The sequence below is a fragment of the Myotis yumanensis genome, unplaced genomic scaffold, assembly GCF_028538775.1.
Source record: "Myotis yumanensis isolate MYYU_CA2020_CCGP unplaced genomic scaffold, mMyoYum1.0.hap1 SCAF_3, whole genome shotgun sequence".
Taxonomy (NCBI): domain Eukaryota; kingdom Metazoa; phylum Chordata; class Mammalia; order Chiroptera; family Vespertilionidae; genus Myotis; species Myotis yumanensis.
In genome coordinates, this window is record NW_027223754.1 from 39,900,789 (window position 1) to 40,003,288 (window position 102,500).

The 102,500-nt window shown below is 39.8% G+C and overlaps 1 protein-coding gene across 1 annotated transcript; it reads right to left on the reverse strand.

The window, feature by feature from the left end:
* Window positions 1–9,006: 9,006 nt before the first annotated feature.
* On the reverse strand, window positions 9,007–73,232 carry TM9SF2 (transmembrane 9 superfamily member 2). The gene is made up of 17 exons (XM_070408658.1): window positions 72,909–73,232; window positions 61,286–61,353; window positions 58,967–59,060; window positions 50,085–50,212; window positions 42,587–42,716; window positions 41,051–41,175; window positions 40,041–40,152; window positions 38,928–39,007; window positions 38,064–38,172; window positions 33,523–33,655; window positions 28,264–28,383; window positions 25,505–25,562; window positions 22,169–22,328; window positions 20,343–20,494; window positions 18,166–18,277; window positions 12,438–12,609; window positions 9,007–9,701 (listed from the first exon to the last, which is right to left on the reverse strand). Exons 1-17 carry the CDS (start codon window positions 73,077–73,079, stop codon window positions 9,634–9,636), a joined length of 1,992 nt encoding a protein of 663 aa, XP_070264759.1. The 5' UTR covers window positions 73,080–73,232; the 3' UTR covers window positions 9,007–9,633.
* Between the last annotated feature and the right edge of the window lie 29,268 nt (window positions 73,233–102,500).

Genomic DNA, 102,500 nt, shown 5'->3' on the forward strand with positions numbered 1-102,500 from the left:
ACCCTAACCCTAACCCTAACCCTAACCCTAACACTAACACTATCCTAGGAGAGCTGTAATCCTAACCCTAACCCTAAGCTACCTCTAATCCTAACCCTAACCCTAACCCTCACCCTAACCCTCACCCTAACCCTAACCCAAACCCTAACCCTCTAACCCTAACCCTAACCCTAACACTATCCTGGGCAGAGCCATAACCTTAACCCTAACCCTAAATCTAACGCTAACCCTAACCCTAACACTATCCTAGGAAGAGCTGTGATCCTAACCCTAACCCTAAGCTACCTCTAACCCTAACCCTAACCCTAACCCTAACCCCAACACTATCCTGGGCAGAGCCGTAACCCTAACCCTAACCCTAACCCTAACCCTAACCCTAACCCTAACCCTAACACTTTCCTGGGCAGAGCCTTAACCCTACCCCTAACCCTAACCCTAACACTAACACTAACCCTATCCTGGGCAGAACCATATCCCTAACCCTAACCCTAACACTATCCTGGGCAGAACCATAACCCTAACCCCCAAACCCTAACTCTAACCCTAACCCTAACCATAACCCTAACCCTAAGTCTTACCCTACCCTTACCCCTAACCCTAACCCTAACACTATCCTGGGCAGAGCCATAACCCTAACCCTAACCCTAAATCAACTCTAACCCACACCCTAACCCTAACCCTAACCCGATCCTGGGCAGAGCCATATCCCTAACCGGAACCCTAACACTATCCTGGGCAGAGCCATAACCCTAGGCCTAACCATAACCCTAACCCTAACCCTAAGACTATCCTGGGAAGAGCTGTAATCCTAACCCTAACCCTAATCTACCTGTAACGCTAACCCTAACCCTAACCCTAACCCTAACCCTAACCCTAACCCTAACACTATCCTGGGCAGAGCCATAACCCTAACCCTAACCCTATATCTAACCCTAACCCTAACCCTAACACTATCCTGGGCAGAGGCATAAACCGAACCCTGACTTTAACCCTAACCCTAACCTTAATCTAACCCTAATCCTAACCCTAACACTATCATGGGAAGAGCCGTAACCCTAACCCTACCCATAACCCTAACCCTAACCCTAACACTATCCTGGGCAGAGCCATAACCCTAACCCTAACTCTTAATCTAACCCTAACGCTAACCCTAACCCCAACCCTAACACTATCCTAGGCAGAGCAGTAACCCTAATCCAAACCCTAACCCTAACCCTAACACTATCCTGGGATGAGCCGTAACCCTAACCCTAACTCTAACCCTAACCCTAACGCCACTCCTAAGCCTAACCCTAATCCTAACCCTAACACCTTCCTGGGCAGAGCCATAATTCTAACCCTAACCCTAACCCTAAATCTAACCCTAACCCTAACCCTAACCCTAACCTAAATCCTAACCCTAACACTATCCTGGGAAGAGGCATAAACCTAACCCTAACCCTAACCCTAACCCTAACCCTAATCCTAACCCTATCCTGGGCAGAGCCATAACCCTAACCCTAAATCTAACCCTACCTAACCCTAACCCCAACCCTATCCCTAACGCTAACTCTAACTCTAACCCTAACCCCAACCCTAATCCCTAACCCTAACCCTAATCCTAACACTATCCTGGGCAGAGACGTAACCCTAACTCTAACCCTAAATCTAACCCTAACCCTAACCCTAACCCTAACCCTAACCCTAACAATATCCTGGGCAGAGCCATAACCCTAACCCTAACTCTTAATCTAACCCTAACCCTAACCCTAACCCCAACCCTAACACTATCCTAGGCAGAGCAGTAACCCTAATCCAAACCCTAACCCTAACCCTAACACTATCCTGGGATGAGCCGTAACCCTAACCCTAACTCTAACCCTCACCCTAACGCTACTCCTAAGCCTAACCCTAATCCTAACCCTAACACCTTCCTGGGCAGAGCCATAATTCTAACCCTAACCCTAACCCTAACCCTAAATCTAACCCTAACCCTAACCCTAACCCTAACCCTAACCCTAACCTAAATTCTAACCCTAACACTATCCTGGGAAGAGGCATAAACCTAACCCTAACCCTAACCCTAACCCTAACCCTAACCCTAACCCTAACCCTAACCCTATCCTGGGCAGAGCCATAACCCTAACCCTAAATCTAACCCTACCTAACCCTAACCCCAACCCTAACCCTAACGCTAACTCTAACTCTAACCCTAACCCCAACCCTAACCCCTAACCCTAACCCTAACCCTAACACTATCCTGGGCAGAGACGTAACCCTAACTCTAACCCTAAATCTAACCCTAACCCTAACCCTAACCTCAACCCTGACCCTAACCCTAAGCCTAACACTATCCTGGGTAGAGGCGTAAACCTAACCCTAACCCTAACCCTAGGGTTATGGCTCTGCCCAGGATAGTGTTAGGGTTTGGGTTAGGGTTAGGGTTATATGTAATTATGGGGAAAACCAATGTCAGCTCGGGAGGAGAAAGCAGCCTGTTGGGAAAAGAAATTAAACAGTGTTAGGGTTTGGGTTAGGGTTAGTGGCAGGGTTAGGGTTAGGGTTAGGGTTAGGGTTATGGTTATGGTTAGGATTACTGCTCTTCCCAGGATAGTGTTAGGGTTAGTGTTAGGGAGTGGGGTTGGATTACGGTTAGGGTTAGGGTTAGGTTTAGGGTTATGGCTCTGCCCTGGATAGTATTAGGGTTAGGGTTAGGTTTAGGGTTAGGGTTATGGCTCTGCCCGGGATAGTGTTAGGGTTATGGTTAGGGATTAGGATTATGGCTCTGCCCAGGATAGTGTTAGGGTTAGGGTTATGGTTAGGTTATTTTTAGGGTTAGGGTTAGGGTTACGGTTATGGCTCTGCTCAGGATAGTGTTATGGTTAGGGTTAGGTTTAGTTTTAGGGTTAGGGTTAGGGTTAGGTTTAGTGTTAGGGTTAGGGTTATGGCTCTGCCCAGGATAGTGTTAGGGTTTGGGTTAGGGTTAGGGTTATATGTAATTATGGGGAAAAGCAATGTCAACTCGGGAGGAGAAAGCAGCCTGTTGGGAAAAGAAATTCAGCAGAGGTGAAGTCTGTCATTGGACCTTTACTGTTCTCTTATACATCTCCTCTTTAGAGGCCCCACCAGCACATGAACTCATTCCGTGCCCCAACATCCAAAACCCCTTCTTCCTCTCCCCCAGGACTGCTGCGTGCTCACAGACTGAGTGCCGGGAGCTCCCTCCTACCACACCCTTGGCATCCCGCCCGCTTGGATCTCTCACCCTCATTGCTTGTGGGGTGCTCACAGACTACTGCAGTGTTGGCTTCCTGCCCTGCCCAGTGCACACATGGGAATAAAAGGCAAGAATCAAGGGCGACACTTTGAGCATCACTTCAGTCAAGAGGCCACTTCACTTTTTCAGAGCAAGTAGCACAGCAGAATGGTGTGGAGTCAGGCTTCATAAACAGAGACCAAGTCAGTGTCCACCCTTTACCTCTCCACATTCTGTCTCAATGACAGTTGCCATTCAACTGCCACATCCTCTCCTATATTTGATTCATATATTCTGTTCATCAGGAAACCAGTAGATCTGGGCTCCTCAACAACCATTAAGTCCCAGTCAATGAATATTGGTCAACCTCCAATTGATTTCCAGTCATGCCTTGCGTTGACTAGAAGGGACTTGGCTCCACACAACCAGCAACTCAAACCCTCAAAGTGAACCATAGGTCAGCTCCTTGCCCATGAAGAAGATTAGGATATGACACTCTCCATGTTCCTAACAATGCTCACATCCTCTCCTTCTCATAGTGGTCACAGTATGGTTTTAAGAAAATAAAGACGAATATATTACTCTTTAAAATGCATATATAGAACATCTGGTAAAATCAGGATAAATATTGCAAATGCCAAACCATAATACAGGGTGGAGCAAAAGTATGTTGACAGTTGTGAATACATGAAACAGTTTTATTCTTGTTTTATTATTTATTATTGTATTATCTTCCATATGAACAATTGTAAACCTACTTTTGCCTCGCCGTGTTTTTATGTAATCAGTACAGTGGTAGGATCAGCGATAACTGTGGCTTAATATAAAATTACATCTTTACCCAATTCCCATTTAGCCTTTCGTCATGCTAAAAGAATTTCAGATATATCTACTCACATATAACTATAGCAATCTAGAGATTAAATATTTGAATGTAAATGTAAGTCAGAAAGGATAACATTACAGCTATTTCAGTTTTGAAAATAGGCCACATCTTCCAATGGTACATTTCTGTACATGTGACGCACCATTAGCTGGGGTCTGGCAATGCTTTGGGTAGTTTTTGTCATCATGTACTGACTGTGGATAGTTGAGCTTTGGAGCAAGAGTTTCTCCTTCAAATTTCCTTCCCCATATAGGTCCTAAGAGGTGGTTTATACCACTTTACATATTAAATATCAATGAGGTGTCACTTTTAAGTACTGCTTTTTGCTAATACGCTGAACACACTGTACACTAGAAACACAACCTCCAAAGTTGCTTTCATAAAACCCTCACACACATTTTGAAACCAAATACTATTTTTTTTAAAAAAATATGTTTTATTGATTTTCTACAGAGAGGAAAGGAGAGGGATAGAAAGTTAGAAACATCGATGAGAGAGAAACACTGATCAGCCGCCTCCTGCACCCCCCCCACTGGGGATGTGCCCGCAACCAAGGTACATGCCCTTGACCGGAATCGAACCCGGGACCCTTGAGTCCGCAGGCCGACGCTCTATCCACTGAGCCAAACCGGTTTGGCGAAACCAAATACTATTAACATTGCCAGTTAAATAGGTATCCAAACACAGGTTTCAATAAGTAAGTTAAATATTAAGGTGGAATTTCTGGAACGATTCACAGGAAACCATTAACAGTGGTGTCTGCAGGGGCGAGAACTCAAGTGACTGAAGGATGAAGGGAGACTTGCTTTTCTCTATATCCTTTTATACATTTTGAATTGTTTACCATGTGCATGGATTACCTATTCCAAAGGAAAACATGAATTAAAATAAGTGAAAATTAAAATAGATATTCCGAATCTGAGTTGAAACTGTAAATACTGAATATCCCCATTAAAGTGCCTTTTTCTTAAACCTTTATAATAAAGGGAAACAAGCTCTGCTGTTTATAAAAAGCCCACCTCCTCCACCCCGGCATTTCAATAGCTGCGTGTCATTCCTTTAAGGAGCAGTAAGCGTGTGTGGGAGTTAAACATGCATTTAATCATCCCTCCCCCCACGTCCGACAGAAGTGTGGCGAGGAGGGCCATCTGTTTTGTTTGAATGAGAAATGACCCAGCATTCTGATTTCAATTAGCCTCTTTGTAGCTTTATGTTTGAGCTGCTTCCATGGGTAACAGTTCAAACTAAGTGTAGAGAAGAGCTGGCCAAGTTCTGCCAGTGCTGACTTGTTTAGCAATTGCCAGCGAACATAGAACAAGTGTACAAGACAATGTGGCTGGATGCACATTAAGATGCGTAATTTTATGGACTCAAAATAGCATGTTCTGGAACCTGAGAGCTAAAGAAAATATTGAAAAGGTATCTTGAAAAGGTAACTCTAGTCCTACCACCCTAGTTTACTGCTGTACACAAGACAGTCCCAGTCAACACACTACGACATAAATGTCTGACTGTGGCTTTAGCCAGAGCAGCCTTGTTCACTCTGCCCCACCCACCTATGGTTTTCTTTGCTAATGATAACCAAAAACCGTTAGCTTATATTTAGGAAGAAAATCAAACTTGAATTCTATGTAAACAATGTCATTGATTGCAAGGTATCAAAACTAGCTTTTAAAAGTGAATGCAATGTCACTCTTGACTTGTATCTATCATATTTGTAATTCTTTTCAGAGAAATGACCTGTTTATTTATCATGGTCAATACCATTCATGTGGCCCAGACTGCTTTCTTGCTAAAAATATCCAAAGGAAATAATAGGACCTTTTGGAGCTTGTGTTTTCTTCTTTACAAAATACGTAATTCTTTATTAATGATAATGTCAAATATATCTACAGGTCAACAAATGAAAAGGAAAGAAGATAATTAAATGGGAAAATGAAGAGATGAAGTTCAAATGAGCAGGCTGAAGAAATCCAATAGAATTTCTAAAGCTGGAGGAAATGTGCAGAAACAATGATTTTTAGTGTTACAACTTCAAGTCACATTGAAGGAGAAAACAAATCAGTAGAAGGAAACAGGTTTGGTTCTATCAAAGTAAATATACCCGAGAAAGCAAAGTATTATTTTCTACATACAGATCTCATTGTAGGCACGATATAGCCACCATCTATTCTGGCTGTAGGAGAAAAATACAGATATGGAATTATATTTCTTCATGATACAAATTTACATGTTGATGACACACCAGAATGTCCATCCATTGGCAGAAGCTGAGGAATGCATTCTATTAACAGAAGTTACTTACTTTGTTCATTAAAAAACAGGCCTTGATAAAGCCTAAAGTTAACGATTTAAAAAATCTTTAAGACCTGTAATGCTTTATAATTTTTAAAGTGTTTTGTGACTTGTGGCATTACATAATCTTAGCTAGTATATATAAAAGTATAAGGAATTGATAGCACAGATTTCAGGTATTTTCAAGTTAGAATAAAGGAACAAGATGCCCATTTATGACCATAGAACAATTTCTGGGCTGTACTACGTACAAGCCATGTGTCCCTATATGGTATGATAGGCACAGAAAGGTCTACACTCACCTACTTCCCCCAAACTGTCTCATTACCTAAATAGCACTTTCCAGTCACTCCTTCCAATTAAAGTACTGATCATATGCCACAAAACTTAAAGTGCAAATGTTAAATAGCATCATTAAGATTATTTGGCCCTGGCTGGGTGGCTCAGTTGGTTGGAGTGTTGACCTGATGTGCCAAGGTTGCAGGTTCAATCCCCAGTCAGGGCACATGCAGGAATCAATCAATAAATGCTTAATAGGTGGAACAATGAGTCAATATTTCTCTCTCTCCTTCCATCTCTCTCTGAAATCAATACATTAAAAAAAATTTTTTTTAAATTATGTGTTGACATTAAGATTATCAAATTAGCCAAGAGTTGGGACACTTAAAAAAAAAAAAAAGACACAAATTCTGAAGTGACAAGAGGAAAAATAAACCAGAAGCACGTGACTGCCTTTCGTGTTCACGGCACCATGACAACCAAGATAAGCTGGAGACCATGTTCCAATAAGCTTACTTGTAATCTTAGTGGAGGGTAGACAGACATCTGATAAATAATTACATTATAAACTATGAAGGAAGAGGTCTTTATTAATGAGGGTTTTAAAAAAACCTTTCCAAGCAGCTGAGGTTCACTGGTTATCCGAGCAATTCTGGTCCTATCAGAAGCAGGATAAAGGTCCCGGCCAGAAGCCCTTTATCCTTTGGGCGGTCATTCTCCACAATCCCCTCAAGAAGCCCAGTCGCTGTGCTCAGAGCACAATGCAACCCAACTGTTCTCTTCCTGGGGTACACTCAAGCTAAGGACAAGGCTCCTGAGATTCTACCAACCACCTCACATGCCTAACGAGTGTGCTTTTATCCCGGAGAACTTCCTAAACAAACACAGCAGCTGAATTAAGAAGTCATGATAAAAGCCATGGAGAAGTGGCCTTTTCTTCCACTACCTTCGTTGCCACTGGTCTTGCCTTTTCAGTCTCCTTCCTCATCCTCCCTCTAAGTCTTTTCCTTTAGTACTTTTATTTTCCAATTGCCTCTTCATTGAGTAAGTGTGAAATATGGCTACTTCAAAGTGTAAAGAAAAAGAAAAAAAGTTACATCAAAATGGTTAAGTTGACTATTTTAATCACTAAGCTAATTGTTCCTGAAGGAAAAATAAAATTGAAGAAACTTAACTTTGACCAACAAAACTAGCTTAGGGTCTGAATCTGAAGATTTTATAAAACCTCTATTTAGTCAACCAGTACTAATGGTACTGCAATGGTACCTTAACAGTATTATGTATAAAAAACTAAATATTCTGCAAGAGATATATAAATTTGAAAGGAACTTTTCTATCTTAAATCTACTATGTCAGAGATTAAAAATAACTAAAGCTCCTTCGCTCTTTAAAACTAATAGGCCAGTTTTTAAAAAGGATATCAACATAAAATTATTGAGCAGGAACCCACCAACAACATATGAACAAAAGCAAGTAATTTTAGTTATAAGTTTAATGACAGTATCTGACTTGCTTTCATAAGCAGCAAGCCCTGAGCCCCTAAAATGCAAGATGAATATTCTCATAGATAAAAGCAGATTAATGTTTCTGAAATCCCAAACTTCTATATTCCACATGAACTGCAATTAATCAGAAGTATGTGAAAGAGAAATACTTATTTCTTAACTCTAAGAAAACTGTGGAATCCAAATTAAGACAATGTAATAATAAAGAGGAAGATTTCCCAGTCATTGCTAATCATAAAAATCGACTTTTAAAACATAAAAAAATGCAGTCTTGGCTGGTGTGGGTCAGTTGGTTGGAGCATCATCCCATATACAGTAAGGTTTTGGGTCCGATTCCCATTTAGGGCACATACCTAGGCTGTGGGTTCAATCCCCGGTTGGGGCGCAGATGGAAGGCAATCAATCAATGTTCTCTCTCACACTGATCTCTCTCTCTCTCTCTAAAAATCAATGGGCATAGCCTCAGGTGAAGATTAAAAAAAAAAAAACAACTCATAAAAAATACTGTATTTTGAAAAAATTGGTCAGAAATAAAGTCCTTAATGACAATGTAGTAAGGCCCGTATCAACTACTAGACTTACATCAATTACCTGGCTAGATATGCATTAAAATTTCCATTACTGCCTAGTGGTAAAAAATTTAGATTTGTCACAAAGCCCAGGACACTGATATTTCATTTAAATCAAAACTCAGAAAGTGTTACATTAACAAAAACAGTAAAATCTGATAAAATCATGTAACTCATTTTAAAACACCATTATTTACAGATTCTCTTTGAATATATAACAGGTAATGATGCAATGAAGACGTTTTTACAATATTTATTAAGATAACAAATTTATAAAGTGAAGGACTCAGAGGCACATAGTTTAAAAGGCCAATACCATGGGAATAATGAAGTCAACACAGAAAAGAAAGTATGAACAATTACAACCAATACAGGATTTTTTTTAAAAAGCCACATCCCCCCAATAAACACATCATATGAATCATCCTTCAAAATTACCATGATAAAAAGTTATTTCCTTCAAAGAAAAATAATTCTTTCCACCTACCGAGCCTAGAAAATTCTATTTACAATGAACTGTCCGGCATTTCATCGGTATTGTTTAATACGGCCTCCTCTATTACTATCATTAGAAGTACTGAAAATTTTATAGCTATTGTATTTACAAATGCACATAATATTTAAATTTGCTCTTCATTGAGAACAACTGAATATACACTTGATCAAATCACAATACAAATGTTTTAGTGTTGAAAACACATTTTGTGGGGAAAAATGTATGGGAAGAGGTGTATTTAGAATTATATTGTTTCTGAAGGATTACTAGGCCAATAAGTCTGATAAAACTCAAGGTAGTCACAAAACAGATGTTTGTTGATGAAGAATTTAATTTATTTCTGTTTTAACTGGACACACTGGGCTTCTTCAGTCAACTTTCACCACACTGTAAATTTTGGTAACAAACCAAAAGCATGCAAAGAAGCCAATTGTTCCTGTAAGAGAAAGAAGAAAAATAAATGCTTTTTCAAAGAAAGCCTAATAATTCACACATCAATACTAATTTAAAATGACTGTTTCCTTAAAAAAAGCCACAAAACTAAAAACTGTTACCTTCCAGGAATATACCATAGATCCATGCGCTTTTTTGAAAAATATACAACCACCTGAAATCAAATTTCCTACAGAAATTGACAGAAAGAACTGTTTATACTATAAGATTACCTGAGCTTTCTAGAATACATTTTTCTTATTACATGCAAAAGACTGAAATTAAGATGAAAAGGATGACAATATTCCTTTCCTTTTAAAGAATGTTTTACCATAAAATGGAAAGATGCTATTAAAATTAATTCAAGGTCTGATATGACAGAGCATCAGATTCATAGAATTAAATGGGGATAATTTCTAAGTATAGTTATTGGGAATTATCGGTTTTCAAAGAACTATAATAAAATAATGCAGGAAGGTTTTACAAATTGTTTAAAAGCAATATAATTAGGATAATAATTAAGATGCACCCCCACTGAGAATGAGAGGTGGTGTGGTACCAGAGGACAGAGCAGCTTTGTCATGAGCTGTGTATAACATCTTTGGATTAGGCCACTGAATTTACAAGCCCATTTCTTTATCTTGTTTTAAACAGAGGTAATTTTATATGCCCTAGCTGCCTCCATAGACTGTGAGGCAGAGTACATGAGATGATTCATGAAAAAATATATGCCTTGATTTATAGGTATCTTCATCAATCTAGATCCCAAAAAACTGAATGCTAGACAGGTGACAAAAATGAGGCTCTGAGGGACTGTCTATTGGCCCCATGGCTGGTAAGTAGGACCAGAACTCAAATCCCCTTTTTCTGACTTCAAGTGTAGTACTTTTTAAAACTATACCATGCTTAGATTTATTAAACATAAATTTAGAGACTCTGTTTTGCAAAAGGGTACATACTAAATTATGAAACTGCCTTACATATTTTTAAAAACTGAGAGGCATACCATTTTTTCCAGGATTACCCCTGAGAAAGAGCCAACAGGTGGGGGTGCAGAAGAATACAGAAAGGGGACAAACATACTCCTTGTTTAAGTCTAGTTTTCAACATTGTTTTAAATGTAATATAAAGAAAAAGTATTAAAGGAGATTTTCTAAGTCAAGTGGAGCATTACTATGTAAAGCTATAAATGTTATTATACTCATTCTCACAGCATACATGTACTGAGTACCTACTATGCACAAGTCACTGTTTGGGAGGATATATTGAAGGTATTTGAATATACCTTTTGATTATTCAAAGGGTCATTAGTAAGCTTAGCTAGGGATGAAGTTAGAGTTAATTTCAGAAAAGTAATGATGAAAACATAAATCTATTTAAACAACCTTGTTTAAGAGAAGGTATGTTAAGACGAGAAAAAAACATTTTATCACCATACTGATAACCCTAAGAATGTTTACTTTGTTCTTAACAAAATACTTTTAGTATTTTATCTTTTTCTGAATATGGAATAGATATAATATACATACTTAAAGCATCTTTCTTTAAATGAATGAATATTATTTTGTTTTGTAAAACAGACCGACTAAGATAAGGGTCTGGAGTCCTGAAGTAACTATGGGTATACCCCACTTTAGAAAACACCAACCTCATTACGTCTGACCAATGACCTGGAATACAGAATTGATGTAAGTGCCTGAAGCTTGTCATATACCGATATAGCAACAGAGGCACTTAATAAACCTACTTAGTTATCCTAAATGTTAACAGATGAGTAAAAAGTAGAACATTGCTAATTTAAATATTTTTTTCTTTTGGGCTCCTATATGTCCTCACATAGAATGCAACACAACCTTAGATAAAATTTTAGATATACATTTTTTGTGACAAAGAAAGGTCCCTCAATTTTCTTTTTTTAGTTCAGTCATTCCACACATGCTTACAAGCACCCATAGGGCTCTAAGATATAGGAAACTTACTCAAATGGGCAGAGAAAAATATACATACATAAATACCACTACAATATATACTGTACACCATTAGATACTTGAATTTTATTTTAATTTATTTATTTTTTAATATATTTTATTTTATTGAATTAAGTCCTATGATTATCTTTTCTTGATATCATTTATTCTCAATCTCATCTTGACTTCACCTCTCCAATTTCTACTTTACTCCTAAACTTAAGTAACTAGAGATTTTTACTCTATTTTTTGAAATAGGCAAAATAAACTGATGAACAAAATAGATCCAGAGACATAGAAGCATGGAACAGACTGTTGAATATCAGAGGGAAGGTAGGGATGGGTATGTAGATGGGAAGAGATCAACCAGGGAACTTGTGTGTATAATCCATGGACATGGATGGTAGTGTGGTGGGGACGGGGCAGGGGGCAGGAGCAGGCTAGAAGGGGTCAATGGGGAAAGGAAGAGGACATAAAAAAAAAGAGCTTAACAGGGGAAAACATTGAGATGTACTGGTCAAGGTACTCCAGTACTTTTAGCACAGCAATGACCCTGTTTAGACTTCTTCCCGTAGCTTCTGCTTCCTTACCTTGGTTTACTGATATTCGCCGCACAGAGGGGCAGACCAGACTATGCTTAGTTGCACTGAGGACTAAATATGGGAGTGCTGAGTAGTAGAAGCCTTCTGGATTTTATAGGGAAAATATTCATAAATAATTTGAATAACTGGCCTAAAAATTTATTAATTAAAAATAATCATTTAAATTCTTACCTGTAAAAAGAAAAAAGATCAAAACCATTATCATGGTATAACCAAAGTACAGAATTGTACTTGCTGTTCCCGTGATCTGAAGTTTTGAAAAGAAGTAGTGTATGGCATATATTAAGAAATAAACTGCAGTAAAGCCACTAGTAAGGAACGAACGCCACTGCCAATGATAATCCTAGGTAGAAAAGAAAAAAAATCAAAGAACAAGAATTAATTTCAAATTAATAGATAACATGTAGCAGAATAAAGTTACAAATCAAAGATAGCTAAGTGAAATAGCACATAAACCTAATGTTTTATATTGGTTCCGGTCTTTTCTCCTACTGAACTTTGTCAATTTCCCTCCTCACTAAAGGGACTAAAAAGCATTTCCTTTCTTTGGTGGAGCTACTCAGCACCGGCTAAAAACATGTGGAAAATCTTAAACAGTTTATGAATAATGAAGCATTAAACTATATTTTAAAATGTATGCTTCCCAAAGAAAAGCAATATACTTTTTACTTAAATAACTTACTTACAAGGCTTATTTACATTTACATAGTTCAAAATTAAACCATTGCGTACCGCATAGAAATCTCTAAGACATATGCCAGGGACCACACGATTTTGGGCAAACTGCATGTTATTTAAATCATCATAATGCACTTTAGGTGTTGTTTTTCAATAATTATAACATTTTTATTTACAAAAACAATTAAACAATTAAAGTTCCTAGTACTTTTTTTAACGTATGGTACTGCGTAAAACATTTACCTCTATGAAGAGGGACCAAACAAAATTTACGTAAGTGTCTAGATTCGCTCCTTTTTCACGAGAACACTCGTGAGCGGTCCTTAACAGATGGTGCGCGAAACATGAGAACAAACTCCTGAGCGGTACGAAATGTGTTAACATCACTTATAGTCTAGTCAACTATATTAGGAAGAAGATTAGTCTATTAAGTCCTGGTTGAAATCCATTTTCAGTTATTACTAACACTAGAGGCCCAGTGCATGGATTCGTGCACTGGTGGGGTCCTTCAGCCTGGCCTGTGGGAATCGGGCCAAAACCGGCTCTGCAACATCCCCCGAGGGGTCCTGGATTGCGAGAGGGTGATTTTCGGGTGACGCACCCCGGAATTGGGCTCCCTCCTCTCTTCTCCCAATATTATGTCACTTTCTGTATCTGTCTCGCTTCTTTCATCTCACTGTATCCTAAAAGTTTGGCAGTAACTGACAATTTGTGGGCATTTAGCTGCAAAATGCAATTATTTAGCAAACAGGATTTACTTAGCCTGGAATCTAGTCGGCCTAGGGCAGGACCCTGCTCAATGTCAGGCTCTTGTTCTGCCCAGGCGGAGTCCTGTGGCAGGAACATCCTTCTTCCCACCTGAGCTGCTCCTTCACCTCCTTCCCTCCCTGGAGGTTGCCCGCTGGTGCGAGTCTGCCCAGAAGGAGGGAAGCCACAGCTGGTTTCCCAGTCGAGAGTGGTAGCAGGAAAATTCGCTGCCTCCACTGGAAATCAATATTAACACATTGCAGACCAATAGTTTTATTGCTAGCTTTACCCAGTGGCCAGATAAATTTCTATTGAATGAGTACAAAAAACGTTTTACATAAATGTTAAAAGCACACTTTAAAATTAAATACCCATTGCATTTTGAAGTTATTTATTACGTGTTCTTACAAGCTATTATCTTTTTAAAGAATTCTCGTGATTGGCGACAAGCCTTAGAAGAGAAAAAAATGAGAATTCTCATGATCCGTCTGCAATGTGTTAAGCGGATGAGCTGGCGTGGGCACCAGACAGTAGGTACTGCACGTCTCATCATTTAGCTCAAGTCAACAAGTTTCTGTAAGGGCCAGACCCACGACCTCTGCAATGGGTTAGAGGCCTGGTGGGGAGCCAATGGGCTAGCGGCCCGGTACACAGATTCGTGCACTGGTGGGGTCCGTTGGCCAGGCCTGTGGGGATCAGGCAGAAACCGGCTCTCTGACATCCCCTGAGGGGTCCTGGATTGCAAGAGTGTGGTTCTCGGGTAACGCACCCCAGAATCGGGCTCCTTCCTCTCTGGTTCTGGGTGCGTCACCCGAGAATTGCAGCTGCCAAATCACTGTAGCTTGGCAGCTCCTGTGTTGAGCATCTGGCCTTCGTGATCAGTGTGCGTCATAGCTACTGGTCAGCCGGTTGCTTAGGCTTTTATGTATATAGATAATTTAAACAAGGTAAGTGTTTAAAATAGTTCTTTCTTTCATTTACTTATTTAACTTTTTTTTTTTTTAGCTCCTCATGCGAGGATATGTTTATTGATTATTTTTAGAGAGAGGAAGGGACACAGAGAGAAACATCGATCAGTTGCCCCACAACATATGTACGTGTGCCCTGAATGGGAATCAAACCTGCAACCTTTTGGTGTACAGGACAACGCTCCAACCAACTGAGCCAACTGAGCCAGGGCTAAAACAGTTCTTATTTTTACATAAAGTGGCTTATATCTTAACAGGAGATCTGTGAAAGAAATACTTCACTATCTCTTCTACCCTTTTGAATATGTGAAAAGCATACCAAGATTTAAAAAACCCACACAAAAACTAACAAAGCTAATAAACAAATTCAGCAATGTTACAGGATACAAAATCAACATGAAAATCATTTGTTTTTTTCACACCAGCAATGAACAATCCAAAAAACAAACATTTTCAAAAACCATTTATAGCAGCATCCAAAAGAATAAAATACTTAGGAATAAATTTAACTAAGGAGCAGAAAGATTTGTACACTGAAAACTACAAAACTAAAAGAAATTAAAGACTTAAATGGAGAGACATCCCGTGTTTATGGATTGGAAGACTTAATATTGTTAAGATGGCCATTCTCTCCAATGTGATCTACAGATTCAATGCAATCCTTATCAAAATTCTAATGTCCCCCCCCCTTTTTTCCCAGAAATGGAAAAGCTGATCCTCAAATTCATATGAAATTGCAAGGGGCCCTAAATAGCCAAAATAATCTTCAAAAACAAGGACAAAGTTGAAGGACTTAGCCTTCCCGATTTCAAACTTACTACAAAGCTATGCTAACCAAAATAGTGTGGTACTGGCACAAGGATAGCATACATACCACTGGAATAAAATTGAGAATCCAGAAATAAACCTATACATTTATGGCCAATGGCCAACAAGGATGCCAAGATTATTCAATGAGGAAAGAAGAGTCTCTTTAACAAATGATGCTGGGAAAACTGGATATTCAAATGCAAAAGAATGAAGTCAGACCCCTAACTAATACCATACACAAAAATTAACTAAAAATGAATCAATGACCTAAATGTATGAGCTAAAATTATATATTAGAAGAAAACATAAAGGTAACCTTAGATTTAGGAATAAATTCTTAAATATGGCAACAAGAGAAAAAATAGATAAAAATCAAACTCATCAAAATTAAAAACTTTCATGTAAAGGATATTATCCAGAAAGTGAAAAGACAACTTACAGAATGGAAAAAATATTTGAAAATCATAGATCTAATAAAGATCTAGTATTCAGAATATATAAAGAACTCATAACTCAATAAAAAGATAAACAACCCAATTTAAAAATGAGCAAACAAACAGAATAGACATTTCTGCAAATAAGATATAGAGATGGTCAACAAACACAAGAAAAGACGGTGAACATCATTAGTCACTGGAGAAATGAAAAACCACAATGAGACCTACTTCACACATACTAGGATGGCTATTATTTAAAAAAACAAAATAAAAAAATAACAGTGTTGGCAAGGATGTGGAAAAATTGGAACCCTCATGCAACTGTTGGTAGGAATGTAAAATGGTGCAATCACTGTGGAAAACAATTTGGTGGTTCCTCAAAAAGCGAAAGAATTACCACATGACTCAGCAATTCCACTTCCACATACATACCTCTCAAAATAGAAAACAGATACTCAAATATCTATACATCAAAGTTCATAGCAGTACTATTTACAATAGCCAAAAGGTGGAAACAAACCTAATGTCCACCAATAGGTGAACAAATTGGGGTGTATCTATACAATGGAATATTATTCAGCTATAAAATGAAATGAAGTACTAATATGTTACAATATGCTGAACCTTGAAAACAGTCTGCTAAGTGAAAGAAGCCAGACCCAAAAGGCTACACATATTATATGAAATATCTGTAGAGACAAAGCAGATTGGTGTTTTGGGGAGGGGAGATGGGAAGTAACTGTTAATGGGTATGGGATTTTATTTAGGGGGGGGGGATGATGAAAATATTTTGAAACAAGATGGAAGTGGTGGTTATACAATACTGTAAATGTAGTAAGTGCCAATGAAATATTGACTTTAAAATTATTGATTTTATGTTATATGAATTTAACCTTGATTTTTTTTTCTTCTGGGAAATTATTTTGTTTTTTAAATTTTTCAATTACAGTTGACATACAATATTATATTAATTTTGGGTGTACACCAGTGATTAGACATTATATAACTTACTAAGTGATCATCCCAATAAATCTCATACCCATCTGACACCATACATAGTTATTAGAATACTAGAGGCCCGGTGCATGAAATCTGTGCATAGGGGTGGGATGTCCCTCAGCCCGGCCTGCATCCTCTCCAATCTTGGACCCCCCGGACATCCCTCTCACAATTTGGGACCGCTGGCTTCTAACCGCTCCCCTGCCTGCCTGCCTGATCACCCCCTAACCGCTCCCCTGCCAGCTTGATCACCACGTAACCACTTCCCTGCCAGCCTGATCGCCCCCAACTGCCCTCCCCTGCTGGCCTGATCGCCCCCAACTGCCCTCCCCCGCCAGCCTGATCACCCCCTATCTGCCCTCCCCAGCCGGCCTGATCGCCTCCTACCTGCCCTCCTCCACTGGCCTAATCGCCCCCTAACTGCCCTCCCCCGCAGGGCTGATCGCTCCCTAACTGCTTACTCCCCCGTGCAAGCCTGATCTCGCCCCTAACTGCTTGCTCCCTGCTGGCCTGATCGCCCCTAACCACTTGCTCCCCTGCTGGCCTGATCACCCCTTACTGTCTCTGCCTCGGCCCCTGCCACCGTGGCTTTGTCTGGAAGGAAGTTGGACATCCAGAGGATGTCTGGTCAGTCTGGTCTAATTAGCATATTACCCTTTTGTTAGTATAGATTATTGACTATATCCCTTATGCTGTACTTTACATCTCCATGACTGTTCTGTTAACCTTAATTTTTTAAAAAAAGCATCTCAATTTTAACAAAGTTAGATTTTATCTCCTGTAAAGAAAGTAACTATAAAAAAATGATTTAACACAACCTAAATCTTTAGACATCAACTCTAACCTATTATATAGGGTGCCATCATTTTGCCAGGTTGCCATGAATATCACATTACAATGTAATGTTTTAATAATTTTTTTTCACTAAAATCTGTTTATGTTTCCTAAATTTTCAGTCTAGAAATATCTGTTACAAAAAGAATATTAATCAAGTCAGACATTTAAAAAAATAAAAATTTAGCATGATGTGCTATTCTTAGAAAATTAACATTTTAAAGTTAAGCTCAAAGTAAATACTATTACTAAACTGGGATACAATCTTAATTCAATCCTAAAAGGACTACATTTAACTTAGGAATACAGGTCAATTTCTACCTTAATGACACATATCTGCAAAAATTATTTCAATTAATAGTTTCAGTCTTATGCCAAAATTATACCGTGTACAAATTAATGTAAGTGAATACTGCTAATACATACCTCAGCACATAGGTGGAAATAGCAAAGAAGTATAGTTGCTTCAGAACATGTAATAACCAAAATGATAAACACCAGAAACAGGAAGCCAAACATGTAGTACATCTGGTGTGACCTATAATCAAACATGTCAAAATGAAACCATATTTTCTCTTTGACATAGTAAATAACAATCTTTCATTTTTCTTGAACTGAAAATGTTTGCTGTTTCTCCAAACTAATTAAGATACACCTTTTTTTTGGTAAAATATATTTTTTAACATATGTTTTTACTGATTTTAGAGAGAGGGAGGGAGGAGAGAGAAACATTGATGTGAGAGTGTAACATTGATTGGCTGCCTCCCACATGCACCCTGAGCTGGGATCCAACCTGCAATCTGGGTATGTGCCCTGACTGGGAACTGAACCAGGGACCTTTTGGTGCACTGGACAACGCTCAACCAACTGAAACACACCAACCAGGACCACATTTTTTTTCTTTCAAATTTTGATTTGAGAGAGAGCAGAAGAAAGAGAGGGAGAGAGAAATATCAATTTGTTGTTCCACTTATTTATGCATTCATTGGTTGATTCTTGTATGTGCCCTAACCAGGGATCAAACCTGCAACCTTGGCCTTTTTGGGCTGATGCTCTAACCAACTGAGCTACCCTGACAGGGTCTTCTTCCAACTAATCAGAGAAGACAAATTCTCACAGATTTAGACAATGACAGGGTAGGAGTGGGGCAGGGAAGGAAGGATATGGCAATGCCATGGACTTTGCCTTCCTGCTCAGGTAGAACCTAAAACTCTTATTTATTCAAATATGCTTAGTCTAACTGCTTACTGGTAAGTCTCACAAATTTGATAAAAAATTAATGGAAAGGCCGAAACCGGTTTGGCTCAGTGGATAGAGCGTCGGCCTGCGGACTGAAAGGTCCCAAGTTCGATTCCGGTCAAGGGCATGTACCTGGGTTGCGGGCACTTCCCCAGTAGGAGATGTGCAGGAGGCAGCTGATCGGTGTTTCTCTCTCATCGATGTTTCTAACTCTCTATCTCTCTCCCTTCCTCTCTGTAAAAAAATCAATAAAATATATTAAAAAAAAAAAAAAATTAATGGAAAGGCATAGCCAAACTAAGAAATGGCCACATTTAGTATACATATTATAAAAGCAGTTGCATTTGGAAAATATTATAATAAACCTGAAAGAAAGAGGTTCTAATCACTAAAAAGCTTAAATTTAGTTCTCACTTTATGCTACCTCAAACCTCGATACTTTCTGTAACATATGTCAATGTGATCAAATAACTATCCTAATCCAGTATGTCCTCGGGTTACGTCAGAGATCCGTTCCTATGGCACAACGTAAGGCGATTTTCACTGTAAGTCGGAACCCATCTACTTAAGCATCTACGTCACTCACATGGAGCACATACACAGCAGTAATGGAGTGAAACAGTAAAAAAAAAAAATTTAAAAGAAAGATAATTCCTGATCTTTACTTGTGGTAAATAAATAATAAAAAACATAAAGCACATATGTACATACGTCAAAATGACAGAACTTTTGTTTTATAAATAAATGGGAGATGGCAACGTAACCACGAAATGACGTTGAGTCCTACGTATCCCGAAGACTGTATACACCCTAATGGAGTAGCTCAAAATTAACTCTATGAGTTTTTCAATGAAAATAAGAAGTCAGAGAATGAAGGACTCTTGGGATAATAAAGGACTTTGAAAGGTTAGCTAGCTCAACCCTTCCTCCAAAGCCTGCTCGAAACCTCTCGATCAGGAGCTCAGAGTATCTTCTCTGAAGCAGTACAGATGACTTATTTAAGAACATAGGTTTGGAGATTTGGATTAACTTTTTTGTTACATGGTAACTATGTGACACAGGCAAATTAAATTACTTAACTTCTAAAGCCTCATTTTTATTCTGTAAAATGTGGATAATAAACACCTCATAGAGATCTGAGAATTAAGTTAGAGTAAGAATTAATAAGCCTCAATTAATCATAGCTATCACTATTATCTTTTTCCCACATGAAAAAAAAATTACTTTTTTGCTCTTAAGATATCTGATTATTGGAGAACAGCTTAAATTTGTAAGATATAAACAGTAATCCATATAAACAAAAAGAGAAAGCCAGTAATACATATAATAGTAATTGCAATAAGAGGACTTAGTCCTTAGCTTACCAAATACTATTCAGAATGAAGAAAAGCTGTATAAAGATGCACCCAAAGGGCAAAATTCCTCCCATGATAATACCAGGCAATGGCTTTGTGTAGAAGGACTGATCAGGAATCTGACGTGGAATCTGATTGGTTCGAACTGGGTGTTCAATGGCCTTCAGTAAAGAAAGGATTCATAATTACATATATACTTTTAAAATTCTTCTCTGTACTAGATTATTTGCCTGTTGTTTTTTTTTTCTCAGCTTCCATAGTGACATTAATGGCAATACAAGTCCACCTAAGTCATCCCACAGAAATCTTTATTTAGAAGCCACAAACCAGATACTATCCGGTGCAACAGTCTGTCTACTGGAACAAGCCACCACTGTTTCCAGCAGTTATACACTGACTAATGGCTTTACACAAAGTATGAAATACACAGGAGATAATGTAATACTTGGAAAATAATAGTTAATAAAAAGGTTTTTCCCCCCTTTTATATATATACCCCCTGTAAGAAATCATCTGATTCTTAAATTCTGTCAATGTATTTTTATTTAGAGATGGGCGATGTCATCTTTATTAAAATAGCTCAATTTTACTAAGACTGAAGAACATGAAGAAGACAATGAATATATGAAGCTTTATGACTATAAGGTATGGGAGATGTTCTCAATTATTCTCTCTTTCATAACACATTACATGATAGTATAAAAACACTAGAAACAAAAGTACCTAAACATAGTTACATGAGAGGGGAAAAGGGCAGGTATGTACAAGTTCATTTTCTTGCAAGAAAGTTCAAAGCATACTTCTAAAATTTTTGTGATGATACATAAAAATTTAAAACTTGTCAGTCTCATTGAGATTATACTTCCATGGACTAGATTATTATACATGTAGATATATGTATATATGTGCATAGAATCATTACATATCTTTCTTCAATTTTTATATTTTATAATTTTCAGTACTTAATCTGTAATTTAAAAAATTTCAAACAGTCAGTTTACTATTTATGCTATTTAGATTTTAAACCATAAATTAAACAAAATGTCAAAAAACTGAAAAATCTTTTAGTAGACTGGCATGGTAGATGCGGTGGAGACTATGAAGCACTTATAGTTTCTTCCAAAGGTTCCAGGTTGCCTCACAAAGTATACTGTGATACGTTATTTCTTTTAACTTGTAGACTGAATATTTTCAGAGAAGAGCAAGGATAGTAAAGTTAGAGAATGACACTGAAGAAAAAATTCTAATTTTCTTCTTAGCCTGAGGGTAAAAAGAGGTAGAGAAAGATAGAGAAAAGGAAGGGAAGGGCTGAACTTGATTATAATCTTCCTTAAAATCAAGTATTAACAGATAAATATATGAAATTTATTTCAAAGCTACATATTTTAAAAACTGCTAGTCTTATTTTATGGTCACTTCCTAACCCATACTCTTGGTTTATTTAAATAATGCAAACTAGAAACTCTTACTGTTAAGAAAAAAAATGCACATACTTCTTAGGTTAAAAAAAAAGTAAAATAATTTATTTTAATGTCAAAAATTCAGAGTTTTAATTAGTTTAAATTAGCTTTTCATTTCCTATCAATTTGTATTAGTTTCCATTTACTTAAAAAACTTTGAAATCTAACTTTATATCTGTAATCTCTCTACCACACTCCTGAGTATATGACTTTTTTTTTAAATGACTGCAATCAAACTTTGAAGTCATCAATTTTCTGTGAAATCCAGATCCCACAGGACAAGTCTGTATCTTTTAGAAACATATCTTTTAAGGTGGCATACATTAGTTCCCACAGTTGAAATTCATTTGAATAAGTTAACACCTATAAACTTACATTTTTCTTAAAACCAAAGTATGCACCAATAAACGTTAGAGGCACAGATATGCAGAACCAAAGGGCCAATATGGCAACCAGTGTTCCAAAAGGAATAGCTGCTGAAGATCCTTCTCCCCAGAGAATCAGATTCATTATAAAGAAGTCAGCAAATACAATCCTGAAAGATAAAAGAGGCTTTTAGGTAAAACTTGAGTTAGAAACAAAATGAAATAAATGGTAGCTATCATATGTAATAATATCACAATTTCTGTGTTATACACAAAGAAAAATTGCTAAGTCATAGGCTATGTGAATATAAAACTTCGTAGAAAATGTCAAATTGCTCTTTAGATTGGTTGTGCCTAATTTAAATTCCTATCAGCAGCTTCTGTAAGTTACCTCTTTTTAAAAAATATATATTTTATTGATTTTTTACAGAGAGGAAGGGAGAGGGATACAGAGTTAGAAACATCGATGTGAGAGAAACATCGATCAGCTGCCTCCTGCACATCCCCCACTGGGATCATGGTACATGGTACATGGTACAATCAAGGTACATGCCCTTGACTGGAATCGAACCTGGGACCTTTCAGTCCACAGGCTGACGCTCTATCCACTGAGCCAAACCAGTTAGGGCTGAAAATTACCTCTTTACATATTTTCGTTATATTTGGGATTGTCAGATTTGTTGTTTAATTTGCATTTCCTATTGACAATTGTAGCTGATCATCCTGTGTTTGTTGGCTTCTGAGGCCTTACCTTTTGTGACTTGCTGGTTACATCTACTACTCATTTTTCATTTGGGTTGCATGGCTTTTGCAAAGTCACATATGTCAGCTTTTATATACTCTAGCAGCGAACTCCTTGTTAAATATCTTGTTCTCCAGTTTATGGCTTTTAATGAACTCAAACATTTAACTATGTGTACTTAATTTCCTTTCAGTCTTTTTTCTATGAGTACATTTTAGAAAACACGACTATAATCATACTACAATCACTTCTATATAACCCACAGAGTTTTTTATTCATCAAAGTCATCACTTTTTTCCCTCTATCCTTTGGGTAACTTGTTAAGAAACGAAAGCTTATCCTAACCTTCTATATTTTCATCTAATTGTTATGCCTGTTACATTTAGATTTTAATCCACCTAGAACTGATTTCATGTGTGAGGTAAAAACAGAATATTTCTCCCTTCATATAATCAATTGTTCCAGCATCATTTTATGGTTCCTCTGGTTTTTGATGCCACATCTAGCATAATTCCATATATACATGGTCTATTTTTGTGTTCTCTGTCTTGCTAGCCATGGGATATCTCCAAACTCCTTCAGAATACTTAAGTCTTCTCATCAAGTAACATGGTGAATTTGTATCTTTTACTAGTTAATAAGCATTGTAGATTTGTCATATGGATCGTGCCTATTTTCAGAAGTTACTTCAGGTATTGTAAATGTTTTCTGTTGCTAATATTCCTGTAAATAGATTTCTCTTCCCACAAAAATACCACTAGGATTAAAATATTTAATTTGCTATTGGTGGTATTCATGATCTTTGAGTATTAGCTGATATCTAGCCATTCTGCTAAACTCTTAATTCTACAAGTTTTATATATCTGAAATTTGTTAATGTTCTTTATGTACAAACTGTCACCAAAAATAATAATATGATCTCCACTTTTGGAAATGTATTCCTTGTCTCATGCTGTGAATAGAACTTAAACACAAAAGTGATTTAATAAAAATGTGTCTAGTGTTTCATCATTAAATGATGTTCGTTTTGAATTAGAGATGAGATTTTTATTAATATAAGAAAGCATTTTTCTATTAAATTCTTTTTAAATCTGGAAATAATGCTTAATATTATCAAATTACATTTTGTTGTATCTACTGTAATAATTATATGCAGGTGTTTATTTATATAAAATTATATGAATTTAATACTATTAAATGATGCTTCCTTTCCTAGGTGAACACCAATTTCTCTTGCTCCGGGCGGGAACTTGGGTTCTTGGCTGTGTCTGTCTCTATCTCTCTCTGTTTACCTCACCATCCTACTGATGAACATCTACTTTTAAAAGTGGAATCAAGAAGATCAGAGAAGGGTTTTTCAGAGACATAAAGGAATAGGGAAGGGATAATTTCTATGAAGCCAAAAAAGGAAGGAGTTTCAAAGAGAAGGTATCCCAATGTTAGACAATGTTGAGAGGTAAAGACAGAGAAAAACATTTTTAGATTTGAAAATGGTATCACTGGTAACTTTAGAGAGAAGTTCACTAAAATGACAGGAGGAAAAAAAAACAGATGGCATGGCTTTATCCTGTAAATGTATGTTGAGAAAATGAGAGAAAGGAAGTGTAGACTTTTTTTCAAGGTATTTTGTTGGGAATGGAAATTAAATAAGATAGTAGACAGTATGGAAGCTCTTTTCAGGATTTGGGACACCTAAGCATATTTGTAGGAATAAGATATGAAACACATGAACAGAACATTGAGAAAAGGAGAAATAGAAGCTGTTAGAGATCGGGGGGACATTTGAAAGGCAAGATTCTGAAGGAAATTATGGCCGAGTCCTGGTAAGGAGGGACACTTCCTAAGTTGACAGCAGAAAAAAGAGGACAAAAGGTACAGCTTGAGAAAAGCATACAAATTTGAACAGAACATGAATGGCTGAAAGGCATGGGAATCTTCAATAGATGAAAACCTGAGAATATTTATCCCAAATGTTTATTAAAATTCTGGCTATTGTTACTCTTTCACTTCTGGCCTGCAAATGAAACAGTCCTGGCTTCTAGAGTTAACCTTTGGCTTGCTTTACTGCTGCTGACTTATTCAGAGGCTAGTTTTTGCCCACCAGACGGGGAGAGTTTGGGGAGTTGGGAAGAAATGGGTTCTATTTCTAGGGTTACATGTACATCAGATACTTGCTATCGGAAGCTGCCCCCAAAGGGACATTTTTGTTTTGTTTTTATATGCGGTGGCTTCTAAAATTTTTCAAAAAATTTTTGGTATATGTTACTCGATATAATGGAATTAACTCTAAAAAAGCAGCAAGGCTTTCGATAAAAACCTGAAAATGTATCCCTGCCTGAATTATACCAGGTGAGGATTCCTTTCTATGATCATGCCATAAAGCTTTAAAACACAGCATACACAACGACATGCCATACTAACTTCCACAGACTAAGACAAAGATTTAATCACTCTGCAAATGTTTATTAAATATTTATTTTACCCCTTTTGAAAAATTCAATTCATTATCTTAAGTACATAGTTTAGAGACAGAAAAGATTAAATGGATTAAAAATTTGACAATATGACTATGTTAAGAAAATTATTATGGAAAAATTCACTTACCCAGGACAAAGAAATGCTGTCAATAAAACATTTGTTTTCCACTTCTCACCTCCAAAGGCTGTCGAAGAAAACAAAAATGGCATAATATAAAGACTTTTCTTCAAAGCTATACTCCAAGTCTGGTATTGGACAAACTGTCAAGAGTCCTGGGTGCCTTTCCATAGAAAATGGCATTAAGAAATGATTTACTATTCCTTACCCAAGTGATTCAAATCAGAGATGCACATCACAAGACTGCCCTAGGTAAGTCCTACTCTGATTTTTGCTTCAGCATAAAATAAATCTAGTATCAAAGGAAAGTCATCCATATCAATTTTTCTTTCCCATTCTTTTTTCTACTTCAAAATAAAACAAACCTATCTTCTAGGCCAGTTTCAATAATGGGACTGAGTAGAAAAAGGGCACTCTAGAGGTTCTTGTTTATCTTGAGGTCAGTCTCAGAATCTATATATATAAAAGCCTAAACGACCGAATGACCGGTCGACCAGTCACTATGATGTGCACTAACCACCAGGGGACAGATGCTCAATGCACAGGATCAGGCTCCCTCCTGTCTGGATTGGGCCTGTGGGGATCGGGCCAGAACTGGCTACCTGACATTCCCCTGAGGGGTCCCGGATTGCAAGAGGGTGCAGGCCAGGCCGAGGGACCCCACCGGTACACAAATCCATGTACTGGACCTCTAGTTTGTTATAAAACCAAGAACTCTAAAGCCTGACATGCAACACATTTAAACTTCCATACTAAGTCTGAATTGTAAAGATTCCTTTAGCACTGTAGTTACTGTTAGAAGGAGGGTGGAAGTGGGAGATCAGTGTCATATCAGGTGATTATGAGTAGAAGGGTTATGACCACTTGACAGAACAGATTTGCTTACGAACATTTTACTCTCCTTTGCTCCTTCCCTCTTCAATTTTTTCCCCCACTTAAAAAATAAAAATAAAAAACTCAAGTACATAGAATAAAAAGTGAAAAGTATTCCTCTGCTCCCAGTTTAAAAGTTGGGGATGAAACTGGCTGAGATCTGAGAACAACTTTGATTGTTTAAAAGTGTTAACACAATTTATAAGCAAGTACCACTTGCCCAAAAGAAAATGTCAATTATATATATGATTTGAAGTCAGAGAACTATTCTCAAGAGACTATTGTGAAATTATTAATTTTGGGTTTAATACAATTCCAATCAAAATTCAAATGATATTTTTTAAACATCAGAAATGACTCTACATAGTGAAGTACTTTGTGACTGAGGCCAAGGAACAACACCTCTCAGAACATTCTGCCTGATTAATATGCTACTTAATCTGTAACTGGGAGATCTTAAGAATGAAGAGGAGTTAGGGGGATTTGTATGGGATGAGGGAGTATGGACTGGAACTTCAAGCAGAGGAAATAGCATGTGGAAAGGTCCTTAGGCAGGTGTAAGGGTCCACTATGTGATTGAAGAACTGAAAGAAAGTCAGCATAGCTAAAACAGTAAGAATGGGGGCCCAGCTGACATGGCTCAGTGGTTGAACATCAACCTAGGAACCAGAGTTTCTGATTCAATTCCTGTCAGGGCACATGCTCGGGATGCTGGCTCAATCCCCAGTGAGGGGTGTACAGGAGGCAGCTGATCAATGATTCTCTCTCATCATTGATGTTTTTATCTCTCTTCTGCTCCCTTCCTCTCTAAAATTAATAAAAATGTATTAGAAAAAAGGGGGTAGGGAGCTTATGTGTAGCAGTGGTCCAACTATATTTGACATGTATTAAAATACACATGACCATCTTAATTCTGTGTCCTTTAGTAAAGAATGTAAGAAAAAAATTTGACAAAATTCACAGAAATTAACCACACTTATGCATACATACATACAGACTTGATACTCTAGAGAAAATTGTATCTGGCAAAGTCTAACTAATATTTCTACTTTGGGTTGAGTCTAGCCCACCATACATTAAGGCCAGCTATGTAACCCTACTGTTTTAACATCGTTTTCAACCCTAGCTTGGTCCCATCTCCCTGGCACTTTAATTCACAGATTACCTATGAAACCATCTTAGTGGATTCCAGGATTCCTAAATCAGGCAAACTCTGGCAATCACTACCCCTGGCGAAGGAGCTTTCTAAGCCATCTAATTCCAACCCATCTTTACTCTGTGGCCCTAATCCTTTTATCCACTGAACTTTATTTTTGGAAAGCAAGAATATATGAGATTGCAACCAACTATATTACAAAAGTAACTTACTTTAAGGCTCTTTTAAAAAGTGAGATCTTAGTTTACTTTGAATACAGTTTATTTTTATAAATATTACATTAATTATAAGTATGATTTCTCTCATGTAAGAAAAGGTATCCCTGTATATATTACTTGTTTTAGTGATTAAATTGGTGATAACTATTTGAGACTTTCTTCATTAGTCCACATATGTTTCCATAAATGTAGCAAATTAAATTGTTCAGCTGAACTTGTTAAGTCAAAATTAAAAGAAAAAAAAAAAGATGGGATGGTGGATAAGCAGCACCTAAATTTGCCTATTTCACTGTATAAGCATCTTTTAACAAATAAATCTAGGGATAGTCATCCACTTCACAAGCTTCTTTTAAATAAAGATGCACACAGTGGTCACCAACCGGTAGTCCACAGATCACTGGTGGTCAATGAGGTCTGAAAGGTTGGTGACCGCTGGTTTAAAGCATCAACAAGTCTCACACACAATGATATAGCATATTAGATTCGCCATCTGACACCTAGTCAGGATGGCTTTTACTTACACTTATAGAATCTGGCAGTGACATAGCCTGCAGGAGTGCCTAACAGCACCCATAGGACCACAGCACAAGTCATCAGTGCTCCTCTGTTGGCAGGTGACAAAAATCCCAGGCAAGCAAAAACTAAAAAACAAGTAATTTAAAGTTAGACAATTTAGTAATGTTTTCTTTGTTGTGAAGTGATATAACGCCCCACTTTTTGACCCTGTCCGGGTAGCTCAGCTGGTTAGAGCGTAGTCCCAATAAACCAAGGTTGGAGGTTTGATCCCCAGTCAAGGCACATACAAGAATCAACCAATGAATGCATAAATAAGTGGAACAACAAATCAATGTTTGTCTCTCTTTCTCTCTCTCTTTCAAACCAATCAACAAATTAAAAAAAGAAAAACACACTTTAAAAATAATAAACTAGACACAACTTCATGACAGTACACTATCTTACCATGCGGCCACACTAAATCTTAGTAATATTTAAAGGACTGCATCAATAGAACTTACATAAGGCAAGCTCCACTTTGGAAGGGTCTACATGTAAGACCCCATCTCTCCTGTTCTCAGAGGAGGCTGACCGAATGCTCATTTGTACTTTCAGCTCCTCTAAACTTAAAATACAGCTTTTAAAAATAACATAAATACATTATATTAGAAAGATCATACACCATGACCAAGTGGGATTTATTCTGGGGATGCAAGGCTGGTACAATATATGTAAATCAATAAATGTGATACATCACATAAACAAACTGAGAGACAAAAATCACAATCATATCAATTGATGCAGAAAAAGCCTTTGATAAAATCCAACACCCTTTCTTTTTTATTTTATTTTTCTTTATTGATTAAGGTATTACATATGTGTCCTTATCCTTCCAGTGCCCCCCCCCCCACTCATGCCCTCCCAACAAACTTTCTTCATAAAAACTCTCAGCAAAGTGGGAATAGAGGGATCATACCTCAACATAATAAAAGCCTTATATGACAAACCTACAGCAAAAACTAAAACCATTTCCCCTAAGAACAGGAACAAGACAGGGATGCCCACTTTCACCATTCCTGTTTGACATAGTACCGGAAGTGCTAGCCATAGTGATCAGACAAGAAGAAGAAATAAAAGGCATCCAAATTGGAAAAGAAGTAAAACTGTCATTATTCTCAGATGACATGATATTGTACATAGAAAACCCTAAAAACTCCATAAAAAAACTACTAGACTTAATAAATGAATTCAGCAATGTAGCAGGATTCAAAATTAACACCCAGAAATCTATGGCTTTTTTATACACCAATAATGAATTCACCAAAAGAGAAACTAAAAAACAATCCCATTTACCATTGCACCAAAAAAATTAAGATACCTAGGAATAAACTTAACCAAGGAGGTAAAAGACCTGTACTCAGAAAACTACAGGACATGGTAAAAAGAGATAAAGGAAGATACAAACAAATGGAAGAATATACTGTGTTCATAGGTTGGTAGAATCAACATCATTAAATTGTCCATACTACCCAAAGCAATTTATAGATTCAATGCAACCCCTACTAAAATACCAATGGCACATTTCACAGACCTAGAACAAACTCTCCAAAAATTCATGGAATAAAAAAAGACCCACAATAGCCACAGCTATCCTGAGAAAGAACAAAGTTGGAGGGATCACAATACCAGATATCAAGCTATATTACAAAGCCACTGTTCTCAAAACTGCCTGGTACTGGGACAAGAACAGACATATAGACCAATGGAACAGAACAGAGAACCCAGAAATTGACCCAAGCCATTAATGCTCAATATTTGACAAAGGAGCCAAGAGCATACAATGGAGTCAAGTCAGTCTCTTCAATAAATGGTGCTGGGAAAATTGGCCAGATACATGCAAAAAAATGAATCTATACCACCAACTTACACAGAAATAAACTCAAAATGGATAAAGGACTTAAACATAAGATGGAAAAACAAAAATCTTAGAAGAATCCATAAGCAGCAAAATATCAGACATATGTTGTAGCAATATCTTTACTGATACAGCTCCTAGGGCAATGGAAACTAAGGAGAAAAAAAAACACACAAATGGGACTACATGAAAATAAAAAGCTTCTGCAAGCTTTTGAAGAAACGATCAACAAAACAACAAGAAAGCCCAATGCATGGGAGAACATATTTGCCAATGTTATCTCCGGTAAGGGTTAATTTCCAAAATTTACAGGGAACTCATACAACTTAACAAAAGGAAGATAAATAATCCAATCAAAAAATGGGCAAAGGACCTAAATAGACACTTTTTGAAAGAGGACATTAGGAAGACCAAGATACATATGAAAACATGCTCAAAGTCACTAATCATCTGAGATGCAAATCAAACCAACAATGAAGTACCTGCCATTCTCACACCTGTCAGAATGACTATCATCAACAAATCAACAAACAAGTGCTGGCAAGGATGCGGAGAAAAAGGAACCCTCATGCACTGCTGGTGGGAATGCAGACTGGTGCAATCACTGTGGAAAACAGTAAAAAGTTTCCTCAAAAAGTTAAAAATGGAACTCCCATTTGACCCAGTAACCCCACTTCTAGGAATATGTCCCAAGAAATCAGAAACACCAATCAGAAAAGATATATGCACCCCTATGTCCATAGCAGCACAATTTACAATAGCTAAGATTTGGAAACAGCCTAAGTGCCCATCAGCGGATGTGTGGATTAAAAAACAGTGAGTGGCACATCTACACAATGGAATACTACGCTGCTGTAAAAAAGAAGGAACTTTTACCATTTGCAACAGCATGGATGGACCTGGAGAGCATTATGCTAAGTGAAATAAGCCAGTTGGAGAAAGATAAATATCACATGATCTCACTCATTTGTAGAATATAATGAACAACATAAACTGATGAACAAAAACAGATCCAGAAACAGAGAAGCATCGAACAAACCATCAAATCTCAGAGGCAGGGGAGGGTTGGGAGGGAGGTGTAAGAGATCAACCAAAGGACTTGTATGCATGCATGCATATTGCATAACCAATAGACACAGACACTGGGGTGGTGGGGGCTTGTACTGGGGGGTGGGAGTGGCCAGGGAGGGGTTGGTGGGGAAAATAGGAGATATATGTAATACTTTAAACAATAAAAAGACAAAAAAACAAAAATAGTAACATCAATAAAAATATTCCCACTATGAAATAATCTCACTTTTTGTTGGTTTTTAAATGTCCTCTGGGGTAAAAAAAAACCTTCTAACATTCAAACATAAGACATAAGACAGAATCTAATCAGAGAATAAAATAGGGAAAAAAGATTTCATAGTACTATTAACTTTTTGAATACAAGTTGCTAAAAGACTTGATCAATCACTTGGGAAAATTCTGGCTCCTACCCTTATTCAGTTGGTTAGTTTTATTTGTTCTTCTCTATATAACCCTCTCTACGAATAAAAGACTTCTAACTTTAAGCTGGACCTCAGAAGTTATGACTTGCACAGAAAGTCAAGTAACTTTCTAATCCCAGGAACAAGGAAAGTTCCTGGTATTTCCTCTGAGGTGCACATAACCAAGTACATGTCCATTCACACCTTCTGATCAGCACGGAGGGGTCAAGAGGAGAAATTCATGATCAGCAGGAAAATAGTTAGGATAAGGTCAGATCTATCAGAATTTCCCCTATATGCACTGCCCGCCCCCCTCAGGACTAAGAAATGGACTGTTCTGAAGCCGAAAAGTTCATATTCAAGCTTTTAAGGGAAATGATCCCTATTGTTTTCTATCCTAGGTTCTCTGAAACTTTCCTTCCTCACAAGTTCACTTCCTACCTAGCTAACCCCAACAAAGACCAGACAGTGGCAAAAGGCAGCTCCAAATAAAATTTTAAAGAAGAATTTTACCCTCAAGCATCTATTCTGCTCTAACTCCACCCTGGTTCTCTGGTAGTCTAGAGCTTTCATACTACCTTGACTGGTTCCAGGTATTTCATGACTTCTCCCATCCTATCCTCTTCAGTGTAATATACTTACTAACAGTAGCCCTACCCATAGCAGCTGCATCTTTTTACTAAATAAATACATATAATCTAGTTAATCTTCAAATTAGTCTTTAAACTGAACCTGGAGATGTAAGTCAGTAGTTCCCAAACATGTTCATGTGCCAGACATTTCAAAGTGAAAATCCTCTTTGTAAAGCACTTAGGCAGTTAAAATTTATTTTTTGTCCCTTTTAAAAGGCCCTCTGGGGTGAAAAAGCCTTGTAACATTCAAACATGAGAGAGAAAACAGAATTTAATCAAAGAATAAAATAGGGAATAAAAAAATCATAAAAATTTAGAATTTTACTAACAGAAAATGACTTTAGTATTAAATATTTATAGGCACTGAACATAAGAACAAATGTTCACTGAAAAAATTATTAAAAGGTCAATGGTTCCTGAATTCTTCCAGTAACATTCATTTGTTACTGTTCATCATTAACAGGCAACAATGAAGGAAACATAAAAAAAATAAATTCAAAATTTAGGAAATTTTATTCGAACTATTTTTCCTCTTAAAACTAGAAAAACTGGAAGATCTTGGAAATAAGAGTATCAGAACCACTCCTGTGGCCAATCAATACCTCTAAATTACATCTATTTTTAAAAATTGATTGATCTAATCAACAAAAATTAAGTAAAATTCCTGAAGATTTTCAGGTGGCACAGGAGAAGATCCACTCCTCCCCCACCCCGCAGGAAGATCTTTCCTGAACACTGCTGGGGAAAGGTAGAAGTCTTTCTTCCTAAAATTCTTCCAAGATGAGAAAGGTATACAAAAACCTTCCTGCCCTTCTCACTGAATGTCTTGGGATCTAATCATACTGCTCCCAGTGGGGCGGGACAGTCGGCCTGCGTGACCCTGCTTCCAGGCTACCCAGACTCAGACCCAGATGGTGTTCCAGGACCTAGTCATCTCCAGCTGCAGTGCTGCTATGACAGAGGCGGGTCTCTGAAGGGTCAGCTTTTGGGAGCAGCTAATCCCACCCCAAGTCACGTACAGCCAAAACACAGATTTAAATGCCAAAAGGACTCTTAGAGACAGCTAGCCTAGCTACCTCACTTAGAAAAACTGGTTTTCAAACAATCTATAATAATAAAAGCGTAATATGCTAATTAGACCAGGCGTCCTTCCTTCCGTAAGAAGCTGCAGTGGGCAGGGGCCAAGGCCCTTGCATGAATTCCATGAATCAGGCCTCTAGTTATTTAGAAAAAGTATTTTCTATTTAATTTGCAATTAACACTTACACAGAGTCACAAATGTCATAATTAAAATCTGTGTTCCCGACCCTAGAAAGACTGAGAGCAGCATCCCTTTTCTTGGAGGACGGAATATATCACCATGAACTAGTTTCCAGCCAAATTCTTCCTGGGCATCCTCCTAAAAAGAAAATGAAATTGTTTGTCATGTGATATCACCAAGACAACTAGACAGTTTATCCACTGTTGAACAGACTGATACAGAAAATTTTTAAAAAACTTACAAAGGTTAATATTTATTTTAATTTTGAAGTATAAAGCTTGAATTATGGAGCTTTACAGTTTTCCTGAATTGTTTTAAAGGAATGCTGTGTGTTATGGTCTACTAATACTATAGTTACAGAGAAATTTTAAAAAGAAATACAAAGATAATGTGCTGCCTACCTAGTTCTAGTCTAAGCTTTATGATCCAACTTAACATCTTAATTTTTAATCATACTATCCTTTTCAATCTACATTCATTAATCTCCAAAATAAACTAGATCTCATACCTACTTTGCTGGTACACAGCACTTACACACACACTGGGAATTAGACTTTACCTTGTCATTTATGAGGAATGTACAAATTGAAGTTTTATTAAAAGTACAAGGACTCTAAGTGGATTAAATAAAATTATATTTGATATTGGCTTCAAAATAATTGGGGGGAGGGGAGGTGAGTAGGTGGGATTCTACAGATAAAACAAAACTGAACATGAGTTGGTAACTGTTGGCCCAGGGTGATGGGTCTACTAATCTACTTGCCAGTATGAATGTCTGTGTTAAAAGTATGGGGGGAAATTATATGCCTCCCTTCTTTTAGGTGATGCAATACATTAGCTAGACAAGGAACCATTTTTGATTACTTTTTTATTGAACAAGTATACTGAAACATTCAAACAATGTAAGTGAAAGCTAAGTTTTCAATAGAGAGCCAGGTCCCCTTTCTTGGAGTAAACAAATGTGACTAGTTTTTATTCTCGTTGTAGAGATAGTCTACTTATGTATAAACAAATGCATGAATACTTTCTTTCCCACCCGCCCCCACAGATGGTAGCATATTATATACCATATTTCATACCTTATCTTTTTAGTCTAATAATATCATGGCGGTGCTGTTTCACATTTGTATATACAGCGTTGCCTAGTTCTTTTTAATGCTTACAAAGTATATTCCACTGAATGAATATTTCATAATTGAAATCTACTATTATAAACAACATATATTCACTGTTTTAAGATAAAAAAATAACAATAGTAAAATCCTTTGCATCCTGATTAGTTTCTAGAAATGGAACTGTTGGGTCAAATTACATTATAATCTAACATTGCCAAACTGCCTTCCATAACTTATACCAATTTGCATTCTCATAAACTATGCATCAAAGTGCTCATGTCCTCAATCCTCAACACATTATCATATCAAAAACATTTTAACTTCTGCTAATGTATCAGGTGAAAAATCTTGCACTGCAGTTTTAATTTGCAGTTCTCTTGTAAGTGATGTTGTATCTTTTTGTAGGTTTTAGGACCATTTGTATTTCTTTTCTAGAGACTTTTAATGTGCCTTGCCCAGTTTCTTACTGGATGGTTGATTGTTTTCTTAGTGATTTTAGGATTTCTTTACTGAGGAATTAAACAATTTGTGTTTTTAACAGGGGTTAAAATATTTTCCCACTTAATATTTATCTTTCTACTTATGTATTTTTTGCTATTCAGATTTTTAATTGTAACATTTATTTTATGGCTTCTGGCTCTCTGTCATACTTATAAAAATAACTTCACATGTGTACTACTATTTTCTTGTTTTACATTTTCATTTAAATCATTAATTCTTTAAATGTAAGGAATAAAGTTGGTCTTTACCTTATTTATCTCCCTAGACAGCCACTACCTTTATTCAATATTATGTATCCAATCTGTTTTTTAAAATATACTTTTGTTAATCTCCAATTTTAGACTCATTATTACTAGATACAGAAAATGTTTTCTTGGAATTTTTTGGTTTACCAATCCTTCTAAATCTCTTTAGCATTGGTTTTTATTAATTTACTAGAGGCCCGATGCATGAAATTCGTGCAAGAGTAGGCCTTTCTTGCCCCGGCTGCCGGCACCGTCTTCCCTCTGGCACCCTGGACCCAGGCTTCCCTGGCAGCTCTGGCTCTGTCAGGAAGGTCGTCTGGAAGGATGTCTGGTCTAATTAGCATATTACCCTTTTATTATTATAGATGATGTGTTTTCTGCTAAAGTAATTCTATAGAAATTCCTGCAGTAAAGGTTCTTATGGTCAACTGTACTTCTTCTTTATTTCTGAAAGATAGCTTTTCTGGATACTTGATGCTATGTAAATAATTTCTTTCACCAATTTAAAGATATTCTAGCTCCTACTGCTAGTTTGTTTATTCTTTTCCTCTGCCTGATTTTTGTCACAGTTGATCTAGGTGTGGATTTATTTGTATTTAGTCTGCTTGGGATATATTGTTTCCTTTATCTATGGATTCTAATCTTTCATCTGTTCTGTAAAACTCCTACCTATTACTTTCCAATATATTTTATACTCTGTATCTAATAGTTCTAGTATCTGAAATCTTGGGAAGGGGGGTGTCTAAATCTGTTGTTTATTGTAAATTTTTGTGAATTTCTACTAATAGATCATATTTTGTTGATCTTAAATTGTGAGAATCCTATAGCTAAATTTGGAAAACTTTCCTTCAGAGAATTTCTACTTGAATCTGCCAAGAACCAAAAGGCACTTACAAAGCGAGCATCATTTTGCCCTCCCTGTTCCCCTTTAAGGAGCCAGGCTTGATGCAGGAGAAGACTGAGCTTCAGCTCCCTCATTAATGACCTAAGATTTAGTTTCCCAATTGATTAAAGACTTATTTAAGCATTGCCTTAAAGGAGAACTTTGACCTCCCATGCTTCCTGCTCTGGCCTCAGTTCACTTTGCTGGAGGGGGGGGTAGCGCACTGGGGGTAGTCCTTGGATATGTTTCTTACCTACCACAAGCTCAACAATGCGCCAACAAATCTGGCACATAAAGGACTGACTAGTTGATTCATTTATTCAACAAATATTTATTCAGCACCAATTATATGCTCAGAACTGTTCAAAACACCACCAGTGATACTACAGTGAGTGTAACAGAAAAATCCCTGTTTTCATGAGTGTGTGTTCTCATTGGGAAGGCAGACAATAAAATATATAGTACATTAGATGGTGGAAGTGCTATAGAAAAAAATTAGGAAGCATGGATATTTATGTGGGGTGGAGAACATGGGAAGATGTTTCAGTAAAGACTTGAAGGAAGTAGGGGAGCCAGACATGTAAATATTTGAGGGATGAACATTCGAGGTATAGAGAAAAGCAATGATCCTTCTGGATCATTGTAAAGACTTTGGCTTTCACTCTAAGTAAAATGGAAAGCCAGTAGAAGGTTGTAATCAGGAGTGAAATGATCTGATTTATGTTTAAACAGATTTGCTCTGACTGCTACAGCAGGAAACTGGAGGTAGGAAAAAAATGGAAGCAAGAATAGAAGGAGGGTTGCCCTGACCCTGTGTCCCATGGCATACCTCTGATTAAATTAAGAAAATGCCACTTACTCAGTGATTATTTGGAAATGTCAATTATGAACAGAATATCTTGAAATTATTTTAATAAAATATGTAATAAAACAATAAAAAATCATGAAAAAGGATTATAGAATAGAGGTGCTAAAAAGCTTATAAACATTAACATGTTCTTTTCTAATTAGAAGAGGACAGAAAGGTTAAGGGGGAAGGCTAAGAGGCTGGGGAAGAGAAAACAATAAAAATCTGAGTTTTTTGTATTTATGACAAGTCACTGTGGTTCTTATGGAAATTTTGTTAAACAGCTGTTATAAATGAAAAGCTATAAAATGTATAACATTATGCAACTTAAAATGTTTGAGAATAAATGAGGTCGGGACATTAAGTTACTTTGAATACACCTAAACGTAGAAATGATAAAAATTCAATTAAAATAAAATTTTGAAAGTTAAATATACACACAAATAAAAATTTCTTGGGAGTTATTCCATTCAACTTTGCTGTTTCATACACTGAGTGTATGCTGGGAATGGAGAATCTGACAGAGCTGACAGCACGTAAGTGAAAAAGAGGACAGAACCAGCTGTGCACCAACATCCATTCTGCACCAAAATACTGACACAAATGAGGCTGTGAACAGTTCAATTCTCTATGCTGTGGTGACCGACTTTCTAGAGAATGCCAAATTCTTAACGATCATTTTCTTATGTGAAAATGTGAATGCAGGATAACTTTTGAGAAGAATGTTTTAAAAGCACATTCTGTCTAAAGTTATTATTTAGAACCTTTCCATATTGGGGGAACCATTTTGCAAAATATGTTAATTGTTGAACCACTATTCTGTACACCTGAAACTAGTACAAAATAATACTGAATATAAACTGCAACTGAAAAATTAAAAAAAAAATCAAACCTTTCCAAAGAAAATATAAAGACATTTTTTGGAACAGAAGAACGGTTCAAATGTTTCACTCACCGTAGAATCCATCTGATTATATCTGGCAATATCTTTATGCAGCGTCCGTAGCATAATCATAGCGACCATTCCAGACAAGAAGAGGACAATGACCAGGGAATTCATAATGCTGTAGAAATACACGTCAGGATTAATCTGTATCTTAATCTTTGCAACAGTGAAACTCCTTTTTAAGTTGTTTACTAAGTAATATTAAGACAATATTTTTCAAAATAAAAATTTTACCTGAAATTCAACAAATTTAATGAACTGTGTTCTGCTATGTGACTTTCCAGTATATACCTAACTTTGTACACTTATAATATAGTTTTGTCGTCTGCTAAGAACTAGAATTTTTTTTTTCATGGTCAGCATTATTAAATAACTAGGGTGCCCAAATCAGTGCAACACAAGCTGTAAGAATCAACAAAGGACTGATCTGTTCCTCAAGAAATTTAGTGAAGAACAAATTTACTCAGTAAATTAATGAGTGTCAAAGGATAGTTGGCACCATGAATAGTTTTCTAGATAAAAGTTTTGAGTCACTCTTTTAAGAGAGAATAAATAGTCATAACAATAGCAGTAGCTTGTTTACTGATCACTCTTCCTTTCTAGGTAAGGTGCTCAAATGCTGTTTCATTATTTCCTTTACTGCTTAGAACAGTCCCATGAGGCAGATATTTCTAGATAAAGAAATGGACTCTGAAAAATGGAGTGACCTGGTCTGACTCATAACCAGTAACTTAAATCCAGAATTGAATCCATCTCTGATTTAAAAGGTCAGCACTTCTGAATAACTGAGGAGAATTAGAGTGAATCAGATGTTTAAAGGGACAAAGAGTACAATAAGTACAAAAGCAGAAAGCAGATTAATTATAGGCTTACCTAAACCACTGAATGTGGGTATGAGGCATAGATTCCAGAATATAGTCCCATCTAGATGCCCACCTGATCTTTGGATCTTCCTACAGGGATTAAAAACAAAACTCTTTAAATAATCATTTGCTGACAAAATATATTAAGAATCCAAAAATTTCCATTCTTAGCTTGACCTTCCATTCAAACAACAAATGCAATTTCTTGTTATCACAATTTGGGTTAGTCATGAGATTCAGGGAGTTTCAATTTACTCAAGTCTCTGAAAAATCAGAATGAGATTAAATAGTAAATTTAAAAAAAGAGTTCCTACAGGTACCTACTTACTTGTACTTTTTCAAAATCTTGCTTTAAATTTTAAATAGTAAGGGTGTATTTTAGATGTTAAAATTTAGGGCTATATTTATTTTTTTCAGAAAATTGAGTGGAATAACTTATTTGCTTTGACACCATCTATCTATGCCTATAAGACACTTAACTAGACCAAAGTCATAACCTAGGCACACTGAACATCTGGCAGGTGTCACCCACATGGAGCTCTTAATACCTAGAAAGAAATATATATTGTTTATTGTACTAGGCTTACAAAGTTACACACTATATGGGGATAGTAAATGTCACAACTACACTGGATTGCCAAAATAGTTTATTAAAAATAGAGGTGAAATATTGCCTAAGATCCTCATAAAATAAACTTTTACTTTCCTCCTAAAAAACTTCTTTATTAATTAAAACACTCCCCCTTGAGTTCCCTAAGAACCTATATAAATCATCTACCATCAGGAAATGTTTTATTTAAGTTGATACTCAAACCCAGATTTAAAAATGGTATTTTTCCCAAATACTTGTGGCATATATCTTTGACAATTTCACAACTTCTATGCCTATTTTCTACCTTTTGTCATATGTATCTCTTATGGCTTAATTAATCGGACTCAATTCTCCAAGTTGCTATGCTTCTCATTTAAATGTATTGCCTGGTGCACTGATAAACTATTCCAAAAATCAGTTCATTAAAAGCTTATCTATCTGACAAGCTTAATCATTAATATTTTAATTAGTTTAAGTAGTATGAATTTAAAATCAATTTCTGAGTTACATTAAAAATAATAACAAACTCACCTCGAAGCTAACAGAGTAAGTATAGGCAATTTTGATCTCCCCAGAGGCCTTGTTACTTATATCCATGGGGGTTCCAGAGCAGTCTGGTTTATCTATATGGGTATGTTTATAACTGTGGGAAGAAACATTTTGGAAAGATGTTAATGAAGTACAGTTTCAAAAAATGGGGTAAAGGTTAGATATTTTGTAAATATTTCACAATGCTGAAAATCAAACATGAAATTATTCATGTCACATTTAATAGTATAAAACATTTACTTCACTCAAATAATGGGCTTAGTTATAAGAATGGATACAAATTATTACTCAAAATTAGAAACAAACTTTTGAAAACACTAGACTTAAAAAGCATTAAACAATCTTAAACAAACACACACACACACACTGAGGGAGTTTAAATTAACTGCCATCTTATTATGGGGTGCATTTTTTTACCAGCAGTGAAAATGGCTAATTCAATTGGTGGTGGTGTGGATGTTCATGGAAAAAATGGAATACTCAAATCAAAAAGATCTCAAAAATAACTAATAGGTACTTTAACACTAAAAGCTTGACAAGCTAAAGAGATGCCCTTTTAATGACTTGTCATATACTGGCATCTAACACTGCATGGAGACTTTCAAAATGACAGCACTAATCAACTCATCTAGGCCTCTGATGAGAGGTCAAGCTGCAAATATCTGAAGCAATGCTTTTCCATTGTAAAGGGAACTCTGTCCCAAACACCTCACATTCTTCATTCCAACTTGACATGAGAAAGCTGTCAAAACTTCCTGACTGAAAAACAAAACAAAAAGGCACCTTGGCTTGACCACTTGACCACTGGCAGAAAAAAAAACCCCGGAACTCAGCAACAAATCATGCCAAAGGGAGTTTTAATAAAATCAATCCTGAAATGCCAGATTATATGCTAGAATGCTGATTAAGGAAAAAGTTAATTAGGCCTGAAATATTTATTCTTTGGGTCTAAATTTCACTTATATTTTTACTTTTTATATTTGTATAGTTACCTTTTTGGTTCAAGTTTAGCAGCCACTAATCTTGCTCCCATGGACCCAGTTTCAACAACGTGGTAGTGTATTTTTATGTCAACATGGTTGAAGATGTAAAATGTATCTTTTTCATGATAGTCTGACTGTGGAACAGAACTTAAAGTTAAAGGTAGAAACTGGCTATACAAGAGTTAAAACATAAAAAACTTCAAAATTAGTCACAACAACTAGGAAAATTTAAGCTTAGACATGATTTTAATCCTTCCCCATAAAAATGTTTCAGTTTTAAGCTTAAACTCTTTATAAGCCAAACTAATTGACAGAGGTACAAATTACATTTCTTTAATGTTTTAATTCTTACATAAAACTTATTAAGTGCTTGTTATAAAGAATACATCTATATTTTCTAGGTTTTCACCACAATGTAACTTACAAAATAAATTTTAAAATATTACATTTTAAGTGTGCTAAAACTTAAACATTTTAACACTTTTCCTCCATGGAAGTTTATAACTTCAAGTCTAAACTAATAACCTAAACCAGGATGACCTGATTACACAAAATTTAATATACATCCCCAATAATTTTAATTACTTTCTATATTAATGTCTTCACTCTATTATGACCTCAAAGTATGAACTCAAAGACATGCCTTTTATAAAAGGTGTAAAACCAAACTTTTACAACACATGGACTTAATTTGCAATACAAATTTCATGGATTTACAGTGAGGTCTTTTTGGCACTACAAATTTCATGGATTTATATTGAGGTCTTTTTGGCACTATATTCTCTATAGATTTTTATACATAAGATGTAAAACTAACTTTTAACAGAATCAGAATGGACAAAGTCCTAGTCCTTAGCACGTAACAGACACTCAGTAAATGTTGAACTAAATCTGAATTATTTTTGTCCCAGGGTTAAATTTGTACACTGTTAATCTGACTTAGGTTTAATATCTAAGTAGTTGTAATTCAGAACATCTGAGCTGCACTCATTTGATGAGTATAACAATTATGTCTGGGTAAAGAATGAATCTTTCTATCAAAACCCGAATTTTATTTTATTTTATTTTTATTTTTTAAAATATATTTTATTGATTTTTTACAGAGAGGAAGGGAGAGAGATAGAGAGTTAGAAACATCGATCAGCTGCCTCCTGCACATCTCCTACTGGGGATGTGCCCGCAACCCAGGTACATGTCCTTGACTGGAATCGAACCTGGGACCTTTCAGTCCGCAGGCCGATGCTCTATCCACTGAGCCAAACTGGTTTCGGCTAAAAACCCGTATTTTAAAAAGAAGAATAGAGCCCAGCTGGTGTGGCTCAGTTGGTTGAGCTTTGTCCCATGCACCAGGAGGTCACTGGTTCGATTTGTGGTCAGGGCATATGCCTGGGTTTTGGGCTTGATCCCCAGTAAAGGGTGTGCAGGAGGCAGTGCATCAATGTTTCTCTCTCACTAATGTGTGTGTCTCTCTCTCTCTCCCTTTCTTTCTCTGAAATCAATAAAAACATATTTTAAAAAGAAGCATAGCGCTTATCACAAACTTACACTAATAACACAGGCATCTTTAGCACGGCCTTTATCTGTAATGTAACAGCCAATCGGAAATCCAGGATTACAGAACTTCTGACCATCTTCGACATCATAACACCATGTTACAGGCATATTATCCACAATCCTACACACAGAAATAAAAGTCAAGTTAGTAATAACTAAAAATAACTAAGAATTACTGCCCAAATATGTCATCACTTCATAAAAGTTAATGAAATGTGGTATTTCATAAGTAACAGCATTATGCCAATATTTGATATACTGTAGTGAAGAAAAAAAACTTTATAGCTGAAACTATAAATGTACGTAGGAAAGGAAGTTTAATTGATTAATTTATTGCAATTGCTAATTTAATAATATCCTTATTTAGACACCTAAGTATAATGGTCTTTTAGCAGAACACTTAAAAGCTTACTAAATAGAAGCAAAACAATATATCCAGTTCCTCAGGAAAAATTTATGGAACAGAATAGAAGCAAATATCTTTTATTACTCAGGCAATTCAATAAAAAGGAAAAGAATATAATTGCAAGATATAGGAAAATATTTAACTTAAGGGCCAGGTGGAAAAGTGAAAAATATAGTATTTCTAAAACTGTGTAAAACCAACTTATGTCTAAAAGAAATGCTGTAATAAAACTACAGAAAGAGATCTTTCAAGTTCTATAGTGAAAAAGAACTTTTTAAACAAAAAAGGATAAAAATAAAGAATAAAGTTCTGTAGCATTGTGTAACTAACTACATTAAAGTCCGAGTATGTGGTCCCCTATGCCCAGAGCACACTGCAGGATACAAATAAAAAAAATTACTGAAAATATACTAGCTGTATTACAGTCATAAGACAACACTCCAGGGCATGTTTTATTTGTTAATTAATGTATGCCTTAGGAAGTAAAATTATGATTTTATATTTCCCCCAAGGTGAACATTAATGATCTAATAAAACATGTCTGGTCACATTTAAATGCTATTTAATAGTACCCAATGTACCAAGTTTTAGAATCACCTATACTATTAAGTTGCTTATTATTATAACCAGCAGGCTAGTGGTTTCCATGAAAAAAACGAAACAAAAAAAAACACACTATAAAATATTAGAAGCATGAAAGCAATGCTTATAACATAAATAATTCAGATTTTTCTGAAGGCCTAAATAATCAGTTAATTGCCTTAATTTTTTAGAGGATGAAGTTCAATCAATGAACATATACTACCAACATATTAAATACTAGAAGCCCAGCACACGAATTCGTGCACGGGTGGGGTCCCTTGGCCTGGCTGGTGATCGGGGCCAATCGGGGCGGCAGAAGGTTGGCCAGGGGGAGGGGCTGTGGGAAGTTGGCCGGCCAGGAGGGAGGGGCTGTGGGAGGTTGGCCACCCTGATCAGGGCCATGGGAGGTTGGCTGGGGGAGCACACTGACCACCGGGGGCAGCTCCTGTGTTAAGCATCTGCCCCCTGGTGGTCAATGCATGTCATAGCGACTGGTAGACCTGTTATTTGGTCGCTTAGGTTCTGTCTCTCTCTCTATATATATAATCTTTAAGCTATCATATCAGAGAAAGTACTACATAAAAATTATAGTGGTAGTTACATAAAAAGAAATTAAGTGGCTTTTTAGGTTTTTAAAAAAGCAAACATCCTATATTAATCATTTATCTAATGACCTGACACAATAAACCTTTCCCTGGTAATAGAAAGCATTAAAAAAACAACAACACACAACTAACCCTTGGGAATAAATGTAAAAAATTTAAAGAGTATCATTTTCAATTACTGCCTTCCTTGCTAAGTTAGGGAGTAGTAGTTATTTGAATTTATGAAACAAAAAAATATTAATATCATATTTTCAATCTCATAGTGAAAAAGAGAATAAGGAAAGGACTCAAAAGGATAAAGGTTGAATAATTGGTACAATTATTTTACCATTAAGGACTCCTTACCATTATTTCCCTCTATCCTCCATGGATTCCATTTGAAATACTTCTATAAATCAAACTTCATTTATCAATAACTCATTTTTCTAAATAATTAAATTCTCAGAATTTCTGAGAATGAAATAACCCATGTTGCTAAAATACATTCAGAAAATTGCAACCAAAAGCAAAGAAAGTTGGCATCTAATTTATTCTATGTGGTTCTAACATGAGTAAATTTACTTTACTCATTAGGTTTTTTAAAGTGTAAAAATAGCATATCATTCTCCTTTGCTAGCTTGGTGGATTCCAGGATTGAAATTCACTAGACTAAAAATCTTCAAAGACTCTTTTGGGTCAAAGAAGCTACAGTGCAGTGGTTCTATGATACTAAGAAGACTTAAGGACTCTGATAGCTAGTTAAAGAATTATACTTTTATAAATAAATGTCAAAAAGTGTTGGAAACTTAGGCAAGAAGTATAATTACAAATCAAGTAGAATATAGCTGAAAGGAGTTCAAGTGTCTTGTGCTAGTATCAAAACACTATCTGTCTCTCCTCCTCCTTTCCACTCTGTCTAAAAATCAATGGAAAAAATATCCTCAGGTGAGGATTAACAAAAGCAAACAAGACAATATGGTTAAAATGTTATGGGAGAAAAGAATGGTTCATTCATGTCATGGAATGCTATACAACTATGACAAGAATGAGGTAGATATAGATTCACAGATGTGTTTTACATGGAAAAATGCCCATATTTTCTTAAATGAAATGAGCAAATTGCAAAATAATGTGTACAATATTTTAGTTGTGTTATTTTTAAAATGTACACACCCTTTCATATACCTGCATATGTATAGAAAACATGGAAGCATACATAAATAATAGTGCTACCACTGGAGAACATAATTAAAGAAGCTGAGTGATAGAAGACTCTTACTTTTTATTTAATACTAGAGGCCCGGTGCATGAAATTCGTGCACTGGAGAGTGGGGTTCCCTCAGCCCAGCCTGCCCCTCAGTCTGGGAGCCCTCAGTGGATGTCCTACTGACAGCCACAGTCTGGCAGCAGAGGCTTGGAGCAGGAGTCCCATGTGTGTGTGTGTGTGTGTCCCCACTGGGGGTCTGCCCCCAGCCACATTGGAGGCTCAGAGTAGGCTCTGTGTGTGTGTGTGTGTGTGTGTGTGTGTGTGTGTGTGTCTGCTGGGGGCCTGCCCCCAGCCACACCGTGGAGGCTTGGAGCAGGCACCCCTCTCTGTTGATCTCTCAGGCTCCTGGCCTCCACTGCATGTTGTACTCTCCCTTGAGCTGTGGCCAGGGTGGAGTGCTGCCTGCAGGCCGCCCTTTCCTGCTCTGGGATCGCCATGGCAACCCAGGAGCAGGCCTTGCTGGGTGCTGCCTACAGGCTGCACTTTCCTGCTCACCGATCGCAGGATCGCCAGGGCACCCGGGGTCAGGCCCTGCTGGGTGCTCCCTGTGGGCGGCACTTTCCTGCTAACCGCCATGGTGTCCTGGCTGGGGGCGGGGCTTAGGCGGCACACGGGGATCCCGGCTGGGGGCGGGACTTAGCCCAGGGCTGCACACAGGGCTCAGGATGGCAGCTTGCGCTGTCCTGCCTTGCCTGAAGTATGCCATCTTTGTTGGCAGCTAATTTGCATATCGCGCTGATTAGCCAATGGGAGGTGTAGCGAAGGTATGGTCAATTACCATCTTTGTCTATTATTAGATAGGACTAGAGGCCTGGTGCATGACATTCGTGTAATGGGGGGGGGGGGTCCCCTCAGCCCAGCCTGTGCCCTCTCGCAGTCTGGGACCCCAAGGGTCCTTAGTGCTTCCACGGAGGTGAGAGAGGCTCCCACCACCGCCGCTGTGCTCTCCAGCATGAGCTCTGATTCTGGCTGAGCGGCACTCCCCCTGTGGGAGCGCACTGACCATCAGGGGGCAGCTTCTGCGTTGAGCATCTGTCCCCTGGTGGTGAGTGCACATCATAGCGACTATTCGTTCCACTGTTCAGTTGATATACATATTAGCCTTTTATTACATAGGATTTTTATGTACTGTTTATGTTTTTTCAGACATGTATTTATAGCTTTATAATTTAGAAAATGATTATGCTCTTCCCAAAATGTCTCAGTGCAAAGGTTAACAAGATGTGCTGCATTCACAATAAAATTTCATAATAGAACACTGTACTTTTTTAAGTCTTTCAGATTTTAAAGGCTCATGCTTTTTTATCTCTTTCAATTCTGTAATCTATGCTCAAAATCAAATTACATCGTACAGACTTTCTGAAGTAAGTCAAGGACAGAAATATACTCAATCTATAGTTCAAATAAATTCATCAAAGTGAATTAACATTTCCAAGTATGTAATGAACTGATTTAAGGACTAAAGCCCACTGCCTAAATTATTATTGTGATATGGATTAGATTTTTTTGTTAATGGATTCAGACTTGAAATCATAAACTTTTCAGATACAGCTACAAAATCATTATTCATCAGCACTTTTCCAGTGTTTTTTTTTCCAGGCAGAATAGTTTAACTTTGCAACTGATACATCTATCACAAATTGTTTAATAAACTGTACTACAAATGTTTTCTAACTTTGTAAACTATTTTAAGTTATTTATTCTTCTTGTTATTAAGCATCCTGGCATCAAAATAGTACCTATGTTAACTGCATCATAAAATAGTTAAAAATATTTCTAAGTACACTACTGAGGAAGTTACTGAAGAGCTGCTTCTATTACCTTTAGGAGCAAGACTCTATCTAGACAGTATTTTAAGAACAGAGGATAGAAGAGATAGCTAAAAATCACCTTAAGAGTCATTCTTTCATTTGATCAATAAATGAGCAGCTTTGGAGAAAACAGAGGTGAATGGGGCTAACACATAAACGTTAAGAACTGAGCCTTAAATAGAATTTTGAATGTTGTAAAGAACAATTTGAAGCAAAGAGAAAACACTAGGGAAATTTCAATTACTTATGAACAAATAAACAAATGTACTCCAAGTTGCATTAATTCAGCAATTAAGTAATAGTCTCACCTTAGCTTAGAGGAAAAAAGCTCTTGGCTTACCAGAGACCAAAGAAATGAGGAGACAGAGGAGACTTTCAAGTTCCTGTTTACACTAAGGTTCAGATGAGAATGAATCTGACACAAGTACAAGGTGCAAATTTCCTTCCTTCTAACAGAAGGAATCCCCCTAATCACAGACTAGTACATGAAGAGACATGTGACCTAAGGTTGCCCCTCCCTATGACTTTTTTGTTCTATGTATATGAAAGGGAAGATGGAAAAGAACTGGGAGGGCAAGACGGAATGAGTGGCTCCAACGATATTATTTGAGCCACAGGATCTGGTCATGTCCAAACTGAGGTCAATGGATCTTAACTTCCCTGGGTATAGACCAGTGATGTGAACCTATGACACGCGTGTCAGAGGTGACACACGAACTCATTTTTTTTGGTTGATTTTTCTTTGTTAAATGGCATTTAAATATATAAAATAAATATTAAAAATATGTCTTTGTTTTACTATGGTTGCAAATATCAAAAAATTTCTATATGTGACATAGCACCAGAGTTAAGTTAGGGTTTTTCAAAATGCTGACACGTCGAGCTCAAAAGGTTCGCCATCACTGGTGTAGACAAATGGGTCAATCTGAGATACTGATAGGACAAACATTCAAGAGGAAGTGCATGAAGATAGTCATCGTGTTCACCACCTCCACCACATTATACTTTAAAAAAATACGTTTTTATTGATTTCAGAGAGGAAGGGAGAGGGAGAGAGAGATAGAAACATCAGTGATGAGAGAGAATCATTGATCAGCTGCCTCCAGCAGGCCCCACACTGGGGATTGAGCCCACAACCTAGGCATGTGCCCTGACCAGGAATCGAACTGCAACCTACTGGTTCATAGGTCGACACTCAACCACTGAGCCACGCTGCCTGGGATATCCTTTTTAGAAGAGGCAAAACATGTAAACCATGAACGCACATACAATAATATAGACATCTGTTGGCAAACTAGAACAGGGGTGGGGAATGTCCGACTCTCTGGCCATATAAGGCCTGCAAAATCATTTGGTCTGGCCCTGCCAAGGCATTAGGGATGAGTTAATTAAATGCTTGACCAAATATAAGCAGGCTAATTTTTAAGTTGATAATTTTGTATGGGCCAAGAATGACGTTATAAATATTCAAACGGCCCTTGGCAGAAAAATGGTTCCCCAATCCTGATCTAGAAGAATAACAATAGTTATACTTAAAACTGGATTTTGATAGTTTGGTAAGTAAATACTACTTTAGAAGAAAAGCCTTTTAAATGCTTTTTTATTACAAACTGGTAAAAACCTTGTTAATGTTTATAAAATAAAAAACAGGTTACATAAAATAGAAGTATTTTATTTGAAGTAGATGTTATTTATCAAATATCAAACAAAAGTTAAATTTTGTTTTTCAATGGTCTTTTTCATGCTGTACAAGCATAAAATAACAGTATTTTCCTAGAAAACTGACCAGGGTACTTTCCCCAAAGCATAAAGATGTTCCTATTAACTATCTATAATAATAAAAGCATAATATGCTAATTGGACTGGACCACTGAATGACCTTCCAACATCATTCCGGACGAAGCTGCAGCAGTGGGGGCCGAGGCAGAGGTGGTTAGGGGCGATCAGGCAGGCAGGCAGAGTGGTTAGGGGTGATCATGCAGGCAGGCAGAGGGGTTAGGGGCGATCAGGCAGGCAGGCAGAGTGGTTAGGGGTAATCAGGCAGGCAGGCGAGTGGTTAGGGGCCATCAGGCAGGCAGGCGAGTGGTTAGGGGCAATCAGGAGAGTGGTTAGGGGCGATCAGACAGGCAGACAGGCAGAGGCGGTTAGGGGAGATCAGGCAGGCAGGTGAGCAGTTAGGTGCGATCAGGAAGGCAGGCAGGCATTTAGGAGCCAATGCTCCCGGATTGCGAGAGGGATGACCGACTGCAGGTTTAGACCTGATGCGGGATCGAGCCTAAACCAGTAGTCAGACATCCCCCAAGGATCCCAGATTGCGAGAGGGTGTAGGCCGGGCTGAGGGTCCCCTCCACCCCATGCATGATTTTTATGCACCAGGCCTCTAGTCTATAATAATAAAAGTGTAATGTACTAATTAGACCAGATGTCCTTCCGGACAACCTTCTGGATGACCTTCCAGATGAAGCCGGGGCTGCAAGGGAAGCCCAGGTCCCGGGTGCCAGAGGGAAGCTGGTGCCTGCAGCCAGGGGAAGGAAGACCTACTCTTGCATGAATTTCATGCATCAGGGCTCTAGTACATGAATAAAAGAAGTGCTCTATGTACCAAAACAAGTACTAGATATAAAAGTGATCTAAGCACAAAAGGTAATACACTAAGCTGTCAACCTCAGCAATCCTCTTGCAAGAAAAAGTCACTACTTCATGTTAATACTAATAATAAAAAAAGGAAATCAATTAATTTGCTATATTTTATAGAGTCAATAAAGTAATTTACACATTCAGTGAAACAAATTCATCTTGAAAAGGAAAAAGTCAAAAGTCCAAAATCTCCATGTCTTACCAGTGATGTTGATAATTCAGCAGCATGCTTTTTTTCAAGAATTCTAACTTTTGTTTGTCTTCAGCTTTCTCTGTATGGTATGTTTTTGTACAAACAAGCTTACAGGTCTCCTTCTTATTAAATGTAAACTGTATTAAAATAAAATGGAAAGCAAATTAAGTAAAAATAGCCAGATCCTTCACACCTATATCACAAAGTACTAGTCTATTAGTTAAGTGCATTAATATATTGATAACAAACATTTTAAAATTTGTCATAGCTCAATCAGATTTAAAGTCACTCTTATTGTTTTTCCAAAACTTATCATCTAACCAATTTCACTCCAATAAATTCAATTAACATTTTTTAAAAATTAGAAAAAATAAGCCCGGACGGCATGGCTCAATGGTTGAATGTTGACCTATGAGCCAGGAGGTCATGGTTCGATTCTCATGCCTAGTTGTAGGCTCGATCTCCAGTGTGGCACGTGCAAGAGGCAACCAATCAATGATTCTCTCATCATTGATGTTTCTCTCTCTCCCACCCTCTCTTTTCCTCTTTATTTTGATAAGTAACAGTTTTTATTTTTATTTTTGATCACTTCAATCAATCCACCTTCTAAATATAAACAAGTCCTAGAAGGCAAAAAACAAACAAACAAAAAAACTACATGTAGAAGAAAATGAACATCAGTCTCTCCAGAGTAATGTCTCCTGACAATGTTTTGGAAATTACGGATTTGAAGGCTTTCTAGTAACAAGCAGACAAGTGTTTATGTCCCTATATTCATTTAATGGATGTTTGTTACCCCCCTTGTAGCTGGGTAATGGAGATTCAGCAGTGAATAACATGGACTGTGATGTTACAAGTTACATTTGGATGTCTAAAATCAGGGTAAACATGATTTTTTTACGCACATTTGAAATTGTCAACTTTCAGGATCTTATTTAATAATAAAACTGAAACAAAGAGTAAGGTTGAAAAAATTGATAATTTTTTAAACCAAAGTTTAAAAACCAAAGAGTCCTCCAATTTGGGGGTCTAGAATTTATTTCATGTGTGTAAAAATAATGACACTCACAACACACATAAAATGTAGGTTTATTTTATCAAGACATTATTTATGTCTTAATTTAAAAAAAATATATACTTCCTGGTATTCTAAGGCTGTAATTTACTAAATTACATATATATAGCCCCTATTGTATACCTTTTAATAAATCTGACTTCAAAAAACATCTGCACGTTTCACTTCTAAGTAGTCCATCCTTTTGTACATCATTTATTAAAATGCCTAAACCAGTTTCTGTGCATCTGCTGACAAATGAATGTTCCAAATGTGGCCCACTGCTGCCACCTGTCAGCCAAGAGTTTCGCTCTGGAGGCATTGCCATTTCTGTAAGTACAGCAATATTTATGCAATTATTTAATATTTTTAACATTATATAAACCTTTAGTTTCTTTTTAAAGGGTGGAGGTTTAAAAACAACTAAAGGATTAGAGAAATAGGTATCATACTTAAATTAAGCAGAAATAGACGTTACATGAAAAGTGGCAAATCTTACACCTCAATCCAATGCTCACTGGATTTAGGCAAGCCAATTGAGTGTTCAATTGTGAAAGAAAACAGCACACCTGAAAATGACATTTAACCGTAATAATAAACACTTATTACCTCATGTTATCCAACAATTCTAAAATGAAGTCTCCTTACTAAATCCTCATCATCCTGATCCATCAACACGGAGTGCCCTGAAGCTCAGTCATTGCGATTCTTCTCTTCACTATCTATACTTACTCTCTTGGAAATTTTATCAAGTCCTGGTTTTAAATACCATCTATACACTGATGATTCTCAAATATATGTACTAGCCTGAACCCCCTCCTCCAAAATCCAGACACATATATTCAACTGTCAACATCCCTACTTACCATGTCCAAAACTAACTCTTCCTCATTCCCCCCAAACCTGCTCTTTCCACAGACACTCCCATCCATACCCCACACCACATCCCTCAGCAAATTCTGAGGGCCTAACCTTCAAAATATAGCCAGTTTCTGAGATTCTGATCATCATATAACCCTTCTCCCTGTACCTCCATAGTCTGAGCCATTATCAGGTCATATATATCTTAATGACTGCAAGAGTTCTAGGGGTCTCTTGGCTTCTTCCCTCCCCTCCCACGGTCCATTCTCAGCACAGCAACCCTAGCGATCTCGTTGAATCTAAGCTGACTCAAAGCTCTCCAATGCTAACCAGCTCACTCAGATGTAGAGCCAAAGTCTTTACAGTGGCCTATCAGTCACTATATAATGTGGTCTGTTACTTCTTTGCTGTCATATCCTATTCTCTATCTTGCTCACCTGCTCGAGTTGCACCAACTTTTTTCTGTACCTTGAATACACCAGGCAAGCACACATCTTGGGACCATTTCATTTGCTCCTCTCTTTACCTAAAACATCTTCCCGTCAGATATTCACATGGCTCACTCCCCTACTTGCCTCAGGTCTTTTGCTCAAATGTCACCTTCTTAGTGAGACTTTCCCTGTCCTGTTTAAAATTACAAATTCTCGAACTACCTTCTCTGATTTGTTTTCAATAGCTTATACATGAACAATTTATACACTATATATTATTATATATTTTAGTAATCATTTTGTTTCCTCCTTTTCACCATCAAAATATAAGATCCACCAGGACAGAGAATTTCGTCTTGTTCATTGCAATATCTCACACCTACCACAGTACCTGGCACACGAAAGGCATTCAACAGGTGTGTTAACTAGTGAGTAAGTGAATATGAATGGTGAGACTTGTGAGTTTATGATTCTATGAAGTGTGGCTCCAGCTTCACATAACACACACAATGTCATATACTGCTGTTCTTCTGACCTCCACTAAAATCATAGGTAAAAAATGGCAAACAGATTTGGGGTTTTGTTTTGTTGCTGTTCGTTAACATTTCTTTTACTGTAGATTTAATATAAAGCTAAATTCTTTGAAAATAAAGGACAAAGAATCAATATTGAAACCAATACTGAAAAATATAGTTCAAAACATTTATGGCTGGCTTGAAAAAAACTGATCTCTTGCCTGGCAGGTGTGGCTCAGTGGTTGAGCATTAACCCATGAAACAAGAGGTTCCCGGTTTGATTCCTGGTCAGGGCACATGCCTGGGTTGAGGTCTCAATCCCCAGCAGGGGTCATGCAGGAGATAGCCGATCAATGATTCAATCTCATCATTGATGTTTCTATCTCTCTCTCCCTTCCTCTCTGAAATCAATAAAAATATATATTTTTTAAAAAAAGACACTTAAAAAAAAAATCTGATCTCTTAGCACTAGGCCTAAAAGAAGGGTCTTTTGCATGAGCAAGGCATGGTCTTAACACATAAATAAATATACCCTGAGGGGAATCCTACTAAGGAAGTAATGGGGGGGGGGGGCGGGGGGAGAGAAGGGAGAGTCTGCCCCAAAGGGATAAAACTTCTCCATGGGTTTGAATATTTTGCTGCTCTTTCCTGTTTACTGCTGTTAAGGGCTCTTTACTACTAGAGACTCTTGCTGTCACCTAAGTTCACTGAAGGTGTTGTTATGCCCAGATTTCAAGATCCCCAACAGACCAACAGGGAGCCAGCCACGTCCGATGCAAAAGCAGAGAGTCCTTTATTATTATTACAGACCCAGGTCTGGCTCCCAGCCTCTTCCATGCAACGGCAAGAGGAGAGAGATCCCGCCATGAGAAAAAACAGGGTTTTAATAGGGGGGCGGAGTGAGGGGAGGAGAGATGACCGTGGGCCCTGCCGATTGGCCAGGCTATGGCGTGCACGTCCTTTGACTGTCATTGGTCAGTTTAAAGAAATCCCGGGCGTGTCCAGCAGAGGCCTGGGCCTCTGGGAAGAAGGTACCTTCCTGGGCACATGGCTACTACCCCAACATGGAGGATACGGGGCAAGATGGAGGGCATAGCCCTCGCCCTTTCAGGTGTTACTAATATTCTTTCCCCTTCCCATCATTTCTGAAGGCCAAGAGATAAACAGAAAGCTAGATCTGAGAGACCATAGGAGTACATAGGAGTATTTTAAGTTCACTGCACAATTTTGTTTTGTTTTGTTAATCCACACCCAAGGATATTTTTTCATTGATTTTTAGAGAGAGCAGGAGGGGGAGAGACACAGAGAGAAGCACTGATGTGCGGCTGCCTCTCGCATATACCTCAACCAGGGCCGGGGATAAAGCCTGCAACAGAGGCACACGCCCTTGACCAGAATTGAACCTGAGACACTTCAGTCCTCGGGCTGACACTCTATCTACTGAGCCAAACCTGCCAGGGCTCATTGCACAATTTAATAAATATGCCTGAAAATTACCTATGCTACAAAAAGGAATGTTAATAACTCCTAAAGTAATCTTTTAAAATATCACCTTGGGGAGATATTACACAATTAAGATGCTTGCCTTATTCAATACAACTCATGTCCACACACTTTGAGCTCCTCCTTTCCCAATGACTTCATCCCATTAGACCTATTGTGTTTTTAAAATTTTTTAAATTACTGGCATCTTTAGGGTAGAAAAATCTCCAATTAGATTATTTTAAGAGGATAGACTAATGGTTGAAAACTACAAAAAACTTGTGAATTAAGCGTGCACAATTATGTGTCTTTTCTCCCAGAGCTTCAGGTATAGGTATAGAGCTTAAAGGGAGTGAGAGGGCTAGTGGGACTAAACAAGGCTTGGGAATTTGCTGGACAGGGAGATGCTCAGGTAATGAAGTGCCAAGGGAGATATATGAGGGTGCTTAGTGAGAAAGTAGGGAAGGCAGCTAATCACTGGGTATAAGCCATAGAAGAGAAGAATATGAAGCCAAGAGATGGAGCTGTCAGGCTGGAGAATAAAACTTGGGGTCGAGCCATTAAAATGAGTGCTCAGCCTGATTGGGTGTGGCTCAGTGGGTGAGTGTCGACCCATGAACCAATTGGTCATTAGTTTGATTCCTGATCAGGTCACCTGCCTGGGTTGCAGGCTCGGTCCCAGGCAGGGGGCATGTAGGAGGCAGCTGGTCAATGTTTCTCTCTCATTGATGTTTCTATCTCCCTCTCCCTTCTTCTCTCTCTAAAAATCAATGAGAACATATATATATTTTTAAATCTATCTACCTAAAAGACTAATATGCTAAGTGTCGAACCATCCGACCAGCTGCTAATGAAACGGAATTTTTGGACTGGAACACATGGTGTTTCCCTGGGCAGACTGGTTCCTGGGCTCTTTGTCCGATGGAGTCAAAGAATGAATCCACGGACTGAAGGTGGTATAGCAAATGTGGAAATTTATTGAAGAACAAGTACAGACTCCCATGTGGAGAAAGGGAAAGAATCTCACAGCACAGACTCACACGTGGGGAGGGGGAAAGAGTCCCAGAGTTCCTTTTTCCTACAGCTTATAAAGGCTGTCTATCTTTGTGCCTTGATATCCCCTCTGATTGGTCACTATTCCCTTAGACTGGTTACTATAGAACTCCTGAGCTCAAAGGTGTACTTCACATGGGACGTGAGGTTTTCCTCCCTTCCTTCCTTATTGTTTTCTTATTCCTTTCGGGCTTTCTTCTCCTTTTGGATGAGGGGCTTCCTTCCCTTTATTTTGTAAATATAGACCTGCTATTCCCAGCTCCCTCATTCTATGGAAATGTACCTGTTGCAGCTTTTCAGCTTTCCTATTCTATGGAAATATACCTTCTGCTGCTCTGCAGCCCTGTGCTTTTTCCATGGTCCCCTTAATTTCTAAAATTTCCTAAACCTGTCTTTTTCACCCCCCAAAATTCCTATTTCACTGTGACACGCACTGACCACCAGGGGGCAAACAGTGAAACAGCACCACGGACCTGGTGTCCACAAAGAAGCACTCGGCTTCCCCCAAGTGGGACACAGGCCCCGCCACCATCCCGGAGCAACAGCCCACCAAATCGCAGCCAAAACTGCCAAGACCCCCATGGTGCAAAATGCGTCCCACAGCCCAGCCCAGCCCAGCCACGGTGGCTGTGGGCATCGGATAATGATGTCACGTAGCAACACCCAACTTGCTCTCCCTGCGACTGGCCTCCTTGCAGTTTCTTCAGCCCAGGAACAAGGCTTGCTTTATAGCCAGATGCAAACATTTCACACTGTAACCAAATGTCTGTGAAGCGTTTTCCCGTGCCTCATCTAATTTGATCTTCACAGAAATCCTGGAGTAGGTAGATAGGAGACTCGGTAGAATCCTATTTTCTTTTCATTGGCCAGAAAACGAAGATTTAGAAAGTTTAGAAACTTGACCTGACTGAAAAGAAGTAAGAAATGGTGGAACTTAAAAGTGACTTCAGGTTTTCTCACTGCGTAGAATATAGTCAAACACTGCTACAGTTAAATATTTTATCCTTTGTTCTCCCTGTGTGATCCACAGTAATAATCTGCTTCATGTTCATATTTACTGCTGTGTTGCTGACGATTACCTTAAATAGAAGTTGGGGTGCTTCATTGGGCTGAAAAAAGCTTAGCTAAATCAGAAAGCAGGTCTAATTAAGCAAGTTTGTTCTATATCTATAAAAGGATAAGTTGACTTACTCATGCGCAATACATGGTGCCAATTGCACGTGTGTTTCAATTTGTCATTGTCGATCGTGAATTTGGTTGACACTTCTATTATAGAGAAAGGGCGAATAGCGATATTAAAATATTTCTTCTAATTAATTTTTCAATGTACATAAGTACGTGCACTGGGTCACTAGTTAAATAAATAAAAAATAAAAGGAGTGCTCTATGTGAACAGATGACCAAGATAGAGAGTTAAAGGAAAAATGCACTGTGAAGAATATGTTAAAACACATCTAACTTTATTTATATATGCTTGTAAGTGTGTAGAAAATGTCAGGAAAGATTAACCAAGAAACTGATGTGAAACAAGAAGGAAGAGACTTAGTCTTCATTTTATATTCTTCTGTACTATTGCTCTTATATAGTGATACATTATTATTACAAACTAGAGGCCCGGTGCACGAAATTCGTGCACTGGGGGGGGGGGGGGGCCCTCAGCCCAGCTGCCCCCTCTCACAGATTGGGAGCCCTCAGGGGATGTCCCCATAAGGAGCGGGCCTTAGCCACAGCCTGGCCTCCCTCTGTGGGAGGTGACCGGGCTGATGAGGGGAAGGCGCCAGCCCCATCACCCCGCTGCTGCTGCAACTGCTGCAGCCGCCAAGGTGTTTTCATCAACACAGACTCCAGTCCCTTCACCACAAAAAAATGACAACTTTCTTTAGGCATTTTCAAGATGTGTCTTTCATAGGATATGACATTTCTTTCTTTTTTTATCCTCACCTGAGGATATGTTTCCATTGATTCTTAGAGAGCTTTGAAGAGAGGGAAAGACAGAGAGAAACATCAATGTGAGGTACACTTTGATCGGTTGTCTCCTGCATGAGCCCTGACCTGAGCCCTAGCCAGGGAGGAGCCTGCAACCTAGGTATATGCCCTTGATCAGAATCAAACCCGGACCCTGCGGTCTGCAGGCCGAGGCTCTATCCACTGAGCCAAACCGGCTAGGGCAGGAAATGACCTTTCTTAGCCCTCCAGCAGCGGACCTTCATTTTTTCCTCCAGGAGTGAGGGGGAAAAACCCTAGATCACCTTCTTGGATTCTTATTACCCAAGTTACCAAGAACACTGCGAGTGGTGGTGTATAGGGAGCTTAGCCAATGAGCGGTCAGAAAAGGTGTTTCCTCTGCAGCTCATGCGCAGAGGCCCCCCTGCATTGTGTCCGCTGGGTTGGGGGGCGTGCCCCGAGCTGCGCAGCGGCCGCCAGGAGCACGCCCCCAGCCCAGCAGCCCTGCGTTGTGTTCGCAGCCCTCCCTCCCTCTGCGGCCGGGACACAGGACGCAGGCGTCCTGCCCCGGCTGCTATGGGTGCTGCCATCTTTGTGTCAGAGTGACAGTTAATTTGCACATTACCCTTTTATTAGACTAGCTTAATTTTTCTAAAAAAGAGAGACCATTATTTTTTGTGCAGCAAGAGAGCAGATGTAAAATGAACACAGGACTGAGCAATATAGAAGGATAATAGACTTAAAAAGATACTAGATTTAAAGCGTAGAATAATTTTGAGTGATGATGAGTACATATCTTGAAGAGAATATCTTATTGTGCATAGATTGTTTTAACTGATGTCCTAAAAATATATCAAAGATGTTCCAAATATACTTTCAATGGTCAAAACAGAAAGGCTAGCTTCCCAAAAACCCAATGAAGGAGTCAAAGCCCTGTTATATTTGCTAATAGAGAAAGTCTATGGACACTGCGCCCAAAGAGGGGAAGGAGATATGGAACAGCTGAGAGGTACTTTTCATGACTTAAGGCTGGGTTCCAGGTCCCTCTATAAGGTGAGGCAGGGGTCTGAGCACTGTGCTTCAGGCTGCTACTTTATCATTATAATACTGGTTGTATGAGTGTTTGTTAAGACGAACTTATCCATGACATATCGTGAGAAGGGGAAGGATCCTACTAAACTGTAACTTTAAGAAACTACGTATTTCTGCCTGGCTGGCAGAGGTTGTTGTTGAGTGTCAACCTATGAACGAGGAGGTCATGGTTCCATTTCCTGTCAGGGCACATGCCCGGGTTGCAGTCTCAACCTCTAATGGGGAGCATGCAGGAGATAGCCAATCAATAACTATCTCTCATCATTGATGTTTCTAGCTCTCTCTCCCTCTCCCTTCCTCTCTGAAATCGATAAAAAATATTTTTTTAAAAAACACAAGAAACTATTTCTGTATGCAAAAGAGAAATTATTTCCTCTTTAGCTATGAGAGCCAAGTTATCTCAACATTTTCTGTAAGAAAAAAATTTCAATTAAATAACATATAACACTAAATACAAACCTTATATGGTGAAGGTTCAATTCTTTCCCCAAATAACACCTGACCAAGATTTTCAGATGGGCGTTTTCCTTCAGATGCTTGACAAAAATCAAACCTGGGGGAAAGAATATTTAAGTTTTTAAACACAAAAGGAAACAGTGAAATAAAGATTAGGTGCTGATCATTATAGCACTTCTAATAGATGAGTAAGAAACATATTCATACTCCAAGTTCCATGTACCACATCACCCCAAAACAAAACAAGACCTAACACCTAAAAATTATACCTTAGAATGCTTTGATTTTTAAATATTTACACTGAGTTGTAAATTATAAAATTTTTGTAACTGACACATTGTATTTTTTTCATTCCAATGATAAAGTGATTTATATCCTTATTCTTCAAGTGAATTTTACATAATTTATCTCCTTTTGTTTTAACTTTCTAATCCAAATCTTTACTTAATAATGACATTTCAGGAAGATGAGTCAATTTTCCTTGGGTTTCTGCCTCATTCTGATATATTGGCCAACATATTCCAAATCTGAGAAGCATGGCTGGAGAGACCCTCTGGGAATGGAGTCAGCTGTAAGCTTCTCTCTGTGTTGTAATTCCTTTGTATTACTAACCAGATTTTAATAAAGTTTTGTTTAAACATTACAGCCTTACTTTCAACTTTGCTATTAAAAAAGGGACAACCCTGACCAGTTTGGCTCAGTGGATAGAGTGTCGGCCCGCAGACTGAAGGGTTCCAGGTTCGATTCCAGTCAAGGGCATGTACCTTGATTGCAGGCTCCATCCCAGGCCCCCGTCAGGCTGTGTGTAGGAGGCAACCAATTGATGTGTCTCTCTTACATTGATGTTACTCTCTGTCTCTCCACTTTCCTTCCACTCTCTCTAAAAAATCAATGGAAAAATATCCTCAGGTGAGGATTAACAAAATACCAAACAACAAAAAAAACTAAGAGACAATTCTGTGTTCACACTGGAATGATATGGAAGTACTTAAGACCAGCACAGTGATGGCTACAAATCAGTTAGATCCCTAAGAGGAAGATGAATCTCAGGTGATAAAAAAACTGGACTGGGAAAGCCCAAAATGAAGACTCTCCATCTACTAGACTGAGAGATCCATTGAGTTTTCCCAAGAATATTCACAAAGATTTAAGGAGAGATGTTTGTTTATATAATAAAACAAACAAAAACTAGAAAAAGCATTCAAGTTTCCATGGTTTAATATAAATTATGGTTCATCTATTCATGAATTTTGTACTCTCTTCTCATACATATTTAAGAACATGAATTCTTATAGGATACTCTTACTTTTTTGTGTGTGTATGTTTTCCTAGAGTAAACACATTTTTTTTTTTTTCAAAAACTCTTAGATACCAGAGAAATTTAGAAACCAACTAAAATTTAAGAACTGTGTTCTACACCAAATGGGGTATAAAGTGGTCAAATGCATAAAGGGTATTATGCAGCATTTTAATAATACTAAAAAATGGAAATAACTAAATGTTCAGAAACAGAAAATTAGTGAAACAGATCATACATGGACACAAATCTCCACAAAGGAATAACAAACACCTACTAAAAATACTGAGGTAGGCCTAACCGGTTTGGTTAAGTGGATAGAGCATCGGCCTGCGGACTGAAGGGTCCCAGGTTCGATTCCGGTCAAGGGGGTATGCAGGAAGCAGCTGATCGATGTTTCTCTGTCATCAATGTTTCTAATTCTCTATCCCTCTCCCTTCCTCTCTGTAAAAAAATCAATAAAATATATCTTAAAAAAAATACTGAGGTAGTTGCATATTAACATGAAAAGATGCCCAAAAAGATTCAGTGAGAAAACCAAGGTGCAAATCAAGTATAACAGTATGAACCTATTTTGTTTAAAATGTATAAATGTGGTTATATAAGTTAGAATATGCAGAGAAAAAATGTGGAGGAGCAGACATTAAAGTAAGTATTTCTGGGGACTGATTATGTGGCATATAGGATTTTGTTTAAAAATGGGAGGGGGGGGCATTATTAAAAAACTTAAAAGAGAACAAAATGGCTCTTTGTCCAGTCACAGATGAAAAAGGCAATCCCTTGTTTTAGTTCCTGCTTCTATTGTATTGCAGTGACATAAAAAACACATTTTACATTTTAATCATAAAGACTACCCATTTAAAAATGTTTTCAGGCCCTGTACATTTTTAAAAGCATGTAAATTTATATATATTTGTTTATTTAACAATGTGTTTCCTACATCTGTGGAGAAAATAAAATTCTAAATGCACAAAATTCTGATGGGTCACATAAAATTTTATATAAAAACCAAGCTGAAAACTTACGCCGTATATTCATAAGGAAGAACAGATTCCACCGAATCAAGCCTGTTCACGAATAGCTCTATGTCAGCCTGAAAATAAGGAAACACAGAATTAGAATATAAACAACTGAAAACAAAACTTAAGTCATGCTTAGAATTTAAAATGTATTTGACATATATAAAATGTGAAATTTCATTATATCCAACCCACTGTAACAATTCTCTTATAAAACCATTCACTAAGTGGGACTTATATACATTTAAATTACACCAAAATAATTCTTAGAAGTGCAAATGTAGCCAATATTTTCCAAATGCCTTTTAAGTTCTGAAATTTTTTAAAAAATAAATATTTTAACTAAATCATTCACTACATCAATATAGTTTTTTAAATCTGATTTTCAAACTCAGTATTTCATTCCGCAGCACAAAAATTATTTTTTAATTGTTTTAAAACATTCTCATTGCAATAAAGATATGTATCAAGTTGGTAAGAAATTTCTAGATCAGCTATACCAGAAATAGAATCCCATGCACTTGTGTAATTGTAAACAAACAGAAGATGGACAATGACAACATGGGCTAACTTTGGAGGGCTGCTTCAATCACTTTGAGAATGCTGAACTATGTGGTAATAACAGCAAAGAAAATTACAAGATGAGATCAAGTTCAACAATGGGGGAGGGAAAGAAAAGCTGTATCAGTTTCCTAGGAAATATGGGCTAATTTAAAGCTACATCTTCTTACCAAAGCTCCCAAAATTTCTCCAAGATATATTTCAGGTTCTTTTTCCCACAGAACCCAAAACACATACCCACTCTCTTAGCATGAATTCACTGCTATACATGACAAAATTCTTTAGTTGAAAAAGCAAGTAAGCAATTGGTGTGCTAACCAAAAACAACTAAATAGGAGTTATATACTTGGGACAAGCTATTTTTATAGTTAGCCCGCTATGGCTGCCTCTGGAATCCGTGATCATGAAGCTCCCTGCAATGGCATAAAGCCACATTTGTCATTTTAATCTCATTCACTAGTGTTGTCAGCCCATCCTCTATACTTGTTAACATCCTAAAGCAAGACAAGATGTTTGATGTACAACAAATAAATAATACATTGCCATGGGAAAAGAGGCAAAAGATAAGAGGCAAGAGTACAGACTCTGGGGCCAGCTTGCCTGGGTTCAAATTCTACTTGTGCAACTTTGGTCAAGTTATTTAACAATGTATTTCCTCATGGGTGCTTCAGTTTCCTTATTTGCAAAATGGGGATAACAGTATTTACCTCATATGGGGTATTGATGAGTTAACATTTATAAAGTACAAAACAAATAAATAAAATAATTATGATATTCAGAATCGGGACTATCTAAACTACACTGCTTATCCACTAAAATGTTCATTCAATATTCATGTTGTAAGATGGAAGACATTAGCCTTTATATATAGTACTGAAAATAGTGTCATAAGCAACTCCTAAATTTCTACTCAAATGAAATTACAATTCAATGGCAACACCATCTCAAACACACAAAGAAAATGTGTCTCTGCATAAAACAGTCAAGACCTTATCATTGGTCATTTTAGCTAAAAAGATAAGCATTACAACATGCATGAATATATAAATATATTAACTGTTGTGAAGGCCAAATTCCAGTTGATGGCTTACTCTGACAAAATAATGTTCACTAATTATAATTTTCACTGCTATGAAGTTACATCAGAATCCAAATACTCGTACACACACACACACACACACACACACACACACATTATGGACCCTTTTTCTGTTGTTCAGTGAACTAATCAAAACACACCTTGGATATTCAGTTTATCATGACTATTTTTATAGCACTTTCATTCATTCTTCCTTTCTTAAATTGTAAAAATCTGAAAATTTAAGGATTATCATCTCCTTTAAAACATGCTAAGAAATGTAAATTAAAAGTAATAATATCTTTAACATAAAATAGAGCAATTTGCAACATTTGTAAATATACTACATCTACAATACTCTGTTTTAAATACTGATCCTTATAGTGAAACAAGAAAATTTGAAAAGTAGTTAATGTGATCCTTGTAATATGGCAGTAGAGCAAATGTTAAAAACTGACAGGAAGGAGAAAGAAAATGAGACACTAATGAGTTTATGTGGTTTTGATGAAGGGCAAAAGTATGCTACAGACATCATGACATTCATCCCTAAAAAATATAAACACAGCCTTGGCCAGGTGGGTCAGTTGGTTGGAGCATCTTCCCAAACACCAAATGGCTGCAGGTTCAATTCCTGGATGGGGCATGTACGAGAGGCAATCAATGTCTGTCTCTCTCTCCTCCCTCCCTACTTTCCTCTCTCTCTAGAAATCAATAAAAAATAAAATACATCCTCAAATGAGGATTAAAATATAAATGCACATGCAGATAAAACAAATAGGGAAAAATATAAACAGCTGTTAACTCCAGGGATATACTCTTGGTGGATATACAGGTCATTATACTATCCTTTCAACATTTTTGAATTTTAAAAATTGTCACAATTAAGAGTTGGAAAAAGAAAAGGCTTTAAAGTTGAGAGCAGACTTTTAGTCTTATTATCAAGCAACTAGTGGCCCGGTGCATGAAATTCGTGCACATTAAAAGGAAATTAATTAGAGAAAATATTTTAATATTGCTATTTGCCCTTTCTCTATAATAGAAGTGTCAGAGATGAAAGAAAATCAGTAAAATGTATATGAAAATCTCCCTCCTGTCAGAGTCTGGGATGCACCATGGGACCCAGAGTCAAGTCCTTGCCCACCCACGCGTGTCTTGGAATTACACAAAACCCAGTCCCGGCTGGCCCCACCCCCGTCAAGTCCTGCAGGGCGGGGAGCGCAGCCTCAGGTCCCCTGGCCCCAGGGACGTGGCCTCTACTTGCCTTCAAAGAATTTATAATCCAGATGGGGAAACAAGGCATACACTCAAGAAAGTAAAAGTGACAAAGTTATTTATATGTTCTTAGGGGCACTCATGGAATCTACACAGGATTTAATTTTCTATCATTAAAATAGCAATGTACTATGAGAGGACAATATTTGATTAATTTTAAGGTCACTTTCCTCTCTAAACTTCTTTATTCCTCATCCAAAAGTTAATTAAGTGCCTCTCCTGCTGGAAATTTGCCTTAAATAGAGAGGGCCAACTCCAAAATATTACTGACATAACGTAAAAGAGCCTTATGGGGTACTTAATTACTTCACTCCTGCTTTCAAAATGTCCCCAAAGGAGTTATTACAAGCATGAAAAGTTGTTACATTAAACATTTTAAGGAAGTTACAGATAAACCCTAAATCAAGACTATAAATTCTAAAGAAATACTTAGAAAGACTGATTACATAATCAACCATAAAAACTTTTTAATGGAAATAGTTTAATTTAGAGTTCTATGGTCTCTCTTCTAAATCAAACTTACCACATACACACACACACACACACACACACACACACACTCATAGACACAGACATCAACATAGGGATTACCAGAGAGTAAAGGGGGGAAGGAAACGAGAGTATAAGGGAGTATAAATAGTGATGAAAGGAGACTTGGCTTGGGGTGGTGAACACACAATACAATAAATAGTTGATGTATTTTTTAAATGTTTTAAGCACTATCACATAGATATTAAGTTGATAAATAAAAATTTTAAAATATTGTGGAGACAGGAAATCATTTAGCTAATGGCATTGGTAAAGCAAACTCATCTCTCTTCAAAGAACCCTGGTCATATTAAACAGAGCTATAAAATTGCTTCTTGCCTTTGAACTAGTAATTTTATATTTGGGAATATCCAAGTAATTCCTGCTAAATACTTTCTAGCAAAGCTATTTATTTATTTATTTTAAAAAAATATATATATTTTATTGATTTTTTTACAGAGAGGAAGGGAGAGGGATAGAGAGTTAGAAACATCGATGAGAGAGAAACATTGATCAGCTGCCTCCTGCACACCCTCTACTGGGGATGTGCCCACAACCAAGGTACATGCCCTTGACTGGAATAGAACCTGGGACCTTTCAGTTCGCAGGCCGACGCTCTATCCACTGAGCCAAACCGGTTCAGGCTCTAGCAAAGTTATTTAAATCTAAATGCCCTGCAAGCAAGAAATGGTTAAGCAAACCATAGTATAGTAATAGAATGAAATACTATCTATAATAATAAAAGCAAAATATGCTAATTAGACCAGACGACCTTCAACCTTCCGGACAAAGCCAGGGCTGCGAGGGAAGCCCGGGTCCTGGGTGCTAGAGGGAAGCCGGTGCTGGCAGCCAGGGGAAGGAAGGCCTACCCTTGCACGAATTTCGTGCATCAGTCTTCTAGTATCTATAATAAGGGTAATATGTTAATTAGACCGGAAGTCTTCCAGAGGTCATCCCACATGTCCTTCCTGACGAAGCTGGGGCTGGGGGGAAGCCAGCCTGGGTCCTGGGTGCCTGCGGGCCGCCCAGCGGAAGCCAGCTCGGGTCACAGGTGTCCGCTGGCGGCTGGAGGAGGGAAGCCGGTGCCAGCAGCCAGGGGAAGGAAGGCCTACTCTTGTATGAATTTTCGTGCATCAGGCCTCTAGTCCTATCTAATAATAGACAAACATGGTAATTGACCATACCTTCACTACTCCTCCCATAGGCTAATCAGCACAATATGCAAATTAACTGCCAACAAAGATGGCAGCTAATTTGCATACTGCAGGCAGGGCGGCGGGACAGCGCAAACCGCCAGCACACCACCATCCAGGGCAGGACGGCCACCCGGGAAACTATCGGCAGGTCCGGGGTGGCAAGGCACGGCCGCCCCCAGAAGCCCCAGCAGCCACCTGATATGGTAGTAACTCTATCAGTAAGCACTCTGAAAGTCAGTGGCATAAATGCACCAATTAAAAGACAGATTATGAGGGTGAATCAAAAACAAAACCCACTTTAAATATAAAGACACCTATAGGTTAAAAGTAAATGAATTAAGCTTCAGCCTGTTTGCTCAGTGGATAGAGCATTAGCCCGTGGACTGAAGGGTGCCAGGTTTGATTCTAGTCAAGGGCATGTACCTCAGTTGCTGGCTTGATCCCCAGTCCCTATCAAAGCATATGCAGGAGACAACCAATCAATGTGTCGCTCCCTTTCCCTTCACTCTCTCTAAAATTCAATGGAAAAATATCCTTGGGTGAGGATTAACAAAAACAAAGTAAATGGATTAAGTAACATTAAAGAGATTATAAGAAAAATATATTCCAAATTTTGTTAGTTGTATAATGGTTATGTTTAAATTATTAACACCTAAGAAACTGGATGAATGGTACATATAATATGCTGTAGTATTTTATAGTTTTTTTTACATGTATGAGATTATTTCAAATTAAAATATTAAAAAATTAAAAATAAAATATTAATTGAAATGTGTATGCATTACATAAAAAACCTCCTAATTGTTTCTAGCATAATTTATTAAATTGTGCTCAAATTTACAAGGGTTCAATTAAAAAATATCTTAATTCTAAATGATATAATAGAAAATATATAATAGTGCAGTTATAAGCACTTATCTGAAAATAAAAATTTAAAGAAGCAAATTTAAAGAAGGGATTAGCCAAAGAAAATATATGCACAACCCATGGACACAGACAACAGTATAGTGATGGCCAGAGAGAAGTGGGGGGCAAGAGCTGGGTAGAGGGGGCAAAAGGGGGGAAATAGGGACATCCTATCTACACTAATAAAAGAGAAACATGGTAATTAGCGTACGACCGCTACCCTTCCCATTGGCTAATCAGCATATCCTTATGCAAATTAACTGTCAGCCAAGATGACGGCCGGCAGCCAGGCAGCTGGAAGCGAACATGAGGCTTGCTTGCTCCAGTGACTGCAGACTCCATTGTTCCCCGCCCGACTTGCTGGCCTCTGAGCTGCAACTCTAAGCAACTATGTACTATGTTGCAAATATAGAAGCTAAACAAAACCCCAGAAACCGGCTTTCAGCCGGCCAGGATCTCAAAGCTGGAGTTATACATTGTTTCGATTATAGAACGCAAACAAACCAGATACCTGCTTTCAGCAGCAGAAGCCTCAGAGCTAGAGCGAGAGCTAAAGCTGGCCCAGAAAAAAAAAAAAAAGAAAAAAAGGAGCAGTTGGGAGCTTCAGTCAACTGCCAACCTGAAAGCAGCCCTCAGCTCCTCACCCAGACTGGCCAGGCACCCCAGTGGGGACCCCCACCCTGAAGGGTGTGTGACCAGCTGCAAACAGCCATCATCACCTCATCCAGGCTGGCCAGGCACCCCAGTGGGGACCCCCACCCTGATCCAGGACACCCTTCAGGGCAAACCAGCCAGCCCCCAGGCCTCTATCCTATATAGTAAAAGGGTAATATGCCTCCCAGCACCGGGATCAGCGGAGCCGCGAGGCCTCCTGGCACCAGATCAGCGTGACAGGGGGCAGCGCCCAAACTCCCTGATCGCCCTGAGGCTCTGTGTGTGACAGGGTGTGGCGCCCCAACACCCTCCCCCCTACAGGCCCTGCTCTGTGTGTGACAGGGTAGAGCCATAACCTCCCCATCTGCCCTGCCCTGAGTGTGAGAGTGGCGGTGCCCCAACCCCCTGATCGGCCCTGCTCTGTGGGTGATAGAGGGCGGCGCCCCAACCCGCCCCCCCACACGGGCCCTGCTCTGTGTGTGAAGGGGTAGAGCCATAACTTCCCCATCGGCCCTGCCCTGAGTGTGACAGTGGCGGCGCCCCAACCCCGATCGGCTCTGCTCAGTGGGTGATAGAGGGCGGCGCCCCAACCCCCTGATCCGCCCTGCTGTGTGTGAGACAGGGGGCGGTGCCCTAACTCCCCTATCGGCCCTCCTCTGTGAGTGACAGGGTGGAGCTCCTCAACCCCCTGATCGGCCCTGCTCTGTGCATGACAGGGGGGAGCTCCCCAACCCCCTGATGGGCCCTGCTCTGTGCGTGACAGGGGGCAGCGCCCCAACCCCCTGATTGGCCCTGCTCTGTGTGTCACAGGGGGTGGCGCTGCAACCTCCCCATTGACCCTGCCTTGAGTGTGACAGGGGGTGGTGCCCCAACACCCCAATCGGCCCTACCCTGAGCGTGACTGAGGGTGGCATCGCAACCTCCCAATCCGCCCTGCTCTGTGCATGACAGGGGGCGGCGCCCCAACTCCCCAATCAGCCCTGCTCTGAGCCCGACCAGGGGCTGCACCTAGGGATTGGGCCTGCCCTCTGCCACCCAGGAGCAGGCCTAGCCAGCAGGTCGTTATCTCCCAAGGGGTCCCAGACTGCAAGAGGGCACAGGCCGGGCTGAGGGACCCCCTCTTCCCCCCCAGTGCACAAATTTTTGTGCACCGGGCCTCTAGTATAATAATAAAAGGCTAACATGCACATTGACTGAATGGCAGAATGACCAGTTGCTATGATGCGCACTGGCCACCAGGGGGCAGATGCTCAATGCAGGAGCTGCCCCCTGGTGGTCAGTGCACTTCCATATGGGGAGTGCCACTCAGCCAGAAGCTGGCTCATGGCTGGCCAGCGCAGTGGTGGTGGCAGGAGCCTCTCCCACCTCCGTGGCAACACTAAGAATGTCCAACTAACAGTTTAGATCTGATCCCTTGGGGGCCTAAGCCTTTAGTCGGACATCCCCTGAGGGCTCCCTGGCTGCCAGAAGGATGTCTGACTACAAGCTTAGGCCTGATCCCCTGGGGAGTGGGCCTAAGTTGACAGGTGGACATCCCCCAAGGGGCCCTGGACTGTGAATGGGTGCAGGCCGGGCTGATGGACCACCCCCCAGTGCACAAATTTTTGTGCACCAGGCCTCTAGTAGTTAATAAAAACCAATAGGAATGTGCACTATTCAAATATATGTACATGTAACAACAGTAAGCTCAACAAAGTAAGCCACAGAATAGTCACAGCATTTATGAATGCTAATAAAGATTATAAATCAAAAGTCAGAGCTATATAAGTAGATTTTCATGTTCATTGAACTTTTGTTCCTCTGCCACTAAACTGAACATAAAATATTTTGCAAGGAGAAATGACCAAATCCTCAGGGTTCTTTTGACTGTCTCTCTATATACAGTGAGCTAAATTCAGGGTATGAACTTTACAGTACATATAAAGACTACTAGAGGCCTGGTGCACAAAATTCATGCATGCGGGGGGGGGGGGTCCCCTCAGCCCAGCCTGCAGCCTCTCCAATCTGGGACCCCTCAGGGGATGTCTGACTGCCGGTTTAGGCCCAATCCCAGAGATCGAGCCTAAACCGGCAGTCGGACATCCCTCTCACAATCTGGGACCGCTGGCTCCTAACTGCTCATCTGCCTGCCTGATCACCCCTAACTACCCCCCCCCCCCCCGCCAGCCTGATCACCCCTAACCACCTCTGCCTGCCAGCCTGATCGCCCCGAGATGGCCCCCCCCCCCCCGCCGGCATGATCGCCCATACTGCCTGGTCACCCCCAACTGCCCCCCACCTCTGCCAGCCTGGTTCCCCCTAACTGGCCCACCACCAGCCTGGTCACCCCTTACTTCCCCCCTGCTGGCCTGGCCTGGTCGTCCCCAACTGCCCCCCCCCCCCCCCCACCGACCTGTGGTTGTCTCCAACGGCCCCCCTCTGCTGGCCTGGTCGTCCCCAACTGTCCCCCTCTGCCGGCCTGATCACCCCCAACTGTCCCCCCCCACTTGCCTGGTCACCCCTTACTGCTCCCCCTGCCAGACTGGTTGCCCCAAACTGCCCCCACACCCGCTGGCCTGGTCGCCCTTAACTGCCCCCCCTCCCCGCCCCCCGCTGGCCTGGTTGCCCCATGCAGCCCGCTGTTCAGTCGTTTGGTCGTCCCTCACTAACCCCCCTGCTGGCCTGGTTGCCCCACACAGCCTGCTGTTCAGTTGTCCATCCGGTTGTTTTGGTCGTGACGGCCCCTGGCTTTTTATATATTAGGAGGATGCTACATAGGCCCTGGCCCAGAAACTGAGTTAGTTAGATTTTCATCCCGATAGGCCAAGGTCGGTGGTTTGCTCCCCAGTCAGAACACATACAAAAATCAACCAATGAATACATGAATAAGTGGAACAACAAATCGCTATTTCTCTCTCTCTAAATTTAATTTTCAAAAGGACTATACTACATAAGTTATATTTATGCTGAAGATATCAATACTTGTTCCATCTCTATACTTATGAATATTTTATAATATCACAATGATGACAAATATTGTACTTGGCCTCTAAGAAATGCACATCTTCCAAGGGAAGTATATATTAAGCAAATAGGATTATCCCCTGTTACATATGGAAAAACTGATGGAAACTATCAATGATCTGCCCTATTTATCCAACTCTTGATTCTCTACTCTAATAGCATCTTCTGGAAATAATTATTCTCATTTCACAACTCCCATTTCTACTATTTAAAATAAGTCCCCTCAGCTTTTTTGAATAGTATACACAAGACTGTCCTTAACAAATATGGAAGAGATGAGAAAAAAAAAATTAATACCCTTAATGAAGCAATGAAATGTTAAACTGTTTACTGCTTTTCTTCTTTGAGTGGCAGAGAAGAAATATTAAAGTTTACTTCAAACTCCCTATACCAGTTAGTCAATTTGTAGGAAAAAACAAAAACTGCTAAAAGTACATCTTTCTTTTTGTCAAAGAGTTGTTTCCATTGACCAATATGTGAAAGCAGCTGGCAACAAAGATGAAATCCAAACATTTCAGAAAAATATGCCTTGCCTGTTTTATTCCTATACCTTTGAAAATTAAAAATCCCAAAGGTCTCTGAAATTAGCCAAAAGTCAACTAAAAAGTAGCTACTTAAAGTAGGACCTGTTGAAAAAACAAAAATCATCTAACTGGCAGACCACCTGTCAATTTCACTCATAATCACTTTCTGAAGTCCATTTCAAATGTCACTTCCTCTCTGTAGCTTTCCCTGAAGACTCCAATCCACAGATGTTTCCTCCTTTCTGTTTAAGGCACTTTGGACATACATCTTCAATAACATCAGATTTCGATAATCTGTTCATAAACTTATGCCTTTACTTTGAGGTTCCTAGAAGACAGAGATATACTTTTTGTCTCTGAGGCACTAGGAATACAGTACACAATTGCTGTTAAATTTAAATACCACATACTAACTTTTAAAGGCTGGTTACTAAAATATTTAGTGGAAAAAAAACAGTGTGCTTGTGAGACTAGCTTTTCCTTCCACTTGGAAGCACTATATTCTTTCAGTCAGACACTCAGAGTGAAAGCTTCTTGCATTACAGAGTATGAGAGTTAGTTTCAAGCGCTAATATTGACTTGAGTAAACCTTAAAGATCCTTAGACATTTTCAGAGATCCAAATTTTTAAATAGAAACTGTAAAATGCTATGAAAAATTTAACAGCTTCCTTAATGCCCTACAATAAGCTCAATATTAACAGCTACTGTAAAGCCTGCAGTAATAAAATAAACACCAGATTTAAAAAATCAAACGTAGTAAATAAACCTATTTATTGATTGTAAAAGTTTGCCAAACGATTATTTGAATTGTTAAAATTAATGGTTTCAAAGAGATCCTGAAACCCAAAACGTTGTTTTACCAACCTAAAATAAATGTGTATGTATATCATTATGCCCTATGCCAAATAATCTAAAAGTTTACTTTTTCTTATGTCTCTTTTGCTAGCAGTTAAACTGAAAACCCTGAGTGTGAAGGTCTTACAGTGGTTCTCAACCTTCCTAATGCTGCGACCCTTTAATACAGTTCTTCATGTTGTGGTGACCCCCAATTTCATTGTTACAAATTGAACATAATTAAAGCATAGTGATTAATCACAAAAACAATATGTAATTATATATGTGTTTTTCCGATGGTCTTAGGTGACCCCTGTGAAAGGGTCGTTCGACCCCCAAAGGTGTCGCGACCCACAGGTTGAGAACCGCTGTAAGATCAACGTTTTCAAGACTTGCTCTAGGAAGAAACACCAGTTTCTCCTGCCGTCTGCTCTTTTTAAGTGTTTAAAACAATCTCAGCGAAACTAAATAGTGGAATTATGTTTTATTAATCTTTTTTTTTTTACACTGAAAAGGTAGAAATGAACTGTTCCAACCATTACAAGCAACTCTTCATTGCATGCAGTTTACGCGGTTCAAGGTTATTAGATTCCATAACTAAGGAACCAACTGTTCATCGGGAAGTTAAATTATCAAAGTCCTAGAAAGACCAAGCTCTCATGACCAACCAAGAGAAGGAAACAGGAAGCAACGAAATAAAAAAGTGACGGGAAGCCCTGATGGGATGAAGCACTCGCTCCGAGTGCGTGGCACCGTGCGGTGAGCGGCCACCTTCACTCGGGGACGCTCGCTGCTGACATGCACGCGTCCGATTCGAGGAAAACGGAAGCCAGCGGCCGGTGCGACCTGGCCCGCCGGACGAGAGGCCAGCCTGCGGCCGAGTCCTCCAGCCTCTCACCCCGTGCAGGGCCACGCCGGCGCCTCCAACCCGCAGCGGACCGCGTCCGGCGCTGCAGGAGACGCCCGACCCCACCCACGGCTACGCCCCCTTTCCCTCGGACCCCAGCCTCCCAGGCGGAGGGCGGCTTCCCCGGCCGACACGGCACCCCGAGGTCCACCGGGCCTCACCCACCTTGCACTCGTCACTCTTTTTATCTTCTTCGCAGAAGTTGACCGGCGCCAGGCCCGGCAAGTAGAAAGCGGCGCCCCGACGCGGGCCGGGGGCCGCCCCCAGCAGGAGCAGCCACAACAGCCACAGCCGCGGCCGCCGAGGTGGCGACGCCGCCGACCGCCTCGCGCTCATGTTTCGGGAAAAGGGCAGACGCGCCGAAGGGGTGAAGAGGAAATGAGGGACGGGGAGGCTCGGAGACTGTGCCAAAGCCGCCCGAGCAGAGGGAGGCCGGCCCGGCGACGGACAGTTCCGGTTACGCTAGGAGACACCGCGGATCCCGCAACAGAAACCGAACCGGACCTCGACGGAGCATGCGCAGCGCCGCCCGCACATGCTCAGTGAGAGCCGCCGCCAGCCCGCGGGAGAGTTTCCGGGACGAAATCCACTTTCCGGGTTTTCAGCGGGGCCCGCCGGGTCGTTGCCGGGCGAGAAGTTCCGGCGCTCACGGTCCGGTTCCACATTCCGATCTGGAGCTCCCCGGGGCCCCGTGGAGCTGCCGGGCTTGCAGGGCGCCCCTGGCTTGCTGCTTTGCCTCCTTTGAACATCCTGACATGTTCTCACCGCGCTGCCCGCAGCACAGAGTCGGTGCTAATGAGAGTACTTGCTCACGGAGGCGGGGAGAAGGTCGGGGGACACCTGGTTAGGAGCAGGAGCAGGAAACAAATAAGGAAGAAGTAGCCATAAACCCTCGCTCCCATAGCTCGCTCGCTGCTCAGGTGTCAGCGCGGACGGGCGCCAAGCCAGGGACCCGCTGGCGCGTTCCCGTGTGGGATAGCGGCTGCGCGGAACAGAGGAGACCCCGTTGTCTTTGGAAGGAGTGCTGAGAGTGGGGAGAAAACCGGGCGCCGGGAACAGAAGCAGCTGGTGCGGACACTTTGCAAAGGCAGGCATGGCAGAGCTCAGTGTAGAAAGTAGTCCCCGCGAAATAGAAATGCGCTCTGATGATCCCTGAGGAAGTTTCTGCCTCTCTTCCTAGTAAAATGACGTGATGTCCGGGTTTCTGTGTGTGTGTGTGTGTGTGTGTGTGTGTGTGTGTGTGTGTGTATGGTGCATTTTCTGAGTATTTTTCAAGGATAAATGTGTTTTTGGTGACATGAAGCCAATTCAGTTAAGCCTCAGAGTTCAATCGGATGTCTGAAGAGCGCGTCAACTTAACCACTGCAAGTAAGGAGTCAGCCCGACTGCCTCCAGCTCGGAATTCACGAATGGGGTAACCTGCCAAATGCACAATCTGAAAAGTGCGGAGCCCCGTGCAGTTCTCTCTAAACTGTGATGGGGTTGGCGCATCCCCTCCCCCCTGGAGAGTTGCTAACGTTCATTAAATGTTCAAAGGGATTTATGACCCTGCAAAAAAGGTTCAGAACCAGAACAAAGATAAAATTCTTTCTTGTAAAGGTAGTTTGTGCGCTGAGAGCTCCGGCTTTGGAACGTTAGTATCTAGTCATATGACCTTCAGCAAGTTAATTGATCAAGTCCCAAGTAGTAGAGAGAACTAAGAAGCAGGGGGGGCGGGGGGGGGGGGGGCGGGGGGGAGTCCATCTTCTTAAAGTCCTTGTGAAAATTAGGTGAAAAAAATAATATGTGGGCTAATCACGTTCTGAACACATTGCTAGGCACAAAGGAATAGCAAACATTTTTAAAATATATATTTTATTGATTTTTTACGGAGAGGGATAGAGAGTTAGAAACATCGATGAGAGAGAAACATCATCAGCTGCTTCCTGCACACCTCCTCCTGGAGATGTGCTTGCAACCAAGGTACATGCCCTTGACCGGAATCGAACCTGGGACCCTTGAGTCACAGGCCGATGCTCTATCCACTGAGCCAAACCAGTTAGGGCAATAGCAAACATTGTTACAAAAGCCAATATAGCAATGGGATTGTCACTTCCCCATCTCTCTCTCTCTCACACTTGAGTAAAATTAACATATTGGTTGAATATCTACTTGGGCTAAGGGAAAGAATTTATAATATTCTGTATTTGATGCCATGAAGATTTCCAGAATAAGAGGAAGAGGGTGTTCTCTTCATTTAGAAAGGGGTAGAAAACTAACATTTTGGTTCACTGTCATCGATTCATTCAGTACCATTAGTTCACTATCTCACTGCCCTCACTCACCCCAACCTGCTCCTCCCCATTTCTCCCATCTCAGAAAATGGCCCCCAACCTGGAAGATAACCTAAATTTCTGGTTCTCTCACTCTCTACATACAGCCCTTCAGTGAGTGAGTTATATTCCTTGAATCGCTAAACTAAACTAAATCCTTTCCCGCTATACCCCAGTCCAAGTCCAAATCTTAGTTGACCTGGACTACTTACTGCAATAGCTCCTCGGCTTCCACTCTTACCAAGAGCGACCTTAAAAAACAATCTTTAAATCCCTCGGCAAAGGGAAAATTCCTAGATGTCCAAAATTGAATTACAGGTGTCTGCAGGGTTGGGAGAGACCAGAGAGGTTAATCAGTTAAAAACTACAGGCAGAACCCAACAAACGACGGGTAACATTCCTGAATGTATGTTGAAACGTTGAATGAACTTCCAGGCGGCTATTTCCACAATCAACGGGAAACAGCATGCACCCAGGGGCCACGGCATCTTGCAGACTGTTGCCCACAACCAACCCCAAAGAGCAAACACTGCTCATGACCTGTCCCAGAACCAGCCCCACTTCACATCCTCCCACTCCCTTCATCCTCCCACACCCTTCATCCTCCCACACCCTTCTTCCTCCCACACCCTTCATCCTCCCACACCCTTCAACCATAACCGATGCAAATCCCTTCAAAACAACTTACACCTTTCTTTCCCAGCCCCAGAACAGCAGACGTATTTGTTTTCTCCATCTAGCACGGCTGCTGGGGGTTTAACGTGCATGCCCCAGGCCCTGGTCCTTTATCTGGCTAGCGTGTTGCTCAATGCATCCTTTCTTCCAGAAAAGCTTTCCGTGGCAAAAGTTTTTAATACCCCCAGTACCACTCTTCTGCTTGATCCCTGGCACCCCACACCCCGTACCCCTGCTTGGGATTAGTGTGGTTATTTGTTTATTGTCTCACTGCCCCAGATGGATGTAAGCTCCATGAAGCCAGGACCTCATCTCTCCATCCTGTATCGCTGCATCCCCAGAACCTGGAGCGAGTAACCGGACAGCACTGCAGGACTGGGACTGGCCAGGCCACAGACATTCCAGGTCAGAATTTAGAACCACAGGCTTTCCAGACAAGGTTAATCTCTCCTCCTTTTACAGAGGGAAGGCAAGTGACGGTTCGCAGCCCCTCGGCTGTTCAAGGAGGCCCAGCCCGCAGCGGCCTGGGAGTCCAAAGGCGTCCTCAAACCTCCTTTCCTCCGAACCCCACCGCCGCCTCAATCTTCCGAGCTCAGCATTAGCAAAAACCCGGAGAAGTGGAGTCTTCCTAAACAGACACGGTTTCCGGACACATTCTGGGCCTAGTAGTGCGCCGACCGCGCATGCGCAAGGCTGGCCCGTCCCTCCCGCGACCTCTTCCTGGCTTCCGCCTCCAGAGTTCAGACACGTCACCCGTGCGGCCGGCCTCGTGGGCGGGGCGAGGCGGGGGGACGGGGTGGGACCGCGGGGGTGGAGCGGACCCCTGATTTCCGGATCCGGCCTTTCCAGGGCGACTCCTACTCCGGTATTTCCCCGGGTTACCTGGCGCCGGGTAGGAGCGGAGCCCAAGGCGTGGCGTGTGGAGGTCGCTCCGAGCCGCCTCCGGGCCACAGAACACAATCCCTTTGCTTTGTAAGTGCGTCCGCCTGGGCGCCGGCAAGTAGAAGGGCTGGGTAGGGACTCCGGTTGCAAACTAGTATAAGTGAAGTTTTCCTTCATCCTCCCTGAGACTGATGCTCCCTTTCTAAAAGTACTAATGCTTCTGATTCCATTTTAAAACTCGAGGGATAGGATTCCCCCCCCCCCCTTCCTCTGTGTGCTACAGATAACATTTGCCTATTTAAGACTCAATAATTTGGTGTTTCTTCCACTCCTCTTTGCCAAAGTAATTTGCACAGCCTGTTTTTCTGCGTTACCCACAGCTTCTTTGTATTTATTCGCAAATAAAAATTCAGGATGCGCAGTTGAATTTTAATCTCAGGTTAACAGTGAATAATTCTTTAGTATCTGTATGTCCCAAATACTCCATGGGCCATGCGTGTATTTTACCTGGCAACCCACTTCTCTGACAAGTTGCACAGAAGGGCAGCTATACTGTTAGTTTTATGCCCTGTAAATGAATAGGCTTTCAAGATTTTCTAGAAGATAAAAACCACCTCATTGATCTTCAATTTCTGATATAAAATTGTGATAATCCAAAGGACATAAAGTGAGTCAGCTGTCCATAGCCCCCTTCTCACTGCAACTTGCAAATAAAACTGGCCCTGAATAACTGGCTCTGAATGCAAGTCATGGTAGTGTAGAGGCAAGGTATGAGAGATCTTCATAAGTTTTAAGATAAAAGAATGTTCCCCAGGACAACAAGATTTAATTTATAAGTAAAACCAGAACAGGGATTTATTCATGCAGCAGAACCTGGAAAAATGGAGCCACAGAGGCAAACACCAACGTGTTACTCAGAGGAGACAATGGCCTGGCCCCGTGGTCGGCAAACTGCAGCTCTCGAGCCACATGCGGCTCTTTGGCCCCTTGAGTGTGGCTCTTCATAAGCCTTAGGAGTACCCTACCTACCTATATAGTTTAAGTTTAAAAAATTTGGCTCTCAAAAGAAATTTCAATTGTTGTACTGCTGATATTTGGCTCTGTTGACTAATGAGTTTGCTGACCACTGGCCTGGCCCAAAGACTCCAGCATGGTTGATGTAACTCTGAGGTAGATGGATGTATTCTAATCATACACAGACATACCTTGGAGATATTGAGGGTTTGGTTCCAGACCACCAGGATTAGTTGAGTATTGCAATACAGCAAGTTGTAATCTTTTTGCTGGTGAAGGGTCTTGCTTTCAATTTGTAAAAAATGCAACATCTGTGACGCACAATGAAGCTAAGTGCAATAAAACAAATTATGCCTGTAGCTAATTGGGGTTGCTCTGAATTTATGCCCCTCAACCAGTTTTCTGTTTACAGTGTAGCTTGCCATGTGGTTTGCTGACACAGAATGTTTGCTGGATTCAAGGAGCTGGTCTCTAGGATTATTGTTTTAACGACTTTATTGAGCTATCATTTATATGCCATGCACTTTACTCACTTTAAGTATAAAATGCAGTGGTTTTTATCAAGTTTACTGAGTGACAATGCCATTGTCATAATACAGGTTTAGAGTATCACCTCTATATGATGATCTGTAATGTTTAATCCCCTTTCTATACACAACTCCAGGCAACCACTAATGTACTTTCCGTCTCTCTTAATTTGCCTTTTCTGACAATTCGGGGTTTATTTTAAAAAATAAATTAATAATTTTATTCATCCATCAGTGTCCGTGTCTGTGGCTAATGTAAATTTACCCTAGATAAAGGTCATCTTCTCATGTTCTCTGTTCTGACAAGTAAGTTGTCTCAGGCTGCTAGATTGTCCTGGTTTCTCCAATGTCAATGCCCTCTAACCAGAGACCACCAGGAATACATCAGTGGTTGGGTTTATTACTCATTGCATTTATTACTTGTTGCAATGAGGGAGAATGCATGCCATGGAGAACCATGGGGCATCTCAGTAAGTATTAGAAAGGGACTCATAGGATTCAAGCTTGTGTTTGATGATTTCAGGGAGTGTTTAAAGAAGAGCCCTGGCCGGTGTGGCTCAATTGGTTGGAGCATCATCCCATGCACCAAAAGGTTGTGGGTTCCCTTCCTGATCAGGGCTCATTTTTGGGTTGTCAGTTTGATCCCCAGTTTTGGCATGTGTGAGAGGCAGTTGATCAATGTTTCTCTCTCTCTCCCCCTTCCCCTTCTCATTCTAAAATCAATAAACATGTCCTGAGGGAAGGATTTAGAAGAAGGAGGAAGAGAAGGGAGTTTTGCTTTGGGTTGGATGCCGCTAGGAAGGAGGGATAATTCTTACGACTGGATATCATAATATGTAAGTCTCATCTAGAAGGGGGGTAGGCTAGACTGAAGCTAAAGCTGTAATTGGTAAAAACAAAACAAAAGAGCAGTCACTATTCTTAGCCAGAGTAGGGAGATGTTTGGTCATTTTGGGCTTTGGACAATGTTCAGGTTTTTTCTGTTGTTTAGATATAATTATAGAAGGGTCGTGTTTTGGCATGGTCAGAGTGGCCTTGTCTGATATCCATGTTCTGTGAAATTGTTTATATTCAACAAGGCCTAGATATGGGTACCAGGCCAACTCCGCACCAAGATAATGTTACTTAGTGGGCACTTTGGGTAACTAGCCAGCCACTCATTCCTCTGTTATCACTAGATATATTTCCCCTTTTCTTGAAGCTTCAGCAAAAATATTAGGCCACTGGGTAAATTCAAACCCCCAAACTGAGATTGTGATCATTTTTCTGGAGAGTTTGATGATTCACCACCCTTCCTTTTATAAGTGAGGCTTTCTTTCACAACTTTGCAACTTTTAAATGCAGTTTAGCAACATTTGCTGTGCATATAACCACCAAAGTGTTCCTATCCAGGTTGCAAGAACTCTTATGAATAAATTTTTTTAAAAATCTAACAGCTCTGGTCGGGGTGCTCAGTTGGTTACAGTGTTGTCCCGATACACCAAGGTTATGGGGTTCGATCCCCAGTCAGGGCACATACAAGAATCAACCAATGAATGCATAAATAAGTGGAACAACAAACCTCTCTCTCTCTCTCTCTCTCTCTCTCTCTCGCTCTCTCGCTCTTTCTCTCTCTCTCTCATCAATATTTTTAAAAAGACAAGTAGAAAAGTGGGCAAGAGATAGAACAGATACATTACAAGAGTAGGTAGTTAATAGTCAAGAAAAATGAAAACATGTTCAACCTCATTAATTATGAGGAAACTGCAAGTTAAAACCTCAATAAGGTACAACTAAACACACAGCAGAAGAGCTAAAATTTAAAAGACTGACAATACCAAGTATTGACAATAATGTGGAACAACTGGAATGCTCATTCATTGCCAGGTGGAAAATTGTTTGGCACACATAGTCTATAACCCAGGAGTTTCACTTCTAAATCGAAATGCCTACTTGTTTTCACTGAAAGGTGTGTTCACCAAAATATAACTCTAATGTCTATCTATAGCAGAATGAATAAGTACAGTATAGTCCCACTGTAGAATACTACACAGCAATGAAAAAAATTACTGTTAAATATAACAACATGTATTAAACTCACAAACATGATCTTAAGTAAAAGAAAGATAATTAATGGAAATAACTTGTATACTTCCATTTAAATAAAGTTCAAAAACATGCAACACTAACCTGTCATGTTCGAAATCAGGCTAGTGAGTAGCTTTGAGGAGCTATCAAGAGGTAATGATGAGGGCAGGAGTGGGGCCGCTGCAGAGCTGGCCGTGTTCTGAATCTTGACCTGGGTGGTAGTTAATGTGACTGCTGTCACTTTGTAGTAATTCATCGAGTAATTCAGTACACTTGCGATCAGTTCACATTTCTATATGTTATGTGCTGGGGTCCAATCCCAGCGGGTCCAGGGGTCCCCAAAGGTGTGGACGGAGTCGGCGAAGAAGGAATGACACGAAGACAGCCTTCAGTTGATCAGCAGCCTAGTCAGGACCTCTAGCCAGGATCTCCAGCCAAAGTTCTGGTGGGAGTTCTGGTTAGGAACTGATCAGGATCTGATGTTTATTGTCTTGTTACATCCGTATTTATACCAGCCAATTTTAATCCTGTCAATTTCTATTACAAAGGTTAGGGCGTTTCTTATCTCCATTCCAGGGAGTAAAGATTATGTACCTTAACTACCCGCCTGGCACTTAATTAAGGGGTTGTATCCCCTCCCTAACCTCAGGGAAAGATCCCCACCTGGGGAAACAACCTTTCTCGGAGAGGTGACCTTGGTTAAAACACATGGCGCTAAAGGGAGCAAACATATTAAGAACAGTATGCTATATATGCCAGGTCCATTGAAACATACGCTGTGCAGATGTTTCTTTCCTGCAGCGACTGTGTCAAGCAGCAAGAATGGACCGGCTTCCAGCAGTTATGCTTTTTAAAAACTGTATTAAAATACATATCATTATTGTGAAAAAGTCAATTATTGAAGTTGGGTATTGGGTACAGGAGGGCTATAACCATTCTCTCTACCTTTCTGCATTTGTAACTTGCATAAAAAGATGAAATATATGTATACATGTTTGTATGTATGTAATTGTCTGTACATGTATGCATGCATGCATATATATGTATACATAATTATTTGTAAGTGTTTAAGTTTCTCCTTGATCTGCCAGTCTCTTCAAAAGTGAACAAGATTTTCTAGAGACATAGCAACATGACTAGAGCCATGTGCTTCTTTTCTACCATGTTGGATTTGAAAATAAACTTAGCAAAGGTCAGTGAATTGAGATAATATTAATCAATAAAATATATGTAATATTTAAAACAACCTGAATAAACATTTTTACATACGTATTAATATCAATATATTGAATATGTATACTATTGATATAAATATATTGAGAAAATTCAGACAATATGACATTGTCTTTTACTACAGGCCAAATCTTGTTAAAATGAACTTTAGCAAGATTATAATTTTTTCCCCCTGATAGTGTTTTGAATGTGCTAGAAATAAATGAGATTTGATGTCATTCACGAATTGTGTTTGAGAGAAAGAGTACATCATTCTATACATTTTGCTTTGTAATCCTGGCTAATGATTGATTTGGAACTGCTGAGTATTGCTAGGCATGTTTCGCTAAAATAAATGTTGGTCAAAGTTGATAGAAAAGCATCTATAAAAAGAAACGAAGACAAAGGGTGCACGAAACAGGACACGATTGCACAACAAATGATATGAGGCCCATCACCGTGATCGCTCTTAAGTAGCTATTGAGTGAGCCAAAATCTAGAAGTTCCCCCAGAAGGAAAATACTTGAGTAATTTTGGGGTAGGATGTTTATTGAAAATAAAATTTGGACTGAGGGAGTTGAGGAGCTTGGATTGAAGGTTAACTGTATAAAAATAATTCCGTGGTTCTGTTTTTCTTGAGAGCTAACTTTAGAACATAATACCCATGTGAAATGAATTTAACTACTGTATTTTGTTAAACCGCCACAACTACCAATAAATACATGTTTAAACGTTTTAGAAAACTGATATAAAATAGAAAAACCCTGTAGACAAACAGAAACACTTTACACACAAGAGTGAAATGGTTTGAATGACCAGGCATCTGCCCAGGGACTTTCCTTCTACCCCTGAGAGGTTCTTAACTTCATTGAGAATAGAATTTACCATATAGAGTAGAAGGCAGAAGTCCATGCATACTCAACTTTGAAAGCTACGTTAATGGTACTTTTGACCACATGCAATTTTGCCAAATGTGCTGATTTTAGAAACTAATACCCAATTCAGCCACACTCCACTGAAGGTGTGACACTTAGCTAGGGTTGCCAGATAAGACACAGGATACCCAGTTACATGTACATTTCAGAGAAACAATGACTTTTTCTAGTACACATATGGCCCATGTCTATTTGGGGCATAATTATTTAAACATCATTTGTTACTTATTTTTATTTGCTAAACCTGGCAACCTTAACACTGGAAGATTTTTGGTTTACAAGGATGCAAACAAAAACTCAAAAGGTGCCTGCACAATTAAGGTTCATTAAAATAAAACTCTGGGTGGGGGGAAAACATTTGCAATAAAATGAAGTTATTATAGAAAAATAAGAAAAAGATGAGCTACCCTAATATAAAAATGCATAAAGGACATGAAGAGACAATTCACACATACACAAAAAGATGTACAGATGGCAAATAGCAGTTATATAAATATTCAGCCTTATTTGTAATGAAAGAATGCATTTTAAAAACAAACAATGACATACTTTTTTATAAATATACCAACGAAGCAAGGTTGAAAAGCAATAATAGTGTTTGATGTTATTTTATACTCTGATTAGAGGCCTGGTGCACGAAATTCCTGCACAGGGGTGTGGGTCCCTCAGCCCCGCCTGCACCCTCTTGCAATCTGGGACCGCTGGCTCCTAACCACTCGCCTGCCTGATTGCCCCTAACTGCCTCTGCCCAGCCCCTGCCACGGCAGCTTTGTCTGGAAAGATGTCTGGAATGATGTCCGGAAGGTCGTTTGGCTGTCTGGTCTAATTAGCATATTACACTTTTATTATTATAGATGATGAGAGTTAAAAAGTCTGAAGGGTGATTTGGCATTATGTACTTTGTTCAAAATCCTTTTAAATGTATATAATCTGAAAGAACAATTACACTTCTCGGGATCTTTCTTAAGGGAATATTTGGAATGTATAAAAAAGATTAGCTCTGAGTATGTTTACCAGTGTAATATATATTTTTTAAATATATTTTTATTGATTTCAGAGAGGAAGGGAGAGGGAGAGAGAGAGAGAAACATCAGTGATGAGAGAGAATCATTGATTGGCTGCCTCCTGCAGGGGTTCGAGCCCACAACCTGGGTATGTGCCCTGACCAGAGTCAAACCATGATCTCCTGGTTCATTAGTCAATGCTCAACCACTGAACCACACCAGTCAGGCATTTCCCCCCACTTTCTAAGTTTTTCTAGCAGAGACAAGTTAACAGGAGAAATTCAAATTTCATGTGCATAGGGAATTCACATAAGCATGAAAATTTCAAAGACAGTGAGGCAACATTGGGTATATATGACATTTTGGACCAAGGAGACAAGGGGAGTAGGATATTTGATTTCAGAAGTGAGAATGGGCGATTTACAGGTAGTTGAGGAAGAACTGAACACACATGGCAGGCAAATTCTTGCTAGGCAACTCAGAAACAGTGGGTGCCTACCTAAAGTTCCCTGTCTGAAGCCCTCTTATGTACTGTAGTTAATTCAAATTAGGCTAAAGCAAACATCCTTAAACTCCCTTTCTGAAGCAGGTTCTTTTCTCTGAGTCTCTTGGGTAGGGAAAGGAAGAGGGTTAAAGGTTCTTTCTGAGTCTTTTGTTTCTTAATAACCAGCTTAAAGTCACTGTCCCAAAAAGGCAGCTTCAAGGAGGTGGGGGCGCTGATGAGAGGACCTAGGCTTACCAGCCTGTGATGTCCATTCCTACTTCCTCATCCCACTTGTAGGAGCTCCCTAACTTCTTTCTATCCTGCCTCATAATCATAGCTCTATTCATAACCACCAGAATTATGAAACAACATAATGTCTTTCAACCCATAAATACATAAACAAATCATGTTACATTCATACAATGAAATACTACTCAGGAATAAAAAGTAATGAGCTGTTGATATACCACATCTTGGATGAATCTCATACACACTGAGTGAAAAAGCCAATCTCAAAAGGTTACAGATTGTATAATTCTATTTACATGACATGCTATGACATTTTCAAAAACCAAAAACTTTAGTGACAGAAGTGTTTGCTAGTATCAGGGATTAGGGGTGATGGAAGGTATGATTACAAAGGAATAGCGAGAGGAATTTTGGGGGATGAAAGAACTGTTTATGTATCTTGATTTTGGTGGAGTTAACAAAAATCTATATGTGTATTAAAACCCATAGAAAGAAGTGTTTAAAGTGGAAAAATATATATAATTGTCACCAGAGGCAGACCTGGGGGCCCCTATGCACTCTGTGACCTGCAGGTTCTTGTGTCCTCACAGGAAAGAATTCAAGAGCAAGTCTGAGTGAATTCAAAAGCGAGTTTTATTTAGATTGAGAGAAAGAAATAGGCCACAACTTGGGTTCCTGGAGACAGGATCAGAGGTTAAGCCTCGAACTGGCTGCTGCTGCCTGCTGCTCCCCTGGTTGCTAGTCTCACAGGGTGCCACTGTGAGAGACTCGAAAGAACACATCCAAATGGACTGGAGGAAACTTGAGAGTGAGTTGTGTGCTAAGATCAGTCAGTTCTTGGGACTTTATGTTTCCAAGGGTGGGTTATTCCTAAATTTGTGGCACCAAATTCTGCCTGTCTTCTGGTTGGGAGAGGTCTTGTTCCTAATATGGTCTTTTCTGGAAGGTGTGATAGTATTTGTTCCCCTGTGTCCCCTAATGATGGTATAATGAGCTTTGGGGTCATTCTGTGATCAATTTTTCCTACATCTTGGATTGAGCTTGGTTTAGCCACATCTATTGTTGTTGACTTGTGTGACCACCGTGGGAATTTCCTGCCATAAACTGTTTCTCTGTGATCATGCACGGAGGTGGGGGCTCTGATGAGAGGACCAAGGCTTATCAGCCTGTGATATCCATTTCTACTTCCTCATCCCACTTATAGGAGCTCCCTAACTTCTTTCTATCCTGCCTCATCCTCACAGCATAAAGAATGGAAGGACACACATGAAAACTCTTACAGTGCGCTGTTTCTACTAGTATGCAGTAAAAAATAGGCTGGCTTTCTTCCCTCTCAGTTTTGAAGGGAACCAAAGTTTTGCCATCCTGAAGCTGACTTAGGAAATTGATTTTAAGCTTTTTATTGAGACACTAGAGGCCCAGTGCATGAATTCGTGCACCAGTGGTGTCCCTCAGCCTGGCCTGAGGGATCAGGCTGAAACCAGCTCTCAGACATCCCCTGAGAGGTTGGAATGTGAGAGGGCACAGGCCAGGCTGAGAGACCCCACTGGTGCAGTATTGGGGCCAGGGATGTGGGAGGTTGGCCAGCTAGGGAGGGGTGGTGGGAGGGCTCTAGGACATGTCCGGCCTGTCTCAGTCCCTATTGGCCAGACCCCAGCAGCAAGATAACCTATATATAAGATAAGATTCAGAAATAACCTTTATCCCCCTTCTTGCCTAAGAGATTCAATTGGATAGGGCCACTCCAGGAAGGGAATCTTAGGATGTTTGCTTTAGCCTAATTTGAATTAAATTTGATATTCACACAGGGGCCTCTAAATATCCCCTGTGTCCTATTGTTTGAGTCACTTAGCAAGAATTTGCCTGCCCGTGTGGGTTCAGTTCTTCCTCAACTGCCTGTAAATTGCCCAAGCTTACTTCTGAAATCTAATACCCTATTCCCCTTCTTTTCTCCTTTGTCCAAAATGTCATTTATACCCAATGTTGCCTCCCTGTCTTTGGAATTTTCATGCATATGTGAATTCCTCATGTGCATGTATTAAAATTTGATTTTCTCCTGTTCATCTGTCTCTGTTAATTTGTTGATTAGCCCAGCTAGAAGAATTTAGAAAGTGGGAGGAAAAGTAATATATTTTTAGCCTCCACAATTGTGTAGTATTTCCATTTTAAAAAATAGTGAACATGTGTTTCATTTGTAATAAGATTTTATATAGATAGGCTATATATATGTATATATGTAAAGATATCATTTTATGGGAAAATTTGAGTGATGCCTGCTGTTATTTCACGTTGGTTCAGCCTTTGGTGGACAAAGAGGCTTCACTACATTATTGAAAAAATATCTTTTGGGTAAGCTGTTTCTCTAACTTATAAAAGACAGTGCTGTCGCCGAAACTGGTTTGGCTCAGTGGATAGAGCATCGGCCTGCGGACTGAGGGGTCCCGGGTTCGATTCTGGTCAAGGGCATGTACCTGGGTTGCGGGCACATCCCCAGTGGGGGATGTGCAGGAGGCAGCTGATTGGTGTTTCTCTCTCATCGATGTTTCTGTCTCTCTATCTCTCTCCCTTCCTCTCTGAAAAAAATCAATAAAATATATTTAAAAAAAAAAAAAAAAAGACAGTGCTGTCATCGCTCAGTAAATCTTGTGCTTTGCCATGGGCTCCAGCACGAAGTGCCCTGTCCTTTTGCTGCACCATTAGGCTTCCCATTAGCATCCATTAACCAACAACTTCCACTTCGGAGGGTGCAGCCAGAATTCCTTCTGAAATGGAAAAATGTAGAAGCGATGATGCACTCATAGACTAAGTCATTATTTTTTTTATTTCTCATCCATTTTAGCTTGTCTTATAAATGGATCAGAATTGTCATCAAGTATTAAGCATTAGGAAGCTGCCAGGAGTTCCAACAGCAGTTGGCTTATTTGATTTTGCTTTACGTAAGTAAACAAACTTATGCTAGATGAAATCTTTTAATGGTTTTATCCAGAAATCTAGAGGATAGAACTTACATCAAGTGCATTTGACCTCCGTGGTCATTATTTTATAAGTGAAACATTTTACCTAAAAGATATTTTTTCAGTCATGCAATGAAGCCTCTTTGCCCACCAAAGCCTGAGCTTCTGACAGCAGACTTGGCACTGAGAAGCAGACCCCTCCTGGACCATGGCAATCCATCCTTCTCACCGCTCCTCAGGGGGTCCCAGCTTCCCCGCATCTATTCCCGCCATGCTACCAGCAGGAAGTGATGTCACAGGCATCCTATAGGCCCAGTTATTTCCAAAAAATCCATAACTATTACCAGACATTATGCTTCAGTTTGGCAGTTGGAGAGCGAGCATTTGGCTGCCTTGGGAGCTATACCACCCAGGGCAAGGATATTACAAAAGGATAGGACTGGTGTATTATAATTTTTTAGGGTTTTGGTCTTGACTCCCATTAATGGTTCTGCAATTCAAAGTAAACCCAAAAATTCTGTATATTTCTATGGCTATTCAAATATGTATGTGCATGCATAGGAAGTGTTTTGGAAGGGTACACACCAGCCTGGTGACAATAGTGAAGATTGGAAGTGGGGGGACTTTACATCTATCTATATCTATTGGAGTTTTTATATCTTATATTATCTGTGTAAGTTCAAATTAACTTAAAATGATTTAAGTCTTAGGACCTTTCTTTGGGGGAAGAAGAAAGATGGATAAATTCACCATTTTATAAAAATTGTTATTTTATAAAAGCAGGTGCTCTTAAGGAGTTAGGACAGATAAATGTGAGAGGAGTGAGTGTCTTCCATTCTTTCCTAATTATGGAAGTCTGGAAGGGTACACAGCACCTAAAGAAGGAATTATCATTTGAATAGCACTGGGTAGGAAAGGTAGTTTTATAGTTGGGCAAAAGAAACTTGGAGAAATTATTCAATAGGATTTGATGGTCTAGAATTCTCAAACAGCTCTCAGATGGAATTATTTTTGTTCTCACTGCTGAGTGAATGTGAAGTGGAAGAATATCCAGAAAGAGTGACCACATGATAGAAGAAGAAAAATGAGGCCTGGAAGGGAACATATGCTGGACAGTTTATGGAGACAGAAAAGCAAGCTGGGAATGAGGGGTAGGAGAGACACATTAAGAACCATCCACAGCCATACGAGTGTCTAGACAGTAAAGGACCATGGAGGTGAGGTGAGGCCTTTTGAGAAAGAACCTCATTGAATCTATGTCAGCTCTAGAGGAAGGTGGCAGCATTTTATTGGGTACAAAGTGAAAAAGAGAGGATATCAACAGGCTTTCACTGGTGCGGGGACTTAAAAGGTTCCGGGTCTTGAAAAGCTCACTCAGTGTTTGGTGAGGAAGCCAAACAAAAGAATGGTAATTCAGAATGACAAATTCCATAAATAAGTGAGAAGGAAGCAGAGAGGAGGCTGTGACACAATTATCTGGCTACGTTTTTTAGAGGACTTGGTAATAGGGCGAGTGGGTGAAGTATACATGTGACTGTGGGCACAGAGAATACAGCTTGAGTAGGAGAACCAGGACCAGTAGGAGGACCAAGACCAATAGAAATTTAGATCTGGCAACTGATAGATGTTTCTCTCTCACATCGATGTTTCTCTTTCTCAAATCAATGTCCTCAGGTGCGGATTGAAAAAATAAAAAAGTCAAATACAGAGGAAAATATGCTGGTTAATTGCACATTGCACATGTTACATTCTCTGACTCAGCGGTTGCCAACCGGTGGTCCGCGGACCACTGGCGGTCCGTGAGGTCCGAAAGGTTTGTGACCGCTGCTCTGACTCATTAAAGTTTTACCATTTTATATCTTACTTATTCTGGAAGTGTTCAGGTGACTTGTGTCAGGTAGAAAAAGCAAACTGAGCACTACATTTCCGGAAAACCTATGTCTGCACAAAAACCTGCACACAAATGTTTGTAGCAGCTTTATTCGTAGTTGCCAAAACTTGGAAGCAGCCAAAATATCATACAATGGGCAAATGGTTACATAAACTGTGGTAAATCAAGACAATGGAATATTACAAAAGAAATGAACTGTCAAACCATGAAAAGACATGGAGGAACCTCACATGTATATTGCTAAGTGAAAGAAGCCAAGCTGAGAAGACTACATACGATATGATAACAATGATGTGACATTCTGGAAAAGACAAAACTCTGGAGACAGCACAGAGATGAGTGGTGTCAAAGATAACAAAGCTGTTAGTTAAAGCGGTAAGGACAGATTTTAACCAGTTGCAATAGGGAAAAGAATCCAACCTAAACTGAACTCAACTTTGATCTACACAGAGAAGACTGGGTGATTTAAAAGGAGAAGGAAGGAGTAGGGAGGGGGAATGGAGGAGGCTTGAGAGAGTTAGGGGAAGAAAAATTACAAAAGAGGAAGGGGGCATTGGTCCATGTGAAACCGTCAGGATTTGCTAACGGGCACTTGCCAAAGTTGGGCTCCTACCCTCCCACAGAGGCTGGGAGACAGGGGCCCTGTCTTCAGGTGTCAGCTGAAACAAGCAGTCAATTCTTTTGGCAGCCTTGACTTTCCTCAGGCAGGCGCTTTAAGTGGGGCTAGGGTCATCCTAGGAATGCTGCCTTGAGACGTTAGAAACTAGGTTAGTGTTTGTTCAAGTGTACAGACCAAGGTAAAGGCCTAACCAAGAAGAGGACTCAAAGGAGCCTGGCTAGAGTTTGAAGAGAATTATTGTCAGTGGCTGCCCGGGGGGCCAGGGGAAGGAAGGATGAGTAGGGGGAGCACTGGAGATTTTTTGGGCATTCAGTATTCTGTATGATACTGTCATGGTGGATATGTGTCATTATACATTTGTCAAAACCCACAGAATGTAGACCGTCAAGCGTGAACTCTAATGTAAAGTTTGGATTTTAGTTCATAATGTACCAACTTTGGCTCATCCATTATAACAAAAGTATTACACTAATGCAGCGTGTTAATAATAGGGAAAGGATGTATGGAGAAGAGGAAGGTATATGAGGACACAGTGTATCTACTGATTATTTCTTTTTCCTGTAAACCTAAAACTGCTCTAAAAATAAAGTCTATTGATTAAAAAAGGAAATTTTCAGATGGTATTTTTTTATTTTCATTAGGTTTGAGGGGAGTGGTTAAATATTAAATGAATAATACTAATTGTTATCTATATTAGCCCCTCACCCAGGCTGGCCAGGCACTCCTATATAATAAAGGGTAATATGCAAATTGACCCTAACAGCGGAATGACTGGGAATGACTGGTCACTATGACACACACTGACCACCAGGGGGCAGATGCTCAATGCAGGAGCTGCCCCCTGGTGGTCAGTGCACTCCCACAGGGGGAGCTCTGCTCAGCCACAAGCCAGGCTGACGGCTGCCAGTACAGCAGTGGTGGTAGGAGCCTCTCCTGCCCCTCAGCAGCACTAAGGATGTCCAACTGCAGCTTAGGCCTGCTCCCCGCTGGCAAGTGGACATCCCCCAAGGGCTCCCGGGTTGCCAGAGGGATGTCGACTGCCAGCTTAGGCCCGATCCCCCAGGGAACAGGCCTAAGCCAGCAGGTGGTCATCCCCCGAGGGGTCCCAGACTGCAAGAGAGCACAGGCCGGGCTGAGGGACCCCCCCGAGTACACAAATTTTTGTGCACCGGGCCTCTAGTCTATATATATAAAAGCTTAAGTGACTGTTACAAGTGGATGACCAGCCGATAGCTATGATGTGCCCTGACCACCAGGAGTGTGCTCCCACAGCCAACTTCCCCTGGTCAGCTAACCTCCTGCGATCCCTCCTGCAGCTGGCCCCCATGGGCCCCAACAGGACTGGGTGAGATGGCCCCAATTGGCTCCAATTGCCAGCCAGGCTGAGGGACCTCACCCATGCACGAATTTGTGCACTGGGCCTCTAGTATTTAATATAATATGTTATAGACTTTAAGACAGCTTTAGCATACTGTTGGTAAAGGAAAAGTTGATTGCTTCAAATGTAATGCATAATGTTAATGATGTAAAAGGTAGCTCCCATACCCCACACAGATAATGGCTCTTAGGAGTTTGATGTCTTCCCTGCCCCCAACCGCCTCATTAATTTGGTCCTCACAGAAACTTTGTGGTGCCGGCAGGGAAGCTATTACCGTGTCTACTCAGAGAGCCAGGGCCATGGAGCCTCTGAGGACGGTTTTCAGCATGTGGTTTGGCTGGTTTCCATGAGAAAAATAACCAAGGGGCGCCTATTCAGCCTGGCGCAGAGGAGGCCCTGAAGAAATTATATTTTCATTCTCTCCCATGCGATGAATATTAAGAAATGTACCCCTTTATTTGAAGTAAAGCCATTTTTAATGTGCTCAAACAAAAAGATTGAAGCCCTATAAGTAAAAAGGGTGTTGTTTTTTTCCTTCTTTATTTCCAGGGACTAACTTTATTAAGGCAGCCTTTTGAATGAAAATCCCCAGTATCTGATGCACGTAGAGTAGGACGTCCTATTTGGGTAATGACTCAGATGAGAGATCCAGCTGTCAGTAACGTTCGTGTTGGCTTGGTTTCATGAAGCCTTTCACCGACTTAGGCATTCTGGTTCAGGTTTTGTTTTTTCAGTCTCCACCTGTGTATGGGTAGCTTTTTGTGACTTATGTGGAATTCCTTATTTTACCCATTTACTTATATTTCATGCTTGATATTCAGTGAAGGAAATTGAGCTGTTCTTTCTATTGCCTTAGGAGCAGGGATCCTGGGGTAAATGTTGCTGTGTGACAAACCAGGACCAATAGGAGTACTAGAGAAACAAGCGTGAAAGAGAGGTGATTACTTAAAATTAGATTAAGCAAAAACTGCTCTGCTAGGTGAAGCCTGTTGCTAAATCGCTTACAGTAAGCTAAGCAGGGGATAATACTGTGTTCTACAAAGAAAATAATTCTAAAGCTTTTGTAACTGAAAAGTGTGCCGAATGTCTAGAGTTATCAAGTCCTCTCTCATTTTTCTTTATTACTTTCTGAACTTGAAAGATGACATGGGGAAGCATAGAGACAATTGATATAGGGCATAGAAAAGGATGACCCAATTTTTAAAAATGTTCTCATAAACAAATTAGTCACTTTGAGATCAAGCGATGTTTCTGAGAAGTTTGCGATTTTTCTCTAGAATTTAATGTACAGGTTATGTTTTAAAAACTAATCATTTGTTCTAGTTGCCCTACTTTAATTGTAGTCTTAATTCCTCTGCAAAAAAGCTTTATAGTATCAAGGGGATTGCGCTCCCCCAGGAAAATGGCCTTAAAACAGGTAATGCAGAACCAAAGAACTAGGTTTCTTGGTGAAGTTGCAATTTCAGCCATTTGTGAAGTTTCACTGGAATTTCTTCTTTAGCCCAGCAGGAGAACTTTGTACTTTCTATTTTGTCTAGCTATGTGACACTGTTGGGGAAATCTACAGAGTTGTGGGAGGTCTCAGTAAATGGGGAGAGAGAACATTGTTTTGTCTTTCTTTTCTCTCTCTCTTCCACACCCACCACACGTAAGTTTTAGAGCGCAGAAAATTGGCTTAAATCAAAGTAGCACCTATTAAATCATTAGAATAATAATTTTGGGAACGATATAAATTACTTTGGGAAAATGCTTGTGACAATGTTAAGTATAAGAAGGAAGACACAGAAATGAACATTGCTATGATTACAACTGTGTAATAATTATGGATGTATACAAATATGGTCTTTAAGACAGCAGGTAAAAATGAAAACCATCTGATTTCTGGGGAGATTTATAAAGATCTTTTTAAAATATATATATATATATATATATATATATATATATATATATATATTATTGATTTTTTACAGAGAGGAAGGGAGAGGAATAGAGAGTTAGAAACATTGATGAGAGAGAAACATCAATCAGCTGCCTCCTGCACACCCCCCACTGGGGATGTACGGGCAACCAAGGTACATGCCCTTGACTGGAATCGAACCCGGGACCTATCAGTCCACAGGCTGACACTCTATTCACTGAGCCAAACCAGTTAGGCTATAAAGATCTTTTATTTGGGTTTGTTTTAATCTGTTGTAGTTGGTATGTTGCCCCCCCCCCCCAAAAAAAAGAGGCAGGAGTGACATTCAACATCTTGAATAACCTGAATTATATACCATGGAGGCCACGCCAACAATCAGCTACCATAGTTACAGAGAGAGCCAGATGTCGGCAGGTAAACACACCGGCACTGAGAATTTCCCATGGGTGTGGGGGTAACAATTGGGGGTGGGAGCTGTTGCAGCCCCAGCAGGTTGCTAATGGGTAGACACCAGGGCCAGCCCCTCAAATGCCTTACTTGGGCCAGAGTGGTGGGTAGATGGGAGGCACTCGGTGGCCCTGGACATCACCTAGCTACCAACCAATACTGTAGTATTTCCATATTCTATCAGCTGGTAAAGCTGGAACAGTGCCCCAAACTGACAGGAGTCCTGATTAAGAACAATCCTGAAAGAGAGGGAACGAGATAAGCTTTAACGGTCTTACTGATAATGCCCAGCACGTGGTGAATGCTGGCTGCTGTAACAGTGTAGCACCCCAGCTTACACTGTTCCTCTGATTAATAAGCACACAGCCCGGACGTTCCTTGAAGAGATGATGGAAGTAGGGGATGGCCAACAGTCCCAGCAGGGGAAAGATTTGGTGCAGGTAGAGGTTTATAATCACTTAGTTTCCCCGGTCCTTTTCCCTGCATCTGCCAATCAGGTATTGCCTTACTCAGCAGCCTCTGGTCTTTGGTGTGCAGATGGAGACAGCAGGGCACTTGAACCTGGGAGATGGTCCCCGAGTGCCATTTAATATCAGTATTTTCCTTCCAAACAACATTTCAGAAAAATATTTCATACACAATTGGGACAAGGTCCAGGAATTATGGAACCCCATTGAGAGTGCCAGGTACACCCAGAAAACCAGACACAGAGTTACAGCTAATCTAACCTTCTCATTTTATACATGAGAAAATTTAGGCTCCAAGAAAATAAGAAACTTTCTCACCTAGATAAGTTACTTTGGGGGGGAGAGTAAATATATTTTTGTGTGTGTCTAGTTCATCTTATTTTATAAACACGGGAGTTAAAAATGTGTTAAGAAACTCAGTTGAAAAGCACAGTAAAGGATCAACAAAGGTCTGTCATCCCACATACACAGAAAGAATTCCTGTTCAACCCAGTTGCAGAGGGAAGCTGTCAACATAGGCTCATCCTCCAGCTACGATAAGCCCGAATTCTTCCTCAGTGGAGAAAGCCAACACTGTCCACCACGACCATTCATCTCTCTCACCCATGGGTGTGTGAGTGTGTATGGGGGGGGGGGGGAGGGTGTGTTTTCATCACAGCCCCAATGTGGCTGATCTTCCCTTTCTTCCCAGGAAGAGGAAGGAGCCTTCTGAAGACACCCACGGGGCCATCTGCATTGCAGTCTCTCCATCACCTGAATCTGTGAATTTGCTCCCTACGAGCACCATCATTTCCAACAGAGCACAGTGCTCTTTCTATTGGTTGACATTTAGCATGTGTTTACTCTATGCTGGGTACTGTACTGTACTGAGTAGTTTACATGGGTTACTTCATCCTACCCTTTAGGAATATACTCTTATTATGTCCATTTTGCAGATGGGGAAACTGAGGGGATGGATGGATAGATGGTTGGCTGGCTGGAGGAATAGACAGTGGGTAAAGCTGAGATCCAAAGTCAGTCTTAACCATTAAAATCACCTTTATAGCCCTGGCCAGTGCATTCAGTGGTTAGAGCATCCTCCGGCACACTGGAGTGTTCAATTCCCAGTCAAGGGCACTTACCTGGAGTCGGCCTGGCGGTCAAATCCCTCTAGTGTTAACTACAACAATTAAGGCTTGGCTAGAACAAGACTGCACACAGAGACCACAAGGGGGTGCACCAAGAAAGCATAAAAGATGCGGAGACAAAAAAACATGACAGAAATGGAGGATATGGAGCTAAGAATCGAAATTTTGAGGGCTTGCCATAAATTTGTGCAGAGCCTCACGAAAACTAATGAGACCCTCGATGCTACGATAAAGAAATTAGAAAGTAAGCATACACGGACTGAAATAAAGAATATTATACCCAATAGCAGACCAGAGGAGCACAAGAATCAAACCAAAGATTCGACAAAAAACACCCAATTGGAAAAGCAAAATGAAAAAAGAATCCGAAAGTGTGAAGATAGTGTAAGGAGCCTCTGGGACAGCTTTAAGCGGACTAATATCAGAATTATTGGAGTGCCAGAAGATGAGAGACAGCAAGATATTGAAAACCTATTTCAAGAAATAATGGCAGAAAACTTCCCCCATCTGGAGAAAGAAATGGACTTACAGGTCCAAGAAGTGCAGAGAACCCCAAACAAAAGGAATCCAAAGAGGACCACACCAAGACACATCATCATTAAAATGCCAAGAGCAAAAGACAAAGAGAAAATCTTAAAAGCAGCAAGAGAAAGAGGCTCAATTACCTACAAGGGAATACCCATACGACTGTCAGCTGATTTCTCAACAGAAACTTTGCAGGCCAGAAGGGAATGGCAAGAAATATTCAAAGTGCTGAATACCAAGAACCTACAACCAAGATTACTTTATCCAGCAAAGCTATCATTCAGAATTGAAGGTCAGATAAAGAGCTTCACAGATAAGGAAAAGCTAAAGGAGTTCATCACCGCCAAACCAGTATTATATGAAATGCTGAAAGGTATCCTTTAAGAAGAGGAAGAAGAAGAAAAAGGTAAAGATACAAATTATGAACAACAAACATGCATCTATCAACAAATGAATCTAAGAATCAAGTGAATAAATAACCTGATGTACAGAATGAACTGGTGATTATAATAGAATCAGGGACATAGAAAGGGAATGGACTGAGTATTCTTGGGGGGAAAGGGGTGTGGGAGATGCGGGAAGTGACTGGACAAAAATCATGCACCTATGGATGAACACAGTGGGTGGGGAGTGAGGGTGGAGGGTGGGGTGGGAGCTGGAAGGAGGGGAGTTATGGGGGGAAAAAAGAGGAACAAATGTAATAATCTGAACAATAAAGATTTAATTAAAAAAAAAAAAAAGGCACTTACCTGGGTTGCCGATTTGGTCCCCACCCCCGGTCAGGGCACCTGTGGGAGGCAACCAAATGATGTATCTCTCTCACCTCACTTTCTCTCTCTCTCTCTCTCCTCTTCCCTCTTCCTTCTACTCTCTAAAAATCAATGAAAAAAATCCTCTTTGGGTGAGGATTAAAAACAAACAAAAAAACCTTCCTTTATAAATGATGATGTAACATAAGATAAAATTAAACTTTACTTCAAATCTAGGAATAGTGATCACCGTAAAATAATATTCATACCTAACACTTATAACAACCTTATGAGATACATGCTATTATCTGTTTTACAGAAATGCCATTACTGGTTCTTTCAATTAAACCACATCCAGAAGGAGAAACACTTAAATACCTGCACAAAGACATAAGCAAGCTCACATGCATTTAGAGCTGAATGCAAAAATATACTCGTAAGCAGAAATAAGCTGTCTTTTTTGCGGGGGAGGGGGGATGCTTTAACAAAATGCCCTACCCTGGGCGACTGAAACAGCAGACACTTAGTTCTCACAGTTCTGGAGGCTGGAAAGTCCATAATCATAGGACTAGAAAAGTCGGGTCTGTCAGGGCTCTTTTCTGGCTTGCAGAGAGCCTTCTATCCATTCACCTGTACAGTCACTAATTCACCCAAATGCCCGTCCTTCCATCACCCTTGCATCTATCCGTGCACCCGTCCCTCCATTACTAAACATTCATTGAGCATCTACCTTATATTCGAACTCACTGTCTAAGAGGGAAAAGAAATGATACAGTACATGTTCTAAATGCTGTAACAGAACATTCCAAATGCTTAAGCCCAGGCCTGTGGGGACTCAGGGAGAAAGAAGACTAATATTGATTGAGAGCAGCGACGCGTTCTTTAGTAGTTTATCTGCATTGGTCTGAGTTAAGGAAGAAATGTCTAGTTTCAAAGGGAAAGAGAAGCAGGGTCTTTCCCCCTCTTAATTACCTGTCATCCTCCCAAGACTCGGTGGGAAAGAACGGGGAGAATTCACCTCTAGCCAAAGAAGGCAGTTAAAGATTGCAACCTGTAACCGTCAGGGGCAGAAGTGTCCGTGCCTGCTGCTGGTGGAGGAGATGGAAGGGTGCTCAGGGGACCGCCCTCCTCGGGGAACCTCCTCTGGTTAGTGGAGGAACACTGTAGTCAACTGTGAACTTCAGCAGGTTCAGCATAGCCATGCAGATTCGCAGGCTGTCCTGCTTCCTGCTGAGATGGCCTTTGGGGCCCCCTCCTATAGGTCAGCCGAGGACCCTGGCGTCTTCTGAGGAGTGGTCCACAAGGCAGCCGGGCTGGAGTCACAAATCCACAGAGAACAGACAAGCCATCAGGGGCTGCCAGACAAAATTCTCCTCCCGGCCCTTTAAAACATTTCCCTAAAAGCCAATCGCATATTTATATTTAAAACAGCATTGCTGCAAAATCCAAATGCATTGTAATGAGGCTGCAAACTTCCAACCTAGAGACTTCAAATATTTTGAGGGTTCCTTTAGTAACCAGAGAAGAAGTTCTCATTACAAACAGGTATTTGTTCGGCAGACAAAAGGGCATTGTCCTTGAAGCCCCTTACTAAGAAACTATTCTCTGAGAGAGGTATTATTAATTCCATATCACAGATGAAGAAACTGAGGCTCAGAAAGGTAAGTAATTTCCTCAGTTGTTTAAACACTAGCTAAGGTCGGGTGACTTCCCTCTTCTCCAGAATAAGCCTACTTTGATTCTCTCTTTTTCTGAACCCTTCATTATGGAAAAATTCAAATCATATGTAAATTGGAAGAAAGTTCCATGTGCCCATAACCCAGCTACAATAGTCACACACTCATGGTATCGCTTGTTTCAACCGTGATTCTTTTTAACACTCAATGAGATGGAGGTTTCCGCACAATGATAAGTCACAATCAGTTAAATGGCTATTGTATCATGTCTTTTATTTTCTACCTCAATCAATTTGCTCAACAAAATCTACAAGTATCTATAAATCTTACAGCCCCGTGCTCTTAGATGAATTTTCCAAATAGCTGAGCATTTTGGAGACTCTGATTACTTGATCTCAGTGGCAGATACAGGCATGTAGCTTGTGACCCACAGCCAACCTCTCAGGGAGGGCCAGGTGCTGGCCTCAAGAAGGGGAGGGACTCAGCTCCCGTTGATGACCTCTCCTGGGGCAGCAACCATGGGCCCTGTGACAACCAGTCCTAATTCTAAATGAGGACTTCAAACACATTGAATGGACACTTCGGTATTTATTCTGTAACGGAAACATCAAAACAGTAAGGGATCACACATTTTAGATAGAGAGGTTTCTCACAGGGATTTAGCAAATATCATCCCCACCTCTTTCATCACTGCAATATGTATAATTTATCTTCTGGAAAAGAAGATGCATTACTGTGACTTAATGCCAATGTGCGATGGTCATCCTATTAGTTCTTCACAAGAAGAAAAAAACAAGCTTAGAGAAGTTCCACGAAGACTTTCCTCCCCCACCCCCTTCATCTGTTGAATCTCAAAGATCTTCAGTTTAAACAAACTGGGACTCCAGGTTGTTCCCATACCTGCAAATCTCAGTAGCTCACAACAACGAAGGTTTATTTCTCAGTCCCATTACATGTAAGCTGCATATTGGTGCCAGCGTTTCTCCGTGTGCTCTTCATTCCAGGGTCCATTCTGAAAGAGCAGCCCCTATGTTGCTGTGGCTGAAGAAAAACAGAAGTGGTGCAGGCTCGCAATGTCTCCAAGAACTTCCCTTCGATTGTGGTATTTGTCACTTCTGATCCTCGGGCCAGGGAGAGTTTACGCCCAGAGGTCCCTGCACGTCCCAGGACAACCGGTAAGGGACTCTTACTGGTAAAGGGAGGGACAGACTGGAAACAGTATTCTTCATACAGCTTATCAGAGTCTCCAAAGATATACTCTTAACACTCCGTTCTGTTTAGAAAAGTTTCAAAGAAAAAGTAAAACTTAACTTGGATTTTCAAGGATGATTCGAGGCAGGCGTGAAGCAGATGCTAAGGCAGGAATACAGAGAAAAGATGAGACAGGCCAAAAGGCTGGAGCCCAGGTCATGTGGAGTGAAGTGGTGATAGTGAGGCTGGAGGTGTGTGTGTGTGTGGGGGGGGGGGGGGGGGGGGGGGCAGGGGACGGGGGGGGCGGCGGGGGGGGGGGCACATTAGAAATTGTGGACTTTGTGCTTTTCAAACATTTCCACCCAAGTCTTCCTAATGGCCAAGGAGAACTAATGTATTTCTCTGAGATTTTGAAAATAATCTTTGAAGAATTGAGCATCATCTTAAGAAATAACGAGATGTTTGCATTTTGCTTCAGGAATATTGAAGTTGGCTTTCTTATAAAAACAGTGTTTTTCTTCCCCGAAAATCCTCAAAGAAAATTGGCATCCAGGAAACAGCACGTGTTCAGCTACGCCTGTGTCTGATTTTATTTCCTCGCTGGCACCAGATCGAAAATCCCAGTGGAGAAATACCACTCCTCTCAGTCTTCTCTAAGTTTAAACATTTTCCAAATAAAAGTCTGGGAGAAGAAAAAGACATAACTTCTCCTTGTGACGTACAGTTCCTATACGATTGATTAATTTACCTTATTAACTGTATTGCTTAGATCCTTTGCTGCTTCAGTCATTTGTTTTTATTTGATTTGTTGCACATTAATAAAGGAGAGTTAAACTCTATTACAGTGATATTTCTATATATCCATTTGTCCCTGCGTTCACACATTCTGTTACTTCTGTCTGGAATGTGCTGGCATGGTGCCCCCCATTCTACCCCTTGTCCGCCAAAACAATCCCTACTCATCTTTTAAAGCCAAGTTACCTCATTCCTGAAAACTTCCCTGGTCTCAGTGGTTAATGCTCTCATCCAGAGGAGCAACCTCTGTCCTTTGCATACACCTTTCTTTGGAGGAAAGGGAATTTAGGGCTATAGAAAGATGAGTGTTAACTAAAGGAAGGGAAAGATGGAGAGATGGCAGTAGATGAGAGAAAAAGAGAGAGAATGATTTTAAAGAATGAGCTAAAGGTCAAGGACAGGACCTTAGGAAATTCTCTAGCAAAAAAAAAAAAAAAAAAAAGGCAAAGAATAATACTAGCGGTCAGGAGCCTGCAAGGTCATGGAGACTTTCTGCTCCCTATTCACATGAGCAACTTGACAGCTCATTTCTCAAAGTTCCCAAGTACTGTTGGCACTGTGACTGATTCACACCGCAGCTCAGCCTACGTCAGAGGTTAAAATGCAAGTGAACTAAAGATAGAAAGGAGCATGCTTGCCTGCAATTTCGTAGCTTCCACCATGTTAACTAAATCAGCGAGGAAAGTCTTGAAAAGTTTGTATCTTGATTTGACATCCTGTTTTGAATTCCTGGATAAATAAACCTGTAGACTACGTGTATGAATCAGTTTCCTGTTAGTTATGAGTGGCAGAAATCAAGTCTCGCCCTCTAAAGCAGAGAAAGGGCATTCATCATCTCAAGTATCTGAAAAGATCCAGAAGCAGTCACAGCTGATCCAGAGATGAAATGGACTTGGTGTAGGTCATGTCTCCATTTCTACAATCACTGCACCTGCAGACAGCTTCAACTGGCCATAACTGGGTCCTGTGCCCAATCCTGGAGCTGAGGATGAGGGGGTCAACTCCACCCAAATTACATTGTTGGAAAGGCTTTGGTTTTCTCTGGCTATACTAGTCCCATAAAACTCGGGTATCCTTTCATCCAATTTGCATTTAATCAAATACTTAGACTAGTAATACTTGAAATGAATGCTTAGTCATTCATTCAACTTACCACGTGCCTGCCACTGTTCTAACGGTTGACAGTGAAAAAGACACAGTCCCCATCCCGAGGAGCCCGCATTTTAGTGATCGTTGAGTCCTTAACATTCTGTCCTTACGGTCAGTCATAGTCTTGGTCCTGAAATCTTGACATAGACCTGATGGATTTAGTCTTCGAGCAATAGGTCCCCATTTTTCTAGCCTTCTAGGCCTCTCCTTTACTTCGAAGCTTGCCTCTTTTTTGTAATATTCCACTAAAGGCCATAACACGGCATCCTCCCTTCAGGGTCCCTAAAGGTCTCTAGCCTCAGTAGGCACATGGACAGAATTCCAGGACACAATGGTGTCTGCACAGCATGGAGCTTTCTAACTGCTTTGTAGGAATTGCTAACTTCCTACAGTGGAGTATCAAATCAGTGGGGGAAGAATTTATCATTCCATAATGAGGCAGTTGACTACCTAGTTGGAAAAAAATAAAGTTGAAGCCCTCCCTCACATTATACCTCAAACAAAATAAAACAAAAATTCTCAATGGAATAAAGTTTTAATTTTATGAAAGTGTTAAAAATTTACAAGTACATGCAAGAGAATAATTTATAATCTTGTCATGGAACAGGCCTTACTAAATTAATCAAAACTTAAAGGCCATAAAGAAAAAATTGACAGATTTAAAAGCTAGAAAATAAAAAAATCTCTGTATGACAAATGATATCACAGAAATAAAAGTTAGGAGAGAGACTGGAAGAATATATTTGCAACATGTAAAATGGACAAAAGACAGAAGGAGGAACACTTATGATCAATAAATATATGAAAATATGCCTAACCTCAACGTTATTATCACTCAAGAAATGGGATATATTTTGCCAATTAGATTGGCAAATTTAAAAAAATTGATAATCAGGATTTGTAAAAGAACCAGTCACTCATAAACTGCTGGTGGGAATGGATATGGTTTAGGTTGTGTGAACAGCACTATGGCAGTATCTATTGAAACTAAAAATGCAGATACTCTTTGGTCCACCAATTCCACTTCTAGGAATCTCTCCTATAAAAATGGATGCTTGGTGAACTGGAAAACCAAGTGAATTGAATGTCATCAATGTGAGAACTGTAAAACAAGCTACATTATTGGGATACTATGCAGCCATTACAAATAAATTCTATATATGATATTTGTAATTTTACGTATAAATATATATTATGTACATATATTTTTAAAGATCATCCAGACATATCATATAATCAAAACATATAATACCATGGAAACTACAAATGAGTATAATAAAGCATGAATAGGATGCACATTAGACTGTTACAGTAGTTACAGCTGCAGCAAAAAGAGTTGGGGTTGGACTTCACTTTTTATGAATAGATTCTTTTATGAGTAGAAACTATTCATGCATTATTTGGTATATTTAGATAAATTAAAATGCCTACAATTAAAGTAAAGTAAAACAACACCAATATATTTTAAAATATTTGTAAAATTCAGAAAAAATAAAGAAGATAATGCAAA

Excerpts from the sequence above, each read along its gene's own strand:
- TM9SF2 (XM_070408658.1), bottom strand. The coding sequence starts at position 73,079 with ATGAGCGCGAGGCGGTCGGCGGCGTCGCCACCTCGGCGGCCGCGGCTG. Across the intron at positions 61,354-72,908 it reads AAAAGAGTGACGAGTGCAAG|GCTGACATAGAGCTATTCGT; the intron begins GTGGGTGAGGCC and ends CCTTATTTTCAG. Across the intron at positions 28,384-33,522 it reads TATGACATTTGTGACTCTGT|TTTTTGCTTGCCTGGGATTT; the intron begins GTAAGTGTTAAT and ends CTTGTTTTTTAG.